At 44.7% G+C, this 142,382-nt stretch overlaps 2 protein-coding genes, 1 non-coding gene and 1 pseudogene across 6 annotated transcripts; all 4 read left to right on the top strand.

The window, feature by feature from the left end:
- LOC134480978 (large ribosomal subunit protein eL43-like) overlaps positions 1 to 2,714 on the top strand; it is an 8,019-nt pseudogene extending 5,305 nt beyond the window's left edge.
- Positions 2,715 to 31,852: 29,138 nt separating this feature from the next.
- Brwd1 (bromodomain and WD repeat domain containing 1) lies at positions 31,853 to 129,371 on the top strand. Of its 4 annotated transcripts, XM_006248186.5 has the most exons (42): positions 31,853 to 37,431; positions 37,505 to 37,563; positions 37,662 to 37,691; positions 37,790 to 37,849; positions 53,110 to 53,260; positions 55,117 to 55,215; positions 55,530 to 55,690; positions 56,875 to 57,096; positions 60,825 to 60,925; positions 61,882 to 61,952; positions 62,753 to 62,853; positions 66,460 to 66,500; positions 67,486 to 67,584; positions 70,040 to 70,190; positions 71,313 to 71,447; positions 76,271 to 76,399; positions 76,565 to 76,790; positions 78,196 to 78,384; positions 79,786 to 79,969; positions 82,128 to 82,221; positions 83,522 to 83,653; positions 87,231 to 87,325; positions 88,893 to 89,082; positions 91,424 to 91,549; positions 91,628 to 91,735; positions 93,773 to 93,897; positions 94,694 to 94,776; positions 97,338 to 97,449; positions 98,303 to 98,364; positions 102,829 to 102,984; positions 103,390 to 103,510; positions 105,073 to 105,198; positions 106,660 to 106,732; positions 106,962 to 107,003; positions 108,995 to 109,138; positions 110,002 to 110,154; positions 112,196 to 112,362; positions 113,816 to 114,042; positions 116,690 to 116,857; positions 117,116 to 117,961; positions 118,478 to 119,404; positions 127,357 to 129,371. In XM_006248186.5, the coding sequence occupies exons 1-42, from the start codon at positions 37,383 to 37,385 to the stop codon at positions 127,731 to 127,733; spliced, it is 6,912 nt and encodes a 2,303-aa protein (XP_006248248.1). In that variant the 5' UTR covers positions 31,853 to 37,382; the 3' UTR covers positions 127,734 to 129,371. The 4 variants fall into 4 exon arrangements, with proteins under 4 accessions (XP_006248248.1, XP_038944336.1, XP_038944337.1 ...); NM_001371922.2 differs by lacking the exon at positions 127,357 to 129,371 and having other exon boundaries at positions 37,289 to 37,431; positions 118,478 to 122,653; XM_039088408.2 differs by lacking the exons at positions 113,816 to 114,042; positions 117,116 to 117,961; positions 118,478 to 119,404; positions 127,357 to 129,371 and having other exon boundaries at positions 116,690 to 116,830.
- Mir6324 (microRNA 6324) lies at positions 84,113 to 84,233 on the top strand. The gene has a single exon (NR_106696.1). It is a non-coding gene; the product is annotated as a microRNA 6324 (primary transcript).
- Positions 129,372 to 130,504: 1,133 nt separating the features above from the next.
- Positions 130,505 to 139,964, top strand: Psmg1 (proteasome assembly chaperone 1). The gene is made up of 7 exons (NM_001399237.1): positions 130,505 to 130,667; positions 132,086 to 132,192; positions 133,521 to 133,672; positions 134,247 to 134,309; positions 135,757 to 135,955; positions 137,356 to 137,492; positions 139,779 to 139,964. Exons 1-7 carry the CDS (start codon positions 130,531 to 130,533, stop codon positions 139,851 to 139,853), a joined length of 870 nt encoding a protein of 289 aa, NP_001386166.1. The 5' UTR covers positions 130,505 to 130,530; the 3' UTR covers positions 139,854 to 139,964.
- The last annotated feature ends 2,418 nt before the right edge of the window (positions 139,965 to 142,382 follow it).

Raw genomic sequence — 142,382 nt, 5'->3', positions numbered from 1 at the left:
GGAACCAAAGGCTGGAGGGGATGTCTCAGGGTTTAAGAGCACTGGCTGTTATTCCAGAGGTCCTGAGTTCAATTCCCAGCACCCACATGGTGGTTCTCAACCATCTATAAAGGGATCTGATGCCCTCTTCTGGCGAGCAGGTGTATATGCAGCAGAACACTCATACATAAAATAAATAGAATAAACAACAAAACATGAACCAAAATGAACCACTGCCCTTCCTCTCGTAGGTGGCTTTTATCAGGCACTTTGTGACACCAACAAGCTAAGTAGCTAATACCAAGAATCGTACCAGAAGTAGGGCTGTCACTGTGATAAACCTGACTCGCGGTTCACAGACTTTTGGAACTGCGTCATGGAGAAGTTTGAAGCTGCAGGTAAGAGAAGCTTTGTGATGCTGTACCTCGGGCTTGACATTCTGAGAGGAATTCAGAAGCCCAGAGCGCTGAGAGAGATGTGGAGCTCCGGCTTCCCACAGTTCAGACAGGCTTGGAAATCCAACTGCAGCCACTCGTGTTACATTCTGGAAAAGGCTCTGCTGCCTTCTGCCGGTTTCCTGAGAGCTGGAGTGGGGATGGATTCTAAAGGGATAAACCAGCGTGGTCAATAGAGGGAGCGTCAGGACAGCGTGGCATTCAGGCTGTTCTCAGAAGAAAGACAAGAAACTTAGATTTGGTGAAGAAAGGGTTAGGAGCACATTTAAAGTTGCAGATGAGGTGGGTGCTGCACATGCAGTGCAGTTGTTAAAGTGATCACACACACACACACACACATACACGAGTTATCTTACAGTTCAGGAGGTCCAGTGTCCAAAATAGCTCCCTTACAATTCTGCATATTATAAACTATCATAAGCTTGCTAATTACTATTCTGTATATCATATGCTTATATATTCTGTGTATTATAAAATATCATATGCTTGCTGATTAAGCTTACTCAGACTCAGTTTTGTCTCAAAAGTGTCCTCTGTGGCCCATTGTCCAGGAGTGAGAGGGAAGTAGTTAAACAGCCCAAGGTATTTTAAAACACCATGTGCCCCTAAGAGCAGCCAAGAAGCCTTTCCAACAAAGGCTGTTGCTTTTTGTTTTTCTTTTTTTCTTTTTTTTTCTTTTTGGTTCTTTTCTTCTGAGCTGGGGACCGAACCCAGGGCCTTGCGCTTCCTAGGCAAGCGCTCTACCACTGAGCTAAATCCCCAACCCCTTGTTTTTCGTTTTTAAAAAGATTTCTTTATATATAAGTACACTGTCGCTGCTTTCAGACACACCAGAAGGGGGCATCAGCTCTCATTACAGATGATTGTGAGCCACCATGTGGTTGCTAGATTTGAACTCAGAACCTCTGGAAGAGCAGTCAGTGCTCTTAGCCACTGAGTCATCTCTCCAGTCCCAGGCTGTTACTGTTAACTGGTCAGTGAGAGAGAGAGAGCAGCTGGCACTCCACCCCAGGACCTACATGCTGTAAGCCCACACCTGATATTACCTTCTTGCTCTCAGTGGCTGCTGCAGCAGTCATGTGTGCCCGTGGGGATGCTGGGTGAAGTCTTGCTGCCAGTTTGTCGCTGTTTCTTCCTTATACTTGCTAATGGCTTACCAAATGAACCCTCAAACCCATAGACCTGGCCGGACGGTGGTAGCATCCACCTTTAATCCCAGCAGAGGATTAAAGAGAAGCAAAGACGGGGGTCTCTGAGTTTGAGACCAGCGTGGTCCACAGATTGAGCTCCAGGACAGCCATCATGAAGAAGTCCTGCTCTTCGGGCTTGGGCTTCAGTTCCGGTGACATGACTAAACGCACCAAGAAAGTCGGGATCGTCGGGAAATATGGAACCCACTATGGTGCCTCCCTCTGGAAAATGGTGACAAAAATTGAAATCAGCCAGCACGCCAAGAACACTTGCTCCTTCTGTGGCAAGACCAAGATGAGGAGACGTTGGCATCTGGCCCTGTGGTTCCTGCATGAAAACAGTGGCTGGCGGGACCTGGACCTACAATAACCACTTCCTCAGTCACAGTGAAGTCTGCCATCAGAACACTGAAGGAACTGAAAGACCTGTAGAAGCCCTACCGTCTGGGACTTGCCTGGCCTGAAATAAACGGGCTAATTTACAGAAGAAAAAAATAGAGACTCCCTGTCTCAAAGAACCAAAAAACAAAACAAAACAAAACAAAAAACAAAAAACCCAAAAACCCAGTCCACAGAGAACACTCACTCACTGAGTCACAGGGAAGAATCAGCAGATCAGCACTCCCGTGTGTTTATAGTTCTCTGGAGTCCCTTGCATTCCTTGGCTTGTAGACTCCTGCCAAGTCTTCCCTGCCCGGCCTGCCTCCCCTCCTTGTCTCACTTTAAAGACACAGGTCCATATAGACCATGCAAGAGCATCTCCCCATTCCAGAGTTTAATTATGTCTTCGATTTCTCCATGTTCTCCGGCTGAAGAGTCAGAAAACAGGGCACATCACCAGCAGGAGGTCACGGCAGAGCAGTTGAGGGGATGCTGCTGTGCTCACCTGCAGGGCCTTGTTCCCTTTCAGGACGAAGCTCCTCTCAGCTTCTTAGACACTTGCCTGCAGAGCAAGGTGGTGTGAGGGAGGTTTGTGGGAAGGTGCTCAGATCACAAACTCCAGTTCCGCCCGATTCAGCTCACAGCACAGCTCTGGGGAGAGCTGACCATAAATAAAATTTTAAAAGAAGAAAGGAGGAAGCTTTAACAGGGAGAGTGTTATGAGAACTGGCCCTTGTGGCACAACCTGCCACCCCAGGAACCTGGGAGGCTGATGCAGGCGGCTCACAAGCTCAATTCTGCCTGGGGCTACAGAGAGAGTTCAAGACCATCCTGAGCAATTTATCTGGAACTTGTCTCCAAATAAGGATCAAAATATGAGATGGCGCTGCACGGTGTTTGCCTAGCATGTGTGAGGCGCCACATTCAATCTTCATCGTTGAAGAATGGCTGCGCGTGCACACACACACACACACACACACGCACACGCACACGCACACGCACACGCACACGCACACTCACACTCGTGGTTGTAAAGCAGGAGCCCCCAAACAACAGCATTATATGTTGTCTCCTCCCTCTGACAGATGGCTCACTGAGTAAAGGTGCTTGGCCTGAGTTTGATCCCTGAGATCTATTTGGTTATCCTCTGGCATCCAGTTGAACACACACACACACACACACACACACACACACACACACACACACACCCCTCCCTAAGATTAATCAAACAGTAGCCAGGCTAGTGGCAACACACCTTTAATCCCAGCACTTGGGCGGCAGAGGCAGAGAGATCTCTGAATTCAAGACCATCCTGGTCTATGTAGTGACTTCCAGGACAGCCAGAGCTACATAGTAAGACCTTGTCTCTCTCATACAAACAAACAGGCACACAAAGATTGCTCAAACAGGCCTTAGAGTTTTACCACAGGTCTATGGTCTTGAGGGATTGATTGACAGTGTGTTAACATTAGAGACCTCTCTTCCCTCTGAGCCTGTATGCGGTATCCATTCCTACTTCTAGACCTTTCTGCTACCATGGATGCCTTGGGTTTGCTTAGTGCAAATTGTATTTTGCAATGGCTTTCTTGAAGCTTCCTGATATCCTCCAAGTCCACCCTGATGCCACTCCCTGAATTTCTCCCATGTGTAGTCAGTAACTAGTGTGTACATGTTCTCATTCAGCCAAGTTTATACATGTAATCCCGCCATTCAGGGGGTTCAGGCAGGAGGACTACCATGAGTGTGAGGCCAGCCTGGGCTATGGCAGTGCCCCTGTATATGATGCAGGGTGTGCTCCTTAATTTGCCTCTTGGGCAAGAAGAATACCATGCTCACATCCTACGTGAGACGTGGCTCCTGGAACAGATTAGTGAACAACTACAAAGCTCCATACCTAGAATGTGAACAGAGTTTAATCCGCCTACATTTTTTCTTTTATTGAGGTTTTTTAAATTTACATTTTAAATGTTATCCCCTTTCCCGATTTCCCTTCCAGAGACCCGTTATCCTATCCCCCCATTCCCCTGCTTCTATTGAAAAGCTCTCAGGGAGAACTTTCCCTCGGGATGGAGACCCTCCAACTTAAAAGACCAGACCGAGACACCACAGGATGCAATCAGCAAGAGGATTTGGTTTATTGTCGGGATACACAGGCACAGGCACCTGCGGGCGCTTTAGTCACTCGGGGGACTGGCGCGCCCCACGGAACCAAGGATGGGCTTTTATAGGATTTTGGGGAGCAGAAGCAAGCATACAGAAGCAGATGCATGGTTACAGGGATATAATTGGTGGATTCTAATATGGCAAGGGTTTAGCCCGGGGGCAAGTTTCCTAGCTACCTTCCTGAAACATAACGGCTGACTCGGCCCCCCAAGGGTTCAGCCCGGGGGCAAGTTTCTTAGCTACCTTCTTGAAACATAACGACTGACTCGGCCCCCCACCAGGGTGTGGGACCTCTCCTGGGGCTTTTTTTCATTGTCAGGTGCTCAACCGAAGTCGTCCTGTTGCCAGGCCTTCAACCAAACATATCTTGCTTGGCAGCCGCTGTGTACTCAGTGTTCTAACCTTTCCCTGAACCAGTCATCTTAAGTACAGCCTTGCAAAATGGCGTTACTGCTGTTAAGCTGGGGTCTTTCATTCCCCCATTTTTTTTTTTGCTAACTTTGAGTGAAATCTTTCACTCGACTTGGTCAAGAAATTTCTGTCTGGTGGGGGCTTATTCCCTCACTGACTCTAGGCCACAAAAGGGCTAGGAGGAGCCACGTAGGAGTTTTAACTTTAAGGGGTTTGGAGTGCGCTGAACTCTCCATGTCTGGGGTGTAGTGTTGTTATTAGTCAATTCCTCAGACCGGACTGCCTTGACGTGTGGTGTGTGGATCTAAGCCGAGACTCCGTCTACCTTTAGGGCGGTCGGGGTAGTCAGGAGGACGGTGTAGGGTCCTTTTCACCGTGGCTCGAGATTCTTGGTCTGGTGTCTGTGCACCCACACGGTGTCTCCAATCTGGAACGGGTGTGGCACCACCGGATGCTCAAGCTTGTCCTGGTAAGCAGTGGCCAAAGGTCTCCAGACGTCTCTCTGCACAATCTGTAGGGCCTGTAAATGGGCCCTCAGAGAAGGGCTGTCAGCAAAATCAGCAATGTTTGAATCAAAGAAATGGACAAATGGGGGTGGTGTTCCATATATTATTTCAAAAGGAGTTAGACCATGGGGGCCCGGGGTATTCCGGGCCCGATATAGAACTAGGGGAAGGAGGGCCACCCAATCCTTTGAGCCAGTTGCAAGCGTAAGTTTGGATAAAGTCTCCTTAATTGTTCTATTCATGCGTTCTACCTGACCTGAACTCTGGGGTCTATAGGCACAATGTAATTTCCAATCAATCCCCAGCAATTTGGCCACCAACTGACTTACTTGGGAGACGAAAGCGGGCCCGTTGTCCGACCCCAACGCTTGAGGCATGTCATACCTGGGAAAGATTTCCTCGAGGAGCTTCTTGGTGACCATTTTTGTAGTCTCGTGCTTTGTGGGGAAGGCTTCGACCCATCTTGAGAAGGTGTCTACAAACACTAGGAGATACTTGTATCCATATATACCTGGTTTAATTTCAGTAAAATCAATTTCCCAATGGATGTCGGGACGGTGTCCCCTAGGACGAACTCCTTGTCCAATCCTGGTCCTTCCCGGGTTAACCTGAGCGCACGCTTTGTAACTCTCAGTCACCTTTTGTATCGCTTTGTCCCAATTCAAAAAAAAACACAGATTTATCTCTTCTCGATCTAGTAAGGTTTTTATCTTCTTATGTAAAAAGGAGATCAATTCAAAAGTCCTTTGTAGACCCACTGTTTTAGTTGAGGGTGGTAGATGGCCCCCATTTTTTTCTAGGAGCTCTATGTCCTCATGGGCATAAACCCAACTAGTTTGTCCCACTGGTGGGGGCGTGGGTTGGTCTGGGCTATTTAAGGGCAAGATTTGTTTGTTCATGGCCGCTTCTCGCGCCGTGGCGTCGGCCAGCCGGTTTCCTCGTGCCTCTGGGTTGTGTCCTTTCTGGTGTCCTGGACAATGTATAATACTCAGTCTTTTGGGCAAGAATAGGGCTTCTAAGAGGGCCAGAATTTTAGCCATATCTTTACCCTCAGATGTGAGCAGCCCCAGCCTCCGGTAGATCTCCCCGTGGATGTGTGCCGTGGCAAAGGCATAACGGCTGTCTGTATATATATTTAGCCTCTTACCTTTTGCCATCTTGAGCGCCTGAGTCAAGGCGATGAGTTCAGCCCGTTGTGCGGAGGTACCAGCAGGCAGGGCTTTCGCCCAAATCACTTTGTCCTCCGTAGTGACCGCAGCTCCAGCCTTTCGCTCTCCCTCTGTCAAGAAGCTGTTGTCATCCGTGTACCATGTGTGGTCAGCATTCTGAAGAGGCTGGTCCGATAGGTCCGGCCTGGTTCCATGTACTTAGGCAGTCATGCTGTTCTGCCTCCTCAGGTAGAGGAAGCAAGGTGGCAGGATTGAGGGCGACTACGGGCCCAAACTGAACCCGTTCTGCATCCAGTAACAAGGCTTGGTGTGAGAATTAGAGAGCCAGCGGTCTGGGGGCTGCTTTACCAAGGCCTCCACTGCGTGGGGTGCTAGGATGGTGAGTGGCTGTCCCAAAGTCAATTTTCCAGCATCCTTGATCAGGACAGCAATAGCAGCCACCATCCTTAGGCACGGTGGCCAGCCGGAGGCCACAGGGTCCAATTTCTTAGACAGGTAGGCCACAGGGCGTTTTCAGGGTCCCAACCTTTGTGTTAGGACCCCTTTAGCATACCCCTGTTTCTCATCGATGAACAGTTACTGAGCAAATTGTAAGGGTTTGGAACAGTTGGATGAATATCTTCTATCCTCTTGTTGACCTTTCTCAAGTCTTGTACTGGCCTATAATCTCCAGTGCCGGGTTTCTTAACAGGCAGAAGAGGCGTATTCCAAGGCGACCGGCAGGGGATTAGGATGCCTTGATCTAGAAGCCTCGTAATGTGAGGCCTTATACCTTGATAAGCTTCATGTGACAGGGGGTATTGTTTTATGGAGACTGGAGTTGTAGTGGCCTTTAACTGTGTAATTAAGGGGGGCTGTTGGAGCGCCAACCCCATCCCACCAGTCTCTGCCCAAGCCAGTGGAAAATTCGTGACCCAAGTGTCTATTTCTAGGGATTGTGGCTTGTCCTGTCCCGGTTCATATAGTCTATATTCATAGAACTTGAAGGGGAGTTCCGTGGGGGCCAGTTATTCGGGCCCCTCCTTCCTCAAAATGAATTTGTGCTTTTAGTTTGGTGAGCAGGTCACGGCCCAGCAGAGGGTACGGGCAGTCCGGAACATGTAAGAAGGAATGGGTCACCTTACCAGTAGCCAGCTGAACCCGGCGGTCCGTAGTCCATCAGTATTGTTTCTCACCAGTAGCTCTTTGTACCCAGGCCGTCCGGTCGCTGAGTTGTCCTGAAGCTTGGGTGAGGACTGAATGTTGGGCTCCTGTGTCTACCAGGAAAGTAACCGGCTGCCCCCCAACTTTAAGCGTTACCCTGGGCTCAGGGGGGGCTCCTGGCCCTGACCTCCCTAATCTTCAAGAGGGAGGTTTGTGGTCGAGGCTTTCGGGGTCTGCCAGGCTTCTTGGGGCACTCTCTGGCCCAGTGCCCTTTCTCTTTGTAATAGGCACATTGATCTTTATCTAGCTTCAGCCCCTTTCGAGCTCCCCCTATCTCCCTTCCTTTTTTGGCCCTGAACTACGGCGGCCAAGATTCGACTCAATTCTCTCTCTTATTAAAAATCTTTTTAGCTTCTTTAAGTAAATCCTGTAATGTATAGCCCTGCAAATTTTCTAACCTCTGTAACTTAGTCCTGATATCTGGAGCAGCCTGCCAGATGAAGGACATAGAGACACTCGTTATTTGTCCTGGGTCATCTGGGTCATAGGGAGTGTACATACGGTAGGCCTCCTTAAGTCTCTCTAGAAAGGTGGAGGGAGTTTCCCCTGCTTCCTGTAATACCTGTTTTACCTGAGCCAAATTAGTAGGGCGTCGTATAGCCCCTCGGAGACCCGCTAGAAGCAACTGGTGATAAAGGCGTAGGTGTCCCTTACCTTCAGCTGTATTAAAATCCCAGTTTGGTCTTCAGGCAGCTGGGTGGGACGCCCATCATCTCCCAGAACATGCTTTCTGGCCTCTAGGAACACTCCTTGTTTTTTTTTTCTGAGGTTAAGAGGGCCTGTAAGAGCTGTTGGCAGTCATCCCAAGTAGGCTGGTGGGTAAGTAAAACAGATTCTATTAGGTCGGTGAGTGCCACCGGATCTTTGGAGAAAGAAGGGTTGTGTTGTTTCCAATTGTAAATGTCAGCTGCTGAAAACGGCCAGTATTGGGTCTGGCCACCGGTTCCCTGTCTAAGTGGGAAAGCCTGGGAGGTTGAATCTGGCATCACCTCGAGCTTATTGCGCAATCTCCCTGCGACAGGGGAGAAACCCTTATCAGACTGTGGCCCGGCAACTGATCTGGCCGGCGGCTCTGCCTCCTCCGTTTCAGCCGGGCCTGTCAGAGAGAAGATCTATGAGAGGGGAGTTTGGGTCTGCCGGGAGGACAGGTTTCTTAGAAGGCTCTGATTTCACAAAGGTAGAGAGAGGAAGACGTGGCCGGCGGACCGGGCGGGGCCGAGGGGACAGGCTGGGGGTTGAGGGGAGGCCAATTCGGGTCCACGAAGGGTTCTGCCCGGGGGGGGGGGGGTTAAGGCGAGACTCTCTCAAGTGATAATATAAGAAACCTGGTCAGGATGTCCGTGGACGACCCAATCTTTAACCTGTAAAATAATGATCTTATTAAATGTGTCATTCACTGGCCATCCCGCTCCGAAAGTGGGCCACTCGGATGTGCAGAGAGTCTGCCATTTTCCTTTTTTTTTTTTTTTTAACCTCGACGGACTGGTTGTGTGCCCGGTCGTGGACGTCTTTCTAATGATCAAGAGTGAGACTTAGGGGCGTTGTTAGGGACTGTCCCATGTTAGTTCTAAGGAAGATTAGAACACAGAGAAAACAAACAACACCAACAGTCAAACAAACAACAGACAGGCGTGCTGCACGGCTTTGGTACCAAACTGAAAGCAAAAAGTCAGATGGAGGTGGCAAAGGTCCAGGGCCCTCTGAAAGCCAAAAATACAGACAGAGTGCCGTTAGTCCGGATCTTTCTCCTCTCCCAGATTGGGCCCCGAAAAGTCGGGCCCCTAACACCCTTGGAACGTCTTCCAGGGCTGCGGGGCGAGAAGTCCGAGCTCGTCAGCTCCTTCTTCGTCCCGCCCAAATTCCAAACAACCTGGCTGAGCGCTCACAGAACAGACCTGGCTGAGCGCTCACAGAACAGACCTGGCTGAGCGCTCACAGAACCTGGCTGAGCGCTCACAGAACAGACCTGGCTGAGCGCTCACAGAACAGACAGAATAAGGCAGAACGAGACAAAATCAGACAGACAGACAGACGCCGGCCGGCTTACCTCCCAGTGGGTGGTCGGTGGTCCCTGGGTGGAGGATCTCCTTTCCCGGCCAATGCACCAAATGAAAAGCTCTCAGGGAGAACTTTCCCTCGGGATGGAGACCCTCCAACTTAAAAGACCAGACCGAGACACCACAGGATGCAATCAGCAAGAGGATTTGGTTTATTGTCGGGATACACAGGCACAGGCACCTGCGGGCGCTTTAGTCACTCGGGGGACTGGCGCGCCCCACGGAACCAAGGATGGGCTTTTATAGGATTTTGGGGAGCAGAAGCAAGCATACAGAAGCAGATGCATGGTTACAGGGATATAATTGGTGGATTCTAATATGGCAAGGGTTTAGCCCGGGGGCAAGTTTCCTAGCTACCTTCCTGAAACATAACGACTGACTCGGCCCCCCAAGGGTTCAGCCCGGGGGCAAGTTTCCTAGCTACCTTCTTGGAACATAACGACTGACTCAGCCCCCCACCAGGGTGTGGGACCTCTCCCGGGGCTTTTTTTTTCATTGTCAGGTGCTCAACCGAAGTCGTCCTGTTGCCAGGCCTTCAACCAAACACATCCTGCTTGGCAGCCGCTGTGTACTCAGTGTTCTAACCTTTCCCTGAACCAGTCATCTTAAGTACAGCCTTGCAAAATGGCGTTACTGCTGTTAAGCTGGGGTCTTTCACTATGAGGGTGCTCCCTCACCTACCCACCCACACCCTCCCCAATGTGTAGCCCAGGCTGGCCTCGAACTCGTGATCCTCCTGCCTCTGCCTCTGCCTCTGCCTCCTTCAGCAAATCCTACCGGTGGGGGGCCACCACAACCAGTTCTGCCTACGTTTTTAAGTTTCATTCTTCTCCTCGAAAGTGAAGAACAATTTTACTGGAGTTTAAAAGAAAAACCTCAGAGCAGGCAACTGTAAATTCTGGCAGCTGCCCTCAAGAGAAACAATACTGGGGTGGTGGGTGGTGGGCGGGCCTGCCGTGGAGGTCACATGGTGGGGGTAGAGCACGGGTGGGAGAACTTTTTAGAAACAGTAAAGCGAATCGCATTAGGGAAAGCATGTTAGAAGAAAAGTTCGCCTTTCTGAATAATTCAGAAAAAAGTCAGACCCACAAAGCGGCATGGCCTCTGTGGTGATTTGAATATGCTCAGCTCAGGGAGTGGCACTATTAGGAGGCGTGGTCCTGTTGGGGCAGGCCTGGCCTTGTTAGAGTAGGCGTGGCCTTGTTGGAGTAGGTGTGTTACTGTGGGTGTGGGCTTTAAGACCCTCATTCTAGCTGCCTGGAAGCCAGTATTCTGCCAGCAGCTTTCAGATGAAGATGTAGAACTCTCAGCTTCTCCTGCACCATGCCTGCCTGGATGCCATCATGTTCCTGCCTCAGTGATAATGGACTGAACCTCTGAACCTGCAGTAAACACCCATGAACCCACCAACGAGAGTCTACAATTATTGTTTTGAGACAGTGTCTCGTTATGTTGCTCTGGATGACCTAAAACTCAATATGCATACCAGGCTGGTCTTGAACTCACAGAGATCTGCCTGCTTGTCCCTCCAGTGTAGGACGATGCCATTATGCAGCAAGGCGGGTCCAGCCTATCATTGGATGAGAAGGAAGGGTAGGCGGGGAAAAGTCTAGGGAGGAGGAGGAGGAGGAGAAGGAGGAAGAGGAAGAGGAGGAGAAGGAGGGGGGAGGAGGGGGGGAGGAAGAGGGGGGAGGAGGAGGAGGAGGAGGAAGAGCGAGAGAAGATGGAGACCAGGGAGCAGGATGACCCAGATCCAGGTGGACTAGGTCAATTTTATCTTGTCTAGGTGGGCGGTTTAGATCTTTATCAATGGGCAGTGAATTTATTGTGGGTGTATTGTGGATTGAGTATTTAACATATAAATCTAATTGCTAAATTGCAAGTTTCTGGAACTTTGATTTTACCCGCCAAGGGAACAGTGTGTGAAAGCCGCTGGCAGAGAAACAACTGGAGCACGTGGCTTCTGCGGATCCGTGCAGTTCCGTGCGGAGTGACAACGCTCAGGAACCGGTTCGCCACCTTTCTAATTATTATCCCAACACTCCAGTTCCGGGATTAAAGATGGCCACCACAGCTGGCACTGCGATGTGTGCTTTCGACAGTTCTTGCTTGTCCTGCTGTTTTTACATCTCCTCTATCGCCAACCTTGCCCTGTTCTCTTGTTGGTTTTTTTTTTTTTTGTTGTTGTTTGTTTGTTTGTTTGTTTTCTTTTCTTTTTTTCGGAGCTGGGGATCGAACCTAGGGCCTTGCGCTTGCTAGGCAAGCACTCTACCACTGAGCTAAATCCTCAACCCCTGTTCTCTTGTTTCAAAGCCATCAGTACACTCACTTCCCCTACAACTTTGGCACACATATTATTAACTGAAGTTCAATATTTGTTTATGTTTTTTTCTTTTGGGAGGTAAAATTTGCATCTAGTGAAACATTCCAATGCTAGGCTTCCTGTTTGCCAATACACCTGTTCACTTGCCAACTCCCTTGGGTCACAACCCACACACCTTGCCCATCCCTCCTCTAGTGTTTTGTTTAGCCACCACAGATAGCTTATTATCGTTGCTGTTGTTGTTGTTATTATTGGTTTGTTTTTTTTTTTTTTTTTTTTTTTGAGGCAGGGTTTCTCTGTCCTGGAGCTTACTCTGTAGACCAGGCTGGCCTTGAAGTCACAGAGATCACCTACCTCTGCCTCCCATGATAAGCCAGGGACAGTACCATTGAATAATCCCCTAGCCCCAGTGATTGGTTTTGTCTTTTCTTTTTTTTTTTTTTTTCTTTTTTTTTTTCGGAGCTGGGGACCGAACCCAGGGCCTTGCGCTCGCTAGGCAAGCGCTCTATCGCTGAGCTAAATCCCCAATCCCTTGGTTTTGTCTTTTCATAACTCGAAGACTGTCTTAGTTAGGGTTTTACTGTTGTGAACAGACACCATGACCAAGGCAACTCTTTTTTTTTTTTTTTTTGGTTCTTTTTTTCAGAGCTGGGGACCGAACCCAGGGCCTTGCGCTTCCTAGGCAAGCGCTCTACCACTGAGCTAAATCCCCAACCCCGACCAAGGCAACTCTTATAAGGACAACATTTCATTGGGTTTAACTTACAGGTGCAGAGGTTCAGTCCATTATGACCAAAGCAGGAGCATGGCAGTGTCCAGACAGGCAGGGTTCAGGAGGTGGTGAGAGTTCTACATCTTTACCTGAAGGCTGCTATTGGAAGACTGACTTCCAGGTAGTTGTAGAAGGGTCTTAAAGCTCACACCCACAGCGACACACCTGCTCCAACAGGGCCACACATAATAGCACCCCTGCCTTGGCCAAGCATATACAAACGATCACACTAAGTAAGGGTCCTTTGTGAGCAGACAGACATGACGGTACCTAAAGAAAGAACAAATGTTCTAATCTGTTTTTAAAGATGAACTTACTTTTATGTGTATGGGTGTTTGCCTGCATGTATGTGTGTGCACCAGTGTGTACTCGGCTCCTGCAGCCAGGGGAGGGATAAGGGAGGAGAGAGAGTGAGTTCTGGATGTTGGGAGAACCTGGAGGCCAGGTCTGCTTTGATATGTCAAATAAGTACCCCAGTCCCTTGTTTGGAGTGGGGAGTCCCGAAACCAAACACTTGGCAGAGCTGGAAATACACAGGACCTGAGAGACGTCCACACTTAAGTTTCCCTTGGCATGAATTAAATTCATGTTTAATTGTTTTTGTTTGACTTTTTTACTCTTTATGTATTTATTTAGTGTGCATGTGTGTCGTGAAATGCCCTGGTGAGCATGTGGAAGTCAGACTACAACTTCCGGGAGTCAGTTCTGCTCCTTCCCTCATGGGGGCCCCAGGAATGGGCTCAGGTCATCAGGCTTGGTCGCAAGCACCTTTACTGAGCCATGTCACCATCCCTGGTCTTTCAGTGTTTTGAAACTGGGCTTCCCATAGCCCAGGTTAACCTCAAACTCCCTATGTAGCTGAGGCTATCCCTGAACTCCTGATCCTCCTGCCTCTGGTCTTGGCTGGTCTTGACTTTGGAGAGAGAAATGCACCAAGGAACCTCTCATGGTATTCCAGCTGATTCTAGCTGCTTCCACTGACTCGGGATGATTTGGCAGAAACTTGCTGTTTCTGCTGGGTCCTGCTGCTGCTATTGATTCCTGTTTGGTGTTTGCTGTTGAACTGGGCTGCTGGTATCCTGACAACAAAGAATAGAATCACCTTGAGGAACTTTTCTAAACATATCCACAACTCCCTTTTCCTACTAACCTTCTTTCTCCCCTACTTCTGGTTGGTGGGCTAGAGGAGAGGTTGAAGTGTTTAAGAACACTAAGTAAAGTAGGTTTTGGAGAAAAAAAAATCTAAGTTTAAAAGTTCAAAAAAATCAGTTTTTTGTTATTGTTTGTTTTTCTTTTCTTTTCAGAAAACAGGGTTCCCCTGTAGCTCAGAATGGCCTCGGATTCCCTATGTAGTCCATGCTGGCCTTGAGCTCTTGATCCTTCTGCCTCCAACTCCCAAGCCTGTATGCTACCATGCCCAGTCTGAGGTTCTGTTTAGTTATTTGAGACAGGGCACCCTGAAGTAGAAACTTAAGGGTTCTTTGGAAAGTTAGTTGTGTTGGATGGCGTTTTGTTGGGGCAAACACGTAAAGGGGTGTTTTCCTGAAGCAGACACAGGTGAAAGGATGCTATGCTAAAGCAAACATGTGAAATGACACGTGACATGTGTCTTCCCTAATGACATGCGTGTATTGATATGCCTTACATTGAGTAATTGAGCTCCATTTGTCTAGACTCCATAGAGAGAAATGCACTAGGAAACTTCTCGTGGTGTGCTGCAGTTTCTTGCCTCTTCCAAGGACTCGGGCTGGTTGGTAGAGAGAAGTCAGACTCACTTCCGGAGGCAAGACCTATGGAGGACACATGATGCTCGGAGGGATATAAACAGAATTCGACGGACAGTGGAAGAGGCTGACCTTGGCTTGCTTGCATAGCTAAAGGCTTATTGGTCTTGCATGCTCGAGATCTTCACTTTGCTGAGAGAGGCACAGCCTAGAACTTCTCCTGGAGTCCCTCCTGGTCCCTCTTACTGACTTGTGCCAAGGCTGAGGTCTGGCTGCCCGTATAGGTAGCGCCACTACTGCTGATTCGTGTTTGCTCTCCTGACTCTATTGAACTGGACTGCTGGTGTTTCAGTGAAGTGTTTGGGAGTGGGTGGAGCTGCTCCGCTGCTGACCCCTGTGAACTGAACTGTCCATTTCCAGACAACACAGGTGAGAGCTGCTCCAAAGAACCATTTCTAAACAGGCCCTCTTCCCTGTATTCTTTCTTTTCCACTACCTCTGGTGGGTGGTGGGCTAGAAGGGAGGTGAAAACAGTTAAGAACCATCATTAAAAGTAGGCTTTGAAAAAATTAAATTCACAGCACCCCCCATGTAACTCAACCTGGGTTCAAACTCAAGATCCTCTTTCCTCAGCCTCCTGAGTGCTGGAGTTGACAGGTGTGCCACTAGGCCTGGTTCTTACTCTTTTTTAAAAGTCTTATTATATAGTTCTGGCTAAGAAGCCCTGGCTACACCTGCCTCTGCCTCCCACCTGCTGGATAGGGCATGTGCCACCATGCTAGCCCGTACCTGGTGATGGTTTGGGATCATAAAGCCCCACCTGAAACTTTGCGACAGAGAACCCACCTGAGCCTGGAATAATGATCCACACATACAGAAGAACATGTGTATATCGCTTTGTTTATTTATTGTTTTGAACTCAGAGATCGCCTGCTTCTGCCTCCCAAGTTCTGGGATTAAAGACGTAGGCCACCATGGCCAGCTCATGTGAATTACTTTATATGACTACATTAGTTTAGTTATGCAGTCCTAAATTCCTAGCTGAATAATTATCCTTTTGTTCTGTGGCTCATATTTTCAACTGTAGCCTTTGCTTAATTGGAGAGTACAGGGATTTGGGGCCGGGTGGGGGGGGGGGGTGGGTTGAGCATCTCCACAGCACTCACGAAGCTCTGGGCTTGCTCCTCCAGCACAGGATGACACTGAGTGTGCATAGTGGCACAAGACTGTGATCCTAGCCCTGAGAAGCTGGGGCTGTCCAATCGGAGATGAACATGCCTATAACCCTAGCTACTTGGGAGGCTGAGGCAAGAGAACAGTTTCAGCCTCAGGGGTTTGCTGTCTGTGGCGGCAGCACAATGAAACTCCATTTCAAAATCAATTAACTAAAGAAAAAAAAAACAACAACAAAAGGGAAACACACCATATTAGATAAAAAACATAGGGCTGGGGAGATGATGATCCAAGTCAAACTCTGGGACCCATATATTGGAAGGAGAGAACCAACTTCCAAGAGTTATCCTTTGACCTCCGGATGTACACTGTGGCTGGCACACACACACACACACACACACACACACACACACACACACACACATGTAAAAAATTAAAACAGCTCTATTTCAAGTGATTCAATAAAATATTGAGGGTCTGGAGAGATGGCTCAGTGGTTAAGAGCACTGACTGCTCTTCCAGAGGTCCTGAGTTCAATTCCCAGCAACCACATGGTGGCTCACAGCCATCTGTAATGGGATCTGGTGCCCTCTTCTGGTGTGTCTGAAGATAGCAACAGTGTATTCACATGAAATAAATAAATCTTTAAAAAAATAAAATATTGATTTCATTATGCATACATGTGTGTGCGTGCAAATGTGTCTAAAAACTAACACCTGTTCTACAACATAAAGTATGTGAATTCCTTTGTGCCATCCTTCCAACTAATCTACCAGCTGGAAAATACTCAAAACCTGGGGTGGAAAAGGCAAAGCCCTGATGAAAATACAGCACACTTGGGTCACAGAGCGCTGCGGACACTTGACTTGTATCCGTTCAGAGTCCTGAAATGAATATTGTAAAGACATGTGGCTGCTTTGGCTGACGTGTTTAAATTTAGATGACAGTCTGACCATGGAGAAATGCTCGTCCCATGAATCAGATGTCCACAGAGCAAGGTTTCTTCTGGCAGGGTCTTCCTTACTTACTGGCCAGAAGAAAATGTTCCCCCCTCTGCTAATCATCCTGGAATCTTACAGAACAACTGTTCAGAAGATGGATTTGTCTTCACTTAGGAGGCAGGACAGAACTGTCACCCTTCTGGAATGAAGGATTGAGACGAAGCCAAGAACATGGGATGAAAACCTTTCTTCAACATGTGTTTGGATGAGGAGGAGTGATAGGTCCACTCAGGGCACTTGAATAAGGGCCTGAATAAGTGGCAGCTGCCACTTATTCCCAGTGCTGCAGCTGGGGAGGGAGGGGACTTTTAAAATAATAATAATAATTATTATTATTATTATTAGTTTTTGAAGACATGGTTTCTCTGTGTAGCCCTGGCTGTCCTGGAACTCACTTTGTAGACAAGACTGGCCTCAAAGTTGCGGAGATCTACCTGTCCTGAGTGCAGGGATTAAAGGCCTGCACCACCACCACCCACTTTTTTTATTTTTTGAGACAGGATCTCAACCTGAAATTTGCTGGGCTTGACCTTGAACTCAGAGATTCACCTGCCTCTGCAGCCAGAGTGCTGGAATGAAAGTCGTGAGGCACAACTCCTAGCTTAATTCTCATAATTTCACAGCTCTCTCTCTCTCTCTCTCTCTCTCTCTCTCTCTCTCTCTCTCTCTCTCTCTCTCTCGTGTGTGTCCCATGAGGGGTTGATTTCACGAACATAGGTAACTAACCAATGACCACATCACTTGAGAAAGGTTTCCTCTTCCTCAAGAGCTTTTAAAAACATAAAGTGTTTCACTAGAGGAAGACTTCTTTTTAAAAATATAAGTTGCTAGACATGGTGGCTCATAATTGTAACCTTGGAGTCCCTGAGGTGAGTTAGGAGGGCACAAAAGTTTGAGACTACAGTGAACCATCCAGTCTAAAAAAAGAAAGAAAAGAAGAGAAGAGAAAAGAAAATAAAAGAAATAATGAATCAATTAATCTATCAGAAGTTGAGGTTTGGGTAATTGTCCCTAGAAGCCACGTGTCAAGGATTGGTCACTAGTGTGCACTGTTTTGGGAAGAAGACTCTGGAAGGATGTCAGGTCATTGCTGAGAGTGTTTGTGGGCACAGTGGAACCCAAGCTCCTTCCTGTCTGTCTTTCCTCCTTGCTGCTTTAACAGGAACAGTTCCCTCTCAGGTCCTCTGGGACAGAGCTAATGACCCTGAGATGAACCAGTGAGCCCACGGAACCTTCTTCCTCAAGAGCTGACCGTCTCAAATACACCACCTGATGTTGGGGGCGTTTTTGTGCACTGTGTATCATATGCTGATTTCTGTACCCAAAGAGCTGGTTGCAGTCTTTTGTAAATCATTCTCCATCTCCTTCTGATTGGGTCAGTAAAGAGCTGAATAGCCTATAGCAGGGCAGAAGGGCCAAAGGTGGGACTTCCGTGCCTGGACAGAAATAAAGTGTCTCAGGTGGGCACTTGGGTGTTGCCAGCTGGGCATGGATGAAAAAGGAGGCCAGAGAGAGACCAAGATGGCCGGTAATGGCCACGTGGCTGGGAAGTAGGCCATGCCAGCACAGCCAGGTTAGAATAGCTTGTGCTGCCTGTGGGTCGCACACATGCACCCGCCCAGGAGCTATCTTTGGATCCTCAAATGAAAGATACACACACACACACACACACACACACACACACACACACACACACACACACTAGCTTTTTAGCTTTTTTTTTTTTTTTCTTTTTTTCGGAGCTGGGGACCGAACCCAGGGCCTTGCGTTTGCTAGGCAAGCGCTCTACCACTGAGCTAAATCCCCAATCCTCCCCCCCCCCTTTTTTTTTTTTTGAGCTGGGGACCCGAACCCAGGGCCTTGCGCCTACTAGGCAAGCGCTCTACCACTGAGCTAAATCCCCAATCCTCCCCCCCCCCTTTTTTTTTTTTTTTGAGCTGGGGACCCGAACCCAGGGCCTTGCGCCTACTAGGCAAGCGCTCTACCACTGAGCTAAATCCCCAACCACATTAGCTTATTTTTAAGATGCCTTAGCTACCTCAAAGGCTGGACACTCTTTTTTTTTTTTTTTTTTTTTTTTCTTTTTTTCGGAGCTGGGGACCGAACCCAGCTTACTAGGCAAGTGCTGAGCTAAATCCCCAGCCCCAAGGCTGGACACTCCTAAACCTTCCCTGGTACCCACGGCCCAATTGGGAAAGTGGTCAGTGGCCACCGACCTGGAAATCTCACGTGGTTGTTTGGCTTTATCTCCACTGCTCCTGCGCCACATCCTTCGTGGCGATTCTCTGTCTCCTCCCCGCTGCGTCCTAGCCCGAGAAACTCTTAAGGGTCCCACCCCGTATCGTATCCGTTTGCCCAGCCATTAGCTACTGGCATCTTTATTGATGATCAGAAATCAATTGGGGACAAGGACCTTTAGCATTTGGACACACAGATTCCCAACTGAATCAAAGTATTAGAACCAATCTCCAACACCTCACCTTTTCTGTCCAAATTTCAAAAACCCCTTCTTTCAAACACACATTGAGTACAAACCACAACAATTATGTAAATCATAGAGTATGATATACAATTAATATCCAGTCCATCTTATTTGTCAATTAGATAAAGCACTCATCATTCCTAACTTAAAGAGATTACGATTCTATACCTGAATTATGCTTTGATTTTAGCCTGTAACACTATCTGAAAATCATGTTTTAAACTCTCTATCATATCTTTTAATGTTAAACCACTTAAGTTTATGAGACTCCTAACTAGTCTTCAATGCTGTCAGAAATCCAAGAACGAACTAAACATTACCTGAGTGTATAGGAAACACTTCCCCGATTGGGCCTGGGATAGTAGGGAAGGTTTAGGAGTGCCCGCCCACTCTTTGAGATAGCCAAGGCATTAAAAAAAAATAAGCTAGGCATTAAAAAAAATGAATAAATCTTTGGAAAGAAAAAAAAGTGAGGGGATTTCTATGCTCTCTCTTGTTTCCCAATAACAACACAGAGACCTTCCTAATTATTTATTTTTTAAAGATTTGTTTATTATATATAAGTACACTGTAGTTGTCTTCAGACACATCAGAAGAGGGCATCAGATCCCATTACAAATGTGAGCCACCGTGTGGTTGCTGGGAATTGAACTCAGGACCTCTGGAAGAGCACTCTGTGCTTTTAACCTCTGAGCCATCTCTCCAGCCCGAAATCCCCTCACTTTTATACCTGAATCGATTCCAGTGTACATTGTCTACACAGGCTGCCACGCCATCTCCTGGCATTATTCATAACAACGGCAAGGAAACAATGCTTATTTCATTTTCTTCTTACAGTTAGTTCTGTGCGTGTTGTGGGGATGCGTGTGGCACAGCACACGTGTAGGTGAGAGGACAACTCTTGGAATTGATTGATTCCTCCCACCATGTGGGTCTTGTAGGCTTATATATTCTTTTTTTTTTAAAGATTTATTTATTTTGGTTACATGACCACACTGTAACTGTCTTCAGACACATCAGATCCCATTACAGATGGTTGTGAGTCACCATGTGGTTGCTGGGAATTGAACTCAGGACCTCTGGAAGAGCAGTCAGTGCTCTTAACCACTGAGCCATCTCTCCAGCCCTTATATATTCTTTTGAACCTACTTTAATAAGTGTGTTTAAATGCTCGACCCTCCCTTCTAGCCCACCCACCCACCAGAGGTAGTGGAAGGGGAAGGTTAATAGGGCAAAGGAGGATGTGGACCTGTTCAGAAATAGTGTTGTCAGGATATCAGCAGTTTAGTTAACAGGGATTAGCAGCGGTTGCTTGACCTATTTATTTACAGGAATTAGGGGTCGCTTGACCTATTTATTCACAGGAATTAGGGGTCGATTGACCTATTTGCAAACACCGTTTATGAATCAGCAGTAGCAGTTCGATCCAGAAGAATCCGAGAGTGTCTGCCAATCGACCAGAGTCAGCAGAAGCAGCAAGAAGCCTCAGGAGCACCACCAGAAGGTCTTTGGTGTGTTTCTTGCTATGAAGTCACTACAAGCAATGACCTGCAAAGAGTGGCAAGGCAAACCAATACCACGCAGCATTGCCAATGTCTGTTGGGTTATATTTATACCCTTTCCAAACACCATGTGTTCTCTCAAGCATTTCTCATGTGTCTATTTCCAGGCTTTTTCCAGAAAAACACCACGGGTCTGTTTTAGTAAAAACATCTTCTCACAAGGCAGTTCCTAGAAAAAAAAATCACATGACTGAGTATCCAAAGAAACCAGAAGTTTCCACTCAGGGTCTCAGGTTGTCAGGCGTAGTACTAAACACTTTTAACCACTGAGGCACCTCATTGACCCCTAGAACTACCAGAAGAGGGCATCAGATTCCATTATAGATGGTTGTGAACCACCATGTGGTTGCTGGGAATCGAACTTAGGACCTCTGGAAGAGAAATCAGTGTTCTTTTTTCTCCCAAGATATATTTATTTATTTACTATAAATGAGTACACTGTAGCTGTCTTCAAACACAGCAGAAGAATGCACCGGATCTCATATAGATGGTTATGAGCCACCATGTGGTTGTTGGGAATTGAACTCAGGACCTCTGGAAGAGCAGTCAGTGCTCTTAACCGCTGAGCCATCTCTCCAGCCCTTACCACTCATTTTAAATTTACATGTACAATGTTTTTTTGATAAAGGGGTCTTGACATTAGTCCAGGCTGGTGTTGAACCCCTCATCTTCCTGCCTCAACCTCGCAAATGCTAACATTGCCACAGACAGGTTCTACGGAGCCTGGCTTACATATAGTAGTTATCAACATTTCATAGAGATAATTTTTTATGAGTTTAAGCCAAAAAACTCACATTCTTAGAGCCTCTAATTTAGTTAGGAGATCAGCTAACTCAACAGGGCATGGTGGTACATGACGGTACAGCCAGCATTTGGTAAATCCTAGACTCAGTAGCCAGAACATAGTTCATGCAACTTCATGAATATTTATGAGGCTCTTGTGAATACTGAGGAGCAGCTATCATTTATATTTTCGAGGTGGAAAGAAGGGAGGAGCCATAGCGAGTCAGGACAGAGTGGGGCATCATTTCTGTAAGCTGGTGTGGCTTCCTAGAACTCTCTTGCATTTGTGGGTTAGATCCAGAGATGATTACTCATAACTCCTATCAGATGGGAAAGACGAAAACAGAGTGAGATTCTGACCCTTCACACTCCACAGCTCAGGGCAGAGCATCCAGGCGGTGGTGGTATACAAGTTCATGGCTGTTTGTCTCTGGGTCACTTCTGGATCAGGCCCCCAGCTGGCTGGAAACTGCTCTGAAACTGACGCCTTTCCCAAAGGCTTTCTCCTGAGGCTTTGGTAACTTCAGGTGGGTTAGACACTGACTTCCTCAAAGCCTGAGGTGGAAGACTGACTGTCTCTAGTACCTGAGGGTGTCTTTGGCCTCCAGGTGGTCCTCCCTCACTTCCTAACTAACTACCCGTCCTCGCATCAAAAGGAAGATAAATGACTAAAGACTTTAACCGGCCTGTGTAGTCTCATAAACTCAAGTCTGCTTCATACCTAGCAATCTACTAACTGTGGTTGAACTAATTATCAATATAAGCCACAACTTAAAAAAAAATAAATTAGGGGCCAGTGCGATGCCTCAGTGGGTGAAAGTGCCTGATGCCAAGTCTGATCCCGGAGACCAAAAAGAGGAAGGAGGTGAGAAGTGAGTTGCCCTCTGACCCCAACACAAACACAGCTGAAAACAACATAAACAAATTCAAACTGGAAGGATCTGCTTTATTTTAAGCCTGATATCTCTTGGATGAAATGTGAAAACTGCTGTAGTAAAGCCCCCATGTCATGCATGGGATGCCGTTGTTCATGACTGTCCTCCAAGACCAGCAACTGCCATCATGAGGCATTCAGCTGTGCCTGTTTGCAGATCTCGACAGCAAGGGTTGATAAGTGTTTATGTCCCTGATGGTGGGTGGGGAGGGTCACAAGTTTCCCACCTTAGTATCCAGGCACTTCCTACCACCTGATGTCTGCTACTCTGTCCTAGATGATGACCTGATGTCTGCTACTCTGTCCTAGATGATGACTAGAGTATACAGTCCTGGAAAGACTATGGGAGGGAGGCTTCATCTATTGGGCTCTGGGGAAGTCAGCATCCTCGTTGGGTAAAGTCTTTCTAGTGTGGTCTGCTTCCCCACATAGGTAACCCCTCACATGTATTCTAATGAACTCTAGGCTCCCCAGAGTTGACCTTGGTGCATTTAAGCTTTAGTTTGTCGCTGGGACCTTGGAAGGAAGGGTAGGTATTGTTTATGTCTCCTCAGGGGAAAGAATTTTGGCTTCAGACGTGTTGGGAAAGGCGGGATGTTTTGTACTGGGTTTAAATTCCGAGAAGGGTCACGTGATCTGGGGATCTGGAGAGGTTCAGACTCCCGGGACTGGGCAGACAGGTGGAGATGGAGAGAGAAAGAGAAAGAGTAGAGCGACTGAGGTGGAAAGGGAGATAGACACAGAGAGACACAGAGCGACAGAGGAAGGAGTGAAGGAGAAAACATGAGGAAATATGGAAAAGAAGGGCAAAGTCAGGCTGCTCCCTCTCCACTCTGGCCTCGTGGAGTGCTCGCTGCAGCTGCAGCTCGACCAAACTGAGAACAAGTGGGTGGGTTACTGAGTTTCCTGCCTTGGGTGATGTGTGTTTTTAGCAACTGAAAACATTTTATGGTCTCAGCCCAACACAGACCCCTCTCACTGAACAGTGGTTCAAGCCAGAATTCCTGAACAGCTCAATTTGGAATAGTGGCTTAGCGCCTATTTCTTGATTATATATATATACATATACATATATACATATGCTGAAGGAAGTTCTTAGTAATTCCAAAAAAGACTAAATAAAAAGTCTGAGCTAGGGGCTGGGGATTTAGCTCAGTGGTAGAGCGCTTACCTAGGAAGCGCAAGGCCCTGGGTTCGGTCCCCAGCTCCGAAAAAAAGAACCAAAAAAAAAAAAAAGTCTGAGCTATGGGCACCAAGATCTGGTTCAAAGTAATGCTGTATCTTTTCCGGGTTGGGAGAAGGCTCTCAGATTGTTAATTTATAGGAAAAAGTAAGATCCCACTTGAACCTGCTGTCTATAGGCTTCACATCTTGTGGAATGTGTAACCTTTATGAGGTGAGATTTCTGGCAAACTTTGAGATCTGTTGTATCAATTTTCTCTCTCTTTTTTAAAAAAAGATTTATTTATGTATTATATATAAGTACACTGTAGCTGTCTTCAGACACACCAGAAGAGGGCATCAGATCTCATTACAGATGGTTGTGAGCCACTATGTGGTTGCTAGGAAATGAACTCAGGATCTCTGAAAGAGCAGTCAGTGCAGTCTGAGTCATCTCTCCAGCCCATCAATTTTTTATCTGTTTAGAAAATTAATTCCCGGGTTGGAGAGATGGCTCAGTGGTTAAGAGCACTGACTGCTGCTGTAGCTGTCTTCAGACACACCAGAAGAGGGCATCAGATCCCATTACAGATGGTTGTGAGCCACCACGTGGTTGCTGGGAATTGAACTCAGGACCTCTGGAAGAGCAGTCAGTGCTCTTAACCTCTGAGTCATCTCTCCAACCCTTTTTAATCTTATTTTGTGGCTGTCGAGGTGGCTCAGTAGGTGAAGACCTGAGTTTGAGTCCTCACAGCCACATAGTAGAGAACTAGCTCCTGCAAGCTGTTCCCTGACCTCCACATGTGCTGTGGCACACCCTTCTCCAGTAAATAAATAGTAAACAAAAATTGCATGCTGTACGTGTGCATGTGAACGTTCCACAAATGCGTGTGGAAGTCAGGGGACAACCTTGTGAAGCTGCTTCTCTCTTTCCGTCCTGAGTCCTAGATACTGAACTCAGGCCCCTAGGTTTCTACAGCAAGCACTTTCTCACGTAGTACCATGTTGCTGGCCTGGGACAAAGTCTCTCGTGACAATTAACTGTGACATCATGAAACTTATTCTGGTATTGCCTGTGTATAGCATGACTACACTGGCTTATCAACGAGCTGGTCTCTGATCTCTTAAATGTCTGTGAGAAATCCACACGTTCTGTCCCAGTCTGTGCAGCATCAGTCTCGCCAACCCCTTATGTGTGTGCGCATCTGCTGTCCAGGTGTAAGCCTCCGGCCCAGCTTTGCCATTCATTCCTGGGTTGCCCTGCAACTTTGATCACGGGGAAACAGGTTTAGGGTTGATCAAGTGCATCCTGCACTCACGTCTCCCAGGCTTGTTCCTTTCACAGGAGACCTTTGGGAAGGCAATAGCTGATGAAAACAAGACCAGACAGAATCCTTGCGTGCGCAAGTGTGCGCATGTGCGTACTTGGAGGCAAAAGGTCAACTTCCGGTGTCAATTCTTCTCAGGCAATGGTTACTTTTCTTTTACTTTCCCTGCTTTGACTGGCCTGTAGCAAGTGGCTAGGCTGGCCAGCAAGCCCAGGGTTCTTCCCCAGCACTGGGTTTCCCCACCACACCCTGTTTGTTTTCCCCCTGGCCTCTGGTGATCAAATTCAAGGTCAAAGTCCGGCATGGCCAGGACTTTGCTGACTAAACTATCTCCACAGCCCAAGATTCTGAATTCTTTTTTGATTCTGTATTTTTTTAAGATTTATTTATTATATATGAGTACACTGTAGCTGTCTTCAGAAGAAGACGTCAGATCTCATTACAGATGGTTGTCAGCCACCATGTGGTTGCTGGGATTTGAACTCAGGACCTCTGGAAGAGCAGTCAGTGCTCTTAACCACTGGGCCATCTCTCCAGCCCGATTCTGTATTCTTGATTAAAAAGAAAATAACTTCATATCATTATCAATCCTTTTTTTTTTTTTTTTGAGACAAATCTATGTAGCCCTGGAACTCTCCATGTTGACCAGGCTGGCCTTGAACTAGCCTCTGTCTCTGATTGCTGGGATTAAAGGCGTTTGTCACCACCATGCTTCAGGTATCCACATTGCAAACCCTCCGTGGAGCTGATATTACAGCAGCTTTGTGCTTGGACGCTGCCAGAACTGTGCCAGAAGAAGGGGCAGAAAGCTTTCTGCTGGTTACAGTGTGTGTGTGTGTGTGTGTGTGTGTGTGTGTGTGTGTGTGTGTGTGTTCCCATAGCAATCAAAGGCCCTGAAGAATTAAGTCACTCTCACCAGATGTGACCAAGTCCTGCCTTGGGGCATGCCCCTTGAGGCAACCATTGCAGAAACCCATCCTCACACAGGGAGCCCGCTGGGGAAACTCCCATCCTCTCCCCCTTAAGCATCTTCCTTCTTCCTTTTGTTCTTTCTTTTAGAGTTGGCAAGATGTTCCCTGGGTGAAGGTGCTTGCTGCCAAGTGTGATGTTCTGAGTTAGTTTCAGAGTTCGCGTAGTGGAAGGACAATGAGGTTTGCCCTCTGGATTTCATGCCTGTGAACCCAAACAACTAGAATCATACAAAACAAAAAGCTTTGGTTCTGCTGGGATGCCTGAGGCTGAAGCTCCCTGGTGACCAGCTTGGGTGAGGGTAGGTCTGCTTTTAGGCAACATAAAACTAGACAGCGCTGTGCCTCTTTGGGTGCAGAGGCTGAAGGGAGGCCAGCAGTGTGCACTCTCTTCTGTGGGGGCTCAGGAGGGTGGAAGCCTGACAATGAAGCTGCTGGCCAGCTCTTGGGGACACAGGTTCCCGACAGCTCTGACATCTTATTCCTCTGGGGTTTCCACTGCTGCTTCTAAGGCTTTCCAGATAGCAGCTGTGACTCCCTGCAGGACAGGGTCAGTTTCATGACCCTGCCAAGGGAAGGGTCACAGGTATATTATTGGCCAACAAGTTCTCACTGGATCTAGCTACTAACTTGGCCTGAAGACTTGAATGAAGGTTGAGACGGTGACTCAGACGTTCACTATCTGGCACTTACTTCATCAGGCCAGAGGAAACTCCGAAAGGCTGTCCAAATATCCAGAAACGAGCTCCGTCTGGAGTACAGGAGGATTTCTGGAAGCTACATAAAAGCCAGAATTCCTCAGGAACTTGAGAGCCTGTTCCCCTTGAAAAGCTCTCATGGAGAACTTTCCCTCGGGATGGAGACCCTCCAACTCAATGACCAGACCGAGTCCACAGGATGCAATTAGCAAGAGGATTTGGTTTATTGTCGGGATACACAGGCACAGGCACCTGCGGGCGCTTCAGTCACTCGGGGGACTGGCGCGCCCCACAGAACCAAGGATGGGCTTTTTATAGGATTTTGGGGAGCAGAAGCAAGCATACAGAAGCAGATGCATGGTTACAGGGATATAATTGGTGGATTCTAATATGGCAAGGGTTTAGCCCGGGGGCAAGTTTCCTAGCTACCTTCCTGAAACATAACGACTGACTCGGCCCCCCAAGGGTTCAGCCCGGGGGCAAGTTTCCTAGCTACCTTCTTGGAACATAACGACTGACTCAGCCCCCCACCAGGGTGTGGGACCTCTCCCGGGGCTTTTTTTTTCATTGTCAGGTGCTCAACCGAAGTCGTCCTGTTGCCAGGCCTTCAACCAAACACATCCTGCTTGGCAGCCGCTGTGTACTCAGTGTTCTAACCTTTCCCTGAACCAGTCATCTTAAGTACAGCCATGCAAAATGGCGTTACTGCTGCTAAGCTGGGGTCTTTCACCCTCTGCTAAAAGGAGACATTTCCCTTACCTCTGGTAGAAAGGGCATTTGGCACTCCAGGTGACATACACTTATAGTGTCTATCAGCATATCAAGGTCCGTGCTAACCTCTAGGTAAGGAATCCCTACTCACAGGCAAGGAATTTCAAAGACCCCATACCCCAGTCATCCAGCCCTTCCCTTCCCCTAGCAGTTCACCTTTGAGTCTGGCTTCTCTCTCTCCTCAGCCCCTGCTCCTCACCTCAGCACCTCTCCCATCCATTCTCTAGCCCCTGCTAGTCTCAAAGGTAGCCTGGCTCCTCTCTTATCTATAATAAAACCTCCCTGCTGGATGCTGGTGGCACACGTCCTGTACTTAGGGGGCATCAACAGGCAGATCTCTGTGAGTTCAAGGCCGGCAGGTCTACAGAACAGGACAGCCAAGGTACATGGTCTGGAAACCCTGTCTGGAAAAACTAAACCAACTGATCAACCAGAATAAAAACAATCAAAACACCAAAAACAAAACAAAACTCCTTCCCATACCACAGATCAGTTTACGCACATTTACTGTGTACCTACTGTGTGTCTGGCTCCGGGATAGCCCGAGAGTGGTCCTGGTGAACAACAAGAACACTTCGGGCAATGTATGTGTGCCTTCAGAGAATGGAAAGAGAGGGACTGTTGGTTAGAGAAAAGTGCAAGAGAAGAGAGCGGTGAGGACACAAGAGCTGTAGAAGAATGGACAAGCATGTAGGATCTGGACATGACTGGTACAGATAGGTAAGCTCAGCAATTGGTTCCCTCCCCCCAAAAACCCCAAGCCTCCACAAAATAACAAAAAAAGAAAGCAGATAAGAAGAAAATGAAGAGGGAGAGGAAGAAGAGGAAGGAGGAGAAGAGGAGGAAGAAAAAACAAAGTAAAAAAAAAAAAAAAAGGAGGGCTGGAGAGATGGCTCAGTGGTTAAGAGCACTGACTGCTCTTCCAGAGGTCCTGAGTTCAATTCCCAGCAACCACATGGTGGCTCACAACCATCTGTAACGGGATCCGATGCCCTCTTCTGGTGTGTCTGAAGACAGCTGCAGTGTACTTATACAGAATAACTAAACCTTAAAAAAAAAAAATAAAAAATAAAAAAGGAAACAGGGTGTAGGGTGAGGTTGAGCCCCCATCTGAAGGTGTTAGGGAGGATATTGCCATAAATAATGACATTTTACAAATGGCTTTTCTGGAGAAAAGAGTAGCCAAGTACAAGGGCCTAAAGGCAGCCGTGTGCCTCTGCTGCTACCAAAGCAGAGGGTGAGAAGGGCAGAAACAGGGAGGGGGCAGAGAAGCATGAGAGGCCAGGCTGAGGAGCCTTGTGGACTGGGCCTCCGCTCTGGGTCAAATTGTGGCCGATGAAGGATTCTGAGAGGGGTGCAGCGAGCTTAGGTCTCACCAGGTGTAGGAAGCTGTTGGAGGTAGGAGCAGGATTGCACATAGAGAATACTCATCCTGGTGTGAAGGGCTTATGGTCCAGGAATCCTCTGGCAGGAAGCTTTGACTGGTTTTAGAATGACCTGCATATGTGATGTTTGATGGGTGTGTGTGTGAGAGGGAGAGAGCTTAGGGTTTTAGAACTTAACTGGGGGGTGGGGTGGCTCAGATGACTCAGGGAAGGCTTTATGGAGGGAGTTTGGGGTCTGGGTGGCTCCTTTGAAACTGGGGATTTGTGGAACATGCATCTCTGGTGGCTGCAGTGGATGGTTGCAGGCATCACTGACAGAGACCTACTGAATGAGTAACAGTCCCAAAGGAGCATGAAGGCCTAACTGAGCATAACTGGAGAGCTGTTGAAGGCTACTGACAAGGGTGTGGGCAACCTTCCCTCAGCAATGGCTATCGGGCTGTACGAAGGTTCCCTCAAAGCCTGCTAGCTGACCCAGGTGAAGAGGCCAAAGTCCCTAAGGGCCAGAGGGAGGCTGCCACTTATACCATGTGGAGTCTGGGAAAGGAGCAGTGACCTGCTACAGCTATGTAGGTGCAGGAAACCTTGGCTCTGCCCCCAATCCGCCTTCCCATCTCCAGATGAGGTCTCTATACGTAGCATTAGTTTCCTGGGTTCTTGATTTCACTTCCAAGGGTTGATTAGGCTCTGGGTGAAGGGCGTTCATCCCAGGATCACCGGGGATGAAACCAGAGGGCAAGAGAGTCTAAGCCATTCCATAGTGCCGCTTTCCAAAGTGTATCATCGCATGCGAGAGCCGACAGAGCTTAAGATAAAGCCAGTGAATTTGGTTTTTGAAGTTGAGGGAAATGAGAAGGGCCTGCACAGACAGGAAACATGTCCAGCTATTCTTCAGGAGATGCACAGTGGCCAGATGGGGTTCAGAGTCGGGGAGGCTCTGAGGACTGAGGGACTAAAGTGAAGGGGAATGGGGAGAATGGGTTTGGGTCCCCCCCCCCACTCTATATTCTTAGGACAGGGTTTCATGAAGTCCAGGCTGGCCTCTAACTCCTGTGTAGTTGAAGATGATTCCGAACTTCTAATTCTCTTGCCTAACTTCTGGGATTCCATTTTCTACTATGCCTAACTTCCTGGGGTGCTCGAGAGGGACCCAGGACCTGTGCGTGCTATACAAGCACTCTAGCAACTGTGCTAAATCCTGAGGTGCTGAGAATTATTTAGATCTATGAGTATTGTGCCGTAAGTAGGTTGTTACATTTTCTTGAAAACATTTTGTGTGTGTGTGTTTGCCGTGGTGTGTGTAGGTCACAGAACAATTTTTTTTTTTTTTTTGAGCTGGGGACCGAACCCAGGGCCTTGCGGTTCCTAGGCAAGTGCTCTACCACTGAGCTAAATCCCCAACCCCACAGAACAATGTTTTACTGCTCATTCTTCTCTTCACCCTGCTTGCTTGTTTGCTTTGAGGCAAGGTCTTGCTCTATAGCTTCAAGCTCTCTATCCTGCTTTGGCCTCCTGAATGAGCTGGGCGTTGCATAATGTCCGTATAGGCATTCTCTCTGTATGCACAGCCTAGCTAGCCATGCCATGAGCACTAAATTATACCTGTGTATGGATGGCTTGGCAGTGCCCAGAATATAAAAATCATTAAATCATTTTCTAGTTGCTACCCTCGTTTGAAGATCACTAGATGGAAATGGTGAGATTGCTCAACTGGTCGAGACATTCTCTGCCAAGCCTAATGACTTGAGTTTGATCCCTGAGACCCTCGTGTTGGAAGGGGAAAGAGACTGAAAATCATATGCAAGGGTTCCATAAATGAATGTAAGCAACACTGAACAACTCGTCAGAAGCAGCTCCTCCATGGATGAGATGACAGGTTGCTGGACGGGAGAGTGGGTTTGATCTCCAGCACCACCGAAAAGCAGCCAAGCCCATAGAGAAGTTATTCTGCTCTGACATCCAAACACAGACCAGCTCCTCCATTCCAAGGTCTTGTCCCACCACACTGGGTTCTGATGCTGGGAAGAGTATCCCAAAGGCTCAGGGATGAACGTGGGCCAACGCCTACAAGTGGGAACAAACGGGGACAGAAGCCAGTGACTGGGGAGAGGCAGGAGTCAGAGAGGGAGATTAAATGTGGAAACAATTTGCTGAGGGAGGCAGGGACAAATAGCCTGAAGGGACAGCTGGCTGGGTTGGCCTTGAAGGGAAAGATGATACCACCACTGGTGGGTGGGTGAGGGGCCTCTGGGGTGGCTGCAAGGCCTGTGAGGGCAGCTGAGGGCCCAATAGGATCAGGAAGGTTGTGTGTGGTGTGCATTCCTTTGCTCTAAGAAGACAGAGCTTCGTGAGTTTAAGGTCCGCCTGAGCTTCACTGAGAGATCCAGGACTGTATAAGTGAGATACTATCATCTCAAGATACTACCATTGTTTCAGAGTCTTCTGTGTATCTGTTAAGACATTACCTCCCATTTCTAGGGGAATTAATTTATACAATAGACAAATCTGGAACCTGCATTGACCACAGAGTGCCGGCTTTGGATGAGGCAGTGGTTGTAGAATGAATAATGATCCAGGGTTTTTGGTATTTGATTTCTCCTCCGGGGGCTGATTAGGTTCTGGATAAAGACCTTCCCACTTTGTGGCCCTCCCAACTACACTGACCTGGGCTCATCACCAGTACCTGCCACATAAATCTAAATTCAGTTAATAAAGCTAGTCATGGGGGTGAATGCCTTTAATCTCAGCACTCCTAAAGGAAGAGGTGGGATTTTTGTGAGTTTAAGGCCAAGTGTGGTCTACGGAGAGCTTAGGCTAGCTAAAGAGTGACACCCTGTATCAAAAATCAAAAAATGAATTCAGTTAACATCCATTTCTGGTTGGCATTTAATTCCTGCATGCAGGAGGCAGAGGCAGGATCTCTGTGAGTTTGAGTACAACCTGGTCTATACAACAAGTTCTAGGACAGCAAGGGCTACATAAGGAGACCCTGAGACAAAGCAAACCAAACCAATTGTTTTTTCATTAACCTATTATTAGACATTGAATTTCTACAGACTTCCCTATCTTGTTTTTTGGAATCTCAAAAATTGACTTCTCCTTTCTGGTTTGAGACAGTCCTGTGAGGGAGTCCAGGCTAGCCTGAAACTCTTTCTTAAAAATTAAATTACCTGGGCTGGAGAGATGACTCAGTGGGTAAGAGCACTGACTGCTCTTCCAGAGGTCCTGAGTTCAAATCCCAGCAACCACATGGTGGCTCACACCCATCTGTAATGGGATCTGATGCCCTCTTCTGGTCTGTCCAAAGACAGTGACAGAGTACTCATATACATGGAATAAATAAATAAAAAAATTAAATTACCGGGGCTGGGGAGATGGCTCAGTGGTTGAGAGCACTGGATGCTCTTCCAGAGGTCCTGAGTTCAATTCCCAGCAACCACATAGTGGCTCACAACAACCATCTGTTGTGGGATCTGATGCCCTCTTCTAGTGTGCCCTCATACATAAGAATGTAAAAAGGAAATTTGCCACTGTGTGTGCACATATCTGGGTGTGCTTATGCCATTGTGAATATACAGATGTTAGAGGGCAACTTTTAGGAGTTGATTCCCTTCTACTGGGGATTCCGGATCCTGGGCTTGAACTCAGGTTGTGGGGCTTGCATGCTAAACGCTTTTACCTGCTGAGAATTACTTTGAACTTCTGATCCTCCTTCCTCTGGGTGTGTGTGACCATATCTGGTTTATGCCAGTCCTGGGAACTGAATTCCAGACTTTGTGTATGCATTTGGGCATGTATCAATTGAACCAAGTTCCCTGGATTGGAACTTTTGACTACGACGTGTAGCAGGATATCCAGCCCCCAACCTACTGTGTGTCTCTGGGGGTGGAATTTAAAGACTTCACACGTGCTGGGCAAGTGCTCTGCCATTGAACCTTCATTTCCTGAACACTCTCTCTTGTGTGGTCTCTGTGGTCAGACTGATTTGACTACATTGAGGTGGCTTCTTGGTTTTGTTTTTTAAATTGAGATGAGGCCTTACTTATCCCACACTGTGTAGCAAAGCATGACCTTGAATTTCTCATCTTCTATATCCACCTCATGGGTGCTGGGGTTATAGGCATGCACTACCATACCTGGTTTTGTGAGATGCAAGTGATCCAACCCAGGGGCTCTGCATGCTAGGCACTCCAACTGAGTGATGGAGCTCCCAGCTTCCCACTGATTTTTTGAGATTATATGGTTACATTGTTCTCTAACCCCCCCCCCCATATACCCCTCCTTGTTCTTTTTCAAATTCATGGCTTTTTCATTGTTGTGACATGCATGTACATATGTGTTTGTAAATATAATCTACTCACTCTGTGTCCTGTTATTTGAGTGCATACGTTATGGCTGAGCATTTGGTATTGGACACCTGCCTCGTGTGCTCTTCCCACTCTCTGTAATCCTGAGTTGCCTGTAGTTGTGTAGAGCTGAGGTCTTGTGGGCTTTCCCAGTCCACTTTGGCATGTCTAGGGAAATTGTGTACGTGGTTCCATGCATGCACGTGAAAGGCAGAGAAGTGTCTGTCATCTCCCTGACTGCTCCTTTAAGGTGGAGTCTCTACCTGGGGCACTTTTTTTTTCCTGGCTAGGTTAGGTAGCTTGTTACCTGATGGATCTTTTGGAGTTATGATGCTTAGCTTGCCCTGTGGGTCCTGGGATCCAGAGGGGCCTCATGATTGCACAGCACGATTAACTACTGATCTCTTGTTCTAGGGAAATTAAAACAAAGAAAAAACTGTGTGTGTGTGTGTGTGTGTGTGTGTGTGTATAGAGTGTGGGTCAGAGGACAACTTCCAGGAGCTGGTTTTCTCTTCCACCTTCTACCTGTGGGTCCTGAGAATTGAACTTGGGTTGTCAGGCTTGGTAGCAGTCATGTTACCCACTTAGCTGTCTTACTGACCCTTTAGGGGAATTCTTAAACTCCCAAACTCCTTAGGCCTCAACCTCCTCATTCTTAAAAATATGGGATAACTGTTTGCAGTTGTCCCTTGGCCTTTCCAATTTTTTGGTCTCCTGCCTGGCTGAGCAATCATTTGTAACCTATTCTTCAGACCCGTTTCCCTGTGTGGTAGAGGGAAGGGCCTGACTCAAGGGTAGTGCTGGCTCATCTGTGCCTGCTTCCTGCTTGCCATTGACTGGGCTGACTGCCCTGGCTGGGGTGGTTCTCCAGGTCTCTGGCTTCTTTGTGCGCTCCCTCTGAGAGTTTGGGGCATGACTCCATGTGATGCAGCTGTTGGGCTCTGAGCGTTCAACTAGCGAAGGAACAGGCTCCAAGACGTATCACAGGCTGGAGATGGTGACAGTAGTCTCTTCAGGTCACCTGCTGTTGAGACTTTTCTACACTCACTAAGCTTTTCTTAAATTTAATTTTATTTTTTGATAAATCAGTTGTCTAATCTCTTTGGTGCAGTTCCAGCATGGCTTGTGTTCACTTGTGTTAGGAACACACACAGTTCTGGTCTTGTTTGGAGAGTTCTGTCGGGCAAGCAGCTACTACTACATTACTGGATGGTAGTGCACTCCTTTTTCTTCTTTCTGGCAGGTATGATTCGTCAGGGTCTCTGGGCTGAGTCGAATGGAGATCATAGTCCACCTTGTCACCCACCTTGTGTGTGTGTTGTGTGTCTGTGTGAGGAGAGGAGCTCAGAAGATGAAGTTGTTGCCGCCACTTAGCCTGATGGTCTGAGTTCAGTTTCTAGGACCAGGAGTAAGGGGAGAACCGACTCCTGAAAGCTATCTTATGCTGCTGTTTAAGTTGTACTCCTGCCTGGGCTGTTTTATCCATCCATCCATCTACCCTCCCTCCCTCCCTCCCTTCGCTCCTTCCTCAGCCGGGGCTGGCACCAGAGTCACACGTCTCATGTCCCCATCTCTGATCTCATGTAAGGGTTACCATACATACTACCTACCCAGGATTAGAACTTTAATTGCAGACAATGACCAGCATTTGGGATAAAGATTCTTTTTTTTTTTTTCTTTTTTCTTTTTTTCGGAGCTGGGGACCAAACCCAGGGCCTTGCGCTTGCTAGGCAAGTGCTCTACCGCTGAGCTAAATCCCCAACCCCTGGGATAAAGATTCTTACATCTGTTTGGGAACTACATTTTACTTTATGATAGTGTGAGGAAAAGGAATACAAAACTCCTTGGTCTATCTAAACATTTAAAGGAACTAGAGGGATGGCTTAGTGGTCAATCTTCCAGAGGACCCAATAAGTCTGTCCTAAGAATGCCAAGTAAGGTGTTCCGGTTATACATCTTTAACAATTTAATTTTTTGATTTATGTGAATGTCTGTTTTGCCAGCTTGTGTATGTGCATCACCTGGAAAGGTCAGAAGAGGGTATCGGGTCTATAGATGGCTGTGAGCCACCATGTGATTGCTGGGAATTGAACTCAGGACCTCTGGAAGAGCAGCCAGTGCTCTTAACCGCCGAGCCATCTCTCCAGTCCCTATCTTTAGGGCTTTAACTATGGCTTGTATGCAGTAGTATTCCTTGGTGCTGCACCAAGCCCATCTCTCTCTCTCTCTCTCTCTCTCTCTCTCTCTCTCTCTCTCTCTCTCTCTCTCTCTCTTTTTGGTTCATTTTTTCGGAGCTGGGGACCGAACCCAGGGCCTTGCGCTTCCTAGGTAAGCGCTCTACCACTGAGCTAAATCCCCAGCCCCAAGCCCATCTTTATCCTTACAGCTACAGGTCTAGTGGGTCCTCTTTCATTTACTCTCTCAGTTGACTAATTTTTTTTCCTGCATCTTGGTCTCCACTTGCAACGTCTCGACTGGAACTTTCCAGTTTTCCCAATTTTAGTTGGTGACTTTCTGGCTCTGTCCACCAGTCACCCCAATACTTGGACTAAACCTGTTTTAAAGGATCTCATGTATCCTGGGGCTCTCTTCAAATCTGCACTGCAGAGAAGTATGTCCTTGAACTTATGAACCGCCCGCCTCTGCTGGGATCAGTTGGTGCTGTTTCTGTGCTGCCCCAGATCAAACTCAGGCAAGCCACCTCCTCAGCCGGAAGCTAGAGTTCTTTGGCTTTCTCCTTCAGATGCACGAAGTCCCCAGAGGAGTGACAGTTCCGTACCTTTCCCTCAGGCAAGTTAGTTTTTACACCAGTGCCCTAAATCTTATCATTACAGTTCACATTTCCCCTAAAGGGCACCAAACTGGTTTTTTTTTTTTTTTTTTTTTTTGGTTCTTTTTTTTTCGGAGCTGGGGACCGAACCCAGGGCCTTGCGCTTCCTAGGCAAGCGCTCTACCACTGAGCTAAATCCCCAACCCCCACCAAACTGTTTTGATGGGAACGGTGTTTACTGCTGTTTTATCTTACCACTTGGTGTTTGCTGAGTTTGCATTACTCTGAACAGGTGTAGGCCACCTACCTATTCACATGAACTTTCTCCACGTAATTAATGAAAAAGTCAACTTAGATGCTGGAAATGCCTTTTAGCTCATAAATCCTTTCGCTATGGAAGCAGCAGCACTGTTGGCTACAGTTTACAGATAAGGCCAATTAAGACACAGAGGTTAAATGATTTGCCTAACATCATACACCTGTTAGTTGGAGTCAGTCTAAGGTCCACTGCCCAGGCGTGACTGGGACACCTCGTTCCGCCTCCACACGCTGCTGAGGTTATGCTCACACACAGGCATAAGGGTTGGCTGATAGGAAGACTTGGTCACAAGACAGGACTCTTACAAATGACCTTTCTCGGTCAACCCATCGCAGGGAGGAAGGAAAGAATGCGGAGCCACCCAAGTACTGCGTCCTAAGCCTGAGGAACCACCCCAGACTCTTTACAGATACAAACAACACTCTGGTCACTCCCTAGCCCCACGACAGGCGCTCGCCTTCCCGTTGGTAGACTGACTGTCCTTTGGTGTTTTGGAATAAACAGTCGGTCGTTTGCGGTCAGGCCTCTTTCTGCCTCTATGCTGCCTAATCTAACAATGGCCATGTTTAGTTCTGTTCAGCTCTCTACGTCAGAGCTTGTCAGTGCACGGTGGACGTGGTGAAACAGATCCGGTTGGGTCGGGAGCCTAGCGCGGTAATGAGGGGGATTTTTCTGGAACTCTTCCACCACCTCTCCAACACAACCACTGACACTTGTGGCCGCAGCCCGCTTCCCACGGCCCCTCCGATTCCATCACCCGCACGGGACGCCTTTAACCCTCCGCGGGGCGCGGGGCAGGTGGTGACGTAGCCTCTGCTGCTCCACTCTAGGCGCCGCCATCCGAACTCCTCCCCAGCCCCGGGGTCTTCAGGGCGAGCCCAGGTGACCGTCCCCTTAGGCTCCGCCCCGTCCCGCCCCCTGCGCCTTCGGAACTGGCTCGCCCGGGCGCCGCCGCCGCCGCCGCCGCACAAAGGCCGGCGGCCGCCTCACCGCGCGCAGGAATCCAGCCACGCGCGTCCCAGACCCCCGCCCCGCTCCGCGGACGCAGCAGCCCCGACTAGCTCGCCACCCCTTGCGCTTCACGTCCCCGACGCGCAGGACGCCGAGGCGAGGCCCGCCTCCCCGCAAGGGCGCCAGCCACATCCGCGTCGTGCCACGCCGCCGGCTCCCCGCGGGGGGACTACTTCGCTCCCCGCCCCTCCGTCCCGCGCTACTTCCTGCCGCGGACGCGTCGGTGCGCGGCGCGCACGGCATGGCGGCGGCGGCGCGCGCCTGAGAGCTGGGGGTACGCCGGCCCGGTCAGGCCTCGGCGCGGCCTACACGCTCCGCTCCCTCGGTCGCTCGCTCGCTCCCGCCCGGCGCCCCGCCATGGCGGAGCCTTCGCCAGCCCGACGTCCGGTGCCTCTCATCGAGTCGGGTAAGACGCGGCCGCGCGTCCCCTGCCCGGTGTCGCGCGGCCGCCGCTGACCGTCCCTGTCTTCTCCCCGCAGAGCTGTACTTCCTCATCGCCCGCTACCTCTCAGCTGGCCCGTGTCGCCGAGCGGCGCAGGTGAGTGCGGGCCAGCTGGGTGGCGGGCGAGCGGGCGAGTGAACTGGGGTTGAGCGGGGCAGCGGACGGGGTCTGACCGCGCGTCTTCTCTGCCGCAGGTGCTGGTGCAGGAGCTGGAGCAGTACCAGGTCGGTCCGCCGCCCCCGCGTCCCCGTCCCCGCGTCCCGGTCCCGCCCGGCCTCCCGGCCGCGGTGGTCACCCGGACGCCTTTCATGTCTCTTTCCAGCTGTTGCCGAAGAGGTTGGACTGGGAGGGCAACGAGCACAACAGGAGCTACGAGGAATTGGTGAGCAGCTCCCGCGTCCTCCGCGCGCCCGCGCCCCCAGCTGGGTATCTCTGCTCCCGTGCGGGCGCCACGGGGCCGCGCCCGGGGGGGTCCACGGTGGCCGGGCGGCCCGGGGCGACGGGCCCGACCCCCGAGGGCTCGCGGTGGCGGGGCGGGGGCGGATTTGGCTGAAAACGGTCCTGGGGGCGGCGCCGGGCGCAGGCGGGGGCGCCCCTGGCTCGCGGCCGGGCTAGGGCTCCAGGTACGGCCGCCAGCCACTCAGAGGGGCGCTCTCATCGCTCTCCGTTCCGACTTGTAACTCGAGCTCTCATTGGTCTCTCTTCTGCCCCGCCCAGACCTTCAGACCACTTGTTTCCTAGGAATAGAGGAGTCCTTAGTCTTCTAAGGTGGAGAAATGGCTCCTCACTGTGGGCCCCCTCCCCCACTGTAGGATCGCACAAAGTTCTGCTTGATGAATATGGCAGTGCCGCACCTCTGCTTCCCCAGCCTGTATGTTTCTAAAAAGTTGGCTCACACTTGATCTTGCTGTATGCAGGTAGCGGTTCAGGCTTTAGGTTGACGTCCATCAGTCAGTCCATGTACTTATTTTTTGAGACAGGGTGTCATTACGTATCTCTGGCTTGCCTTGAGCTTAGAACAGGCTGGCCTTGAACTCAAGATCCTGCTTCTGAGAGCTTGGGCTAAAGGTGTGTGCTTACCTTTCTTTTCTTGAAGAGTGGTTAACATGTGGGTTACGTTTGTTTCCCTTTGCTGCCTTCTCCCTATGCTTGCTTAGAGGTTCTTGTGTATAATTCAGTTTTATCCAGTGAACAGACTTTGGGGCTTTGGGGACTTGTTTCTTGTTAATGGGGCACAAATGTTCTAGGAACACACAGTTGACGACTTTAAGATGAAACAGAAGACGTGCTAACCCACACTGAGCATGCTCACTGCAGAGGTTGAGGACGGTGTGCTTTTGGTTTCTGATTACAGAGACCCGTTTGGCTTTGACTTGCAGTCCTGCTTCATTCAACACTGATGCTGGGCTGGGATTACAGGAGAGCTCCATCTCATTGGCCTCACCGTGTGTCTAAGACCTGCTGTGAACAAAACGTTAGCCAGGGGGGTCTGTCATGTATGGGAGTAGTTAAGTCTAGTCACCTTGTTGTTTCAGGACTAACGATTTAACTAGAGTGCTCAATAGTGCAGGCCAAGAGCCCCACAGCAGTGGTTGCCACCCCTTTTGGGGGTTGCATATCAGATGTTTACATTGCAGTTCATAACAGTAGTAAAACTACAGTGAAGTAGCAATGAAAATAATTTTGTGGTTTAGGGTCACCACAACATGAACTGTATAAAGGGCCTCAGGGTCGCAGCCCCACAGCCCTGCAGCCCTGCAGCCCCAGGGAGGCTGAGGATGACTGTTCTTTCCTCAGCCAGGTGCTGGCTATGACAGGTCCAGCTGCTGAGTAGAGCAGGGTTGCTGGTTTTTTGTCTTTTGAGTTATTTTTAAGGAGCAAATGCTCAGGCTGGTAAGATGACTTACCATCTATGAAACTATTTCCTGTTACCCCTAACATGTGCGCTTACTCCTGGGGACTCTGAGTGGAGGAGGGAGAGAACTTCCACAGGGGAGCCTCTGCCACCCACCCTCAGGCCATGGCACATATGTCCAGGCATGCAGTGCCTTTGTTTGGTTTTTTGAGACAGGGTTTCCTTTGTGTAGTTTTTCTTTTCCCTCTCTCTGACCCCCCCCCCCCCACCTGATTTTTTTTTTTCCCAGTGTTTCTCTTTGTAGCCCTGACTGTTCTGGAACTTGTTTTGTAGACCAGGCTGACCTCAAATTCACAGAGATCCACCTGCCTCTGCTTCCCAAGTGCTGAGATTAAATGTGTGGCACCATGCCCAGCCAAATTTGTTTTCTTAGGTTTGAACTTTTTTTCTTTTTTCTTTTTTTTTTTTTTTTGGAGCTGGGGACCGAACCCAGGGCCTTGCGCTTCCTAGGCAAGCGCTCTACTGCTGAGCTAAATCCCCAACAGGTTTGAACTTTTAAAAGGCTTGTAGGATGGGGGCATGCTGGAGTGTGAGTCCAAGATGTCTCCTAGTGCTGTACCCACAGTAAGGTTTAACCACACACCTTTTCTACTGGACAGAGACTCTGATTTACAGAGGAAAAGCTCCAGGAAAGCTCAGCTACTGAGTTGGAGCCTGATGAGGCAGAGATAAACTTTGTAGCCACACCTCCTTCCAGTCTACCTCCTGGTGCTCCTTTTGAAAACCTAGGGAACCTGTAAGTAGTTTGTCTCAGTTTTACTTCTGTTGATATAAAAACAGCCTTTGAGGGATGAATGCCGAAGCTGTTGAGGACATGGCTGTCCTACTGGGGAGAAGTTAAGACACACATAGATAGGATTCTGTTCCTGAGGATGGCCAGCCACATAGGTCTGAAGAACTGTCTTCTGTCATGACTGAACAGCTCACACTGCTTGTCACCTGGCTGGTCACTGCTAGGGTATCATTTCCTCACCCCCTTCCTTTCCCCTGATGGTTGAGGATAAGGTGCACTTATGGGGGTTGGCCCAGGTGGGTCTCCGGCAAGTGCCTTTACTCACTGAGCCATCTCACTGGCCCTGGAGTATTACTGGTTTCTTTCGAGAATGTATGTGTAGCTTCTAGGCTTCAAATATTAGTTTTCTTTAGTATTTAGATGTGTTATTTGAAGCATACACAAAATGGGAGTTGCCCCTACAGTCATAGATTGCAGTTTACCATTTGCTGTGTTTACGTTTCCATTTGAGGCATTCTAATTCCCATCAGAAAAATTTTCCCACAGGTGAGTGGAACGCTGACCCACGAACCAGCTACCGTTACCCAGTGATTAATCAAGAGCTTTGTTGGTTCTCATCCATTGAGGCTCCTGTTGGCCAGTGTTCTCTGACCCTATTGAGTTCCCTTTTAAGCATGGTCCATAAAGTATTTCTTGTAACTGCTGGAGTTGTGTGTGTGGTAGTCACTAGAGCGAATGCCCTGGCAGTTAATGTGGTCAGAGGGCAGTTCAGAACCTGTGGTTCTTCCAGGGTGGGTCCTGGTGCTTTTACTTCGAGTCATCTCTACCCCTCCTGTTATTTATATTGTGTAAATTACATTCATTTGGTGTGTGGTGGGAAGGTGTTTGAGTGGGTAAGGGCAACTTGGGGTGTCTTGTTCCACCATTGGGTCTCAGGGATTGAACTTGGGGCATTATAGGCTTCATAGTAGTCATCTTTACTCCCTGAGCCCTCTTTGTTAGCCCCACCTGGAATATTTGAAGCAAACTCTACACATTTATGTGTATCCTAAGTTCTTACTGTTCTTTGTGTTGAGATGTTTCCACGAAGCTCAGGCTAGCCTTGAGCTCCTACTTCTGCCCTAATGTGCTGGGGTTAACGGGTATGCCCCCATGCCTCGATAAAAGGACCATTTCTTTTTTAAGGGGTACAGTGCAGGTTCAGCTTAGTACAGCCAAAGTGGAACTTCCTGAGTGCCTGTATCACAGATTCTGTGTGGATGTTTTCTTCTGGTTCTCCAAATGCCTTCATAACATTTTTGCAGGCTTAAGGCAGGATCTCATGTAGCCCAGGCTACCTGACCTTGAAATATATAGCTGAGGATGACCTCTGTCAAGCTCTTGATCTTCTTGCCCCCAGTTCAAAAACTGTTGGGCTTACACAATACTTGGTTTGAGTATAATCTTAAAATTCTTTTTAAAATATTCATTACCCAACTGCAGGTCCCCCAGTGTAAAAACCTTTAATAGTTTTTTTTTTTTTTCTGTACTGTCTAATTGTTTGCTCATACATAGATTTCTCGTGTTCCTTTTCCTTGGTGGTTCTAATCCTTTGATAAGAATCGTTTGGTGGGACTTAAACATTCTGGATGTTCACAGTGGTCACCAAGTCCACCAAGTTACAGTCTGTTACAGTGTGTGTGGGCACTAGAAATTAAAAGGCTTTCCAGTTGGTTCTAGCCTAGCGTTATGATACTGCCCTGCAGTTGACATTTGTGCCTGTGCTGTTTGTCTGACTTGTACTTAGGAGCAAGAGTACTCTTTCCTCTCAGGAACTGAGACTAGATTTCTGTCAGTGTAAAGCTCTTTGTTAACAGGCCTGGGAATTCGTAGAATTTAATTGACTCTTCATGATCTATAGATAGTAAGGGAGAGGGAATAGAACTCTAGAGCTGAACATGAGACTTGAGAATGGCTAGGTGTGTAAAGGCGAGGGCTTCACTGAGGAAAGGAACAGAGTTCGTCTTGTCTGTAGGCAGAGGTGATTGGTTGGCCAATATGAGCTAGAGTCTGTTTTGGAACCAATCAACATGGAGAGGGGAGAGGGGAGAGGGTTAGGAGATCTGTCTGTCTGTCTCTCCCTGTGCTGCAGATCAGGTTGAATGTTGACACACCTCTTTTGTGTATGCGAATGGGTGTGCATGCCACAGTGCAAACACAGATCAGAGGACAACTTGTTAAGAGTCTGTCTTCTTCCATGTGTGTTTCTAGCTCCTTCCTTGTTGACCCATCTCATGGCCTCAAACAGCATTTTTATATAAGGTGGCATCTTCCTTAACCAGTAAGAGGAAGCAGTTGATCCTTACAGTGTAACTGCAGTGTAACACGCCTGAGCCCAGGCAGCTCTGGCTCGCTTGCCAGTACTTAGATTAGAAGAGTGTATTATCATGATAGGCTCATTGCAGTTTTTCTTAGACCTTAAATTAGAAATCTTTTTTTTTTTTTTTTTTTCTTTTTTTCGGAGCTGAGGACCGAACCCAGGGCCTTGCGCTTTCTAGGCAAGCGCTCTACCACTGAGCTAAATCCCCAACCCCAAATTAGAAATCTTTTATCTGTCTAGTAATTCTTTTTAAGAAAAAAAGCCTATCTTTGGGTGATGATTCAGTGGTTAAGAGAATTGGCTGCTTTTTCAGTAAGACATGGGTTCCATTCCCAGGACCCACCTAGCAGTTCATAACTGTCTTTTTTTTTTTTTTTTTTTTTTATTAAAGATTTATTTCATGTATGTGAATACACTGTCGCTGTCTTCAGACACACCAGAAGAGGGCGTCAGATCCCATTATATATGGTTGTAAGCCACCATGTGGTTGCTGAGAATTGAACCCTGGACCTTTGGAAGAGCAGTCAGTGCTGTTAACCGCTGAGCCATCTATCTCTACAGCCTCCTTGTAACTGTCTTTATCTCCAGTCTTAGGATCCCATGCTGTCTTCTGTCTTTCAAGGGCACCTGACACATGTGCATAGAGTGTATGCAGATAGAACACCTATATATAGAAACAAAAGTTTTAAATAGTATGTATACGTCTGTATATGCCCACAAGTTCAGGTCCCTCTGAGGCCAGAGATACTGGATCTCCTGGAGCTGGAGTTATTGGCAGGTATGATCTTGTCCAGTGTAGGTGCTGGGTATTGAACTTTGGTCTTTTGCAAGAGTATCATATGCTCTTAACTAGTGAGCCATCTTTCCAGTCCTCTTTTACTCTTTGGCACATTAGTTCAACGGTGTCCCGTTCTGACTTGCTTTTCTTTTCCTTTATTCATCATCCTTTCTTTGTGTTTTCCTGTCTCACCTCTTCCTGTCCCTCAGTAGTCCTGGCTCATTTGGAGCTCTAGATGTAGACCAGGCTAGCCTTGAAACTTTGATTTGTCCTTGCATGTTGGCATTTTAGGTGTGTGCCACTTTGCCAGGCCCCTACCAGGTTTGTTCTGTGTAACAGGTCTTGTAATAACTTACGCCAAAGAAGCGGCTTTAAGATGTGCATGTGGGGCCTGGGGAGAGGCTCAGCATATGGGAGTACTAGCTGCTCTTTCCAAAGGGTCTGGGTTAAATTCTCAACACCCATGTGGCAGCTCACAACTGTCTAATTTCAGTTACAGGGGATCTGATATCTTCACACAGACATACCTGCATGCAAAACACCAATGCCCATAAAGTATGAGTAAATCTTTTTTAAAAAGATGTGCATGTGTAGTCAATACAGCTTACTTTGTAGCTCTGGCTGGCCTGGAACTCCGGGATCTGTCTGCTTTTGACTCCTGAATGTTGATTAAAGTCATCAGTATTTGTAGTTGCAGCTAGACATGGTATCATTTTAGTTTACATTCGTAGGGTCTTAAGATATCTTAAGATAACAAATGTTTATGAATGTATTATCTGAATCAAGGAAGGGTACCTGATTGGATCACTAAAACATGGATAAGAACCGAGCTGCATTTGTGCCTGGTGCTGAGAAAGGCATGACAGTTCTGAGTCACTTGGCCTTGGCTGGGCTGCTTCGTTTGCACAGGCTCACCGGTCATTGAGGTCTGTGACTTCAGGATAAAGGTCCTTTTGTTTCTTTGCATATGATTTTTTTTTGTTCTGTTGCTTTCTATAAAGTAGGGTTGTGAATTTGTGTTTTCCTTCTAATTTCTTTAGTTTTTAAGTAAAAGATATGTTAAAGTCTTATTGTTGAATAGACCTAATATTTTAAAATTAGAAAATGATCCTCATTTAGATGACACTTATAAAAAAAAAAGTCATTAAAAAGATCTATTTTCATGTGTATGAGTGCTTTGCCTGCATAGGGGTGTGTGTGTGTGTTTGTTTGTGTAACATATGTTCCTGTTAACCCATGGATGTCAGAAAAGGACATGAAATTCTTTGGATCTGGAGTAGCAGATGGTTGTGAGCCACCATGTGGTTTCCACGAACTGAACTCAAGTCTGTGAGAGCAGCGAGAAGTGCCCTTAACATTTTGAGTTATGTCTTCAGCCCCAAAGGATGATGCTTTGTCTCTTGAGTTTGTTTCTTTTGACCTCCTGGGTCTTGTGCATTCTACACAAGTGCTCTCCCACTGAGCTACAGCCCTAATTCACAGTTCTGCATCTTTACCATGGGCCATATGAATAGGATTGTTTCACCAGTTCTTGATGGCAGAAAGAAACAGCTCAGAGGCACCCCCCCCCCCCATTTTGCAGCCTGGGAGCTCAGACTTAGGTTATCCTAAGTACCATGTTTCCAGATTTGTTGACAGTTGCAGGAAATTTTTATAGCAATAGAGTAAAGGCATAAAGGCAATTCTCTAGTACATGGGTGGAAACGTAGGTGGTTACAGCAAAATGGAGAGTCTTTGCCATACCTCCTGGTGTTAGCCTTCAGAATGGTGGAGTCTGGCTGGAAGTAGTATATACTTGTAATCCCAGCTCTTGGGAAACAGGCAGGCAAATCTCTTGAGTTGGAGACCAGTCTGGTCCAGGACAGCCTGGGTTACACAGAAACCATGTCTTGAAAAAACCAGACCAAACAAAAAAACCAAACCAAAATCCCAAAAGCAAAAAGAAACAGAAAGGTGGAGTCTGCTTGAGCATTCCAGAAAGGATTTTACCTAACACCATGAAGAAGACAGGTGAAATACCGGTGGGTCTAGTTAGGGGCCCAGAGACAGCCCAAGATGGTTTGGTTCTGGACTTGTACCACTCCAGCTCTGGAAACAGGTTCTAAGGGTCCGTTGGCCTTGTACTGTGTTGAATATAGTGTGGCTATGTTTGGGTACTTCAGTTTGCACTGAGCTTTGTTGTATAAAAGGGGACAGACATGGTCCGATGATCGGTTCACCCCAGAAAGAATATACGGTTTCCTCACTGGCTGTAAGTGGTGGCTGGACCTTTGTATTTGTAGTTGACGGTCCCTGGGTACTGTTTTGTTCACTGCTGACTTTGCATGCTTTGAGGGCAAGAGCAAGACTTCCTTTTAAAGACTTTAGGATTTCGGCCCTTGTGACCTTTCTAATGTAGTTACTTCTACTAAAAGGTTCTACATACATGCGTGTATGTATGCATATATTTATTTGAAGGCAGGTCTTACCATGAGGTTTTACCTGTCCTGGAACTCATTATGTAGACCTGGCTGGCCTTGAACTCTAGAGATCTGTCCTCTGCCTCCCAAGTGCTAGGATTAAAAGCACGTGTTCCCACATCTGGTCTGCATGTCTGTAAATACTATTTTATTTATTTTCACTGGGTAGTCCTGGAACTTGCTCTGTAGACCAGGCTGGCCTTTGCTTCCTGAGTGCTGGAATTAAAGGTGTGCCACTATTTACCAGCAAACACTTTTATTTTATGTGTGTATACACTTTTATTGGTATGTGTACATGTACTCAGTGTCAGTGTGCACATACTAGTTAGTGTTAGTATTCTCCTCTGACCATGTGGGATCCAGGGATGGAACTTGGGGTGTGAGGGTTGGTGGTGAGTACTCTAAACTGGCTGAGACATTTTGGCTGGCCCAGTTTATATTCTTTTTTTTTTTTTTTTTTTTTTTTTTTTGGTTCTTTTTTTCGGAGCTGGGGACCGAACCCAGGGCCTTGCGCTTCCTAGGCAATCGCTCTACCACTGAGCTAAATCCCCAGCCCCCCAGTTTATATTCTTAAAAAAACGATAAAGACATTTAGATTTATGTATATGTATGTGCTAACAACTATGCAGCACATGTCACGGAGGGCATTAGGGCATTGGAGTCACGGGTGATTGTGAGCTACTATGTGGGTGCTGGGAACCAAACCTGGGTCCTCTGCGAGACTCCCAAATGATGTTGTTGGTGAGCAGCCTCTCTTGCCTTTTTAATACTTAACTTTATCCATTTACTGCCTGTATCTACACTCACGTGTGTGTGCATTTCATGGCACATATCCCTTTGTGTGCGACAAGGGGATTGACCCCTTTATCAGGCAGGACAACAGCGTCTCACTGGTCTCACTGTAGCTCTGACTGGCTGCCCTTGAACTCAACAGATATTTATTTTTGCCTCCTGAGCGCCTGCATTACCACACCCTGCACAGTTTTTCTTCATTACAATAAATTGCAATGCATTTATTTATTTGTTTATTTATTTATTTATTTAAAAATGAAGTTTGTCTTTTTCAATCTCAGTTAATGCTTTATTTTTATCTTCATTTTCACTTTTGAGACATGGTCTCAAGTAAACCAAGCTGACCTCAAGCTGGTTGTGCAGCTGAAGAAGAGCTCCCACTTTTGATGCTATCTGCTGTGCCTTTCAATTGTTGATGTGTTGCGGTAAAAATTTTAAGAAGGAACATTTTTCTATCAGTTCCTGCAAGCTGGATCCGCTTGCTCTGGCTGCTACTCTGAGTGGTCCTCTAGGTGGTAGTTAGCATGCCTGGTGAGTGCACACACACACACAAACACACACACACACACACACACACACACACAACCTCATTCAGTGGGCCCTTGTGTGTTCTCACTCTGTATAGGCAACAAAACCGGATTCCCATGCTCCAACTGCCTTTCAGCCATTTCTTTCACACGCTGTCCTCTTTAGTCCAGTAGAATCAAAGTTCCAGAAACTTGTAATTTAGCAATTAGATTTATATGTTAAATACTCATCCACAATACATCCACACAATAAATTCACTGCCAATTAATAAAGATGTAGACCACCCGGATCGGAATCATCTTCCTCTGCTGCGTTGGCTCCATCTTGATTCCTCTCCTCCCTCCTCCTCCCACCTTAAACAAAAGCTTTGTCCCTGCCCCACTCTGCTGTCTAATCATGTATCACCTTGACATCAACCTACACTGATGCCAGGTGTATTCTGTGTGATGTCGAGGTCAAACCCAGGGCCTCCTGATGATATAATGGGTGAGATATTTATTTATTTTTATTGTCAAGTACTGTGGAAAAACAAAACCAAAAGCTGTAACCTATAGAGCCTTTGAATTATCAGGTTGGTGCAAAAAGAACTAAGAATGGATTGACCACGAATTGTAGATCATAGATAGATTCTAGCAGACATACCTATATTAGTCAAAGCAGGAACAGTCATGCTCAAAGCATTAAAAACTTAATTTTATATTTATATTTATTTTGAGATAAGGTTCTGCTATGTAGACTAGACTGGAACTCTCAGATCTTCTGCCTCAGCCTCTGAGCACTGGGGTTAAAAGGTGTGTGCCACCAAACCCAGCTAGATTGACCATTGTGTTTTATGTGTTGGGGTGTTTTTCTCCATGTATGTCTGCACTACATGTATACCTGGTGCCCACAGAGTTGAGAAGAAGGTGTGAGATGCCCTGGGACTGTAGTCACAGATGGTTGGGTGCGTCTGTGGACGCTATGTCTTGAACCTGGGAGAGCATCGATGCTCTTACTGCCGAGTTAAGATGCTTGGCAAGTGGTGGTTGGTTGGCAGGAAGTTGGGTGATTGTGGTTGACAAGGCCACATTCATAGCTTAGTGTAACATAACTTGCAAGTGCTGCTGTAGGTGTGGGGTTTATTAGCGTGGAGAATTTTTGTTGCATCTCATGTATTTTCTGGGCTTCTCAGATGTGAGTTTCACTGTTGAGAAGGTGGTTGTGGATCAGACAGACTAGTGCAGGCTTGGTTTGAAGTTCTTGCTGCCAGTCCACTTTTTATCACAAGTCATTGAGAAATGGTTCATTTGTCCTCAGGGTGGCAGTGGCCCAAAGGTTTCTGCTTTGTTTGTTTTTTGGAACATTTTCCCTTTTTCAACTCGTTTCAAATGTTCGGTGGCCTTTGAAGGTTCCTAAAGAGTTCTGCCAACTGCTGTGGTAGTTTGGACGTCATAGCTGTCCAGCGTTCTCAGTTGGTTATTGTCCACTTAATGGCCAAACTCTGCTTCTCGTCTTCAGGGGTCAAGGTTCTTGCTCCCTTTGCAAAACAAAACGTCTTTTTGAAATTAACTTTTATTTTGTATGTATGATTGGTTTGCCTGAATGTATGTGCATGAACAAACCTGGTGTCTTTAGAGGTCAGAAGAGTCAGGTCCCTTGGAACTGGAGTAGACAGTTGAGTGCATCATGAGTACTGGGAACTGAATGCCAGTCCTCAGCAAGAGCTGACCCATCTCTCTAGCTGACCCATATCTCTAGCCCTGCAAAGTCTGTTAGCTCTGCTACCCACTGCACCTGCACTCTTAGCATTTCTGGTCCAGGTGTAAGGTGGATGCTATGGGTGGTCTTCTCCGCTTTATGGCCCATTCTGAACTGTGTGTGTGACCGGGGCTTTTATCTAATCCCTGGTCCATATTATAGAGCAAATATAGAATAGCATGCAATAAACCACTAGCAAAGAAGATAACAACTACTCACTGACGCCCTATATAACATAACACATTTATCTTTTAAAGGTTTATTTATTTATTATAAAGAAATACACTGTAGCTGTCTTCAGACACACCAGAAGAGGGCATTAGATCTCCATTACATATGGTTGTGAACCACTATGTGTTTTCTGGGAATTGAACTCAGGATTTCTGAAAGAGCAGCAGTCAGTGTGCTTAACCACTCAGCCATCTCTTATAACCCATATATATGGCCCAATATAACACATTTATTAAAAATGTATTCCAGTACAACATATTTCCACATTGAAAAGCCATCATTACTGTTGAACAACCTAGCATGAAAAACTAGTGTATGTTTTTGGCTTTTAGAGTTTGGTGTCTTTTGGCATTGATTCCTGTGAGAAGTAGTTCTGTTTTCATTTCTTGAGCTTCATCTAGCCAGCTTCTTAGGGAGGTGTCAGATTAGGTGCCTGTGCATAGATTGTAGGTGCTGCAATCCCATTTAGACAGCTGAGGAGGAGGGTCACATATGGAGGAGGCCAGCCTGGCCTGCCATACATAGCATAACCCCGTGTCAAAAACAGAAACAAAACTTGTGTCATTGCGTAGCCATGGTGCTAAAGATGGAGCTTGGCTGTAGATTGCTTCCCTTTGCGTCTGAAGCTCTGGGTTAAATCCTCAGAGTTGTAAACAATACCTACCCAAACAGCAAACCAGTCTGCAGCCTCAGACACAGCCACACCCACAATCCCTGCGTCCTGAAGGCTGAGGTTTAGGAAAGCTTACAAATTCAGGGCCAGCCTGAGATATGCCTAACAGGTTTCAGGCCAGTCAGGGCCCAAAGTGAAATCATCTTTTTTTTTTTTTAAAGGAGCTGGGTGTGGTGGCACATGCCTTTAATCCCTGAGGCAGTTGGTGGCCTGTTATATGGGGGGTGTGTGTGTGTGTGTGTGTGTGTGTGTGTGTGTGTGTGTGTGTGTGTGTGTATGTACATGCACACATATCCTTCAGTTTTATTTGAGATGCATTCATGTCTTTAATGGTGGGTGTCTCCCTAAGTTAAAGTTACAGTTCTTTCCGTGGTTTGTTCCTGTGGCTTCTCTTTATTGAAGTACAGTTAACATTCTGCCTCATGATTCTATTTAAGTGTTGACTTTGATAAAAGCAGAGTGTTGTTAGCACAGTGAAAACAGTTAAGAGTTCCCTGGTACCTTCATGCATTCTCTGATACTCTTTCTCTGACTGCACTAGGTGGTCTCTGTTGTATCTTATCAGTATAAGAGTTTGTCCTTTGGTATGTTAATGAATGTATGTATGTCTCAGCTTCCCTAGATCCTTCTTCCACGTCTTCATGACCACCTTGATCACCTCTTTCCTTCTTAGTGATCTACTGAGTCTTAATTCATGGGTTTTTCTTTTTTTTTTTTTTTTTTTTTTCTTTTTTTTCCGGAGCTGGGGACCGAACCCAGGGCCTTGCTAGGGCCTTGCTCCTGCTAGGCAAGCGCTCTACCGCTGAGCTAAATCCCCAACCCCAATTCATGGGTTTTTAACCTGTGGGTCTTGACCCCTTTTGGGGGTCACATATCGGGTATTTACAGTATGATTCATAACAGGAGCAAAATTATAGTTATAAAGTAGCAACAGAAATAGCTTTATGGTTGGAGCTGTGGCATTAGGAATGTCTGTTTACTTAGTGCTGCTCACATGTGCAGTGTGAAATCATCTTTTCTGGTCTTTTTTTTTTTTTTTCTTTCATTTTTTTTTTTTTTTTTCGGAGCTGGGGACCGAACCCAGGGCCTTGCGCTTTCTAGGCAAGCGCTCTACCACTGAGCTAAATCCCCAACCCCTTTTCTGGTCTTTTAAAAAGTCTATTGTAACCCTGGCTGTCCTGGAACTAGGTATGTAGACTGAGCTGATCATGAGCTCTGCCTTCCCAGTGTGATAGGTGTAAGGCTCTGTGCTTGGCTTAAGAATTTGTTTTTAGGGCTGAAGAGATGGCTCAGCTGTTAAAGGCTAGGCTCACAACCAAAAATATAAGAATTTGTTTTTGGGGCTGGGGATTTAGCTCAGTGGTAGAGCGCTTACCTAGGAAGCGCAAGGCCCTGGGTTCGGTCCCCAGCTCCGAAAAAAAGAACCAAAAACAAAAAAAAAAGAATTTGTTTTTATTGCTAAATATTATATTGGTGCTGTGTGTTTACTTATTCATTTGTTACTAGAAGTTAGTTTTTACCTTAATTGAAAAGAGGTTTTTTTATTCATGTACGGCCTGCAGAGGGTGACTCAGTGATTAACAGCACTTGATGCTTTTGTGAAGGTCTTGGGGTTTGGTTCCTAGCACCCATTTGGTAAGTCACAGTCATCCTTAACTCCAGTTCTAGGGAAATCTCTCTCTTGGTCTGAAGGTATGCACATACTGCACAGGTGCAGGCAAAACTGTTATACACAGATATCTTAAAACATTAGTGGGCCTACTTCCATGAGTGTGTTTTATATACTATCAGATACCTAGGAGGGGTGGCTGTACGGTTTTCAAAAGCTCTGGTTTCTTTTTTTTTTTTTTTTCCTTTTCTTTTTTTCAGAGCTGGGGACCAAACCTAGGGCCTTGCGCTTTCTAGGCAAGCGCTCTACCACTGAGCTAAATCCCCAACCCCAAGCTCTGGTTTCTTAAGTGCCCATCTGAAGCTTCTCCATGTGCTCTTTCTCAGTTTTGTTTTGCCTCTGCTCTTTGAGCTGGAGTCTGACAGCAGTGCAAGGTGGTTTTGGATTGACTTTGTGCCTGAGTATGGGATTGAATTTCTGCCTCTTCCTCCAAGTGCTAGGATTACAATGTTTGACCAGCTTTTGCTTCTGGCCAGTTTTTAATGCTAACCAGGCCAGCCTGCTTGATAATAGCAGTGGTTCCTAGTGGCTTGTGCTTGGCTCAGTGCTCTGCTCTTCCGGTGTCTTCACACCCATTTGCCCCTGGACCACCTTCTTTGGTGATGTCTGCACAATTGGGCTCTTACAGATGAGTATTCGGATGCTGTGTTGCTTGAATTCGGCTGCAAACTCTGGCCTGAGCCCTTTTCATTTGCCCTAGATACAAGTTCTTAATCTGATGTGTGGGGCTGGAGAGAGCACCTGACTGCTCTTCCAGAGGTCCTGAGTTCAATTCCCAGCAACCACATGGTGGCTCACAACCATCTGTAAAGAGATCCCATTCCCTCTTCCGGTGTATCTGAAGACAGCTACAGTGTACTTATATATAATAAATGAATAAATAAATCTTTAAAAAAAAATCTGATGTGTACTTTGCAGTGTTTCTCTTGTCTGTTATGTTTCAATTCTCTTACCAGTATGAAAGTTGTCCGTAATTTACTCAGTGATTGAGTTCAGATGATATACGGTGGTTATATCTCCATGTACATTTTGTTAGGATAGGTCTAAAGTTTTCATTTGTAGTAGTCAGTGTTGCTGCTCAGCTGGCCCTTGTACCTTCCCACACATGCAACCACAGCAGAGTATGTTAACCAGCTTTTGTTCTAGTGCATTTATTAGGAGACATATTTCTGCACTGTTTGTAGTTTACACCTTTGTCAGAGATGAGTACCTTAGAAACACGTCAGTCTCTTTTCTGTTGCATGTACAGCTCCTTCCATGGATTTGTCTGTCTTCTAACACTGGTTATGGTACTGCACCTGTACAGCAAGTCTTGACGTGGAATATTGTTTGCCCCTTTTCAAAGTTGGTGTGACTTTTCTATGTCATTTGCATTTAAGTTTAAGAATAAAATAATGCCCTAGGCACACATATTTAATCTCAGCACTTGGGAGGCAGAGGCTGGAAGATCTTTTGAGTTTGAAGCCAGGTCGATATGCAGAGTGAATACAGAGAAACCTCAAAAAAACAAAAGAACAGAGGGAGAGACAGACAGACAGACAGGACAGAGACACGCACACCAAAAATTGTCGATTTCTGTAAAGAAAAATTATGAAAGTTTGGTTAGTCATTAAACAGTTTACTGTTTTTTTTTTAATTTTTTAAATTTTTCTTACTAAGTTTTATAGTTTTCAGTGTGATTTTCTCATTTTAACTGGCTATCATAAATTAAATAAAATGTTTGAGTACTGTTGTATGCAGTGTTATTAAAACTTCGCTCTCCACCCAGGTGTTGTCCAATAAGCATGTGGCCCCTGACCACCTGCTGCAGATCTGCCAGCGCATCGGCCCAATGCTGGACAAAGAGGCCCCGCCCAGTATCTCAAGAGTCACGTCTTTGCTGGGTGCAGGAAGGCAGTCTCTGCTACGAACAGCAAAAGGTACCTTAATTTGAAGCCGTTCTGCTTTGTGTTGGTAGCTTACGTTATGGTTGTGAAGCTGTGGAAGGTAATGTAATACCGTGGACTATACATTCTGACATCAGTTAGAGCTTTGAATTCATCATGTGTTTACTGGGTCCTTCTCCATTTCAAAAACTTACAAAGATGCAGATGTTAAGGTCAAAAGCTTGAATTTAAGATGTGCTTGAGCTTTTATCAATGTGAGTCCTTAGGTTTTCCATTTTTGTAGCTCACTCATAACTTCAATGGATGTAATTGTATATGTCTAATAAACTCTTTAAATACTAGATTATTTCTTTTGATATTTAGATTCTGAAAGTCTTTTGTCATAATAAGGAGAAATGATTTTTTTTTATAAATACAGTAGCAGCTTGAAAAACATGCACCAAAAATGTAAACTTGCATGATTTCTTTCATTTTTTTACTAACTTTTTTTTTTTTTTGCTAAGTTATGTGCTAGCAAAATGTTTGGAACTGCTCTACTTTTTCTGTTAGCTTCATATACCTGACGTAGACTAAGCACCTATGTGTGATATGCTGTATGTATACATGTGGATAAATGCTAATGGGCACGTGTGTTGGTTCTGATGTTAGCATACTTCAATTTCACCATGACTATTTTGTTATGAGCTGTTGCTGACGTGATGCTACCTCTTAGATGCTCCAGTAGTACAAAGCCTGACTGAGAAAGAGCACCCTGCTTGGTTTCCTGCCAGACCAGCCTACCAGCCTTAGTTGTTTCTTAGTGCCTGACAGGTAGCCTTGCCACCCTGGCTCTCATCAGGAGATTACCCTGCCCTGTTCACTTTGTAATCCTCCATAGTTAGTTGTCTTACCGCGGTTGCTCCGGTAGTGCATTTCCTTTCTCCCGTGTCAAGCTAAAGCTCAGTTGTTCTGTGATGAGGCCTGCCTGTGTGAGAACTGTCAGAAGAGACCTCAGCGAGGCTCTGTTTCTGCTCGTGTTTTGTGCTAGTGCCAGAGAACGCTTTCTGTTCGTGTGAAACACAGCATGCCTACCTGTCAGTTAGGGGCACCTGAGCTCCGCTCAGTGGAGGTGTAGCGTGATGCCTCTCCCTTGTTCCAGAGTTGTGAAGCAGGATGGAGCACAAGGTCTGTGTGTTGGCCTCTGTTCTTCTGTGACCTCAAGTGGGGCAGGTACCCTTAGTGTGGTTCCTTTACATCCAGTGGGATTGCAGCTTTAGAAGGCTCACACAAACCTGGGTAAGAGCTGCCTTCACCCTAAAGTAGGAAGCTATTTAACTTGAACTGGTCAATTCTTCCTAATGAGCTCAAGGCAAGCCAACAGATTTCAAAACGAATGAGTCAAGTCAAAGATTTTTAGATACATCAAAATATCTTCTAAAAATTCTTCACTTTTGAACACTGGGGTCAGTTGTGATAAGACTGCTCATTTTTAATGTTGTATGGTATTTTGCATTGAAAAATAAAGTTGACTCAGTATTACAGTCCCTACAAGTAATGATTTACATGGATCTCTTTAAAGGTCCTGGAACCTGTGAGCCTCCTTTACCTCATTTGTGATTAGCAGAAACACCTACCTCACAGGGTTGTTGTGAGGATTCCATGAGCTGATGTATGTGGAAAGCACTTGGTGGATTGTAAAGTGCTGTGCTGTGTTACTGCTGTATCTGAGATGTTTCAAGTTTCCCCTCAGAAATAGTATAATAAACCTCCCAGGCTTTTCTGTTGTATATTAGTATATTAGTTGGTAAAACTTGAATAAAGAGTTTATTAAATATACGTAAGTATTGTATAAAATCTTTCTTTGGGTTTAACTTTCAAGATTTTATGTGTATCTAAAATTCATTTTAAAGACTGCAGGCACACAGTGTGGAAGGGCTCTGCCTTTGCTGCTCTTCACAGAGGAAGACCTCCTGAAATGCCCGTGAATTATGGCCCCCCACCGAGTCTGGGTGAGTGAGGTTGGCCTATGCGGTACCCAAAACTGTTTGTTGAGTTATCCTGCAGACTTTATACATGCTGTGGAAATGCTGGTAGAATTCTGTTAGTAAAGTAGTAATACATACCAAATGTCCATTCCTTGACGTAAGATAATTAAAAGTAACTGAGAAAGACCATAGTGGCTCTGTCACTACAGTAGAATTAGGACTGAGAGTCCTTTGGGCTTCTCAAGTAGATGTGCTTTCCTTACCCTCCAGGGTCTGTTTAGGGATCTTTTTAGTTTTTACCTATGGCCCCTTAACCATTCTGTTGTTTTTATTTCTAGTGGACATACATCGAGGAAAGCAGCTCACAGGGTGTTCCACTTTTAGCACAGCATTCCCAGGAACTATGTACCAGCATATAAAGATGCACAGGAGGATTCTCGGACATCTGTCTGCTGTGTACTGTGTAGCATTTGATAGGACAGGACATAGAATCTTTACAGTGAGTTAACTTCTTAACTTCAATTTGGTTCCACCTGGAGTGCTGTGGCCTCCTTCCTTAGGACTCTTTGGTGCATCAGAAAGAACATGGGAGGTCTGCTAGATCTGCTGCAGGGCCTGACATTTTGTAGTTTCAGTATGTATTTCAGGTGACCAAGGAGCATTGTCAGGTCTGGGCTGTTTTGAGAATGGTGGTTCTAAATGTTGAAGACTCTTCTATAGCTGATGGGGAGGTGACAGTGCGTTTGAGGGCTGTTGGGTCTACTCAGCTTCAGAATAACTGTGGAGCTGTCTCTCCAGCTCTGTTGGATATATACTCTGTTTCCAAATAATAGAAATTACATAACTAAATAAAAATTTGTTTTCTAGCCTGTTTGAGATTTAAGGAGTTAAGTTATATCAAAATTAATCTTTTTTTTTTTTTAATCTTTTTTCTTTTTTTTTCCCGGAGCTGAGGACCAAACCCAGGTCCTTGTGCTTGCTAGGCAAGTGCTCTACCACTGAACTAAATCCCCAACCCCAAAATTAACCTTAAATATAAAAAAATTCCTCCTCACCCCCCAACAGAATTCTTAACTTGTTAGTGATGACTTAGGGTTACATAGATTAATCCCTGATTTAGGAAAACAGATTCATTATAAAACAACCTTTCTGTGTTCAAGTGCATATTTGAAAACTATATAGTGATATTTCCAGTGTTTTTAGGAGAAAAATAAGTTTTTTAAAAGTGGACAGAAAACATACTCGGCTGTGTTAAATGATGAGTACTATCTGGTTTGGGGACTGCGAGTTTGAGACTTGTGTTTGCTTATCTGAAAGGAGGGTACTTTCCCCACTACTGTGTGTAGTCTGGTCCCGGGAATCTGGATGTGTCAAGCTTGATTTTGTAGCTTGGTGATCTAACTTATTCCTTCAGCTGGTATTGGGAACAGGTATTAGGTATTAGGGTGGTACCCACTGCATTCTTGGAAAAAGACTTTGTGAAAATAAAATATGGAGAATCTGATCCACAGACACTGTTTTATGTAGAACCTTTGTTTGGGAAATACTATCTATCTCAGATGTGTTCTGGTGATTGTACTATTTCAGTGTTTGTCTGGAAGGGGCTGGGTTAATAGTGGGCTCTCTCTTTGTGTTTAATGGATGCTGTGTTAACATGTGTATTGGGGTATTGCTTTTTCTTAGGGTTCAGATGATTGTTTGGTAAAGATTTGGTCAACACACAATGGCCGCTTGTTGTCTACGTTAAGAGGCCATTCTGCAGAGATTTCAGACATGGCAGTGAACTACGAGAACACACTGATTGCCGCAGGAAGCTGTGATAAGATCATTAGGGTGTGGTGCTTGAGGACGTGCGCCCCGGTTGCTGTGCTGCAAGGACACACGGGGTCAATTACATCTTTGCAGGTAACTTGTAGCCTAGTGGCAACAAAACTTGACGTTTCAATTGAAAAATGGCGAGATAATGTGATTATATGGTGTTTTAAAAACTTGGATATATATTTTTTAAATTTATTTTTATTTTATGGGTGTTTTGCTTATATCTATGTTTGTATACCATTGTGTATGCATTGCCCATGGAGGCTAGAAAGCCCTATTCGTGCTGAGAATTGAACCCACATCTTCTGTAAGAGTAGTGTGAGTCAATGAGTGCTCTTGACCCCTGAGGCATCTCTAAGTCTGGTGATTTCCCTACAAATTAGGGAAAAAGAACACATAAGAAGGAGGGGGGACTTGCCCTCTGAGGGACTGACTGCTCAGTGGGTGAATTGGCTGAGAGCCTGTTATAAACTGGCAATGTTATGTTTCTGTTTAAAACTTGTGAAATTGAGTAGATTAAATTTATTTTTTAAAGTGGAAAGTAGTTTTCAACACGGAAGTGTGGAAAAGCGTAGTGGGTCCCTGTGGCCTGTCAGCTGGCCAGCCTTCCTGACCATTTCAGGTTGTGTCTACAGCAAACTCTGCCAGTGTCAGGTTCTTTTGTAACTGTTTCAGCTCATAATTCTAAAGCATAATTCTTTTAAAAACAACCTACTTGGTAATGTTAAAATTGGCAGTTGTCATGCAAATAGAGTAAATTTATTTGAATAGTTCGAATTGGAAATAAAACAGCTTGCAAATTTTATGGTTGGTTGGTGTAGAGCTGAAAGACACTCCAGTCCCTGTTTTCCTCTGTCAGTTCTCCATGGTGGAGGGACCTGGGCATCTCAGCTGCGGTCTAGGGAATAGCGGGTGGGATCTTGGGTGGCTTCCCACTTTGCTTTGTGTTTCCCCTAAATCAGTGTGCTCTGTCAGAGCAGTGTACTCTGATATTCATGAAGGGACCTTCAGGACCTGTGGGTTCTGAACTCTGCCTCTGCCTGAGTGCTGGGATTTAAGGGGTGCACCAGCACGCCCACCCAGCCTTTGATTGATATGTTTCTAATCACATTTCTTGGGTTGATTTCCATCGTTAGCTGATTTGTGAAGCTTTTGTTGACATGTTGCATTTGCTGTGAAGTACAGAGTTGGCTCCATTTTCGTGTGTAGCTTTGGGGCAGTGAGAATTGTGTTTGATATCTGTGGCAGGCCTTGGGAATTCTTGTTACAGCTCTGCTGTTGCATGGAGAGTATCAGGTTGAGATGCCAGCTCTCCTGTCAGAAGGCACGGCATATCTGACATTCTATGTTAGAATCCAATGATTACCACCTTACAACCATTGATTGGCTCAGTAGGTCTTACCGTAAAATTGCTAGGAACACTGCACAGACATTAAAGAGCTGATGTTTTGTAATGGGATACTAGTTGGCTAAGATGTAGTAAAAAGCTCTAGTATAGACGAGACTCGTATTTAGGGGTTGGGATGTTTAGTTGAATGTCTGATGTGGATTCATGGGTTAAGGGCAGATAAGGATAGAAAGTATGACTTGTGGTGCAGGGCTTTGGTAAAAAATAAGGACAACCCTGTCACAATCAGAAGAGTTTCATCCTAGAAGTGAGGATGGTCTAGAAATATATCGATACCTTTACAGAAACCAGAGCCCGGCTTCAAAGAATCGCAGTTTTCCCTGATCAGTAATCACCAATCTGCCGCAGGCTAAAAACATAAGTTGCTTCATTTAGAGACAAGCACACATAAGGGATAAAAGAAGGAATATTAGAGGAAAATGCAAATAAATACTAATAATAAGATCCAAGCTTCACTGGACAGGAACTATGCAATGGTGAGTAGTATAACAGAACCGAGAACAAGAAATACATGTTCTAGGTCTGCATTGGCTTGGCTTGTGCTTACACAGAAGCAATTCCACCATTGAACCAGAAGCAGAGGCAAACTCTGCAGTTGAATCTATAGCTAATTTAAAAGCTCAAGTGGCTGAAGCTTTGTGTAGTAGCTAGGCCTTTAATGCCAATAGGAGAGTCATGAGTTCAAAGCCAGTTCTGGCCTATATAGCAAGATCCTGCTTCCTAAAAAACAGGGCCTCAACCCTCAAAACAAATTCAGTAGATTCAGAAATTCAGTAGTTTAACATAATATGGATACAACAAGGAATTGGAGAAAGAACTAGTGAGTTGGAAGGTCAGAAGACAGAAGAGGCAGTATAAGAGGTAGGTTTTGCTCAGGTAGCCACTCTGTAATTGAAATTACTTCAGTGATGCATAGAATGAAGCAAACATGTTAGAACACACACACACACACACACACACACACACACACACACACACACACAGAGTTAACACATTTGAAGGTGCAGATTGGGTATGGACTCCCTTCCCTCAGCCCCCCACAGTTCACACATAGTTAACACATTAGAGAGCGCAGATTGGGTGTGGACTGCCCACACAGTTATTAACACATTTGAAAGTGCAGATTGGGTGGGTGTGGTGGGCAATGCTTGCTAATAAGCCCAGTGTTCAGGAAGCTGAGGCAGGAGGATCACTGTGTTGGTTGTAGCTGTAGCACTGCTGTAGAGCTTTTAGAAACCAGTGTATCAGTCCAGGCTGGATTAGCAAAGCTGTAGTGGAGGGGAATGGGGCAGCAGACTGTATATCTGGAGGTTTGGTGCAGAACCCCTGTGACATAAGAGCATTTTTGTAGACACCACAGTGTCAGTATTCTTGATTTTATTGGGCTCAGGGCCTAGGAAGCCTTCTGTCTTTGTGTTCTCTCTCCTTAGCCCAGTTTCAGGTTTTCTTTCTTGGTTTGTTTTTGAGATGGGAATTTCTCTATGTAACTCTAGAACTCCTACACCAGGCTGGTCTTGAACTCACAGAGATCACCTGCTTCTGCAGTGCTGGGGATTAAAGGTGTGTGCCACCACTGCCCCTAGCCAGCTAGTTGGTTAGCACACTGTACTTGCCAAATACAAATGACTTTCTTATTCTGCCATTTCAGTAGAGCTTGGTGTTTTCTTTAGCTCCGTTTATTCTGTAAGATCTGACAGTCAGTGGTGTTATTTGGAGTGTGTTCTTGTGTTGCAGCCTCAAGCATATGCCACCTTCCATAGCACCCATGGCTTCCTCCCAGATCAATGGGAGTCCCTTTGTCTTGTACTTGGGTTTAGTTTATGTTTTTCCGCTTGTCATTATGCATGTCATTATGTCATGTACTTTTCATGGGCTAGGGCCTGGTTTTCCCACTGACTAGTATGGGATGTTGAAGTTCAGATCTGGTATGCTTCTAGGATCCTAAAACTGGATCTTCACCGTGTCATATAAAGACACAGTTTCTGGTTTCTGGTTCTTGTTTACTTAATATTGAAAATTCATCAGAACCACATGTGAGTAAACGTGTACTCTTAAGAGTTCTCACTGGGGAAAGGGAATAACACTTGAAATGTATATAAGAAATACTCAAGTTAATAAAAAAAAAAGAAAAAAAAAGAGTTCTCACTGATGTCACTACAGCTTGAATTTGTACTTTCTTTTCTTTTCTTTTCTTTTCTTTTTTTTTTTTCTTTTTTCTTTTTTTCGGAGCTGGGGACCGAACCCAGGGCTTTGTGCTCGCTAGGCAAGCGCTCTATCGCTGAGCTAAATCCCCAACCCCTGTACTTTATTTTCTTAGCATGTTGGTTGACATGAGCTTGAGGCAACTGCTAAGTTAGAAACCAAGGAGAAACTCTGGAAGATGATTCATATTTTTTTTGACTTTCAGTTTAGCCCAATGGCCAAAGGACCTCAGCGGTACATGGTTTCTACTGGTGCTGATGGCACTGTTTGCTTTTGGCAGTGGGATTTAGAGTCCTTGAAATTCAGGTGAGTGATCTACATGGGGCAGTTTCTTCCTGAACTTGTTACTGCATGTGCTTTATGGGACAGAAGTTAAAGGACTTTATCTTTCTCTCTGTAAGCAGATTCAAGTAGTGGATGTGGATTTAGAATAGAGAGAAATGGAGAGTTATGTGTGGAATCAGAAATTGAGACAGAGGCATGGCCTTCAAGAGCCTTTACTGCTGGAGAGGAGCGGCTCCAAGCTGCTTGTGAATGCTCAGTACCTAGTCTAGTGATGGGCTTGAGGGATGGATTAAAGTGCTTGTTTATGTTTAAAGGCTGATACTGTAGAACCTGTAACATAATTCAGAACCTAAAACTTTACTGTGCAGATCAGGCTGGCCTCTAGTTCACAGATGCACTTTCCCCTCTGGGATTAAAAGTTTGTGACATTGGAGCAGAAATTTATGAGTATATCTTGAACTCAATTGGGAGATTTTATGTATTTTCATTTTTGTTACCATGTTGATGAACAACTTTTGAGATTATAGGCATGTAGCAAATGTTTTTATCTGAATTTGTAATGTACCCCAGCCTCTGACTTCAGTATTTTTTGACGAAAGTTAAAGATTGATACTGAGATGTATTTTGTCACAGGTGAGGAGGAGCTAGACTAAAATCCTTCACTGACAAGGCACTCTCACAGAAGCATGTTGACATGGCCCACTGGGTCTGTTAAATTTATGTGGTGTTCGTGACTGAACTCAGGTTTGTCTAAGGCAAGCAAGCAGTCAGCACACTAGTTGAGTTAGATCTCTAGCACAAAGAGCTGTTAATAATGTTACTGTGCTGGGCCTGAAGCAATGGTGTAGGGCCAGTGAAACGGCTCTTGGTAAAAGCTCCTTAGAAACCCAGTGACTGAGTCCGTAATCCTAGACAAACCTCCAGTGCTCTAATGTGTGTCATCATGTATTCTAAAGGCATATCATCTTCTTTTAAAGTCCACGCCCCCTGAAGTTCACGGAAAAGCCAAGGCCTGGTGTTCAGATGCTGTGTTCTTCATTTAGTGTTGGTAAGATCAGACTTGATGCTTGCTTTTCCTTAGTTTAATTTAACATTTACTCAATCAGAAAGGTAGTTGATGACTTCTGTTCTTTATATTATTAGCTGTAACCTACAATTACCATTTTATTTTTTTCTGTACTTAATGTAGATTTTCATTAGATTTTTAAGTACTGGGTTTAAAGGAACAAAGACAAACTTGACCATAGAGGCAGGCTTGACAAGGAGTTGATGTGGGGTCTTCCCACTCACTTTCTTCCCCTTTCCTATCTTAACAGTGTTCGGGGTCATTAGTCTTACAAGAGATAATTCCCAGCAAGGAGGCTCATGGTATAAGATAAACTGTTCTAATGTCATGTATAGGACATTGTTTTTTATATTCTGTCTGACTTTAAATTTATTTATATTTAACACAGAATCTTGGAAAATTATAACCCTTATTTTCTTGTCCAGTGGACTTGATTGGCAAATTTTATAGACTAGGCCTGATGCATTTTCCTCAGGAAGTGACACTGTCACAGGTGAGCTCTACACTGAAGCATCTGCTTTGTCCCTGGTCTTTAGGGCACCGATGCTCAGTGTGGTGCTGCCTGTCTTGCTCAGTAAGGCTGAGCTGAGAGAGATAGGGGTGTCCAGGTGGAACAGAACAGAGCGCAACTTTATGAACTTACCTGGGGCACTGAGGATGGATTCGTAGAGACAGCTCTGATTTCCAGGAAGAGGACTTTCTGCTCCATGTATAGAGGAAGTGTGTTTTGTTGGTATATTTGTTGCAAGCTGCATATTTAAACTTGGACATCTTTATTTCAGGCGGTATGTTTTTAGCCACAGGGAGTACTGACCATGTAATCAGGATGTACTTTCTGGGATTCGAAGCTCCTGAAAAAATCGCCGAACTTGAAAGCCACACTGTAAGCATTCATTCTTAAAATTCTGTAATTGATTGATAATTCTTTTACTTCTAAGCCCAATTTTACTAATCTAACTGGGTGGTTGTTGCTGAACAGATTATTTTATTTTAAGTAATGTTTTTCCCTTGGGTTTTCTGAGACAGGATCTAGTCTCCCTTTGTTGTACTTCATGGAGCTGTCAAACTCCTGCCTCAGCCTGTTGAGTGCTAGGATCGTAGCTGTATGCCTGCCACTCTTAGGATCTCTGCCTCTCTGCCCTGCTTGTTTTCCTTCTCTTTAAAAATGGTGTGTGTAGGTGTTGGGTGGGTGGTGGGTGGTGTGTGTGTGTAGGTGGGGAAGAATCTGTGGGGTGTGGGTGTGGGTGGGTCTGTGGGGTGTGTGGTGCACCTGTATGGGTGTGTGTGTGAGTGTGTGTGTGTGTGTGTGTGTGTGTGTGAGTGTGTGTGTGTGTGTGTGTGTGTGTGTGTGTGTGTGTGTGTGTGTGTGTGTGTAGGGGTCTGTGGGTCTGTAGGGTGGGTGGAGTGCAGTCCATTTGAGTGCAGGTGTCAGAGAAGGCCAGAGGGAGGGAGGGTATTATTAGATCCTCTGGAGCTGGAGTTGCAGGCAGCTGTGAACATGCTCCACGTGGGTGGGCTCTCTCAAAGAACAGTGTGTGCTGTTAACTGAGGGGCTGTTCTTAGCCCTACTCTCTCTACTCACCCAGCCTTTTGGCATCTTCTACCCCCCAGTCAAGGCCAGTTTATGCTGCTCAAATATTCTTAGATGTATGGCCTTCCACTGGAGCATGGCCAACCTACCAGGGTGTGCCTCGTGGAGAAAACTGACCTTCTTCCTGTCTGCTAACAGTTGCTGTCTGCTCCTCTGCTAGGGGTGGGGCTTTGTGGGGGACTCCTCTCTGTGATGGAGTTTGGTCTGACTGGACTAGACAGGTCTTGTGCATACTGTTATCTGCTGTATGCTCACGTGTGCAGTCATCTACAGAGTAGTTACATGCTGAAGTATGAAGTCATTGCATTTTTTTCTGCACAGTGCTGGGGATTGAACCCAGGGTGACACACATGCTGACTAATGCTTCACTACTCCCCTTCACCCCCAGTGATAGTCTGATCAGCTTTTACTGAATCACACTGCACAGCTAAAACACTAAAATGTAGAGAATTTGCATGTTTATAAATGCAAAGCTGGATAAATATATGGTGGTTTGTACCTGTAGTCCTGGCTCTTGGCGGGGTAGAGGCAATAGGATAAGGACTGCAGGGTCATGCTTAACTGCAAAGGGAGCAGCTGGAGGCTACCCTGTGCTATATGCATCTCAGCCTCAGAACAAGTAAGAATGACAGTGTTCAGGTACAAGATTTTTATTTATAGTGTACTCAGATTATATATAAAGTGACATTTTAATGGAGGGAGATGATTGACAGCTCAGATGGACATTGTAAATGTACGTTCCTTTAGCTTTAGTCTCCGGTCCCCAGACTTGTCTGTGACCCTGCCTGTCCTCACTTTGTAAAACAGCCTGGCCTGGAAACACTGCTCTTGCTTTAGCCCCATTCTTGGATATGACAATTGCAATGATTTATATTAAAGCAAATCTCTTATTCTAACCAAGTTCTTGTAGTCAGAATGCTGTTTTGTGAATGTCTAGTAAGCTGTCAGTATTTTAGAATATTTATCAAGGACTAGATTATCTTTAATGGGCAGTTTTCCTAGGGTGTATGGGTAAAGTGCTTATTGTCTGAGCATGGTGACCTGAGTTTGGATCCCGTACATCCCTGCTGGAGGATGAAGAGACACAGGCCATTCTTGGGGCAGGAGGGGGCTCCCTTGTGTAGTCAGATTTAATATGCTTAGAAAAACTTGACTCAAAAATTTAAGGTAGAGACGGGTAGGGAAGGCACCCAGTATTGCACAGGAATGGCTATGTATATACACATTCACACATGCTACACACACAGTAAGAAACATTTTTACCTTAAATTTTGACCTCTAAGTATGAGTTTTTATGAGTTACTTGTGTGGGTAGTGCTCTTTGAGGACTGAAGTCCCTGGAACTGGAGTTACCCACGTCGTTGTGAGACACCATGAGTGCTTTGGGAATCAGATACCAGTCCTAAGGTTTTATGGAAGACAGTTTGTATTAGGGAGTTTATTTAATAAATAATAATAGTAATAATAATAATATATATAAAATAAATATAAATATAAAATAAATATAAATAATAAAAATAATTGTTCAGGTCATGCTGAAGGAGAGCATGTTTTGTACATAAGATGCTGTATTCTTTCCATCTGTTTTGATCGGTCTGCGTGCGTTATCTTTGCTTGCCATCTTGTCATGGTGTAGTTTTAAACATGGCTATGGTTTTGTACATCTTTTTCTATAAGTGTGGTTCTCTTGAAAGGTACTCTTAGTAAAGATTTTCCATAGATGTGATTCACATAGATAGAATGATCAGCCAAGTCAATTTCTTGCTGTTAAACCAATGCATTTATTATTTTGGAGACAAGAGACTTGCCAAGGACCAACCTTGGCTTGGAGAGGGTTCTGGATGGCGAGAGTCCAAGCTGGTGGCCTGTGCTCTGCTGCTTTACAGACTGCCCTTTCTCTGCTCTGCTTTTTCTCTGATCTGCTTTCTCTGGAGATCTCTTAAGACAGCACTCTTTTTATTCTGCTCCAGACAGCTCTCCAAGCAGTTTTCTCTTGCTAGTCAAAAAAATTCTCTGGACAGCCCCTCTCCTGCAGATCATAGCCCAGTCTTTTCTTTAGGTTTTCTTTTGATTATCCTAAGAATCTGCATCCTGTGATCCCAGCCCCTTGATTCTTAGAAAGCAGCAAGCACATTTTCTTTCAACATCACAAAAGGATTCAGAGATCTGCCTGCCTCTCTCAAGCACAGAAGCTTAGGTAGCTGGTAGCTGGGTGGGGCCCTGTCCTATTCTACCACACCTGGACCTAGCCTTGCTGTGTCCCAGGCTGACCTTGAATTTAGTAATCTGCCTGCCTTCGTATCTTTCTGACAAGCTAAGCCTCTCAATTCATATTGCATCCCCATATTTTGCATAGTTGAGAAATTATATGTTTTTGAACTTGTGTTTTTAGAGTTCTTTCCATAGCCTTAAGGACTGTCCCAGTGTTTACCATTTTGCTAAGATACTAGCCACACATTCTCCTCCTGGACTCATGCTGTCTCCGAATATTTTGTCATGGAGTCATTAACGTTAACAGGGAGGGCGGTCCTTGGAGGAACATGAAAATTCGTATATTATTACACAGACAAGCTTTGTGCTTATGTCAGCCATCGATATTCACGGAGGCCCACGTCTGCTGGCCCTGTCCCCAGGGAAGAAACCATGTCATTTTGTTCCCCCCCAAGGCCATACAGGACTCAGCAGAGACTATAGCCTTGGCTGTCCTGGAACTCACTCTGAGTCCTGGCTTTGAACTCAAAGAGATCCACTTGTCTCTGTTTCCCAAGTGCTGGGATTAAAGGCATGTGCTACCTTACTGGCCTCCAAATGTACTTCTTTGAACACAAACTTGTTCAGTGAATTAATACATATATAATAACAGAGATGATAGTATTCATATTTGCTTTTTCCCTTTAGGATAAAGTTGATAGTATCCAGTTTTGTAACAATGGTGACCGGTAAGTGTTCACTTCATTTATGTATGTTTTTAGGCAAACAAAACACTACTTACGGCTACTATTAAATAGTTTTCTATTTTCATGTTGTTCTCTACAGTTGAATTTTTATTTGTGTATAATTACATGTCTTGGCACTTGAATGGACTGGACACCTTTCAGGCTTGTGCTGCTTGGTCCTGGGGCTTGGACCTCTCTTGTGCATGGTAGGCAGGTGTTCTGCCATTGAGCACTAAAGCCTCCGTGCGTTTCTGACGTTGAATCTCAGTAATTTTGAAACCATCATGCCTTACTGTGAATTACATTGCTTTGACCTTGGGCATTGCAGTGCTCATCAGCAGACAGTAATTGATGACACATGCTGTGTGAGATCTTAGAGCTGTGTACCTGCTGCTTCTGTAATCAGGAGTACCTCCTAACCAGAGGCTGATTTCCTGAAAAAAGGAAGTCAAGAAAGACATTTTTCTGCTGAGTATGTTAAGGAAAATCTTAAAGCATTTTGGAGCAAGCATTTGGTAATCTATATTACAGCTACCTTTTGGCCTGTAGGATATGGCTGTTTTTTTTTTTTTTTTTTTCTCATAGTGCAGTTTTAAACCTTGATTTTCATAATTTATATTTCAGTATCTTTTGAGCTAGAATTTAAAATGGACACGCTTAAGATGGAGTTTGTGCTACTGCTAATCTTCTTACATCTTTTAAGTCCCCATCCGCCCCTTAGGGACATTTTCTCCTCTTGTATTACATTGTTTTCCTAAAGTTCATTGTGATTGTGAAACAACTGAGTTTGTAGTGTTGTTTTGTAGGGCCAGGCAAACAGTAGTAAGTCAGGGTTTCCTCCCATGTAGCCTTGTTCTGAATAACCTGACCTTTGAGTAACAACTGTAGATGTCCATCAGGATAGGTTCTTTAAAGTTTGTATTTCACCTGATGTTAGCTGTAGCACTTGGTAGCTAGCATGTGAGTAGACTTTTCTGAACATTTCCAGGTTCCTCAGTGGTAGCCGAGATGGAACAGCACGGATCTGGAGGTTCGAGCAGTTGGAATGGAAAAGCATTTTACTGGACATGGCTGCCAGGATCTCAGGGTAAGTCATTGAACTGTTTCTTATACATAGGTGAGTCTTTGGTGTGTTACTCAAACATACATTGTTAATTTTGATGGCAGAGTTTAATATGCCTCCTATATATGATGAATAACTATTATCTAAGTGTATTAACTTGTGTGTTTAAATACTTCAGTCTTATAACTGAATTGATGAAGGAAAGTGCACCTGTATATTTATTTCTTTGACCAAATTTACCAGAAAATAGAGTAAGGTAGAAAGGACTTAAATTGGCTCACAGTTTGAGGGGCTCAGTCCATTATGGAAGGAGGATGTGGCAGAGCAGAGCAAGCAGAAAACAGAGGACAAGGGACCAGCCTAGGATAGGATGTAGGCCCTGTGACCTGCACCCTGTGACCGGCTGCTTCCTGCTAGGCCTGCCTGCCACCCTTCCATGAACCCATCTGTTCTGCAATTAACCTATTGTGATTAGGCGGGAGTCCTCATGGTCTCCTTGTCTATAAGTCACAGGCACATCAGAATTAGCCCTCACTTTGTAGTTTTACTCTTACATTGTTGTCAGGATTTGCATCTAAAATCTCCAGTGTAGAGGGGGTAAAACCCCAACCAAATTAAGTATTTCCAGTGCTTCAAGTTTACATTTCTAAGGACAGGATTTTAAAAAGAATTTATGGGGCTGGGGATTTAGCTCAGTGGTAGAGCTAGCGAGCGCAAGGCCCTGGGTTCGGTCCTCAGCTCCCCCCCCCCCCCCAAAAAAAAAGTATTTTTGTGTGTGGGGTTGGAGGGGTAGAGGGGTGTGCTTCTGCATATGCATTTCTGGGAGACCATTGAACTCCTGGACCTGGAGTGGAGTGAATGGCCCACTGTGAGTGCTTGAAACAGACCTCAGGTGACCCCCTCCTCTGTAAGAGAAGTCTGCATGTACTCTGTTGAGCTGTCTCTTCAGCCACACCCTTCCTCTTTTTTTCCTTTGTTTTTTGAGGTGTCTGGCTAAGGCTGGCGCTGAACTGCTCATCCTCTTATCTCTACTTCCTGGGCACTGGGATTACAGGACCATTATGTTTACCTCGGGTGCTGGGTAGAGTGTATATTTCTGGGTAGCTTTCTTTCTATTGCTGGATAAAATACCTGTATAACTAATTCCATTGTGGGGAAAATGTGGCAGGAACTCTACCCAGCTATCCACATCCATTGTCAAGAGCAGGGAAGATGAAGGAATGCATGGCTGCATGTAGCTCAACCTCAGAATCTTCTCTGAGCTAACGTCTTGCCTAGGGAATGGTGCTATCCACGGTGGGCAGATGATCCTGCCTTAAGATAGTACAGACAATCCTTACTGCTCTCATGTTCGCCTGATCCAAACAGTCCCTCAGTGAGACTCTTGCAAGTGATTGTAGATTTTGTCAAGGAGACAGATCTGCTGCTACTGCTGCCTGCCTGTATAGCCCTCTGGATATACAAAAGTATATCCAGACAAGAGTAGATGCTTTCTTGGAGATTGGATAGCATAATATGCAAATATAGTTTTATTTATAAACTAATAATAACTAAATATATATAAACTATATTTAAAAACTAAATTTTTAAGAAATTTGGACTTGGAAACTACGTGGTAAAATTGTGGCTTAGGAAGTGGCTTTGATGCTGGATGTGTTAGCACACACCTTTAATCCTAGCACCAAGGAAGTGGGTGGAACTTCGTTAAGTTTGTGGCCAGTCTGGTCTACATAGCGTGTTCCAGAGCATCCAAATAAATAGAGAAGACCCTGCCGCGCCCCAACCCCCAAACCAAACCAAACCAAACCAAACCAAAGAACCAGATCACTTTGAAAGGCCTCTGTTATTTGTTCCTCTGTCTGCGTAATTTTGTTGATGTTGTTCTCATGTAGGTACCTGTTGTAAAGCACTTATCATTAGTCTCCTTGTGCCACTGTGATAAAATACCCAACAGAACCAACCAAAGTGAGCGAGGCTTTATTTGGTTCACAGGTTAGATTATAGTCTGAGATGGCAAAGTCTTGAAGGAGGAAGTCCATTACTCATTGTGAGACCAGAGAGTGATGGCTCAACTCACCTTTTACATGGTTACCAGTTTAAGATTCTTTGCCCTGTTGTCTCTGGAGAAGCAGGTTCCATAACCTGTTTCAAAGAAATTTGTTACAGGATGATAAACAGACAGATGAATTCATCCCTGCTCTGTTTCCCCTTTCTTTCTGGTCTCATGTAGGACAGACTGACCTTTGAGCTCATGTAGTTGAGGATGACCTAGAAGAGTCTCCTTTCTACACATCTACCTGCTGGAATTAGAGGCTTTTCACCACTGTGATCAAACCCAGTCCTTGAGTGTGAGAAGCACTTGGTCAGCTGAGCTTCGTCTGGTCTTAGCTTCTCTTTGTATTGATGTATTATATTGATGAGGAACTATGTACTGTGTATCCGTTTGCTCAGCGAGTTTACAGTGTCTTTGCTTTGTTAGAGACACATCAGCGGAAGAAGAGAGGTTTATGAAACCCAAAGTTACAATGATAGCTTGGAATCAGGACGACAGCACCGTGGTCACAGCTGTGAACGATCATGTCCTCAAGGTGTGGAGTTCTTACACTGGGCAGCTGCTTCATAACTTACTGGTGGGTACTTTAACATGATAATTCAGACATTTAGACGTTGGTGTTCTGTCTGCATGTATGTTTGCGTACTATGTATGTGTGCCTTGTATGTGCCTCATGCTCACAAAGGTCAGAAGAGGGCACCAGATCACTCTGGAACTAGAGTTAGACAGTTGTGAGCTGCTGTGTGGGTTCTGGGGATCAAATCTGGATTGAGAACAAGTGCTCTCAACCACGGAGTCATCTCTTCTTTAGCCTCAGAATTTCTTTTTCTAAGGATTTATTTATTTAATGCATGTGAATACACTGTCGCTGTCTTCAGACACACCAGAAGAGGGCATCAGATCCCATTACAGATGGTTGTGAGCCACCACGTGGGTGCTGGGATTTGAACTCAGGACCTCTGGAGGAGCAGGCAGTGTTGAGCCATCTTTCTAGCCCTTAGTCCCAGAAAATTTAATTTATTTAAGTTAATTAAATATTTTTTTTTGGAGGGGATGTGGGGGTCTGTGTAGCACTAGCTGTCTTGGAACTTGTAGACCAGACTGGCTGTGAACTCAGAAGATCGACCTGTCTCTGCCTGCTGTGTGCATGTGGTACCATTTCTGGCTTAGAAGTTTAAAGCATTTTTGAAACAGTAAGTCCTGGCTTGGCTTTAACTTGGTGTGCATCTCAGGAGGACCTTAAACTTATATTTTGGTTTTTGAGACAGGATCTCTCTCTATACCTTGGTTGTCTTGGTGCTCAAATTCAACAGGGTTGGTTGGTGGTCCTGAACCTTTTTTAAAAAATATGTATTGCTTTATTATTATTTTCAGTTGTGTGTAGCTGTGCAGAGGTTCTGCCTGGTGCTAGAGTTAGGGAGCGGACAGTGGTCCTGGGACTTGAACTCTGGGGGAGCAGCTCACGCGCTGAGCCATTGCCCTAGCACCAGAGTTCTTACTCTTTTCTTTCAAACTGTAACAGATGTTAGGAATATAATGAATAAACTGTTTTATTTGAGTGAGTCAGATGATTGGGAAATTTTATATACATGTGTAAATCACTGTTGTGCTGTTAAACCCTTATGTACAATGACTTTAAAAAAATTTCCGACATATAACTTGCAGACTGTCCTTAATATTATGACTTTGTTGAATAAAGGGACATGCTGATGAAGTGTTTGTTTTGGAGACACATCCCTTTGATTCCAGAATTATGTTATCTGCAGGACACGATGGCAGCATATTTATATGGGATATTACAAAAGGCATCAAGATGAAGCATTACTTTAACATGGTAAGTGAGTGAGCTTTCACTCGTGCTTTTGTGCATGATGAGAGTGACCAGAAGTTAGCTGACATGGCGACCGTTGTACAGGGAGGGTGATTGAAGCTCAGTGAGTGACTGCAAGCACATGCACATGGCAGTCTTTATGTGCGGTAGATGCGCAGAAGTTACCTAGAGAGCTCTTTGTTTCTGTATTTCAGTGTGTTAGTTTTTTATTTTTTAAAGTTTATGTTGTGTGTAGATGATTTGCTTGTGTAGGGTGCGTCTGTAGTGCCCACAGAGTCTAGAAAACAGCAGGAACAGATTTTTGGAACTGGGATTTAGATGGTTGTCCACTGGGATTGGAGTTTCAGATGGTTGTGTGCCACCCTGTGGGTGCTGCTGGGAATTGAACAGTGGGCACCTAGAAGAGGAGCCTGGGCTCTTAACCTCTCTGCCATCTCCAGCCCTGTCAGTCTAGAACCCTGTGTAAAATGAGTCCGTTATTAGATACCAGGACCAATGAGGATCCTACTGTAGGATTTATGACACATCCATGGTAGGAGCGAAAGAAGGGGCGCAATCCAGGTCACTTAGATGAGTTGTTCCAATACCTTTCAGAGCCATAACTATGACCACACGTCATTCCCTGACTAGCATGTCACCTACTTAACGCATTCAAAGTTCATACTCCAAGTTGGGAACAAAGCTCTTTATTCTGTTGTGAGTTTAGCTACCTGTTCGTTTATGCCTCTCTCCTTCTCACTCCTGAGCGAATCTCCCATGCCTTTCAGTGTTTGCCAGAATCCTCTTTCTTCTGCCAACCAGTGTCCCGCCTCCTATTTTTCTGCCTCAGCTCGTTGGCCACTAACTTTTTTATTGACAAGTGGTGCTTAGAATCTCTCTACATGGATTTATTTTATTTTATTTTACTGTTTGCAAAAAAGCAAGTGACAGTTTTCTCATACATTGTCTTAGGCACCTGATACATACTAGTGTCACTTGGTGTACATAAAATAATTTGAAATATTTGGTTAAAATGGAACTTACCAGGTTTATCCAATATAAAATATTTTTCGTTCTTGAGTTATTACACTAGTGTGTTTATTTTGTTCCCACAGATGCCCCTTCCTCATCTCCCTGCCTCTCCCTGTATTACATAGGGTCACGCGTGTGTCATGGCTGGCTCCTCCTTCATTTGTTGTCCATGTCTGTAGAGTCTGGTGGTTTTTATTTTTCATTCTCTTGATACCTTCCCATAGTTACTTGTAAATGTGAATTCAGATTATCAGGGATGAAAATAACTTACTTAATTTTCTCTTCTTGGAGCCTTAGGCTTTTAAACTGTGTTCCATCATATTGCTTTGAATCTTTGTATATTATTGATAGTGAAGTCAAGAGATTCTGTGTGTGTGCACATTTGAATGCATGTATAGACTAGAAGACAATCTCAGGAGTGTTCCTCAGAGCACTGGCCATCTTCTCTCTATGAGACCAGGTGTTTTGCTGGTCTAGAGCTCACAAAGTAGGCTAGTCTGTCCTGTTGTATGTGTTGGATATGTTGGTTGTTTTTGGAGACAGGGTCTCCCTATGTAGTCTTGCCTGTCCTGTAACACTATAGGTCAGGAAGGCCTTCAACTCACAGAGACTCACCTGCCTCTGCCTCTTCAGTGCTGGGATTATAACCCTCCACCATCATTCCTGGCCCTCTGAATAGTTGAATATATTTTTTTTTATAGTTCAATACCTTAATTTGGAATAATTTATTCATTAGCATTAAATGCAGCTAAAAATTTCAGATAGCTCAGTTAAACCACAGTGTTTAGGCATCTCTGGAAACTGTATTCTAGTTATTAGGAAAAACACCTAAACCGTGGACAATTTCTGTGTGGTCTTAAGTCACAGGGATACCCATCTCTTCAGTAATGTACGAAACAGGCCAGGCGCACCCCTTTTAATGCTGGCACTTAGGAGGGAGAGTCAGGCAGATCTGGGTTGAGTTCCTGGCCAGCTCGATCACACCATAAGTTCCAGGACGCCTAGACCTACACAGTAAGGGTGGGTGGAGCTGGAGAGGTGGCTCAGTTCATACTCTTCTTGACGTAAACCTAGGTTGACTGCCCTCTACCTGGCCGCCTCTGGGGTGCTGTACTCATGTGTACAGCCACCTCCTCTCATACACATAAAATTGCAAACACTAAAAAATAAATCTTTAAAACTCAGTAAGGACTTTTAACATGTGAGCCAGGCATAGTAGCTTACACCTGTAATAAGATTTACAATGCAAAAACATTTGGGGGAGCTGAGACAGGACTGTGAGGTCAGCCTGACTTTAATAGTGCACTTCATCTAAGCCTGGACTGGGCTATGAGACCCTGTCTCAGAACAAACAAGGCTTATATTTGAAGTTACCATACAAGAAAACCACAGCAATGCAATGTTTAGGTAGACTATAGTGACTTAGTAAGAATAAGAACATTGCTGTTGGAAACAGGGTCTCCTGTAGCCTTGGCTGATATGGAACTAGCTATGTGGGCCTGGTTGGCCTGAAATCCATGAGATCCTCTGCATAATTGACTATGCCTGACAAGGCCTCTCGGCCTCTCGCATTGCCCACCTGAGGGGCTGCAGATGTCTTTGGTTTTATATGCCTTCATGTTGGTCATGGGGGTTTGGATACCCATGGATAGGTCAGAGACACTGTCAGTTTGCCTGGAGCTGGAGTTAATAGGCAGTTGTGAGTAGCTGGATGTAGGGGTTGGTGCCTGAACTTGACTTCTCTGAAGAGCGGGGCTCTGAGAAACTGACTTAGTGCTGTGGAAGAGCAGCATATGCTCTTAAACAGTGCTCCATTTCCCCAGGCAGCCTCAAGGCCTTTGGGTTTTGATTTTCTACTACTGAACACTATGAGCTGTTCCTTAGTGACAGAACAGATTTCCTAAATACATAATATACCTGAGGCTTGGGGAGGACACCAAATTACCAAGTTCTGTAGAGGAACTGCAGCTTGTATCTCACCAGGATTCAGTATAGGATAGGATATATGCAACTCAGGAGAACTCAGGTTTGCTTTGCTTTGATTAGGCTGGTTTTCTCATTTCGGAAAACCTCTTGCCTGGGAATACTTACGGTGTAGTGTGGCCAGTGTGTGTGATAGGACCCTGCCATTCTGAGACACTCTGCCCTCATCCACGTCCCTCTCTTGATCGATGATCAGAGTTCTCAGCCAGGGATAGACACAAGAGGCAGATTGTGCCAGGTGGTTACTAGAAGGAAAGCTTATGGGGCTGTATTGCATTCCCATGTTTTAACAGTGGGTGTTGGAAGGTTGTCAGGCCATAAACATATGTTTATGTTTTGTGTATGTACATGAGCATGCTTTTGACTGTGTCCACATGGAGGTCAGAGAACATGGAGGTCAGGGCTTCTCTTCTACTGTGTGGTTCCAGGCATAAAACTCAGGTTGTCAGCTTTGGTAAATGGTGTCTTTACCGGCTGAGTGGTCTTACCATCCCTTTAATGATCTTATTTCGTGTCTGCTAGCCTGTACTAATTAACATGCAGCATAGCAGAAGGAATGTCACCTTTTCTGCTCACCTGGTCATGGATATACAGTTGTGCCGATAATTGGGGGGGCCACACTACCCTCCCCTACCTCCATTCCCCCCAGGGTTTTCTCTGTTTAACCCTTGCTGTCCTGAAAGTCACTTTGTAGACCAGGTTGCTCTCAACTCAGATCTGCCTGCCTCTTTGTCCCAGAGTGCTGGGATTAAAGGCGTGTGCCACCATATCTGACTGCCTCCTCCCTCTTTCTGTTTTTAAACCCTCAACACTGAGCATACATACTTGTCTTAAAGTTTTGTTACTGGAGAACTAGATCTAGAAAGCTACTGCATTGTGCTATGCTGGTCCATTCCCCAATTAAGTGTAACTTGGAGATGCTAAATTTATGTATTTCACGGGTGAAATAGGAGAGAGTTTGAAAGAATTCTCATTCTTGACACACATAGAGCTATTAGTGTCAGTCTTGTTCATTAGAACTTGGTTTAATTTCCATTTTCAGATACTAAATTTTGCTTCTCTAATTATTTACCAATATATAAGAGGCTATTGGCCTCTTACCTATTAAGACAATTTAAAAAAAGTAAATACCATTCACCCGTGAAATGAAGGACACCTTTATTTTTGTGTTTTGTGTGTTCATTTGATCATTTTGAGAGTGAATGATTAGATCTTTGAGGATTCTCCTACTTTAATTGGTCTAATTTTTTATTTAGAGGCCTGTGCTCAATTTGACAGAGTGCTTTCCTGGCATGTGCAGAGCCCTGGATGCAAACCTTAACTCTTCGTAAATAAAAAGTTCAAAAAGAATAAAACATGGACATCTCCTAGACAGTTACTTTGTCCATTTTAAAGATATCTCTATAGCACCGTTTTCTTGCTCAATAAGTAATGGCTCAGGGTTAAGAACTTGATGCTCTAGCCTTAGGTGTGGGTCCCAGCTCACAGCATCAGTTAATTCTTAGAGATTTGGTGTCTTCTAACCTCTGACAAGTCAGGCATTAACACGGAGCACTTACTCACATGTAAGTAAGTGATCTAGACTAGTTTATAGTGTTTGCATAGTGGCTGAACAGCTAGAGAGACCTGCACAGGAACTGAGTTTGCTGTTTACCAGTATGGAGGCTGTGCTGACAGCTGCCTGCACCTCTAGCTCTAGGTGGTCTCGTGTCCTTTTAGCTTATGGGCTCCTGTGAACAAGTGGCATTCACTTAAGCTGGCAGTCATACACATGGAGCTAACACAAGCTACTTATTAATGCGCCTAATGTTCTTTCCCCCTGGCTTCCCTAGATCGAAGGACAAGGACACGGAGCTGTGTTTGACTGTAAGTTTTCACAGGACGGACAGCATTTTGCCTGTACAGATTCTCATGGGCATCTTCTGATATTTGGTTTTGGATGCAGCAAGCCATATGAAAAGGTCATTTTAATACTTTCTTGTAGTGTATAAAATGAATAGTTGGGAGAGGAAGTTTGGAAATAGTTATTTAATTTCCTGGCATTTCTAATTTTTAAGTACCTTTAATATTGTTGTCTTTAACAACTACAGATCTCAAACTGTCATTTTTGATCTGTACTTTTACAGATTCCTGATCAGATGTTTTTCCATACTGACTATCGACCACTGATAAGAGATTCCAATAACTATGTCCTAGATGAGCAGACACAACAGGCACCTCATCTTATGCCTCCACCATTCTTGGTAGATGTGGATGGAAACCCTCATCCAACCAAGTTCCAGAGATTAGTACCAGGTCGAGAAAACTCAGCGGATGAACATTTGGTTCCACAGCTAGGCTATGTGGCCACAAGTAAGTGCAAATTCCCTTTTTTCTGCGTGCGTCTGTGTGTCTGTCTGTCTTTTGGATTCTGCCATGTATTTCTGGTTTTTCTGTAATTCCCTGTGCAGAGTAGGCTGGCCTTGAAATTGGAGCTCTGTAGCAGAAGTGAGGTCATGGGTGTGTATTCACTCTACCTAGTGATTAGTGAGGGCTGGAGCCGTGATTTGGTGTGGTTCAGTGGTTAAAGGTACTCACTGGCTATGAAGCCTGATAAAGCTGGATGGGAAGAGAACCAGCAGTTATCCTTATTTCTGTGTGTACTCTGTGGTGTATGTGCTGTGCTCCAGAGAGCTGATACCTCTGGCCTCTGTAGGCATCTGCTTGCTAGTGTGCATAAATAAATGTAAAGAGTAACACAAGCCGTTCTGATGCTTTTAGGTCACCAAACATTAGTATTTTGCAGGATATCTTTTAAAGATGTATTTATGTATTTGTATTAATGTGTGACCATTACATTTCAGCATCATTATTATTAGTTTTCAGGATTTATCTATTTATGTGTATGTTATATGACTTAGTTTGGGATTGTCCTATTCCTCAAATTATTAGTCTTTTCTGTTCTTTGTGACTTCTGTCTTTTGTTGTTTGTGGGATGTTTTTGTTTGTTTTTTGTTGTTGTTTTTGTTTTTTGTCTCAGATGCACCTGCCTCTGCCTCCCGAGTGCTGGGATTAAAGGTGTGAGCTGCTAATCCCTGTATAAAGTATAGTGACTTCAAGAGTCCAGTGATTGTGTGCTTGATGTAAGCCTAGTACTGCTTATGCTGTAATACCCAAAGCTCTGCATGCCATAGCGATTCGAGCATTTGTTTGGCCTTCAGAAGACCCTAGGTTTGATACTAGCACTCAAAAGAGACACCCAGGTTTCCACTGCCTAAGGCATCTACCTCTCAGGACCTCTGGGCAAGTGGAGACTGGTTGGTTGTCTTTTGCTGGACAACAAAAGCCATATTCTTTTTCCTTGAGCTGGAAGAAAGGTCCCTGCTTCTATTCCGTGGGCCACCCAGATGGTAGGCTGTTCCCAGACACAAGGTCTGGATAGCAGCTTTCAGTGTAGCACCAATGCACAAATGAAGGGCCACAGTGTGTAGCAGAGTTAGAGGACTCCACAGGTAGCTTAAGGGTTTTTTGTGACTTAGTACTGCAGTCTCTTTGCGGATCAGTCAGTCCCCTGTTTGTGCCGTATCTTCCTAGTAGGGTAGTTTTTGAAAACTACTTGGAATAGTGCTTTGTTTGTGTTTCCCTTTGCTCGGGGTGCCTGAGCCTTGTCCATGCTGGGCAGGGATTCCACCACTGAGCTTCAGGCCCACCTGTTGGTGTGTCTAGTGTCTGCTGCTCTCTGGGTATCATGATGACAGATGAGTGTGTGGCTTTGTAGGTGATGGAGAGGTGATTGAACAGGTCATAAGCCTGCACACAAATGACAGTGGAGATGCAAGCCCAGAGTCCAGCGTCCTTGATGGCATGATTCGGCAGCTGCAGCAGCAGCAAGACCTGAGACTGGGAGTGGACCAGGATGTGACTGCAAATGGACTTCCCAATGAGGAAGGAACACCCCGAAGAGGGAGTGAGTACAAGTAAAGTCCTGTATTTCACATGAGAGTAATAAAATAGAGGTGTGGCTTCATTGCCAGGCACATGCACCTCACAACCCAAGCACAGCTGTGCAGTGTTCTGAAAATTGCTTTGTTACTCAAAAAACGGACTGATAAATGCATGGAAGGTTTTGAAGCACTCTGAAAGGCTGTCAGCTGTCTTAGCTGTAGGTTTTCAGAGTATATTAAAAAGAGTAGACAGCATTATTTTTAAAGGAAAATTACTTTTAGCTTTCTCTTGCTTTGACATTCATATCCTCTGTGCAGTGTAGTTGAGTAGGAGACTTTTCTTACTAAGTCAGCGTTTGAGGGTGAGCTAGGCCATACTCCTTTATCTTGTGTGCTTAGAGACTCCAGAGCACTCAGTTACTGCTGCACAATGGTACCGTGATGGAGTGTCTGAGGGTTTCATTTCTGGGAAGAGATACCACGATCACCACGACTTTATAAAGAAAAGCATTTAATGGAGTCTAACATTCAGTTTCAGAGGTCTAGTCCATTATCGACATGGCAGGAAACAACGGCCTATGTGCACATGTGTGTGACTACCCATTTAGGTCAAAAGAGGGCTATAGTCACGGTAGTTGTGAGCTGGGATCTGATCTGGGTCATTTACAAGAGCAGCAAGTGCTTTTAATGGCTGAGCCATCTCTCCAGCCCATATAATTTCTATTTGTGTGTGCGTGCGTGTGTTCGCCCGCCCGCCTGTCTGTTTTGAGTGTCTGCCATTTGTGTCCAAGTACTTGAGGGGCCCGAAGAGGGTGCTGAGAGTTCGGTAGCCTTAATGGAGTTTGTTCCACTTGATGGAGGTACTGGGAACTGAACTCAGGTCCTTTGTACCAACAGGAAATGCTCTTTAACTTCTGAGCCATCTCCAGCCCTTTGTGGTAATTAAAATTTTTTTATTGTCTGTGTGAGAGTGTGTACGTGTTTGTGTTGTATAGCGTATGTGTGTGCACAGAAACTAGGATCCCATGAAACCAGAGTTCAGGTGGTTTGCTAGTTGCCTGTTTGGTAGCCTAGACCATAACATTGATCTTGTTATATAGCTGTTCCAATTTAGGTGGGCTTCTGTCCTTAACAAAGGTTTTCCCAAATGGCAACTGTTTTGAAATAAAGATGCGATGGGATACATTTGTTTATTTTATAATTTCAGAATGTGTAGAAAAAGTTCAAGTGGAAGTTTATCAATTATTGATAAGAGTCCTACATTGTGGCTTTAGTTGTGTTAAAATTTCCTTCTTACAAGCTATTTTTAGTATGACCCCTTTCTGGTTTGGAGTGTGTCCTAGTAGGAATGCGCTGTTGCTGTATGTTAAATGAACGTAATAATTTGAAATGTTATTAAACTAGTAACTGATAATTTTCCCTAGGTTTTAGAAGACTGAGTTTAGACATTCAGTCTCCTCCAAACATCGGTCTTCGTCGGAGCGGGCAGGTTGAGGGTGTTCGTCAGATGCATCAGAATGCTCCCCGGAGTCAGATCGCTACAGAGCGTGACCTCCAGGCCTGGAAGCGGAGAGTAGTGGTTCCAGAGGCACCACCAGGCGTTTTCAGGTCTGTGAAGGATCCATTGTGAACTGTTAGGAGGATGCTTTAACGGGGTGTCTACAAACATGGTTGGTCTCATTTGTTGTAGGAATAAACTGTAGGTATATTTCAGGAGTGGACGAATGTTTTAACTGGGGAGAGGTTTCAGACTCAATCGCTAGCATTGGTACCTGCAGTGAACTTTGTCAGTCATTGCCTGCTCTGTCTCATATGTGAAGACTCCTTCCTTCAGGGTCATTTGGAAATTCCCAGACGATGATGCCTTATTTAAGTAATTTAGCATGTGTTCCCTACACTTCTCTTCTTTTTTTAAAGGAAATTATTTGTTTTATGTATATGAGTACACTGTAGCTGTCTTTTCAGACACACCAGAAGAGGGCACCAGATCCCATTACAGATGGTTGTGAGCCACCATGTGATTGCTGGGATTTGAACTCAGGACTTCTGGAAGAGCAGTCAATGCTCTTAACCACTGAGCCATCTCTCCAGCCCAAGAATTATTTTCTTTATCACATCTTTTAAAATAAAAAATTCTTGGGACTGGGTAGGTGGGTGGGGAGCACTCTCATAGAAGCAGGGAAGGGGCGAGGGATGGGATAAGGGGTTTCTGGAGGAGAAACTAGGAAAGGAGATAACATTTGAAATCTAAATAAATAAAATAGCCAATAAAAATATTATTTGCTAAATAAACAAACCGTTGTTCCATGTAACCAAAGATGTAGTCAGTGCTGAAATTGGCAGATAGCTCAGATGCACCGTTTTGATGTTTTGCAAGGCTGCTGTAAATTGTCATAGGGAGCATACAGCATCTAGTGTGGTTTGTTACTACGATGTTTGTGGCTAGTTATGGCTACATGGCAATGCGGGGTGCTCTTTACTCTTTATGGGTAGGTCTGAAAGAGAGGTTTACCCTTAATATTCTTGATCATTTAGGGACCTAGATTTGTAAAAAACTGGACAAATCTCAATTTTTTTTCTTTAGCTTTAAAATAATTTATTCTCTTTCTTACATCAGCTTTGTTTTGAGATTTTTTAAAAAAATAATACAAAACTTGGGATGGTGAGATTGCTCATTGATTAAGAATACTGGCTGCTCTTCCAAAGGACTTGTGTTAGATTCTCAACACCCCCATGGTGGCCCACACCCACCTGTAACTCTAGTTCTCAGGCATTAGATGTGCTGTTCATGCATAAGCATAGGCAAACACTCCTATCAATAGAAAGAAGAAAGCGCCCCCAGCAAAAACTGTAGGCTTTCCCCGAGATAGGTAAACCAGGCAGGCCTCAAACAACCTGCCACTGCCTCCCAAATGCTGCAGTTAAAAGGCATGTGTCGCCATTACCCAGTCTGTCTGTTTATTTATTTTTTTTAATGTTGCTTAGTTTTTGTTCTTTGAACAGTCTTACATATCATGGCTAAGATACCAGCCTTTTCTACATCGAGATTTTATGTCAAGTCAGGTGTTTCTAGGAGTCTTTTCCACAATGAATACAAAGGCTGTTCTTATGGTGACATGGTCCTAAGTTTGAAATTCACCCTATTCTAATCATTCCTGGACAGTGTTAATGACTGATGTAGAGACAGAAATGAATAGCACTGCTATTTTTGTTGAAATGAGAGGTCTAAAACATGGAGTTGAATTCTTTGCATAAGGAAAATGCTGCTTTTAATTTTATTTGCAGAAAGGAAATATAAACTTGGAAAATCATGGGAGACACTTGGGAGCAATGAAATGGGCTATCAGGTGTTGGTTCTAATAGGACTATACTTAATGCAGATTAATGAATATTTTGTATTTAATATGAATAGGTCTTCACATAAATTGATGTTTTGTTTTTAATAAATAAAAACATAGACGATAAATATTTAAAATCTAAACTTGTAGGCACTGATTCTGGGGGATGGGTTCCTTGTGTGTCTTCAGCAGTGGCTGGGGTGAGCCTGACCATGGCGAGGTGCCGCTCTGGCTTCAGCCTCCTGAGACGGAGCTGGCACAGCTGGAGCTGGGGCAGCTGGAGCTGGGGCAGCTGGAGCTGGGGCAGCTGGAGCTCGTTCTCCTTTTAATGACTGAGATCCTTTAACGTGCTGTGAACAGAATGGCCTTGAAGCTGCAGTGATTTACTATGTCCAAGAGCCTCTGTCACACAATACTTCATTTTGTAGGAGGTTGGAAGACATTCGCATAGAGAGAGGCGAGGAGGAGCGAAATCTGTATGTTATAGGGAGGAAAAAGAAGACTTTCCAGCTCCCACAAAAGGTAACTCGAGTCTCCTTTCTTGGGAATGAGGAAATTATACAATCAAAATTTAGTGGTTTTTGTGATTTATAAAAATACCAGTTGGTTTCTAAAGTGTAGTATTTATTGCTTAAAGTCTTTTGGGCATTTAAAGCCAACATAGAACTGTTCTTTTTTTTTTTTTTTTTTTTAATAGTTTCTTTGTGAGATTGCCTTGTGCCTCCTGAGAGCACCTCTGTCACCACCGCCTTGCTGAACTGTTGAGTTCTTAGTATAAGTTCTTGTGGCATTAAAGGATCCTTGTCAATTAAGGTTTAATGACAGGTGCTGACTGACTTCATGAGGTAGCCATTGTCAGAGCTGCTGTGGAGGTTCTTTCACACTTTAAGTTCCCACAGTGTTAGTCCTGCCTTGCCCTGCCCTCGGGTTAGGGTGGTTTGTGCCCTCTAAGGCTCAGGTGTTGGAGATTTACTCTTTGGTGAGCATAGTAGAGGCCATAGCATCCCAGGTAGCTGAGCTCTGGATGCTGGCATTGAAGTCATGTGCCAATACTGCCTGGAAAACTTTTTTCTTTCAAGTTTTACTGTGTGTGTGTGTGTGTGTGTGTTTGCCTCTGAAGGCTAGAAGGCGTTGGATTACTTAGGCATGTGTGCTGGGAAGAGCTGTACATGTTCACCTAGCCGTATTTTAAGCTTCTGAGTTTTATCTTTTTTTTTTTTTTAAATAATGGCCGCATAGCCAATGATACAGTAAGCTTCTCTCTTTAGAGTGGTGGGATTGCACAGCATGTGCCAGCATGCAGGTCTGTGGCATTCTGAGAATCCAGCCTTACTCTAAGGGTTGTACTTGGTTTTGGGCATTTACCAGCTGAGTACACTCCAGCCCTTGACACCCTGTTCATTGTAGCTTTATGCCATTCACGCTAACATTAGCGTATCAGACAGTGTGGTGAACGTGAGCTGCTGGAGCCTTTTCAAGCTTTCCAAGGAACCAAAAGTAAAAAATCCCAACTGGAGTTAACAGTATGTGCCAAAGTTAATTATTTATTTATTATGTATACATCATACAGCTTTCTGCCTGCATGTATGCAACTACAGGCCAGAAGAGGGCACCAGACCTGATTATAGGTGGTTGTGAGCCACCATGTGGTTGCTGGGAATTGAACTCAGGACCTCTGGAAGAGCAGTCAGTGCTCTTAATCTTTGAGCCATCTCTCCAGCCCCAGCCAAAGTTATTTTTAATCTGTGTCTCCTTTAAAGTCTTTTATAGTTCACCCCATACAATGTCTACTTAATGATGCTTATGTTTCTTTATGTTTTAGTCAAATTCGATGGTTTTGGTGTCCCAGTCTAGACAACGGACATGTAGGCGTAAATATGCAAATTATAGTAGAAGAAATGCTGGCCAGTGTGAATTATCTTCTGGAAATGAATCTTCCGGCTCTGTTCGACATGTGAGTAGCCAGACACTGGGGTTACCTGATATGGATTTGCCTGACTTTTTGCACACACACACACACACACACACACACACACACACACACACTCTCACACTCACTCTCTCTCTCTCTCTCTCTCTCTCTCTCTCTCTCTCTCTGTGTGTGTGTGTGTGTGTGTGTGTGTGTGTGTGTGTGTGTGTGTGTGTGATGTTAGGGATTAAAGAGGCTAGGCATGGAAGGCAGATTGTGGGAGATTACTCCTCAGCCCTTTTGACCTCTTGTCCTTAAGGAAGAGAGTTCCTATATCCTAAAGTAGGGGAGAACTTTGAGGGACTTTCCTGTCTCCCACATGCTTGCAGCCTGTGCTGACAAGTTCTGTTGAGTTTGTCTTAATTCATTAATGTAATATTTTTATATATATATAAAAACTTACATTTACTTATTTTGAGGTCTAGGCATGCCATGGTATGTTGGTGGAATCACCAGATAGCTGGGGTCAAGGTGCTCTGCTGACTGCCTATGGGCTGTGGGATCCAACTGAGTCAGTAGGCCAGACAGCAAGCACCTTTATCCCTTGAGCAATTTCACTGACCCTGAATTAACTCTTTACTTTGAAATGAAAATGACGTGGTACCAGTTTGGTTTTGACCCTGGGTCAGCTGTTGGAGAAAGAAACGGTTTTGTTGTGCCTGCAAGGCTTCCTGGTGTCCTGAGGTGGTGATCATATAATTTTCTACAGACAGTCATTGAGTGGAAATGTATTTAGAATTTGTGGCATATATATGTGTTATATATGCTGTTATGTTCCAATAATTAGGCCGAGTGTGATCACTCTTGCCTTTAATGTCAGCAATAGCAAGGAGAGAATAGCAAGGGGAGTTTTGTAAGTCCCAAGCCAGACTGTTCTACGTAGTGAGTTCAAGACTTAATTCTTTTTTTTTTTTTTAATAAAGATTATTTATTTTATGGCTGTGGGTGGTTTACCTGCAAGTATGTGTGTACATCATGGTGTGCTTTTAAAAAGTGCTTCTGGAGGCCTGGAGAGGGTTTTGGGATTGCTTGGAACAGTAGTTTATAGAAGGTTGTGAGTTGCTGTGTGTCAGGTTCCAGTGAACCTCACTTTGCCTCATCTTTTGTTTTTGATTTTTGAGATAGTTTCTTTGTGTGGCCCTGGCTGTCCCCCTGGAGCTCATTTCTGTGGTCCAGACTGGCCTTAACTTGCATCTGCTTGTCTGCCTCTGCAGTGCTGGGATCAAAGGTGTGCACCACCATCACTGGGCACTTGCCCCCCCCTTTTTTTAAAGCATTACATTTATGTATTTATTTTCATATGTGTCTGTATATGAATTAATGTGTGCCACAGCTTGGGCACAGAGACCAGAGTTAGGTTGTCAGCTGTGTTGGTGAGTTCTTTTACCTATTGAGCTGTTTGCCAGCCCTGTTCAATTTTACTTTTATTTATTTTTAGATTAAAGACAACATCTCTTGAACTCCAGGCTTGCCCCATGCTCACTGTGTAGCTTAGATGACATTTCCTGGTCTCTCTGCTGCTGGGTTCTCTCTTGGCTTATGTGGTGCTGAGGATGGTACCCAGGCGGACCCGTTGCTAGGCTAGGCAAGTCCTCTTCCAGCACTTTAATTAAAACAGCAGCAGCAAAACCAGAACTGCCCAGGCTGGTTCAACCATGTATTTCTCTCTGCCTCAGCTTTTGAGCACCTGGGACTCTGGAGCATGTACCCCACGTATGGTTACCACAGCACTTTTGTTTCTCCTTAACTTGCCTTTCTAGGAAATCATTTAAAAGAATCCTAGATTGTATTGTGTTTCAGGTTGGCCCCTTGCCTTTGTACCACACACTGACATATTCTCTATGACTTCTCTGGCTTGATAGCTCATTTACTTTTACCATATTCCATTCAGTGTACCCTCAGTAGTCACTGTTTGAGTATAATAGATACTTCAGTGTTTGAGTTTTGACAAGTATACATGGAGATGAGAAGCACTGGTGTGCACATTGTTGTGAACATAAACTGTTACCTCAGGAGCTTTCTGAAAACCAAGGATTGGGTGAGGGGCTTGTTTGGCACTGAGACAGTCTTTCAGTGCGCCTACAACATCAGCAACAAAGGAGCACTGTTGGCTCACATCCTTTTCAAGATGTTTGTGTCCTCCATCATCTGTGTGTTCAGTGTGATGCCAGCTAAAATCCACTACAGTTGCTTTTGAAGATGTTGGCAAACTTATAAAATAAGTTACACGGGGGCTGGAGAGATGGCTCAGTGGTTAAGAACACTGACTGCTCTTCCAGAGGTCCTGAGTTCAAATCCCAGCAACTACATGGTGGCTCACAACCATCTGTAATGAGATCAGATGCCCTCTTCTGGTATCTGAAGACAGCTACAGTGTACTCATATAAATAAATTAAAAAAAAAAAAAAGTTACATGGAGAGAAGAAAAGTCCAGGACAGCTAAGCTAGGATTGCAGAATGTACTAAGGACAGACAGTGGCTGTCATTGTGGCTTGTTAATTGGCTGTCATTGTGGCTTGTTAAAGTGTGGTTTTCAAGAAAGTGGTGTTGGTGGAAGAATAGACAGAAAGGTCATGGCAATGACATAGTTGGTCCCAAACAGACCAGTGGACAGCTGACCACAGGACAACTCAGTGCTTGCTGGGCACACACTGCACAAACATCTGTAGCCACCTTTGACATGAGTTTGCTCAGTCTAGCTCTGGTGGTCCATGCCTGGATCACTGAGGCCAAGGCCCTGTCTGTGAAGAAAGAGGAAATAACAGCTCAGAGTGAGTCACAAACTGAATGTAAATCTAAGAGTTTAACATTTGTAGAGCCTGAAGATAGAATACATAGGCATCCTCATATAGCAATGTTATCTCATGTGCAGGTGTCAAGTTGGAAATTGACAAAATTGACAGTTCAAAATTGCACCAGAAAAGATAACTATTAGTTATTAGATAAATAGAAAAAAACAACAAAGTGAAAAAAATACTTGAAAAGCTTGCAGTCGCTGTATATAAAGAGCTATTGAAATGGAGTAATAGAAAAATAATCCTTTTTTCAATGGGAAAGCATCTGCCAGTCGCATGATTAGTAAAGACATAGTAGGAAATCACACTTTTGAAAGGTACCGGCCGTCTCATCTCTGTGGTCCAAAGCAAAACAGCAGTCCAATGCAGATGCTCCTGTGTACCTCAGTACTAACATCCAAAGCCAGAGTCTGTCCTGAGCATGGTGGCTGTCAGCCTCACAAGTCCTCTTTGAAAATACCTTGACAAATAGAAGGATTTAGGAGCTGGGCTTGGTGTTGATATCTGTGATCCGAGGAAGATCAGGAGTTCAAAGCCTTTCTTCAGTACAGAGTTAGGTGGAGGCTAGCCTGATGAATGTTACTTTCTCTCAAAAGCCCTTTATGGGTTTGTTTATTAACAGTGCCTTGCTTTGTAGGGCTTGTTTAATTGCATTTCTACTAATATCTTGTGTTCCTTAAGCCTGCTAGTCTTGTTGGCATGATGTAGCAGTCTTGTGTGTTATGCAACCTGTAAGGTCACGATTTTTTTTTCCTTTGACCATCTAGGAAACATCTTGTGATCAGAGTGAAGGTTCTTGTTCTTCAGAGGATGATGAATGGAGAAGTGACAGAAGAAGTGGGAGTGACAGCGACAGCCCGAGGTACCGTGAGTGTCTGTCCCTGCCTCTGACAAAGACAAGTGCTTGACTAGCTCTGGACTGGATAGGACACCACACCCTACAATGCTTTACTAATTCTTAGTAAAGCATGCTGATACTAAGTATTCTTAGGCCATTTAAATGTGTGGGCAGCCTTCCATGTATTTATTATTAACTGTTCTAAATGTCTTTAGGATCCAGGTTTCAGTGTGATGAGAATGAAAACTTGCATCTTTTTCATACTGCTTCCCTCCACGACCATCCCTGAAGCTTCTTTATTCCCGTAGTACACAGGCCATCTAGTCTTTTTTTTTTTTTTTTTTTTTTAAGATTTATTATATATAATTACACTGTAGCTGTCTACAGGCACACCAGAAGAGGGCATCAGCTCTCATTACAGATGGTTGTAAGCCACCATGTGGTTGCTGGGATTCTGGAAGAGCAGTCAGTGCTCTTAACCACTGAGCCATCTCTCCAGCCCAGGCCATCTAGTCTTTGCCGTCTCTCTCTGTGGTGCTCTCTGCCTCAGCTTTTCTCCTTTGCTCTGTTGTAACTGGTACCTGACTGTTGGCACCTGATCCCTTGCTGTATGGTGAAGCTTGGTTGTAGGCGAGAATTTCCTGCACAGCCGTCCTTACCGTGACTTGTGTCTGGTGCTCCTTTCCTGCACTCACTTTAAGCTCTGTTTGGGGTGAGTTGCTTCCCTTGGGCTGGCTCACCTGGTGTTTGCATTGGTGTTCTGTGATGCAGGTGGATTAATGAATCTGTATCTGCCAGTGTCATGGAGGTGATGAGGCTCTTCTTAGGTAGGGTTCTCTTTGGTACTTTTTAGTAACTGTGTGTGCTTTCTTTTTCTTTTTTTTTTTTTTTTTTCTTTTTCGGAGCTGGGGACTGAACCCAGGGCCTTGCGCTTTCTAGGCAAGCGCTCTACCACTGAGCTAAATCCCCAACCCCTTGTGTGTGCTTTCTGAGAGGGAAGTTACTGCTTGGCTACAGGCCTACCTTTGATCAGCTGTCATTTAGAGGGTACTTGACAGAAGAAGGTGCTGGACATGTGGCTGATAGTAGAACACTTGCCTAGTGCACACAGGGCTGTGGCTTAGACCTCCAGTGCCACAGAACGTAAGAAGCTCCTTACTTTATCTTGGGTTAAACAAAAATATTCCACATTATCTTCTTTCCAGTGTTGGTGAAGAGCTCTTTGTTTCTTTGTTCGTGTTATGTGTATGAGTGTTTTGCCTGAATGTAGTCTGTACCCAGAGCCAGAAGACAGCAGATGCCTTGGGCCCACCAAGAAGGTTCTGGGAATTAAACCCAGGCCTGGAGGAGCAGCTGGTGCTCTCACTTGAGCCACCTGTTCAGCCCTGTTGAAATTTCTTTCTCTATCTTTGTCATAGCTGTAGTCTGTGGTTCTTAGCTGGTAGTGTTAAGCAGGATGTTCAAGTTAAACCTAGGCTCTCATCTCCCTCTCTCCATGTTCATCTCCTTATTCCTTAGGGGTTCTGTTATGAACTTGCTGTTAGTGCTTAAATCCTGGTCCCATGAAATTTAAAGCATTCTCCTCTTGCAGCGAATCTTCATCTCAGTACTCTGATTGGACAGCCGACACGGGGGTCCACTTGGAGCCTCCTTTAAGAACATCATGCCGACGTCGAGTAACTCGATTCTGCAGTACTTCAGAGGACGAAATGTCCACGGAGAACATATCTCCTCCTAAACGAAGGCGGAAAAGAAGGAAAGAAAGCAAGCCTAAAAGGGAGGTAAGAAAAACAAACAGAAAAAAGAATGTGAACCTCTACTTCTATACAGTGTTCTTTTCTACATCTAGGGGGTTTTTTTTGTTTGTTTGTTTGTTTGTTTTTCTGATTCATCCATTCATTCATGGGCATATATATGTACATATATATGTATGTATGTGTGCATGCATTTCTTGCCTTTTTTCTAGTTTTCTCTTGTTTCTTCTCTTAGTTTTTTTTTTTTTTTAAGATTTATTTATTTATTTTATGTACAGCATTCTGCCTGCATATGTGACTGCAGGCCAGAAGAGGGCGTCAGATCTCGTTACAGATGGTTGTGAGCCACCATGTGGTTGCTGGGATTTGAACTCAGGACCTTGAGAAGAGCCATCAGTGCTCTTAACCACTGAGCCATCTCTCCAGCCCTCTTCTCTTAGTTTTAAGATTGAATTCGGGGCCTCAAACCTCACACTGTGCACACAGGTCTTCAGTAAAGTGTGTGATGGTGCATAAGCCCCATGGCTTTGTGGATTGTTCTCTTCAGAGCCCCTTACTGTGTCCATGAAGCTATGCCCTCCACTGCTGCACTGCTCCAGCCTGGCTCACTGTCTTCCAGTTCAACTTTCCTTGAGTTTTATTTATGTAAACAGATGTTCCTAAGGTTTTCCTTTTCATAATTGTCGGTCTCTCTCAGAAGGGGGGTTTTAGGGGTTTGTTGCAAAGGAGTTAGAGGAAGGAAGTTCCTATTGTTCTGAGTAGTGTTGATGTAGATTTAGATCTGAACTGAGTTTGCTGCCAAGAGCAGACTTGAGGGGTTTTGGGATAGCAATCAAACCAACATCAGCAGCAACAACATGGTTCTTCGTCTCTGTGTAGCTTTGGCCATCTTGGCACTTGGCTGGCCTCTTGAGTGGCACTCAGCTGGCCTCTAACTCAGAGTGCTGGGTTAAAGCTGTGCCCCACTCCCGCTTGCCTCTCATTGCCATATTTGTTTCTATTTTTATCTTAAATGTTTTCCTGTGAGTGCAGCCCTGCTTTCTTTCTTATGTGTCAGTAGGTACTGTTTCCTTCTTGTGTTTCTGGGTAACAGGTTCCCTGACAACTTAGGTGTAAGAAGAAGCATTTCTCATTTCTTGCTTGGGTGGGTCAGAAATGTAGGTGCTCTGGTTCCTGAGTCACAGGTCTGATGGTGGGAATATTCAGGGGACCCCCCCCCCCCCCCAAGCCTAGTCCTGTGGCTGTGGCCATGGCTCTACTTATTTCATGTGCCTTTCCCTGCAGTTAGCTCCTTCACTTTTTTTTTTTTTTAAGATTTATTTTATTTATTCCATGTATATAAGTACACTGTTGCTGTCTTCAGATATACCTGAAGGGGACATCGGATCCCATTATGGATGGTTGTGAGCCACCATGTGGTTGCTGGGAATTGAACTCAGGACCTCTGGAAGAGCAGTCGGTGCTCTTAACCGCTGAGCCATCTCTCCAGCTCTCCTTCACTGTTCTTATATCATGTGTAGAGCTGTGGGTCCAACAGTAAAGCGAGGGGTCCACCCTAGTGCTTCCTGTACGGCTCAAGCCGCGTACTGTTGACTCTGTTTCATCTTACTTGCAGTGATCCGAAGAGGAGTAAGGAACAAGTATGGAGAACATGTGTTGAAAGTGAACCATCTCGAAAACCTTAACTCAAGAGATGACCTATCCGTAGGGCTGGGGATGTTGTTCAGTTGGTTTCTGGCCTACCTAGCATTCGGGAAGTTCAGGTTCCACCTCTGACACCACGTAGGGCAGGCATGCTTTTCCTTATTTGTAATCTCCGCAGCCAGGGGTGAAGGCAGGCAAACAGCACTTGTCATGCTTGGGCACATGCTGAGCTGGAGGCCATTTTGGGATAAACAAACCTGTTTCAGAATACTAAAATAAACAGATAAGAGTGCTAGCCACAAAGTACATAGTCTGACAGCTTGAGTTTGATCCTTGGAACTTGGAGGTGTGTGCATGCACACATGCAGTACACAAATTAAAATAAAAAACAGTCACAAAAGGAGTTTTCCTAATTATTACTAGGCTGTGTTCAAACTCAGTGCAGTCTTGGCAGAGTGGCTTATGCCTAGAAGACACGTACAAGGAAGCTCCTCTAGTGGGACAGGGCACCGGGGTGAGGGAGTGCTGGACTGGGTCTAGATAGCTCCACAGTGATTGTAGAAGCTGCAGGTAACAGGAGGGTGGGATCCAGACATCATTTTTTAAAAAAAGCAATAAATTCTCTGTGTATTGATCCAAAAAAACTACTGTGAATGGTGAAGTTTTTAATTAAATGGTTAAATGTCCTCTTTTCTACCAAGCTTTACTGTTTTCCTCTTGGCAGAGTCTGCGGAGGACGACGCCAGCAGAACTTGCAAATATGGAACCCTTGTATGAGTTTCACCCTCCTGTGTGGATAACTGACACTACACTTCGCAAGTCCCCTTTTGTTCCTCAGATGGGTGATGAGGTGAGACAGAAACCTTTGTGGGGGGGAGGTGCTCGTGAAAGTTCTGTGGTTGCCGTAAACATACACTTCCCTTTGCAGGTGATGTACTTTCGTCAGGGTCATGAAGCTTACATTGAAGCTGTCAGAAGAAATAACATTTATGAACTGAACCCTAATAAGGAGCCGTGGAGAAAAATGGATCTTCGGGTAGGTCACTGTTAACGTCCAGAGCACGTGCAGTAGAATATGAATGTGGGGACAGATGATAGCAAGAGCTGAAAAGGAGAGAATTCCCTGGGAATGCTGCTTTTCCAATCTGTTCATAATATCTTCTTGTTGAAAATGTCCATTTTAGCAAATGGCAAAGATTTTAATCAGTCATTCAAACACTTGATAAGGTGGTCGTGTGGCCCCTGCCTGCTTCCTGGGGGAGTAATTGGCATCAGAGTTGAAGGTAAATGGCTTTCAGGCCTTTATAGCCAGTCTTATTCCTGGTATCCTAGACAAGAAGTAGAAAGCTCATAAATGCATGAAGAAGGCAGTTCCTGTGGCCATGCACACACAGTGGCATGGGAGCCATGTGCTCATCATCGTGGCCACGTTGAGCTGCGCTGTGTTCTTGCACTGCCTGTTGCTGAAGCGTAGAACTCTGAGTGGTGGGAGGAGATGCATTCTGCAGTCTGTTTTGTTGCTTAGGACAGAGTAGCACTAGAATGTCAGCAGTGTTTACTGATGACTTCATATATAGTGAGGTAGAAAATGAAAGAAAATTAAGTTTATTTTTATTTTATATACATTGATGTTTTGCCTGCATGTATGTCTGTGTGAGGGTGTTATTAGATCTTGGAGTTATGGATAGTTGTGAGCTACCATGTAGTTGCTGGGAATTGAACCTGGATCCTGTGGAAGAGAAGTCAGTGCTCTTAACCACTGAGCCAATTTCCAGTCCTGAAAACATACTTTAAGTATTGAATTTTGTGGCCTGGTTTCTGTGATTTTTTTGGCTTTATGTCTACTTTACTATGCAATACAAATACATTCTCATACATGGGTTTAGTATTTGCATATTCATGATTATGTCATTTTAAAGCATGAAGTTCACACTGGGACGGTTGCAGGACTGTCAGTGGTGTTTGCGTTACCTGCGAGTGTGTTGCTGAAGGGGAAGAGTCCCCGAGTGTCACTCGTGCCTTTTGAGTGTGTTTCTCATGCGTGTGGTTTTTGAGGCAGCTGCTTTTGATAACAGCCTCTTAAGTACAGATTTTTTTAATTGGTGACTTCATGTTCCTTAGTATAAGAATCCTGTGATGTGCATGTTTTAGGGGGAAAGAGGGGGTTTAGAGAAGCTTCACTTAGATAATGCCTAAGTTAGCTGCGAGATCTGTTTATATATTTTCCAACTGTGCTTTCTTTCTCTCTGTCCTTTTCTGTGTCTACCATTCTTGTAGCTCAGGCTGGCCTTGAACTTCCCCTTCCTGCACCCTCTAAATTGCTTGGATGGCAAGTATGCTCAAGCAATTCTGGAGGTAGGCTGTTGTGAAATCTGATGCCCTTCTGTCCTGCTGTCACCAGGCATACATGTGACACACAGATACATGCAGGCAAAACACATAAGCTAAAAATTGAAAAAAACAACTTATAAGCAAAATCCTATTGTGTAACACAAAATTACATAAAGATGTTTATTCTAAGGAGGAATTAAAATCTAAGGAAGTGGGGTTGGGGATTTAGCTCAGTGGTAGAGCGCTTGCCTAGCAAGTGCAAAGCCCTGGGTTCGGTCCCCAGCTCCGAAAAAAAGAAAAGAAAAAAAAAAAAATCTAAGGAAGGGCAGGTAAGAGAGGTTGCGGATATGAGTTCAGTTCCCACTTCTCATGTGGTTGCATGATGGAGCCCACTCCTACATGCACTGCTTTGGCCTTTACATGGATGCTTTGGTACATGCAGACACACACATAAATAAGTGGAAAAACAGACAATAAAATGGTAACTGCTTATTGTACTGATTCTGCACCTCTTTGAAATTCCTCTCCTCACACCTGTGACATTTTCGAGTGAGCACAGTGACTGCTTAGTGAGCATGTTTCTGTGTAAGATACTGCCCTGCAGATTAGCAGCCAGTGGCAGATTACATGTAGCGTTTGGAAGCAAAGGTAAGAATTGGCTTAGTTTAGTAGTAGTACATAGAGAATTACAGTATTGACAAACTGCCTTTGAGAGCCATTTCTAAGTACACGTCTATTACAGGATCAAGAATTGGTCAAAATAGTTGGACTAAGGTATGAGGTTGGACCACCTACGCTCTGTTGCCTCAAACTAGCATTTATAGATCCAGCAACTGGCAGACTGACGGATAAATCTTTCTCTATTAGGTATGTATTTCTACATATAGGTGGGTATAATTTCCACTGAATTAGTTAGATGTAGAGTTTTACGTCCATAGGCTTTTCCCTTTTAGCTGCCTTAGGCATGTGGATCACTGTGCAAAGGCCGTCCAGGCAGCAGTTAGGCAGGGAGTCTGCTGCTTGGGTGGTTTTTCACAGTGCTCACACAGGTAGAAGATGAGAGCCTCTGCAGGAAATTTGTCACATGGTGGTTCCTAGTCACACATGATTGAGGATTGGATGTGCTGATCCCAGTTGAGCACACATTGCACGTTGCTGTTCTGGAGACTGAAAATGAAGACAGGGTCCCTCACTAAACCTGGAGCTCACTGTTTGGTTAGGCTAGCCGGCTAGGGATCTACCTTTCTGGCTTTCTCTGCCTTCTTAGCATTTACCTCTGACTTCCGTGTGGACCTTGGCAATCTGAACTTAGTCCTTATATTGCCCTAAAAGCACTTATTAAAGGAGTCATGTCTAGTACCCTTTATCAGCTATGGTTAGATATGCCTGGGAAGATGGCTCAGCCGAGAAAAGCCCAAGTTCCACCAAGCTGGGCAGGAAGAGATAGGCGGATACCTGGTACTCACTGGCTTGCCAGGCAAGCTCCAGACTAGTCTTAAAGAACGAGGTGGGTGGCATTTAGGGAATGATACCCAAGATGGTCCCCTGAAATCTACCCTTTCTGTGCACATGTACCCAGAAGTTTGAGATGACAGATAAGATAGTACCTGAGTCTTTTGAATATTGCTGCTTTCCACTGTGGTAATTTTTAATTTTCTTTTAGATATCATGATATGCCAGATGTTATTGATTTTCTTGTGTTGCGCCAATTTTATGATGAAGCAAGACAGAGAAACTGGCAGCCTAGTAAGTCTGTCTGTCCTTACTGAGTTACAAAGTCTTCACTGCACAGAGTACTTTGATTTATGGTTTATATAAACAATTTCTAGAAGCATAAGTGACCTTGAAATGCGTCTGCTTAGTGCTTGTGCTAACTGGTACCTATTCCTTATAGACTTCTTAGCTAATGACATTGCTTCTGCTTATTTTGTGCATGATTGGAAAAGACTGTCTTGTTCTCATTTTAGAGGCAGGGTAGCTTTGGCTCACCTGGAACTCCCAGAACCACCCACCTTTGCTTCTATCTCCCGAGTACTGTGGTAAAGGCATGTGCCTCACATTTAGCTATATGCAGTTATCTTTAATGTAGTACTTGTTTATTTTGTACTTCAGTAGGGTTTAAAACTGCTTCTCAACCTGTGGTTGAGACCCTGGGGATGAATGGTCTTTTCATCGGGGTTGCATATTTACAATTTTTAACAGTAGCAAAAAATTATGAAGTAGTAATAGAAATAACCTTATGGCTGGGATCTCCACAACTTGAAGAACTGTATTAAAGGATGCAGCATTTGGAAGGTTTAGAACTACCTTAAATTTAAAATATTTATAAACCATTTAATTTGATGGTTAAAAAAATAATTCCTAATTTAACACAAAATATATTGTGGTGCAAGCTGAGTGGTGGTGGAGCACAACCTTAATCTCAGCACTCAGGAGGCAGAGACAGGTGGGTCTGAGTCTGAGGTCAGCTTGGTCTACAGAGCAAGTTCCTGAACAGTCAAGGCTATACAGAGAGACCTTGTCTTGAAAACATGTTGTGGGGGGTTGGGGATTTAGCTCAGTGGTAGAGCACTTGCCTAGCAAGCACAAGGCCCTGGGTTCGGTCCCCAGCTCCAAAAAAAGAAAAAGAAAGAAAAAGAAAACATGTTGTGGAGTACCCACAGTATTTTACTTTTGATAAGACAAACAATGTGAGTTAAGTGATAGGACTTGAGGAACTGGTCCTTTAGTAAGTAGACAAGCCAGAAAGACGACTCAACTGTTAACGGACACTTGCTCCTCTTCCATAGGAACGGAGTTGAATTCCAAACGCCCATGCCAGGCAGCTCATAACTGTCTGTAACTTCATCTCCAGGGGATTTGACACCCACACTCTCCTTTCTACATGCATGCATGTTCTTTGTTTATGGATTTACCCTACTTGCCACCTCTACCCTGTTTTTTAAAAAAAAAAAAATCTTAGAAACAAAAAGAAATGCAGACATTTGGATCAGTAGGATGGCTTAGATGGTCCCCCTGTATCCCAGCCTGATAGCTGGAGTCTGGTCTCTAGAATCCACATGGTATGTAGAACCAGTGACACCTGGAAGTTGTCCTGACCCCCACATCACACCTCCCCCTAAGCCCCCCATAGTCCTTGTGTTTAGAGGAAGTTGCTTGCTCTGCTGTCAGCTTTACAGTTCACGATTATCTTGTAGCTCTCTTCAGACACCAGCAGAGGGCATCAGATCCCATTACAGATGGTTATGAGCCACCATGTGGGTGCTGGGAATTGAACTCTGGACCTCTGGAAAAGCACTCAGTGCTCTTAACCACTGAGCCATCTATCTCTTCAAAGTTGTCCTTTGAGACAGGGTCTCACTGTGGCTATAGCTGGCCTGGAACTCACAAGAGTGGTCAGAGAGCTGGATGTGGGTGACTTAATTTGCTGTTTATAAAACACTCTGCTAGCTTATGTGTACAAGGCATAGATGAAATGGGTGGAATTTTAATTGACTGAATGAAGTCCAATCAGGATTCACTGTAGTTGTAGGATACATTTAAATCCTTATAGTCTTGAGCCACTCCTGCAGGATAATAACTACATTGTGTGTGGGGGTGTGGGGGGGTAGGGGATAGGGATAATAGGGATAGGACACAGCTCTACCCCAGACCCATTCTACCCTTTGTTTGATTTGTAGAGGATCCTCTGCAAAAGCCTGTTAGAAGGATTGGCTTTCTTACTGTTGAATTACTATAAAATGGTAGGATTGATTAATGGCTATGTAGTTCTTTTAAATAATAATCATAATGCATTTTTAATGGTTCAGAGTACTTTCAGACTTGATTTTTAACTTTTTATTTTAAAATTTACTTATTTTATGCTTGTAAGTAGGCTCCAGTGAGGTCAGGATTTTCGGAAGGTCATTCCCGAGTCCCTGGAGATTGAGCTCAGGGTTTCAGGATGGAGCCAGGTGCTTCCTTCATCCATTAACCTGTCTCACTGCTCCCAAACTCCAGTTGCTCCTGGGTTTTTGATAGGTTTTAGAGCACATTTTATGCTGTGTTTGTAGCGACAAGTAAGCATAAGGGGGCCGTAATCCTCCGCACACAGTAGTGAGGTGACATTAGTCTTGTCCCTCTCCTCGTGTGCTGGTGGAATACAGAGCTTCAGCACCCTCCGTGATGTGCCCTTAACCCTGAGGATTTTGAATTTTCTTAAACTTTATGCTTGATCTCTGTTCTTTGTGTATTGCGGTATTTCATAGGTAAAAGGCGTACATAGTGTTTGCAAATGCATGCCTCAGACTTGATCATTTCTTTTACAGGCGACAGATTTCGATCTATAATTGATGATGCTTGGTGGTTTGGAACTGTGTTGAGTCAAGAGCCATATCAACCACAGTATCCTGACAGTCATTTCCAGTGTTACAGTGTTAGGTTGGTATACAGAATCCTGACAGTCATTTCCAGTGTTACGGTGTTAGGTTTGTTTACAGAAAACATCTCAGATCACAGGTAACTAGCATGCTTTAGGCCAGTGTCATTTTAAGCCATTGATTCAGTCTGAGCTCCAGAGTGTCTAGTATTTCTGAGTCAGTCACAGTTCAGCATTGATACTGTATCATTAGTAAAATACAGAAGGCCTTCACCGTTCTGCTGACTGTATAGATCAAAACCTGACATTCATGCTTCCACAGTGTCTTGTGTATTTTTACCTCACTGAGAAAGGTCTCATAGAGGTTCTGATGTTTTTGTAAACCTTACAAAAATTGTCATAATTTATTTTTATGTGGGTGGATATTTTGCCTGTGTGCACCATATGTACACACCATTTTGCTTGGTTCCCTTGGAGGCCACTTGGAGTTACATTACAGAGAGTTGTGAGCTGCCATGTGGGGGCTGGGAATTAAGTCTTTGTCCTCTGGAAGAGCAGCCAGTGCCCCTAACTGTTGGCTCATCTTTTTAGCCCTTGCATCAGGCTTTGCACTTTGTGGGTTTGGGTTTGGGTTTGGATCTTGGCCTTTGTGTTTTGGAGATAGGGTTTTACTTATGTCGACCTGGCTGTTCTGGCACTCTCCCCCTGTGCTGCCGCTCACGCTGTGAACCACCACAGTGGCAGTACTTTGCTTTTGTTGTATCTTTCTCAACTCTTTTGACATCGATGTTAGAGATGTACTTACTGCAGTGAGACCGCTGACTTCCATATTTCCTCTGTATCTGGTGCCTTGCTAGTCTTGTAGTTGTTTTGGGGAAAGGCTAACCGGTGCTTCATTTGTTCTTTGTTAAACAGGTGGGACAACACCGAGATTGAAAAGCTTAGCCCATGGGACATGGAACCGATTCCTGACAATGGTATGTAATTGTCATAACTGTGTACATAGTAGGACATGTTTGTGACTGTCTATAAATTTCCTGAAGCTGTCAGTTACAGTCTTAGAACTTGGCTAGAAGAAAACAGTTTGCCTATTTTCTTGTTCCTTTTGGTCTTGACATCTGTGTTATGGGTGTTTTAGCATCGATTGTCACATGACCATTTTGCCTGGAGCACATGTGTCCCTTCTTTACTCACTCATCCTGTCTTGTCCTGTTTTCCTTAAGAGGAGCAGATCTAACTCACTCTCTGCCTGCCCATCTGTGCTCTTGAACTGTATCTTGAAGTGCAGTCCCTTCTCCAGCACTGACTATTTTGCCCCTACTCTGCAAGGACCTGGTAGTAGCTGGAGTTCATTTTCTTTGGGGTGGTCAGGTTTGCTGATGTCTGTTGCCCCTTGTGAAGGCTGTATTGAGTTGTTCCTGCTCTGCCTTTCAGAATAGCAACTGTTAACATTTTTTCATTACTTTAATTATCATTTATACTTACATAATTTAACAAGGATACCTGTTATTCCAAAACCTCGCTATTTTTTTAATAACGTGAAATCACCAGTGATGATCCTTGTGATATACCCTTTTTGTTTTGTTTTTCAAGGCAGGATTTGTCACTGTAACAGAGCCCTGGCTATCCTGGACTTGGCTTTGTAGACCAGGCTGGCCTCGACCTCACAGAGTCTGTCTGCCTCTGTCTTCTGAGTGCCGGGATTAAAGGCATGCACCACCACACCTGGTTTGTGATATGATATTCTTTTGAGTTTATAACTTAGGCTAGTATGTACTGGTCTGAAAAAACATTTTACTGTATGTAAAGACAGCAAGATCAGTAAACCATGTCCCTTCCAGCACTTAGTGTCCCATGTCAGCTGTGTTCCTCTTTCCCTGATGGCAATGGCTTTAGTGACACTTCTGCAAAGGAGATGTTTAATGCTGAAGATTTTATATAACCTGTCTAAAGTGATTAGGTTCTCAGTCTGTGGCCAGTCTCCTTAAGTACTGTTTGTGCCTGCTTTTAGTAAGGTATGTATATTCAGAGCCAGTGACCATGCTGTGTAGATTAGTCTAGCTAACTTTGATGCTTGTTAGTGTACATATATTAATAGTTATAGGCGTGTAGCTTGTAGTACCTGGTGACCATCTTCTAGTCACAGACATGTTTTCCTCCATTGTCATGTTCAAGAGTGTCTCCCCATGTCCACAATGTGTCAGAGTTTTCTCAATATATACTTTTGTTATCACTGTCTTAATGTACTTATAAAACCTTTGTTTTTAAATAATTTCAGACGCACAAGTATTAGGAAGAACTGTTCAGCCATTTTATCTGCTTGGTCAGGTCTGTTGTTAGTCAGACAGTCATCACTGGCACAGCACTAATGTAGGGCCTGCTTCCATTTGTCCTGTCTTACTGTTGTTCCTGGACGGTGCTGGCTGCAATTGTTCAAGCCATAGCCTTTAGTCTTTGCTCTCCTAGTCTTCTCGCTACAGGGCAGTTATCAGGTATTTCCTGGCATGTCCCTCAGTTTTCCTTTGAGCTTTTCTTATAATTACACACACACACACACACACACACACACACACACACACACACACACACACACACTCTCTCTCTCTCTCTCTCTCTCTCTCTCACACCCTCCCTCCCTCCCTCCCGCCATCCCTCCCTTCCTCCTCCCCCCTCCCTCCTGTGTGTGTGAGGGTGGTATTTTAATATTTATTGTGTGGTTGCATGATGTGAATTTGCCATCCTAGTGCTGGCATCGTCAAGCCACAAGAGGGCGTCAGATTTTCGGTACCTAGACATAAAGGCATTTACAAGCCACTGAGGTAGGTCCTAGGAGTTAAACTGGGGCTGTTGGGAAGATCAGGAAGTGACAGTGACGCTGGAGTGCCACCCATGGCTTCTAAATGAGTGTTACCGAAGTCCTCTCTGTCGGTGCCTCTCCTAGATCCTCTGCTTTTCTTACTGAACATAACTGTGAAGTAGATTACAGAAGTGCTAAATCTTGCTGTTGTATTTTTGGGGGGGAGGGGAAAGATAATTTTGTAATTATATTTATGTACAGAAAACTTAGTGTCCATTTAACCCAGTTCACTGGTGAGTTCTTTAGCCTTTGCCCTTTCCAGCTTGGCAATGTGAGCCACAGGCTTAGGACCCAATGGCAGCGGATCTCGTCACATCTGTCATTATAATTGGTTCTAATAGCTCCCACCAGCTTAGCCAGAGCTCCCTTGTCTTCCGAGTTAACCTGTGTGAAGGCAACAGTGGTGCACGTCTTCCTGTGGACCAGGCGCCCCAGCCTGGCCTTTCCCTTGATGATGATGCAGTAGGGCACCCCCATCTTTCGACAAAGGGCAGGCAGGGAAACCACCAGCTCAATGGGGTCTACATCGTGGGCAATAACTACCAGCTGAGCCTTCTTGTTCTCCTCCAAGGTGGTGACTGTATTGACCCCTGCTCGGAGGACAGGTGGTCTCTTAGTTGGGACGTCCCCTTTGCCAGCAGCTTTCTTCTCAGCGCGGGCCATCTTCTCAGCACGGGCCAGTAGCCTTTGCTTCTTCTCCTACCTTGTCTCTGGCTTGTACTTGTGGGCAAGCTTAAGCAGCTGAGTCGCTGTTTGCCCGTCCAGGGCCTGGGGGAACTGGTTAATGGCAGGAGGTACTGTGAACCATTTATAGAGGATGGCTCTTTGCTTGATGTAGTGGGGCCATTTGACAAAGCGTGTGAGATCTCTTTTGGACTGGATGTCCTGCCTTTTCTTGGACCTTTTCTCAAAGGATTGACCACCTTTTTGGCCTCCTATTTCTTGATGACGACGGTGGGGGCTGGGGCCACCTCTTCCCCTTGGCCTTCTTTTCTTTGGGCATCTTGCTCGGCTGGAGGAGAGAGCTGGATCTTCTCATCTTTTTCTGTTGCTCGAAGATGGCAGCATGGAAATCAGAAATCGTATAGGTTCGTTTACCGTTTATACCTTAAGGCTTTTCCTTCCAGAATTGGAACAAGAGTGAGATTTCACTCTTCCTGATCACAACTTCAAAGATCACACAAAGAAATCAGCAGCCGATGTTCTATAAAGCATATTCCTGGAATTTTAAATATTTTGAGAGTTGCCATGAGCACTGTTGCATTCAGCCTTTAGATTAGAATCTGTTGGAATGTTTTTCATAAGACCATGATCCACTCCTGTCAATTAGTATTCCAAAACCATCATTACCTATACAGAGGGTAGCCCTGGCTGTCCTGGGGTTGAAGGTATGCCTACCACATCTGGCTAGATGCCACTACTTGTCTGTGTTTTAGAACTTGCATTTAATGAAAATAAATATTTTGAATTATGTTTGAATTTCTCCCTAAGAGGTCTTATCTCCACCCCTACTATTTCAGTCTCTATTTATGTGCTTCCTTCAGTTAAAGGAATTAGCCCTTTATGTTGGTGGAATTATTTTATCCATTTTGTCATGAGAGAGAGAGTGTGTATATTTTAGCCATTTATGTATTGAGGTCGGCATGCGTGCGTGCGTGCGTGCGTGCATGGTTGTGGGCGGCCTTTGGCTTCTGAAACCCCCCCCACACACACACACACACACACTAGCATTGTAGGTATGCACCATCACACCTGGTATTATGAAGGTTAGGGGTGAAACCCACAAAGAGCTAGGCAGGCTCTGTATCCGTTGAGCTGCATCTCTAGACCATGTCTTGAGCTTTTAGGAATTACTCTTTGAACTTTTTTTTTTTTTTTCCGGAGCTGGGGACCGAACCCAGGGCCTTGTGCTTCGTAGGCAAGCGCTCTGCCACTGAGCTAAATCCCCAACCCCTACCTACTCTTTGACCTTTAAGTTGTCTGCAGAGATTTGCTTTCTGAACTCTCTGGGCTAAGGTTGCCTTGGTGGTGGTGGTTCTTTTCAGATTTCACTGGGCAATAATTTGTGCTTACTTCAAGTAAAGTTTGCAACATCAGTGAAGAAATTAGAAAGTTGAAGATCTGCCTTTTCTTTTCTCCAGTGTTTTGAGACTTACTCTGTGTAGACTAGGCTGTTGTGGGACTCACAGAGGATCCACCTGCCTCTGCCCTCCCAGGTGCTGGAGTTAAAGGTGTGATCCGTTACCACCCAGCTTGAGTCTGCTTTCAGCAGTAGAGGCAGCCAAGTTTGAGAGCTTTTCCGATGGACTGAGTGTAGTATTCATTGAATTTAGAAGTTGACTCAGGCTGGAGAGGCTCAGCGGTTAAGAGCATGGACTGCTCTTCCAGAGGTCCTGAGTTCAATTCCCAGCAACCACATGGTGGCTCACAACCATCTGTAATGGGATCTGGTGCCCTCTTCTGTGTCTGAAGACAGCTGCAGTGTACTCATGCATGTAAAATGAATAAATAATTCTTTAAAAAAAAGTTGACTCTACCTGCTCATCTGTTTCTTCTTTCATTGTCTTTAAAATGGAATTCATAGTCGATCCTCCAGAAGAATTGGGAGCAAGCATCTCTGTCACTTCAGATGAACTAGAGAAATTGCTCTACAAACCACAAGATGGTGAATGGGGCCAGAGGTCAAGAGATGAGGAGTGTGAGCGGATCATCAGTGGCATAGACCAGCTCTTAAACCTTGGTGAGTTTCCTCAGGCTGAAAGCCCAAGTTTTAAGTTTTCCATAAAAGAATTAATTGAGGTTCCGTCCTTTATTTGATTCTTCTTGGTTCAGGGGCTACATTAAGTGGAACTCTCTCTCTCTGAAATAGTTTGTACCTAGATATCACCTATAGGTGAGGAATTCATTGTTAAGAATCTTGGACTGGGGCTGGAGAGATGGCTCAGTGGTTAAGAGCACCGACTGCTCTTCCTGAGATCCTGAGTTCAAATCCCAGCAACCACATGGTGGCTCACAACCATCTGTAAAGAGATCCAATGCCCTCTTCTGGTGTGTCTGAAGACAGCTACAGTGTACTCATATATAATAAATGAATAAATCTTTAAAAAAAAAAAAAAGAATCTTGGACTGTTCCTTTCTCTTCCAGATATAGCAGCAGCTTTTGCAGGCCCGGTGGACCTGTGTACATATCCAAAATACTGCACAGTGGTGGCCTATCCTACTGATCTCTACACAATCCGAATGAGGCTTGTTCATCGATTTTACAGGTTTGTAGTGAATCATTGCAAAAGTGCCACAGAGAGCTGTGAGGCCACAGTCACTAATGCAGCAGATGTGCAGGTTGCTGGTAATTAGCGTGTAGGCTTTGGGTGCTGGCGGATATACTTTTCTGTTGGGGGTGCTTGTTCCATGTGTTTGAGTAGGTGTGGGTAGTCAGACATAAGGTGACACACCAAACTTTGTTCCTCAGTTGTTTGGGTGTGTGTGTAGAACTTCACTTCTTAGGATTTTTATTTATTTGTCTGTGTGTATGCAGGTTCCAAGAGGGAGTTGCACTTCCTGGAAGGTACTTAGGGATGGTGTGATTATCCCCCATGTGGGTTCTGCAAATGAACTCCTGCAAGAGCAACAAGTGTTCTTATCCATTGAACTTTCTAGTTTAATTACAACTTTTATATTATTACTCAGGAAAAATGGAAAAAAACTTAGGAAACAATATAATTCATTTTTTTGATACTGCATGTAGAGATCTAGGTATATACTACTTTGTGATGTAAATGCCTTTTTTTGAAGTAGAAGAAATGTGATCCAAATCTTTAATGCTTATCTTGAGTTGTAGCCAAGATTGGGATGGTTAGAATCTTGCCGTCTTTCTCTGATTTAAAATCTTAGCTGCTACATTTAAAAGATTTCCTGAGTTAATAATTGTACCTGCCCGTTCTGAGTCAGGATTATTTCCCAGATGGATCGGCTTTGTTATTGGCTTCTGCATCATCAGTCATTTTAAAAGTCACTTATTTGTAATGGTTTTTATAGTAATTGATGGTATTTTAGTTTTTATACTTCTGTTACTTGATGAAATTATTGTAGTATATAAATACTAATCCACAATTATAGCATGTATATCTATATCTATATATATAGTCATATGTCTGTTTGAATTAGAAACCTATTTGTAATAAAACTGACTCAAAAGTTAACAGTGCACACTTGTTCTGTAGTGAGGAATGGGTGAGCACAGGGAGACTGCTCTGCGGATTTCTCTGGTGCACTCTCCCTACTCCCTTGATACTGGGTCTCTTCCATAAGACACTGGGGCCACCTGACTGCGTAGTGGGCTCTTGGGATCTGCCTGTCTCTTATCTCCAGTGCTGGAGTTAGAGACAGTCGCAGCCGTGCTTACCTCAGTTTTACATGGGTGTTGTAGGATCCAATCAGGACTTCATGGTTGTACAGCAAGAAGCAATTGTATGTACTGAGTAATTTCCCCGGCCCCATTTGTTAAAGTTTTAACAGCTTCAAAAGGTGCTGATAGGCATGGTAGAAAAATAGAAAGGCTGTTTTGTTGAGAGACAGACAGACAGACAGGCGCGCGCACACGCGTGTACACACACACACAGACAGACAGACTGCACACACATGTATGATTTAAGTAGTTAATTAGTTTCTGTAATTCACTGTCTAATGTAATGCTCTGATTATAACATTAAGTTATTTATTACCCATGCACTAATGATTTCTTGAAGGTGTGCTGTCACTCACTGAATAGGCTCACATTGCTAGATGTTGGTTATTTTTATTTTTAAAATAAGTTACTTTTCTGTTTAAGGCGGTTATCTGCATTAATTTGGGAAGTCCGATATATAGAGCATAATGCAAGAACATTTAATGAACCTGAAAGTGTAATTGCAAGATCAGCTAAAAAAATAACCGACCAGCTTCTGAAGTTTATCAAGTAAGTGACCTCATGCACGGCACAAATGTGACTGACATTGTGCGTTAATAGCCATCCAGCTTCCCATTTTTACTGCCTGAATTCTTCGCATGTTATACTTGAAGCAGCATTTCTTTGCATACTTGTGATTATAATTTCATTAAAGGAGTGTGACCAATTCAGTTGCGTTTTTTAATTCTTTATTACATATATGGGTATTTTGCCTGCTTGTGTGTTTGTGTACTTACTTGCCAACTCTCTATGGAGACTAAAAGAGAGCGTTGGATTTCTGAGACGAGAGTTACAGATAATTGTTACCCACCATGTGGTTCCTGGGACTCAAACCCAGATTCTCAGGAAGAACAGCCAGTGCTCTTAACCATTGAGCCATTTCTCTCTTTTCCCCTCTAACTTTTAATTGAGTCATGCACTCCAGTCCACTTCTCCTTTGTCCCCTTGTCATCCTTGGCCCTCGCAACCTCTGACCGAAAAGAACATAAAAAGCAAACAAAAAGCATAGAGAACATCTTGCTGTGGGAGCTGTAGTGTGTACACGGTGTGTCCCACAGTACGTCCGTCCGTCTTCCCACATATCTTGTCCTGCAGTGAGCCACACCATCAGTATGGCTCTTCACCGGCCCTCCTCAGTTCTCCTATGGTGCCGTGTGTCCTAGAGATCTACAGCTGTGGATCAGCAGGACCATCCTTTCGTGTGCCCTAGCAGTCCACAGATGATGTACAGTGTGGGGTGGGCCAGCTCCACACCCTGGATCATAGCCTGGGTGGGCTGAGCTGGTCAGCTGATCCATCTCTTTATCCCTAACTTTTATATTTTAAAAAATTTAAAGCAAAGCATTTAAATTAATCTGATGTATATAGTGTTTTATTTGCATGTATTTTATGCATCGTGTATACTTGGTGCTTAATGAGGCCAGCAGAGGGAGGTTATTGGATCCCTTAGATTGGGAGTTAGAAATGGTTGTGAGCCCACTGTATGGGTGCTGGACCCAGTTCCTCTATAAGTGCGTGCTCTTAACCTAGGAGCCACCTCTCCAGCAAGCCTGATTAACGTATACCACTCTTGCCTATTCTGTCATTTCTGTGTGGGCATCCTTAGCACCTCCCCTTTGCCCACTTGCTGACATGTGAGGGTTTGCTTTGTCTCTTTGCCTCTATCTGAAATCTCCTCCTCTTCTGGTATTTGCTGTATCAGCATTACTGTGTGGTAATGCCTAGGAAAAGCTGTGTGTGCTCAACCTAGACAGGCTGCTTGGAGTGTCATTGTTTCTGTACTATCAACTTGACTTTGTTATTATTCTAAACTAGGGTACTAATGTAGTATTTTCACAGAGGTCTGGTTAAAATCGTCCTTTTTTTTGTGAAGTTCGGTGTTCATAGGCAGGAACTATTTGTATTTTCATGTGAGGTGGTGCTTGACAGGAGTAACTGCTTCAAATGATTAACTGGAAATTTCACTTGTAGGAATCAAGATTGTACAAACATACTGGAACTCTGTAACACATCTGACAGTGATGGCGACAGTGCTGATGACTTGGTATGTATGGAATTAACTTTATAGTGGCATGTTGATCAAACACTGACTTAAAAATGAGAATAGAGAAATGTAGGGCATCCAATCTCAGATTTTGTGATATATTGCAGTTTGCTATGAAGGTAGGAATTGATTAAAAATTCTCATGGTTAAGCAATGTCTCTGACACACATTTGCTCTGATGATGATCTCTGGTGAGACTTCCATAGTAAGGTTCTCTGATTTATCCTAGGACGATAGTGATCTTCCTAAAACGTCTTCTGGAAGGAGGAGGGTAAGTTGCTGTGCATGGCTAACTTTGGATTCTGTGTTCTCTGTTCAAAACCAAATATTTATCCGGATTACAGTTTCTGGTCTTGAAAAACTATGTGATGATTCTGGGTATTTTAGTTTGGTTTATAAGAGAAATAGAAATCACTAAGTTCTGGTTACTTGAAAAATGTTGAGTTGATAGTTGCTGTTGGAATGGAGCTCTCACAGATGAAGTAAAATAATGGACCCTCCAACCCCCACTCCAGCCGCAAAAAAAACAAACAAACAAACAAACAAACAAACAAAAAAACCCAGTAAAGGCAAGTAGGGCCGGGCATTGACCTGACCTGTGCAGCAGAGCACAGAATCCAAGCAGTGTATACAATTGTCAGGTAGAGCAGCAGCTGTCCCCACAGTGGGTGATTACGGCTTTCAGGACAAGGTGGCCCCTCATGGCTGCATGTTAGTGAAGGGAGTGCTGGCGAGAGCATGAGAGCATTCTTCAGTGGCATTCCGTCCAGGCTCAGAGACGGTTCTCTTGGAACAGTGAAGGAAAATGGTGAGATCTTTTCAGGAGGATGTTGAGTAGGATTTGATAACTGAATTATTTATTTAAAATAGAGATTTGTTGAAAAGATGAGGCTCTGTGGGAGAAGGGACAGAGCATGGAACTACACTTAGGAAACCGAGAACTCTAATGTGGCTTGTCACCAGAAGCTTTAGCACTAATGCAATAAAACAATGGGTAGACTATTCATACCAGAATGGGTAAAATATATTAACACATCACTCAGAAGTTCACCTAGATTCTCCTTCAATTTAGAGTTAAGTAAATATATATTTAACTCTACATTTATATTCTAGGGCACATACTTTTTTTTTTTTTTTTTTTTTTTGGGTTCTTTGAGCTGGGGACCGAACCCAGGGCCTTGTGCTTCCTAGGTAAGCGCTCTACCACTGAGCTAAATCCCCAGCCGGGCACATACCTTTTAATCTCAGAACTCAGGAGAGGCAGGCAGGTCTTTTTGAGGCCAACCTGATTTGCATACCTAGTTCCAGGCCAGCCAGGACTGTGTAGTAAGAATCTCAAAAAGCAAGTCAAGCAGCCAAACATGCAATCTCTTATACAGTGATTGTCTTAATTAACATCGAAGAGTTAGACATGCATTTGTGTTGTCTGATTTCCATTTCCGTGTTGCTTCATTTCCAACAGAACTGGCACGCTTTCCTTTGTGTTCCTTTGGCAGTGTCCGCTGTTGCCAGTGACACAGTTGACTCCACTAGTCGGAGGTGCATGTGCTTCCAGTAGAAGTGTGATATGACTCTCCCTAAAGTTATGCTGATTCCATGATAGGAATTCTAAGGGGGGGTGGGGGAGAGCGCGCACGAGAGAGCGCACTCGTGAGCGCAGGCTCTTGCCTTGTCCACATTGTAAAGCCCTCTCCCAACGCATACTTTCTGTTTACTTTGATTCAAACAAGATCGTAGCTTTTGCCGTCTCTGACACACACACTCTTCTGTCTTCTTTGTGGTTACATTGGTCCATATAGCTAATCCTAGTATCTGAGGCACTGTATCAGGGCCACTATCTTTAATTGCTGTCTACAGTGGACCTTTTCCATGTGAAGAAGCTGTAGTCCTAGGCAGTTTTCTGCCCCATTTTCAATTTTGTGAACAAGATGTACAGGCGTGAGCCTTGGCAGAACTTCTTGTTAGATGTCTAGCACCTGCTGCTGCTGTGGCATCTTGTTCTAGTAACTGATCTCGGTGTAATTTCCATTTTACGGAAGTGTGTGGAGCACATCATAAGACAGGCCTGGATTTTATAGAAATCTTTTTCTTCCCAGCTAGATAACAAGGTGAAAACTGCTGCAACTTAATCGGAAAACAAAAAGGCCCGATTCTTTTTTTTCTTTTCTTTTTTTTTAAAGCCAACATCAAACACCATAAAGTGTATGTTCTCTCCCCATTGCCTACCTAGGCTGAAATAACTACAAATAAATATGTTTTCAGGTCCACAACTGGAAAAGGAGGAGTAGAGGCAGCAGCTGTATAGAGAGCGACTGGAGGAGGCAGTGCAAGGCCTTGCTTATTCTGATCTTCCAGTGTGAGGACTCGGAGCCCTTCAGACAGCCCGTGGACTTGGTTGAGTACCCAGTAAGCAACCTTGCACCGAATTTTGGTGATTTTTATGTGGGTAAAACAGTGGGATTGCAGAGTTAGGTTAAACTTTAACTAACTGAGTAAGAGGACTAGCTTTTACTTAGGTTAAACCTTAACTAACTGAGTAAGAGGACTAGCCTTTACTTAGGCTAATGTCTGTCCCTTACCCCACTAGGCTAGTTGTAGTGTAGACATAGTAACTCACTTAAGAATTCAGACATAGTTGCACAGTGTAGTGGGAAATGGGAGATATATACACAAGCATTGCTGTAGGCACAGGTGTTAATACAACTAATTTACCATGGCTGCAGAGATGGCTCAACAGTTAGGAGTGCTTGCACAGGGCTGGAGTCTGGTTCCCTGTATCATGTCAGGCAGGTCATGAGTAACCTGTCTCTCCAAAATGGTCTTAAAACCTTCTTTGGGCATTGTACACATATCCTAACATATAAATTAAGATAAAATAAAATCTTAATATTTGATACTTCCTATCCTACTATTCTTTGCTGCATTTATAGATCTTTTAAACATCAATCCTTAAGTCTTTCAATTCTTTCCCTCTTCTGTTGTTTTGACTGTCTTAGAGCTCTAACATAACATAGTTTACTTTAAAAACATTTGTGTGTATGGGTATTTTATGTGTGTTTTATTTGCTCGTGTATCTGTGTACCATGTTTGTACTGCCCATGGAAGCCAGAGGAGTTGTTGAGTCCCTGTGATTGGAGGTTACAGATACTTGTGTGTCACTGTATGGGTTCTGGAACTTACACTTAATGGCTGAGCCATCTTTCTAGCCCTTTATGTGTTTACTTTTGGAGAACGTGAAGTTCATATGTGAACCATCATTTTAAAAACAGGATTACCGAGATATTATAGACACTCCGATGGATTTTGGAACAGTAAGGGAAACTCTAGAGGCCGGGAATTACGATAGCCCTGTGGAGTTTTGCAAAGACATTCGGTTGATATTTAGCAATGCAAAGGCATATACACCCAACAAAAGATCAAAGGTAGGTAGCCTTTTCTGTGCCTCATTTTAACAAAGTATGCATGACCTGTGTATTTTTCTAGTTGCAAGTAGCTGACAGAACATGAACGATAACTGAGTAAACTGGGTAAACACAAGACGTCTGGGATGAACAGAGCTGCCGCCAGTGCACATAAGTAGTATTTTTTCTTAAATGCACTTGTGTGTACACGATGTTAAGTGTGACCAGAAGTAGCTGGTGAAGTTAGTGAACTTAAATATATAGGTTAGACATGGTAGGAGGTTGCTTACATATGTACCAGTAAGTAAACAATTAGAGTGAGGTTGTATGAGTACAGTCTTTATCGCTGTGAGCTGAGTGATGTCCATATGGATGCTGTGGACATAAGCTGATGCATGAACTGGAGAGATGGCTCAGTGGTTAAGAGCACAGGCTGCTGCTCTTCCAGAGGTTCTGAGTTCAATTCCCAGCAACCACATGGTGGTTCACAGCCATCTGTAATGGGATCTGATTTGCCCTCTTCTGGTGTCTGAAGATATTGACAGTGTATATGTAACATAAATAAATAAATCTTTAAAAAAAAAAAAAAGATGATTCATGTCCCAAATGAATTGTGGGACGATAGCATGAGATTAGATAATGCTATTCAGACTTTTAAGTGTAGCCTGTTTCTGAAAGTGACCACAAATATTACTGGACCATGGATAAGTGAGACCCAGGATGGTGCTTTATAATGTTGAACAGTAATACTGAAAGCATCCATCTCATTTTGAATTTCAAGAGAATTTTTTTAGTGTTCACTATGTATTGTGTGCTCACACTTTCCTTTCTTGTCACTTTTAGTTCCAATAGGTTACTAAATTTCCAGTGACAGCTAGTGAGGAGACAGAAAGTGAGGATGCTCAAGACCATCATATTTCAGACATACAGTGGCTCACATGACCCTGTTAACTTGATGAGTGACAAGTTTATGAAGTACTAGAGATGGCTGTTGTATTTTTCCAGGACAGAACGAGGAAGCGAGCACTCATGAGTCGCAGGGCAGACATGTAGGAGTCTACTAGAGCGCAGTCCTTTATGTTGACAAGTCTCTGGGACAGCAGGTCCTCCTAATAACCACATATGCCCAGTCCTCTGCTGTTGCGTTCTTGTGCTGGTTAGCTGTCAAGTCTGAGTTTGATTCCCAGAAGCCACAGAGTGGGAGGAGAGAAACCAGTTACTACAGGTTGTCCAGGCTTTTTAGCCAGCTGGCCTCAGGGACTTGTGCCTGTCTCCCTGTTATTATAAGCTTGACCACCAAGCTTGTCTCTGCTATGTCCTCCTCCCCAGCTTCTAAATGTGGATTGTGGGCTTTGAACTTGAGGTCCTCATGCTTTCAAAGGATTGCCTGGGAGATTGCTCTGCCTGACACTGAACTTTTGAGTATTAAACCTGTGCACTTATTTCTGGATTTAATGTGGATCCTTCTGTAAATCATATAGCTTGGTGTTATTTTAATGATCTGATAATTATTGAATTGTTGAGCTGGGGATATAACTCAGTTGGTAGCTTGCTGGCCTGGCATACATGCCAGCATGGGTTAATTCCCCATATTGTATGTGATGAACTGCACGGGGGCACAGGCTTACAGGCCCAGTACTTAAAAAGTAATGGCGGGAAGATGGGGGATTGAGTTGAAGGTCGTCTCTGCCTTCTTAGTGACTGGGCTGCATGAGGTACGTGAAGTCGAGGGCATGTTTTCTTGTGTATGGTGGAAGCCTGTGTTATTTTGGATTGAGGTGTGGTATACCAGATTGTAAGCAGATTAATGTAAAAATACTTTGTTCCCCTGATCCAGGCACGCACTGCTGTTTTGCTTCCTAAATAGCAGTGTTAGAGCTAACTTCCAGGTCAGCTTGAGGGGAGGTGTGTACTGTGGAGCTGGTCGGGACCGTGTTACAGTGGAGGGAACCCCTGGACTCCTGAGTGGTGCAGAGTGTAGAGTAGCATTGTTGACCACTGTTTCTGAAAACCTGCAACAGACTGAGTTTGTAATTCTGGTTTTCTTTTTGTATCCTTGTAGATTTATAGTATGACCTTGAGATTGTCTGCTTTGTTTGAAGAAAAAATGAAGAAAATCTCCTTTGATTTTAAAATTGGTCAAAAATTCAAGGAGAAACTTCGTCGAAGCCAAAGATTCAAGCAACGACAAAAGTGTAATGGTGCTGTTCCAGTTGACAGGAGCATGCGGTGAGCGTCATGGGAGCGAACAGAACTGGCTTTTAATTTAAGGTGTTTTTATAAAACTCATAGTTTTGGAGTGCTGCTCTATCTATACTCGGAACTTTTATATACATATCTTTAATTTCATATTCTTTAACCTGTAACTTTGTTGTTGTTGTTGTTGTTTTTAATAGAAACCCTGTAATGATATGTTTTATGTGTCCTCTCTATATTTCAATGTCCACTTATACACTTGTCTGCATGTTCCGTCATGGGTGTTACGGGTTTGTTCTTGGTCCAGTCTGAAGAATCCCTTTAGACCAGGCAGATGCACCAACAGTGGACTTCTCTGTCTTATGTCCTCGGTAGTGCTGTAACTCTACTTTCATTATTGAAGGATCTTTTTGTTTTTCTGTTGTTTTGTTGTTTTGTTTTTCAAGACAGTTTCTCTGTGTAACCCCGGTTATCCTGGAACTCACTCTGTACACCAGGCTGACCTTGAACTCACAGATCCCCCTGCCCCTGCCCCTGCCCCTGCCCCTGCCCCTGCCCCTGCCCCTGCCCCTGCCCCTGCCCCTGCCCCTGCCCCTGCCCCTGCCCCTGCCCCTGCCCCTGCCCCTGCCCCTGCCCCTGCCCCTGCCCCTGCCCCACTCCATCTGGCTGAAGGTAATTTTTAAAATGTTCTCGGTAATTTTTAAAATGTTTTAAAATTTTACTTTTTACTTTATGCATTTGGTGACTTTGCCTGCATGTAAATATGAGTATCAGATGTATATGTGTATGTGTGTCTGGTGCCCTTGGAAACTAGGATGGCGTCAGATTCCCTGGGAGGCCTTGGGTTACAGAGAGTTGTGACCTGCCATGTGGGTGCTGTGAGTTGAACCTGGGTCCTCTGGGAGAGCAGGCCATACTCTTAACCATTGTGTCCTCTCTGCAGCCCTGAAAAATAATGTTGATGCATAGTGAACTCTTGTACCTATTATGCTACCTCCTGACTTTGCTGAACTGCTCTTCTTATGTGTATGTTGTTTTCCTCCAAGAGCACTCCTTCCTTCCCTTCTCCCCCAAATCCATCCCTCCCTCCCACCAGAGGAGCAGGTTAGGAGTTACTGAGTTTATATTGCTTGGGAGTTTATCCATTTCTGTGGGTATTAAGTGTAATTTGTCAATTTTGGAAAGGTTTTAATGTCTTGTTTCTTGAAACATTTTTTCCTGTCTTTTTCTTGGGACCAGATTCTCTGTTTAGTTGGCTCATTTGTTCATTTCTTCAAAATTGACTGTAACTGTCAAGTGTAGAATAAGGAAATGCTTGCAGTAACAACCCACGGCAGAATGGTAGTGCATAGTTTAATACTTGGTTCATGTGGTGGTGTCTTCTCTCATTAAGAAACAATGTAGCATTCTTTTGTCCTGGTATTCTCTAGCTATTTACTTTTCTGTCTTATTAATCATTGTTTCTCTTGTTTACATCTTTCTCCAGAAGTGTCAAACAGAAGCAGTTCAGATCTCAGACAAAAGTAATTCCACAGTTGATGTGTTCTCCTTCTCAGTCTACCTCAAGTAAGGTACCTTTGTCTGCAACCCGCAAGACAAGTGCTGGTGTCTCTTCGGGCTGTACTTCTGGGGACTCTTCAGATTCTGCAGGATCTTTAGAAAGAGTGAGAAGACACAGAGCTGAAACATTGAGGAGTGGCTCTGTGCTGTTTGGTGAGGAATTGAATGCACTCATCTTTAAGCATCCTTGTTTGTAGGCTGCTAAATGCTGTTGGGTTAGAAGCAGCCTTGGCACTGAGGTCTAGACAGAGTTAACATAGTTGGAAGATTTACATGTTTTTGCTAAGGTTTGTATTTCACAAAGTATATTTTCTTTCTTCTCTCTCTCTCTCTCTCTCTCTCTCTCTCTCTCTCTCTCTGTGTGTGTCTCTGTCTCTCTCTCTCTGTGTCTCTGTCTCTCTCTGTCTCTCTCTCTCTCTGTGTTTGTCTGTCTCTGTCTCTCTCGTTTGTTTTTTAGCAGGGTTTCTGTCTTTGGCTGTCCTAAAATATGCTCTGTAGATGAGGCTAGCCTTGAACTTACCTGCATCCCAAGTGCTGGGTTTAAAGGCATGTGCACTGCTGCCCAGCTACAAAGTATATTTTAAATGACAAAAAAAGTCACAATACAGATAGTCATTTGAGAGGTGATACCCAGTAGTACATTGTCACCTCTTTGGCTGTTACTGTCTTGACCAGTGAACAGATGTAACCCTGCATAGCTTTGTGCAGTGAGGGTGTGACTCCCATGATGTCCTAGTTTATGGCTTTTCAGGTATGGAGTACACATACTACATTTAGTGCTGTGTGCTGTTGAGAGACAGATGCACAGGTTGGGACTAACGTGGCCTGAGGAAAGGTCATGCTGATGCACTTTACATTACAGGATGCTGTGGATGCAGTTGTAGGACAGAGTCCCCAAGTATGCAGTAATAGGGGCTGGGAGGCCTTCTGTCTGTTTGAGGATTTATTTTGCTGTGCTATACAGACAAGTCTGGTTGGGGCATGTTCTCAGTTCAGGCTCTCTGCTTTGGTAACTCTAGCTTATGTCTAGCTAGCGCTCTTCATTCCTTGTTTGCTTGTTACACAGATATATCAGTGTTCAAGTAAAACTTTTTTGTTTTTTCTCATTTGTGCCTGAGATGGCATATGAATATTAATTTCATGGTGTAAAACAACCCAACTTGTAAAAATTCTCAATGTTTAAGCATTCAAATACTTTGAATGTTAAGTTTCTTAAAACATCCAAAGTCTCTTTCAAAGTTCAGAGTCTAAAATATGTAAAGTCGCTGAACTGTGGGTTCCTGTAAAGTCAAAAGTCAGTTACATGCCTTCACGCTCAGGCCAAAGCAGAACTAAAACTCCCAGTGTAAACGGTTTAGTGCTTTATGTCTGGGACCCCAGAGAACACCAAAGACGCCTCTGCAGTACAGAGCCTGTCTTCCTAGGCTCTGACTAGGTCCCCACTGCACAGCCACTGCTGCTTTTGGTGGTTTTCCATACATGGCACTGTCGCTTAAACTATAGTTGGGCTACACTTTCACCAGTGGCCTCTCTTGAGCTCCCTCGTCCTCCTGCCTCTGCCTCTGCCAGGAAGAAAAGGTGTTTGGTGTGGAGTACTCAGGTCATCCTCCATCACTGATGGGGCTAGTTTAGGAGCCGATGGAGGAGCCCTGCTTACTGGCTGGCCCTTCCTGACAATGCCAGCCTGCTTTCTCAAGACCTTCCCCCCACTCCCCATCAGTCATCAATTAAGAAAATTCCCCAGTCTTGTCCACGGGGCAGTTTGGTGGGAGGGAGAATTTTCTCAATTGAGAAATTTCCCAAATGTGTATCAAGTTGATAGAAAACCAGTCTGATGCTCATTACACCCAGTATGGCAATGAAAACAGTTACTCCTTGTTTAAAGTGTTCCATTCTCTCACTGTTTGCCACCCCTTCTTCCCCCAATGCCATTTATGTGCCACAGCTATATTGTCAGGAAATTGCTGTAGATCTGAAACTGCCTCCTGAGACAAGGGCCCTGATTGTACCTTCCAGCATGGAACCCTCTCTTGATGTTGCAGAAAGTAAAATAATTAGTGGGGCTAATTAGGTTTGAAATGGAGGTTTACTCATGAATGAGTGTTTTCTGAATCTAGCTCAGAATGTGGTCATTTTTTAAATACACAAGCATGACTTAATTTGGAATACTGATTGTGTACTTTTTTGTTTTTGTTTTTTTTTTTGTTTTTGTTTTTGTTTTCTCGGAGCTGGGGACCGAACCCAGGGCCTTGTGCTTGCTAAATCCCCAACCCCTGATTGTGTACTTTTTAATCCAAAGGTTTTTGTTTGTTTGTTTGCTTTTTTTTTTTTTTTTTTTTTTTTTTTGGTTAAAGTCAGCTTTTCTTCATAGCATTATGGGCCTGGAGAGATGACTCCGAGGTTAAGAGCACTGACTGTTCTTCCAGGGGTCCTGAGTTCAAATCCCCATCTATAATGAAGTCTGGTGCTCTCTTCTGGCCTGCAGGCATACATGTAGACAGAACATTGTGTACATAGTAAATAAATAAATCTGATGCCTGGTGCCCACAGAGACCAGAAAAGGTCATTTTATCCCCTGGAACTGGAGTTACAGGCAGTTATGGGCAGCTGCCATGAGGGTAGTGGGTACTGAACCTGGGTCTTTCTTCTGTAAGAATAGCAAGTGCTCTCTTACTGAGCCATCTCTTGAACACCAAGTATATAAATTAAATTATCAAATATTTGGGTTATAAGACAATGTTTACTTATGTGGGTACAGACAGGAGTCCACATATCTCTTTCTTTTTATTTTTTTTTTTAGGAAGTGAAATGGAAGATTTCTTAGCTACCTCTTCATCTTCTTCATCTTCAAATAGTTCAGATGAAAGCAAAGAGAGCTCTGGAGCTCAAGAGTGCTCCTTGCGCAGTGGCGTGTTGAGAAGCAGCAATCTCAGGGTGACCAGAACAAGAGCTGCTCGGAGAAAAGCTGGTCAGTGAGAGCGAGTGGTCTGGGTTTCACTCGGCATTGTTGATTGGCATAATTGAATTCATCTAGATAGGGTAGTGTCTCTTAAGCTCAACAAGTGGTGATCCCTACAGAAGCATTTGAAGACTTTGTAGGCCTGGTGTCACTTTAGGAAGTTGAGGCAGGACAGATAGTAGGAAAGAGGCCAGCGTGACCTGTATGTGTAGCATAGCATGACTGCAGTAAGAAAAACTTCTTTAATCATATTACTTTTATTTCCAGGTTCTGTTTCTTTAGAAAATGGATGTGGCAGGAAAGCCACTCGGAAGAGAGTCTATTTAAGTGATTCTGATAACCATTCAGTGGAAACAGATGAAAATCTGAAAAGTAAGGCTGGAAGCAGCCGGAAGGTTCTGCGGAAATGTGCTGCTGTTGCCGCCAGCAAGATAAAGCTGATGAGTGACGCAGAAGACTCGAGCTCGGAGAGCCCCTGCTCCGGACGGAAGCTGCCTCATCGAAACGCATCAGCAGTGGCCAGGAAAAAGTTGCTACACAACTCCGATGATCAGAGTCTTAAGTCAGAGACTGAAGAAGTGAGAGACCGGAACCAAGCACTGTTGATGTCCAGTCCCCATGCTGTCCAGAACTGCATCAGTGACTCTGAGTCAGACAGTGACTTGCAAGCAGCCCGGAAGACCTGGCATGCTAATGGCTGCACATCCCACCCTGCAGCAGCATGCAAAGCCAAATCTCGTCCAATAGAGTCTTCTGAGGAGGACTCCAGATGTCATGAATCGGATCATGGACCCAGCAGCACTGTTGACCCTTTAACATCCGGGCAGAAACTTGGGGCAGATAGCATCTCTGAGGAAGCCGACTCTGAACCAGGAAGCAGTGCGTTAGGCAAGAATACACATTTGTCTAAGAAAGCCAAGATCTTGAGTGATTCAGAAGATTGTGAAGAAAAGTATGGAGAGAGGAGAGGTCCCGAAGTGGAAGGAAGCCCAGTTTCTGAAGCCTTGAGGGAAGCCGTTATTGTCCCCCAGTGTCTCTCACATCATGGACCTGAGACTGATGTAGATTCCGATGGCAGTGCAGTGAGAGAGAAATCACACAGCAATGTGAATGGTAATTTCAGACCCTTCCCTGGTCACTAATTTACCTCTTTCTCCTCTTCCCCCGGATAAAACCGTAGACTTCCCTCCTGTAGACTTCATTTGACCAACTGTTCTTTCTTGTTGAACATTATCCTTGTTTGCCTTTTCTGTTCTCACGCTTAGTGCCTAATCACTGTCAGTCATTGAATAGTCAGTCTTAACCTTAACTGTTCCATTAAAGATTCTACTTTGAATATTGGTAATGGACATTGTATAGCAATGAACACTTAGGCGCACCATGGTAGTGGTGGAACAATTTTCTTGAGCCTACCTGTTCACATTGTCTTTGGCGAGGATTGTGAGAGTCATTAGTGGGGGAATCACTACTAAGGAACAGCTTATTTCTTGCCAGCTAATAATATAACCTCACTGTGTTGGTAAGAAATCTGCATTCAAAGTGTCTTAAATGTTAAACATTTAATTATTACTTCAGAAATTCTTATGAAATTCTTATATCAAATATTAAAAGAATACTCTTAATTTTTAGATTCTGTATCACGAGAGAATGGACAAAGAAAGAAAGTTTCCCGAAAAAGGTTCTGTTCCAGTGACTCAGAAAGTAATCTACAGGTAATCCAGAAGTCACCCATAGACCAAACCAGTCCCTCCAGGATTACTCGAAGTGCTGGTATGGTTACTGATAAAACGAAGCTCACAAGTGATGCAGAAGATGTCAGCTTAGAAAGTGTGTGCACTCGAAGCAAAAGGAGAAGGAAAAAGCCTGTTCGATTTGCTTGTACCACAGCAAAGTCTATCCCGAGCAGTGAGGGGAAACACGCACGTTGTGAAGTGCCAGAAGAACAGTCTGCCTGCAGGAGCTCGCTGGCTGAGCCTGAACAGCAGGGGAGTGCAGAGAATGCCAGTCAGGCTGCAAATGCAGACTTGGATTTTGAAGGGAGTTCCAGTTTTGAACAAACAAAAAGCATTCAGAAGAGGCAAATGGACAGTGTCTGCATAAGGGCACCTTCTAAAACCCAAAACTCCTCTGCTGGGCCTTCTCAGGAAGATCCCAAAAGCCACACCCAGGATAGTGATATTAGCTTGTCTTCTGAGTCAGTTTTGGCCCAGAAAGCTATTGGAGAGAATAACTTTGAAGAAGAACTGAACTATGGGTTAAGAAGGTGGAATGGCAGAAGGCTCAGGACATATGGGAAAGCCCCACTCAGTAGGACAGCACCAGTTACTCCCAGTCTACAGGCCGCAGCAGAGGTCAGGGTGAAGAGGAGGAGAGTGCATCCTGAGGTAGATGGTGAGGACATACCTGGACAAATGGGGAGTTCAGGATGTGGACCTGACACCAGTCCCAAGTCATCAGACTTGGGATCAGTAACTGAATCTGATGTTGACTGTACTGATAACACAAAAGCCCAAAGGAGGAAGAAAAGGAAAGGGAAAACAAGAGTGCTTAGCCAAGGTAAACCACCCTCCACATCTAACCCACCCAAACCTGCAAGACATCAAAGACAGAGTAAATGTCCTAGGTTAAATGTGGATGACAATGACTGGGAGGATTTGGACTATGCAAAAGCTAAAAGAGTTGTTCGGCGCTCAAAAATAAAAACGAGAAATCAGGGTAGGAGAACGGTGAGATACCATGATGGGGAAGACGATAGAAGCATAGAGAGCGCATTAGAGCTCACTGACCGCACCTTACGACCTTGAGAGCCAGTGTGCTCAGTAGACTGACTGGAATGTACTGTGAAAGCTGGCTTACAATTCAGGGAATATATTTATATTTTTCTATGAAAAGTTGTGAATGTGACTAAATCATGACTGTTACTTTTATTTGCACTTGCTGGTTTTTGAAGCAGCATTCAGCACAGGTGCCAAAATATGCTTCATTCTGGGGGCAGATCTACTTTGACAGTATTGACTACACACAGCAAGAGTTGGGAGACACGTTAAACACTAGACAGCTGGGTTATCCAAACCAGTGAACATTACTTTTGTGGTAGCAGTGTCACACAGTTATTTCTGAATTTATCCCGAGGTGGTAGTTTCTAAACCCCTGCCATGTAGTAGGAGAAAAATCCACATGACCTATGTTTACAGAATCTTGATGAATATTATGTGCATACTGACGTTATAATCATGGCAAGTGTGACCATGATTAAGTAGGCAAGGCACCTACCACTTTTTTTTTTTTCTTTTTTTTTTTTTTTTAAAGCGAATCCTTTCCCTGGAGACTTGAGTAGATAAAGTATACATTATACATTATATCTGGTCATTTTTATTGACATGGCTTCTACTCCCCCTCTCCCCCCAAGTTCTTGTCTTTTTTTCTTTTAAGGCAAACCTGATGACTTTCATGTTTATAAACTTGAATTTATAAAGTGCTTATAAATTATTTTACACGTTTGGAGTGCATATTTTAAAGGTCTAAGGTGAGAACATAGTTATAATATTTTCTTTTAGATTATTTACTAACAAATTGTTGGTTTTTGTCCAAGATCTACTTTTCATTAGGATTCACCAAATTCTTGCTCTTCCATAATCTTACTCTGAAGTAGAGAAGTCTGTGTGCCTTAGATTTAGGGGAAGTGTTCTTTAATAAGAGTGCGTAGGGCTAACGATACTTCAGTTCTATGTAGATTTCCCTTTGTCAAAACTATAGAGTTGAGAGTGCAATTGCAAATCCTATCTGTAGGGAAACAGCTTGAGTGTCCTCTCCATCCCTGAGCCTTGCTGCCCACTGCACCCTGAGCATCCTGAGCTTGGGACACTCGGTGAATCTTAGTTTAGTGACCTCTAATGGAAGAAACAAAGCGAGTCTGAAGTCCTTTGGAAGTGAAGTGTCTCCTCCTCCCCGATACCACAGAACACTTACTTTTTAGCCCTGGTCTTGTCTTTAATGGACTGATTATCTTTGGTCTACTGGTGTGTTGTTCTTCCCGGTGGGCTTCTCCTTGCAAAGCTTCCCATGAGTGAAAGGGATGCTGCAGTATGCACATTTTGAAGTGCTCTCTGACTTAGTTGTGTTTGGTTCATATACAAGCCACTCTTTTCTCCTGTTTCTTGAGGTGACAGATAGGAAAGCATGTGCTGCTCTCTAGTGTCCTCTTTGTTGTCATGTCTCATGGATTTCATTGGGTATGGTAGGCAGTATTCTTTATTCTCATGCAAGAGGTAAGATGGTTTTGGGCATTCCCAGCTGTGGCTGGTAGGTGCCTCTCTCTCATACAGAGACGAAGCTGCTTTCCATGGAGCTCTCACTAGACAGATGTAAGGGACAGACAGGGTCAGCTATCTGACTGTTGATGGAATGCATTTGATTTCCCTATGGCCCTCAGGATTTACCTCCATGGTTATCATTATCTGCAAAAAGGCACCCAGAGTCCACAGGTGTAGATGATGTGCACTCTTTCACCAAGCTTGGGTTTTATTCACAGAGATGTTCTCATTTGGGGACTAAGTGTTAACTGGTTATTGATTGTCTATTCAAACACTCCTTTCTGAACCTTTGGTCCAGTTGTGTAGAAGCATGTTTGATTTCGTCAGATTAGAGTCTGTCAGAGAGCACAAGTGGACCTGGTGACCTTGAGAGTGTTGACAGCGGCTTTCAGCTTGTGAAGTCAAGATGTGGGCCTGTGAGGAAGTTATGTGTGGGGTTTTGCTCCCCCCCTTTTTTTTTCTTTTTGGTTATGGTGCTATTTCTAACATTAACTTTGAATATGTGACACACTCCTGTACCATTAAGGATGATTAACAATAGTTATAATGTTTACATTGAGCACTAGGTGTTTGAAATGCGCAGGGATTTAATGCACAGATGTACTTTAATGTTAGGATCAGTCTTTTTGAGAAAGCTGTAAGGTGAATATGAACTGGTCCAGAAATAAGTGCTCTAGCTTCTGTTGCACTTGAAGTAGTTAGTGGTGTGTATGTAAAAGGAGCCTTTTCCTACTCTAGTTTTGTATGTCCAAAGTCCTGTGATTTTATTCATTCATAACTTTTAAAAGAAGTTTGAAGTATTCAGGTTTGTTTTTTTTTTTACTTCCGTTGAAAGATTACTATTACCAAGCATATTAAGAAAAAAAGATTTAAAAGGATTTCCCCCCTATATCTTATTTTAAAAGGTGTACTCACAATGTGTAGTAATTTATGAATAAAAAGAAAATGTATCTCGTTTCCAGGTAATTCCTAGGGTGGTCATTGTTGTTATTTTTAAAGTGGAAAACCTCTGATCAAATAATGTCTGAAGTTAGTGTGATCTTGGAAATTGTGACACAGGTCTCTTCTGTAATGGAGTTTGCACCTAGAGAAGTTGGTTTTGAATAAGACATGTTTTTAAAAAGCACTTCAAGACCTAGAACAACAATGTATCAGGTTTATAAATAGATCCATTCATCACTACCAGAGGGTTACATTGCAGAGAGGTCCATATGGTAGATACCGCCAGCTACACTGTCCACAGTCTGATGTCACTAAGCCTTTGTCCTCTTATATGGCTTTTAGGGGAAGGATGGGCTCACACCACAGTCCCAGTTTCTGTGGTGGTCTTTTTCTTAAGTCACTGTACTGTATGATACGAAAATTGACCTGGATTTTACTTTCGCGCCACTGCAATTTCAATGTGATTGTGTCACCTGGAAAAAGACATCTGAGGTTTGTAATGGAGTAGAATGCAGAACATTAAAGATGCACGAGGTGCTGTTTTCCTCTCCCTTCAGTGTCCTGATTCTGCCAGGAACAACCCACAGGCTCGAGGAGGGCTTGGCCTTGTCCTCCTTCAGTGATTGAAGTGACCAGCTCCATTCTTTGATCATTAAACCAGCATATTGCAGAGATCTGCTGAGGTTTATTTAGACCTTCAGCTTTGGCTGTGGAGAGCCGGGAGTAATAAAGCAGAAACTAGTCAGCACCATAGTCCACCCAGTGTTCCAGAATACACGGACCAAACCAAGTCCTCCAAAGCAGAGGGAAAACGAGGCAGTGTGGACTCTTAACTAGGCTAGTTGTGAGTCCCAAGTGCAGCTCATAATTGTCACTAAGAGGACTGAGTATAATGCTGGTTAATTTAACTTGGTTAGTTGTGGGTCCACATGCAGTCATTGTCACTAAGGGAGGACTGAAAGGGTCTAATGCTGGTTAACTAAACTAGGTTAGTTGTAAGTCCGCATGTAGTCATTGTCACTAAGGGAGGACTGAAAGGGTCTAATGCTGGTTAACTAAACTAGGTTAGTTGTGAGTCCACATGCAGTCATTGTCACTAAGGAGGACTGAAGAGTCTAATGCTGGGGCTGTGTTGTTCTTACATCTTAACATTTTTAAATTCTTACAAGTATTCTAAGGACACCTGGGAATTCTCAACATTAAAGGGATTTTAAAAAACACAACAGTCGGGGTTGGGGATTTAACTCAGCAGTAGAGTGCTTGCTTAGCAAGCACAAGGCCCTGGGTTCGGTCCCCAGCTCCGAAAAAAAAAAAAAAACACAAAACACAACAGTCTCTTGTATAATCTGCAAAGCCTGTATCTAATACCACATTGATTAGAAAATTACCTCCTTACTTGGAGTCTTCTTGATCAAGGCTTCATTCATGACATTGTTGGTTGAGCCTCAGAGTCTGGCTGCTACAGACTCCCTGCCTCTCGTTGACTTGAGAGTGAGTGTGACAAGACTCTCTAGGCTCCACTGAAGCTTTTTATAGCTGGGCTTGCTGTGCTTCCTGAATGCATGCTAAAGACTAGGGGGTGTTTTGGTTTTTGTTTTTTTTTGTTTTTTGTTTTTTTTTTTTTGTTTTTTCTTACTTGATTGGCTGGTTTTTTTTTTAATTAAGGCTTTTGACCTGTATTAGTATTTTAAATTTTCATTTTATGTGTTTCCCTGCATACATGTCTGTGCCATGTGTGTGCACTGCCCACAGAGGCCAGCAGAGTGGTAGGTATCAGATCCTCTGGGAGTGGGGTTATTACAGATGGTTGGGTGGGTGCTGGGAACCGAATCTAGGTTCTCTAGAAGAGCAACCAGTGCTCTTAACTGCTGAGCCATTTTTGAGACACAGTTGTCTTCAAGAGAGTATGTAGCCTTGGCTGGCTTGGAACTCAAAGAAATCCACTTGCCTTTGCCCCCTCACTTCCGGATTAAAGGCAGAGCTACCACAAGCAGTTTATTAAAGCCTTTGAATTCGCCCACTTTAACTTCCTAATTTTAACAGGGTCTGTTACAGACTGCATGGACTATGGCGGCTCACCTCCTTCCTTCAGTCTCACAGGGAGTTTAGACATTTGTCCATTTTCATCAGTGTTTTAAAGTTGAAAGGACCTTTACTTTATATATGTATTTTTAAATATTTACGTATAGAGTACACTCACTCTTTCTGTCTTCACACATACCAGAAGAAGGCATCAGATCTCTTTACAGATGGTTGTGAGACAGCACATGGTTGCTGGGAATTGAACTCATGACCTCTCTGGAAGAGCACCCAGTGGTCTTAACCACTAAGCCATCTCTTTAGTTTCTAGACATTTACAACTGTAGGGCACCCACTTGATTTACTGTCCACCAGCCACAGCCACCAGTAATAACAGTAACATGTACACAGGAATAGGAAAACTCCCATTTTGGGTTGCACATCTTTTGTCAGGTTTGATCTAAATACTTACGAGATGCCGACCCGTTTAACATTATCAAATGCTTCCACACTATTGACTTCTACTTTACACTTGGGGAGATGTCGGAGTACATTTGGAACATGAATAGTCCTTCGAAAGTGGGGAGTAACATTTTAAGCAAAACAGTCCTGCCCATATCAGTGTTTGTCCTTACCACAGTCTGTTCTAGAACACTGATCTTTGATTAACTGTTTTAAATGCAAACTTGAAACTGCTGAGGGAAACTGTTCAGGAGACAGCAATGTCTCAAGGTCTTCTGAGCTGGCCATGAATGTGACTAACCTTACATTAATCTGTTGTTGTAACGCACTGATGGACTGGCAGCTTAACAAGTTTTTGTTGTTCTTGTGTGTCTACGATGTGTGTGTGCTTGCTCATGCATGCCATGATGTGGAGGCCAGAGGATGGCTTGTGAGCGGGTTCACTATTCCACCTTTGCACGGCTTGCCCGGGTTGCTCCAGGCCTCTGCAGCAAGCCTTTACCCCTGAAGCCAGCCATCTTGCCAGCCCTGTCTGTTTCTCTCAGGACTACCCAGCAGTGCTCTCAGCAGCTTGGCTAGTGCTGAGTCCCCATGCAGCCTCCAGCCTCCCTCATGTTTTCTGTGGAATTCCCATTTGTTAACCTTTGAACTTGAGATTTTATCACCTGGAGTTCCTGTAGATGGAATCCTAGACTTTTCCTACTTAGGACAGAAGTTAATTGAAGTTCTTTTCCAGGGTACTTTAAATTTTTTCTTTTCTGCAGATTGTTAGCTTTTCCCCTTTGTCAATTGGAAACAGCATTAAAATGTCTCTTAAGTGTTTGTCTTTACCGGGTTGGTAAGCGGCCAGCACAGGTTCTTCCATCACATCTGAAATAACTACAGCAAACACATCATTTCTTGGGAAAGATTTTTAATTGTGATGGGGTTTTATCTACTACACATTACTTGGAGTGAACCAACTGTCTTAGTTTTCTTCATATGCAGTGTATGGGTGTTATTTGACTAATATTAGTAGAATTCCTTAAGAGAGGGTACATGCTTCCCTTAATTTTGCTATATTTTAAAAATGCACTTCTATAGCATACTTACTTATATCCTAGCATTTGCCCAAAATGGGTTTACTGTTCATTTTGCATTTGGTATTAATGGAGACACCAGTGTATAATTTTTCAACTTTTAAGAAAGTCCTCTGAAGGTAAAACCAGGAAGGCACTTTGTTCCTACAGAGCCCAGTGAAAGAGCATGCTTCTGGAGTCACGTCACACCAGCCTAGCAAAAACAATGGAAGTTACATAACCTTGACCTTTCGAGGGAATAGTCTCCTGTTTGGAAGAGGTTGTAGACGTCAGGTTGAGCTTTCAGGTAGCTGGGAACAGGCTGGGGCTCTGGGAGAGCAGCCATTGCTACCTTTTGCTTTCTGTTTCTCTGTAGCTCTGATTGTCCTAGAACTGACTATAGACCAGGTTGGCCTTAGAACTAAGAGATCTGCCTGCCTCCTTGCATGTGGGAGTGCTGGGATTAAAGGTGGTGTGCCACCACACCTGGTGCAAAAATATATTTATAGTCAGGTGATGCGGGCAAGCAGCCAGGCCAAGCTTGCTTAATAGCTCACCAAAAGGCTGCCTTTTCCTGGGACTCTGGTATACCAAAGACAGACATTGCCAAGTCCTCCACATGCCTAAGTGACATTTTAGTGTTCTACAGTCTGTACTGATGCAGCCGTCACATTCACGTCTGACTTTCTAGGACTGTAAGACTAGTTTTAAGAAGTCCCCAGAGTTCAGCTGGTAGCAGACACATGAAGTGTTGCAGCATTTGAAATTTGAGACTTCTGCAGAAATACAAGATTTGAGCTCCCATGTCTGGCAGACAACTCTGACTTCCAACCATCCTTGAACACCGCCACGATCTATGAAAGGGGTCGATCTGCCTCTTCAGTGATATTTTGATAACCCCTTCAGCATATGTAGCTCATCAAAGGACTTACTTCCTTAAAGGACCCTTCCTTGAGCCTATAGTGCTTGTAGATTGCTAAGACAACCATTCCCACGTGGGCAGAAGGATTCTGCCACAAGTTTGAAGTTCAGGCTTCCCAGTTGTGTAGTGTTTTAAATATTGGAGAGAAGTTAAGATTAAGGCCTTACTAAACTTGGTCGAGTCAGTAGTTTTGTACCAACTCGGTAATTTAAGTACTTGAATAAAGGAAATGCCAGTCTTGGAGTCCATTGTCAGAAGTGTTCCTTTCCTAAGTTACTTCAGAGTGCTACGTAACATTTCAAAATAGGATTAGAAATGAAGCTCAGAAATAGGAACACAGGATTCTCTTCTCTCCTTTTCTCTCTTGGATTTTCTAGACAGGGTTTCTCTGTATAGCCCTGGCTGTCCTGAAACTCACTCTATAGAGCAGGTTGGCCTCAAACTCGGATCCGCCTTCCTCTGCCTCTCCAGTGCTGAGACTAAAAGGCATGCACCGCCGACGACACCACCATCACCAGGCTGTCACTCTCATTTAAATCTAAACATTTAGAAGTACTTGTAGGTGAGTAGCTTTATGAGGCTGAAGGTTTTCACCTCATTCTTGCTGGCCATTACCAGAAATGGCAATGGTTGGTCCACAGAGGGAAGCAAATGGAAGTTGTATGCCTGTCAAATCAGCTTTTAAGTCGTTCACATAATTAAGACTGGCTCAGGGCTGTTGTTGAGGAATGTATACAGTACAGTCTTGTGACAAGATTTCTGTATTTACTTGAATTTTCACTCATTTTTCAGAATCTGTTCGTAAAGACAGAGAACCCCATACAAAAACGAGGCCATGTATGTTTAATGAGAAGGAAGCAGTACAGATGCATAGTGACACCCTGAAACCAAAAACGGTGCCCGAGAAAATCCCCCGCAGATGTGCTGCCATTGCTGCAAATAAAATAAAGACGATGTGTAATCTAAAGGAAGTGGTCTCAGGACCAGAGAATGTCGGCATTAGGACGAACAGCAGAAAACTGCCCTATCGACAAGCCTCTGCTGCGGCTAAGAAAAAGTTACTGAGTGTTTATAAAGAGGATGATGCACTCATACATTCAGAGAATGAAGAGGAGGTATATCTTAGGCGGTTCAGATCCCAGAAAGAAAAAGCCCAGCAATCACCCTGAGGTAGAGAGGGTACCAGAAGTGTCAGAGCCTCCGATACCTGCAGCTGCAGTCCATTCCCAACCCTAAACCATCCCAGGACCTTCTGAACAATTTTGTGAAAGCCATTTCTCTGGGTCAAAGTGGGATGGACGATGGTTTCCAGTCAGCCCTACACAGTACAGCACAGGGTGTTGCAAGGAGGTAGGAGGCAAGGACTGTGTAGTCAGGTGAGAGGCCTAAGAACCCACTTAATGTAAAGCAAAGGCTTGAAGCAGCTTGGTCCTCTAGGAGATATAGAAGCGTACGGGATATATGGGGAAACGATGCTAATTTCAATGGTCTACCCTCACGGTCTGAAAACTAGGCCATTTCCAAAGGAGGGAGGCAGGGAGCCTATGACTGCTGAATTTTAACTGGATCCAATTCATGTAGTGCACATCCTTGGGGACTAAACACAGAAAGAACTGGGGAAGTCAATGCTGGGGTGTTACTGACTTCTGAAGAGGAGTGTGAGAAAGACTGTCATTAATGTCTTATTTATAGCATTGAATTCATACTGAATGATAGCCACCTGGTAATGAGTAATTCAGGGAATGTATCTTTCTAAGAAAGCTCTCAATGTGACTATTATTATGACACTTTTTATTTCTTCTTCTATGTAGCAGCAAAGATGTAGAGGCCAGACTTATAGTCAGAAAATAGAACAAGATACACTCATCTCTTTAGCAGTTAAATCCTGTTTCTCACCTTTTCTCTACTGCTCCTTAAAAGTCAGAAGTGTGAACACTGCAGGTTCATTCCAATCTCACCAACAAGCCAAGTGTCAGGAATCTGGCCTCCAGTGTGGCCTTTGCCACTGTCACAGAATCTGGTCACTGTGCTACAAATGTTCAGCCTACTGAGGGTGTGTGAACTTTAGTCTGTTGTTCATAGCTATTGGTTGACATTAAGGTCACCAGACGTGACCTGTGAATGTACTGTCAAGTCTTTTAATGTTGCTGGAGAAACTTATCTTTCCTCAACAGTTTGTCTTTCCCATTAAACATAGCTGTGACTTTAGGGGTAATCTGCATGTGTAAAATCAAAAAAACAAAAACCAAAACAAACAAACAAAAAAAAACCAAATGGAACCTTAGGGGTGTGTCTTTCTTCATTAACAGTAATGCATATTTCCCAGTGACATGTGTGGCCGAAGGGTCCAGATTACTTGAGAAACTTGTTTGTGTTTGGTTGCCTGCCTGCTTGAAACAAACAAGAACACAAGTCAGAATATTCCAACACAGTGTGTGTCTTTTTGTCACTCACTCTTCAGCATCTTGTTACAAGCACAGGAAGAACTGCTGCTCTCTTTTTTGGTGCATGGTTTGATTTTTTTTTATTATTATTTTTTTCTGTTGAGCGTTGATGAAAAATTTGATCCCAAATGTCATAGAATTACTTTTTGGGCAATTATATCCTCAAGAAATGCCATGAGATGAAAATATGTCAGTCTTATGAAGACATGTGAATTTTGGCAGTGTGAACTGAAGGTTTGAATTTACGGTTTGCCGCGGTAGGGCTACTTTCTGTCACCATCTGATCCTGTCCAGCCTTTTCTAATGGAATCCCTTTCTGGTTCAGCCTTTAACTGGAACATAATTTTTTTCTTACCCTCTAAAGTGTTTGGTCTCTTTATTGTAAAACCTCTCCTGGAAATGTGTACAGAATTTAAAGCTTGGCCAATGGACCACCACTTCCATATGGTTTAGAATCATGTTTCAGATTTCTGTTAATGCTCTTTTCATGTGTGACTGAGATCAATCAAGTATCTTTATCAGCAAAATATCAGCTTAGCCACACAAAGAGAAAGCCAGGTACATTTGTCCCTCAGCTCACGTATGTCCACTAACCCTGGAGTCTGAGTCTTAAGACACCATAGTTATAATCTTATGTGTGCTATAGCTACATGTAAAATGTCCTATTTGGTATTAATCTGCTTTTTATTAGTGTTTGAGGTTTATTTTTAAAAAGTATTTATGTTAAAATTGATATGCTCCCCCCAATAGACTTTATCGTTTTTCTACATCGTGAGAGATTTTAAACAACTTCCCAAGAGTTTTGATTTTAAAACGTCCCCGATCCCGAAATATTTACTTACTTTAGTTATATTTTACTAAACAGACCCTATTTAGGCAAGGCAGACCCTATTTCCTCGCAAGTAAATCTAGAATGTGTTTTTATTTCCCACTGAGGTCCCAGTTTCCTTTTTCCTCGTAGTCGTTTGCTCTTGTGAGAGCAGTATTCGGTAGAGTTTTTTTGTCTTCCAGCACACAAGCCAGAAAAACACATTCTTTCTGTCATTAAAATAGAAAACTGGGTTGGGGATTTAGCTCAGTGGTAGAGCGCTTGCCTAGGAAGCGCAAGGGCCCTGGGTTCGGTCCCCAGCTCCGAAAAAAAGAACCAAAAAAGAAAACAGTGTATATGAGTTACACATGGCCAGGTTTTTAAAAAGCCTAGCCTTGCAGCTTCACTCATGTCCTCTGGATCCGCTTGCAGTCATCACCCCTGGAGCTGTCTGTGCTTCACTCGCAGCTCTGGGTTTCCTCCACGGGTGGGTCCTTGCAGGCGGGCGGCGGGATGTGGAGCGGGCCCTGCGTGCCCGGGTCAGCAGGGTGACGGAAGCGCGCCGCGGAACAGATCCCGCGGCGGACCGGAAGTTCTGAGACCTTCACCCAGGCTGAGGGCGTGGCCTGGCTCAGGCGGGTCGGGGGCGTGGTCTGAAGGGCGTGGCTGGGGCCGGCGCGCAGGCGCCGTCTGGCCGCGCGGGGCTGAGGTGCCATGGCTGCTACGTTCTTTGGTGAGGTGGTGAAGGGGCCATGCCGAGCTGGGACTGAGGAGGAGGAAGAGGAGGAGGAGCAGAGCAGGCGGGACACGCCGGAGGACCGGGAGGTCCGGCGGAAGCTTGCGCGGAAGAGGTCAGGCTCCGGGAAGGCCTCCCCACCGGCGGGGCGAGCATCAGGCGGTGTTGGCCTGCCGAGTGCCCTGCGTTCACGCTGGGACGCTGACAACCCAGCAATGCTTGCCCTCCCTCCACCCTACGCTTTAGGTTACGCCGCGTGTCCGCCGTATTTCTTGCAAAACTACTGTTAAATACACAGAAATGAGGTTATGCCGGCCCCTTGGCCAAGGTTTTACCACATCCATTTTTTCTCACACCACCCCTACTAGTTTCCAGTTAGGAAACTCTTCCTAAGCATGCTGTCTTTATGCGTATTCATTTATTTTGTTTGTTTGTTGCTGGACCAGAGGTTGGAGTTGGGTGCCCGGTGGCGTTTACCACCTTTTTGAGAAATCTTAAATTGAACCCAGACCTCACTGTTTCTGCTTCACTGGCTGACCTCCAGACCATAAGAGATTATCCTGTTTTCCCAGAACCTTCACTCTCGACATTTAGGTGGGTTCTGGGATCAGAACTTGGGTCGTCATGGTTGTGGTGGCAACTTAGCACCTTCCCTGCCCCAGATATGCTAATAAGTTTTCAGTGTCATACCAGTTCACAATCAAATTCACCTAGATTTTTAAAATATACTTTCTGGTGATTTCTGTCAACTACAGACACTTTTGGCACTCTGTTTCATTTACAACAACCCCCTCACCACCTACCCACCCCCCCTCATTTTTGGTTCTTGCACTTGCCTCTCACCTGGTTTTCTCTGGTGTTAGCTGGTGTTGCTATCTCTGACTGTGGCATGATCCTCCTATAAGCCTCTGTGTCAACACCCCTGGGTGACCAGCTCTCTCCTGTCAGGATTTGGGTACTGAAAGCTGTGCTACAGGGTTAGCTCTGGGTCCCCTCTCCCTTTTCAAACTCTTCCCGAGAGCCTCGACTTGTCCGATGGTCAGGCTTCACTTGCTTTTGTCACAACTAAATGCTTCAACGTTTGTTTGGACACTTGGCCACGTTAAGCATTTTGCTGGCAGGAGTGTTTGAGATGCTTGTATGAAGTTTGTTAGTAGTTTTACTCATTGAGTCTGTGAGTAGTCATTGCCTGAGCCTACAGTATTTCCATTCGCCAGGCCACCCAGGACACCGTTTCTTTTATCTAATACCATCTATCAATCCAGCTATCCACTCATCTCTCTTCTGTCACCTACCTATTTACCCATCTGTGTATATACGTTGTGTATATTGCACCTGCCTACCATATCTATATAAGTCGCATGTCTGTCCACCATCGATCTCATCTGTCTTCCATCTATGTGTGCATCCAGTTCTATATAGCATCTGTCACTTTTCTCTTAATCTGTCTGTCTGTCATTCTATTACCATCTCTTCCAGTGTGACGGTCGTTACAGTGAGTGACATTTGTTTACTTTTGTCTCTTGCTGTCAGGGAGGTGAAGCTTCTCCGAAGACAGACAGAAACATGTCTGGAGGCTGTGCTCCTAGAGAAGCACCCTTGCTCCAAGTTCATCCTTGCAGTAGGAAGTAACGCCACGGGTAAGCGCCAGTGTCAGGGGTAGACGTCCTGTTGGAAGAATGTTTCTTCCTACATCTCGTATGTATTTTAAAAGGATCCCAGCAGGCCCTGGGCGTGTGGCTCAGGTGGCACAGTGCTTGCCTATGAAGCACAGGACCTTGGGTTCGAATCCCAATACTGTATGAACTGGGCGCTGTGCAACCCTAGCCCTCAGCAGGCGGGAGATGGCAGATGGGAGCACGGAGAAGTTCCAAGACCGAGCCGGGCTCCACAAGGCCCTGTCTTAAACAGCCACAGTCATTTCAAGTAAGGTAGATTGCCTGTTTTTCCATCTTTGTAATGAGATTTAAAGGAAATACGCTTAGCTTCAGAATTACAGTTCTAGGCCCCGTTTTCCAGCCTGCTGTGTCCACACGTCTAGCAGTAATCGTAAGCATCTGGAACACTTCAGTTCTAAGGTCTTTGAATGCATTTATTGACCTGGTAGGTTGAAAGTGGAATAATGTGAGTTTGCTTGGAACAGTGTTGTATGTCAGTACACGTGGAGACCTTTGTAACTTCAGTGGGTTAACAGGCTCTGAGGAAATCATTTGGGAACTCTAGTTAAGAGCTCTTGCTCTGTAAGTGAGCCCTAGGACTTTAGAGATTGTGTAAGTAACAGTAGGCTCACCCGTTATATAAAGGTCTGCTTGCCTAATTGTTTTAGAGGAGTGTTCCATTGTGAGACTAGTACAAACTCTGCAGACATTGTCGCCTGCCTTTCCAGTCCCTGTTTGTAGTTTTGTGTGGAGAGTGTAGACTTTCACTCCTCAGCCTCAAATTTTGTTTGCTCCAAAGTGGTCCAGTTGGATGGTCTATAATATTTTAAAAAGAAATTTATGGCAGGTATGGTGGTGTACTCCTTTAATCCATACTGTACTTAGGAGGCAGGATGGGTGGACTTCATGAGTTCAAGGCTAGCCTGGTCTACAGATGGAGTTCTAGGACAGCCAAGCCTACATAGAGAAACCTTGTTTTGAAAAACAAAACACCCAACAACAAAATTTAATTATGAGCATATTTTTGTGTGTGGGCTTACTCAAGAGCATAAGCCAGAGGAGGGCACCAGATCCCCAGAGTTAGAATTACAGACGGTTGTGAGTCACCAGGGCTGGATGCTGGGAACCAAACTGAGGCACAGCAAGAGAAGTTGTCAGAGTGAACTCTGAACGGTCTCTCCAGCCCCCAGGCAGACGGGCGATCTCATGATTGCTTCAGTGGTGAGCTCTGGGGTGGCTGAGCTTCAGTCTGAGTAGGAAGTATAGCTCACGCAGCAGACGCCAGTTCACGTGAACATTTCTCTCCACAGCGTTCCTTTCATCGTTTGTTATGAACTCAGGAGTCTGGGAAGAAGTCGGTTGTGCTAAGCTCTGGAATGAATGGTGCAGAACTACAGACACTGTCCACCTGTCCCCTACAGATGTTTTCTGTGTGTTTTATCAACTGAAATCAGATCCCTCGGTATGTGAGACTTGACTTAAAATTCTTAAAACACAGTCATGTAGGCACGCCCTCAACAGCAAAGCAGGTTCTCGTGCCAGGCCTCTCCCCTGCCACTCAGGGTATTCTCTATCCTGATAATTCGTTTCTAATGTCTCAGGGGGATTCAGGCCTCATTTTTCAATGTTAGGCTCAGCAGACGAGCAACCTGCTGTGCTACCTCCTATTGCTGTAACAGATGCCTTAATGACAGTCAGCTTACAGAGAGAAAAGGCTGCTTTGGCCTGCAGGTTCCAGTGCTTGACTGGGGCCGACCCTTTGCTCGAAGGCCTGCCGAGGTGGGGAGAGCTGGGGCTCCATGGCAGGTCTGCAGGGGCCGACAGCCGAAGCCAGGGCCAGGAGCAAAGGAGCTAGATGCCACACCCTCTCACCGACACAGCTAGTGACCTCAAGGCTGTTGGCCCTCTGAGTGAACACATGGGGCTCTGGGGGCTTTCTGCTCCATAGGTGATGACGTCGTTACTGGTGTTTAGGAGGTGCTCATATAATGGCAGGACCAGGGGTGTGTGCACTGAACTCTGGAAATTCCTTTCAGGTTCTTCTCTGCCAGTGTAGCTGCTACATTGCTGAGGATCAGCAGTTCCAGTGGTTGGAGAAGGTAAGAGGGAGAGGACCTGAGGGAGAGGACCTGACTCGCTAGTCCTGTGTACCAGCCGTTCTTGCGGGCGGGGGGTCTTGTCACTTAGATCTTTGCAGTCAAATATTAGATAAGAACTTTGTTTCTTTAAGAAAATATTGTAGGAGTTTTGTTATGTTTTTTTAAATATTTATTTATTATAGATGAGGACACTATAGCTGTCTTCAGACACACCAGCAGAGGGCATCGGATCTCATTACAGATGGTTGTGAGCCACCATGTGGTTGCCGGGAATTGAACTCAGGACCTCTGGGAGAGCAGTTAGTGCTCTTAACCACTGAGCCATCTCTCCAGCCCCCCACCCCCTTTTTTTTAAAGGAAAGTTTGTAGCCAAGTGATGGTGGTGCACACCTTTAATCCCAGCACTCAGAGTCAGAGGCAGGTGGATCTCTGGGAATTCAAGGCCAGCCTGGTCTACAGAACAAGTTCCAGGATAGCCAGAGCTACATAGAGAAATCATTTCAGAAAAGCAAAAAAATAAAAGAACATGTTTAAAACGAGCAGCACAGCAAGGTACCTGTCATCATGTCAGACTCTGCTGTCGCCTAGCACAGAGGAGAGGAAAGCATCAGGGGCCTTGAGAGGGTAGCCACCATTCACTACCACACACCCAAGTGCACACCACACCTGTGTTTCTTAGCATTAGGTATGGTTACAAGCTCTCATTTTGGAAAATTGAATTCAGGGACTTAGGAGAAAAACTATAATTTGGGCAGTTATCTATTATATATTGAACATGCCTTCTCCTGAATGTTTTATATTTCATATATAAATGTTTTATATTTCATATTTTTTAAAGTTTTGGAATATTTGTATATTTGGAATGACATGTCTCAGGGATAAGTTGACTCAAGTTTAAACAAAAGTTCATGTTTCATATATAGCTTAAACAGAGTCTATAACATTTTAAAGCTGTGAAGTTTCATGGTACGAAGCTTCCCATGGGGCCTTGTCCCTAGGCAGGCAAAGGTTTTGGCGTTTGACTGAGGAATACTTACTGCATCCATACTTTGCTGCATACATTCCTCATGGCTGGCACAGACTTGTTTTCGGTAGAAGCACAAGTGTATATTTGTGTGGGGACAGGGTGCGTGCAGCAGTCAGATGGTGAGTGCGTGCCCAGAGCTTCACCATTTACCTCTTATCCCACCTGTCAGTAAGGAGGATGTGTCCAACACCACCTCTGTCCATTTGAACGTGGATACCAAAATGAAGCTCATCGTTGCTCGGGGTGGCAGTCACAACTCAGGTCAGAGATAAGAAAATGAAATGAAGATTGCTTAGCTGCACTTCAGAGCGTGGTCACAGGCAGTCTGCTGCACGCCTGCAACATGAAGTGTTGCTGTCTGCTGCAATGTTTATATTGTGAGAAAAAATTCAATTTAACATAAAATTCATGTTCTCTTAGGTTTTCGGCTTCCGACCCAGAAAGAACATGCAGGTAACAGTTCTCACGTGTCGACACATCACAGAGTATAAGACCTGCGAGTCTACCTACAACCTTTCTTCTCCTTTCCTGAGAGCCCTAAAAACTCAGAAATTCAAAGATACCGTCTACTGCCCACTGCTGGAACAGCCGAACATTGTGCACGGCCTGTCTGCAGCAGGTGGGACTGAAGGTCACAGCCTTCACACTGTGTCACGGGCTTTATTGATGGCTGTTGCTTTATAAGTAAATACTTTATGAAGTACTTTGTCTGGTCTCGGCTGGCGGCTCGTTGCTGTTGACTCTTTGGGTCTGTGCTGGCATGGACGTGAGAGTCGGCTTCTCAGGATGCCCTGGCTTACAGTCTGACAGCAGCTTGCGCTCTCTGCTGCTGTGCCTCTTTCCAGTTTCAGATCCTTCAGTCTCAGCGTGGGACCCAGTGTTAGACGTAGGTTATTGGTATGTGAGAGTTAGCAATTTAAATTGTCAAAGTAGAAAGTTTTGGATGTTGACGCTTGATTGTTAATCTTTTTTTTGAAGATTTATTTATTTTATATATGCAAATTGTTGCTGTCTTTAAACGTGATTGTTAGCCACCATGAGGTTGCTGGGAATTGAACTCATGACCTCTGGAAGAGCAGTTCTTAACTGTGGAGCCATCCCTCCAGCCCCTTGGTTGTTCTTCTTAACATTTTCATCATGCTTCTTATTTATGAGTTGCTTCTCTAGTGACAAAATATCCACTTTATGGGAGAAAGGGTTATTCTGGCTTACAGCTGAAGGGGACACGTTCCCTCATGGCAGTAAGCGCTGAGGCCATTGGGCACATTGCATCTGCATCAGGAAGTAGAGTAAGGTGAAGCTTACTCAGCTCCTTCTCTTTTATCCCTCAGCCTTTGGCACTGTGGCACCCACAGTTAGAGGGTCTGCCTGGGTGACCCGGCAGGCATGTCCAGAGCCTTGTCTCCCAGGTCGTTGTAGACCCTGTCATGCTGACACTACTGACGTCACAGCACTGCTCACACATTATGTCAGAACAGGGTGCCATTGCTCTCAGCGCTGTGTTTCTGCTAAATGCACTTTCAAGCGTTACTAGTAAGAGAAAACTAGTTCACATATGCCTTATATATTACTCTCCGTGTCCCCTTACAGAGAGCATGAAGTCTATTCTAATACTTCAGCTCTTACAATTATGATGGATATTCAGAAAATGAAAAATAAAGATAATATTTACAAAACATATTACTAGGGAGGGAGTTGGTTTTGAGTTGGTTAATTGGGTCAACGTGATAGTAGGTACCTTGACTGAAAGAGGCAAAAATAGACTTTCTCAGAACAGTTTTTATTATTTAAAACATTTAACTTAGGAATCTTGTCATAGAGCTGGGCAGTACCTGCACACACCTTTAATCCCAGCACGTGGGAAGCAGAAGCAGGCAGATCTTGGTGAGTTCAGGGCCGGCCTGGTCTACAGAGTGAGTTCCAGGACAGCCAGGGCTACAGAGAGAAACCCTGCTTAAAAAGCAAAACCAACCAACCAACCAAACAGAATGAGCAGTTTTTTCCCTTGTGTGTTTGTAGTTCTGAGCTACTGTCAAGTGTGGAAAGTCCCTGCGGTTCTGTATGTGTGCTACACGGATGTGATGAAGTTGGACCTTGTCACAGTCGAAGCTTTTAAGCCCATCTTTTCGTCCAGGAGCTTGAAATGCTTGGTGAAGGTAAGGTTGCTGCTCTCCCCATTAATAGCTGAGCTATCACAGTGAACTGCATGATGGGAAATGCCTGAGCAGCACGCATGGCTGGAGCTTCGCAGTGAGCCACTTAGAACGTGTTGTTTCCTCGCCGTGCTCCAGCTGGTCCTCACAATGAGGTGGAGGCTTCGGTTCTGTGTGCGCATTAGAGTACACAGTGACATCCCATGTGCCCTAGTTTTATTTATGCATGTGGGTTAGGCATGCACGTGCCTGTTGGGAGTGGAAGTTACAGGCGTTATTAGCCACTGACATGGTGATGGGAGAGGAACCCAGGTCCTCTGCCAGAGCCCGAAGTGCTGTTACCTGTGGGCCATCTCTTCATCCCCGAGTTACTTCAGATTTAGCTCCTTTTCCAGTGGGCTTGTGTGGCTAGCTAAATTGCATTCTCCCATTTAGCTGAGGCTGTGTCCCTCAGGGCTGGCAAGGGTTGTCTGTTTCAGCTGTGGATGGTGTTCTCAGTAAGTGTCAGGACTTGCTCTGAGATTAAAAATCAAGTGTCATATCAACTTGAGAATGATTTCCTGCTTTTGCCCTAACATGACACCTGTGGCAGGTGGGATGACAACCCTGGAAGCCTTGTCTCTTGTTGGAGTTAGCAGTCCACCATGCTGCCCACACTGGCCTCTCCCAGTGCTGGGATTGGAGGTGTGTGCCCCTGTGCCTTGTTGGTTCTGTTCTCTTTTTTAACAAATGATTAGTGAGTATGTGTGGGTGTGAGGTGGAATTCAGTGCTGTGTATGTGTTTATGGTAGGTCATCGGTGTGTGTGGGAGGGGGTTGGTATGGTTTAGGTCATCGGTGTGTGTGTGTGTGTGTGTGTGTGTGTGTGTGTGTGTCTGTATATGTGAGTGTGGGTGTGTCTGTGTGTGTGTGTGTGAGTGAATTGTATGTGTGTATGTGTGTGTGTCTTTGTGTATGTGTGTGTGAGTGTGGGTGGATGTGTGAGTGAGTGTGTGTGATTGTGGGTGAGTGTGTGTGTGTATATATGTGTGTGTCTATATTTGTGTGTGAGTGTGGGTGAATGTGTGAGTGAGTGAGTGTATGGGTGTGAGTGTGTGTGAGTGTGTGTGTGTGTGTGTGGGTGTGTATGTGTGTGTGTGAGTGTGGGTAAATGTGTGAGTGAGTGAGTATATGGGTGTGAGTGTGTGTGTGTGTGTGTGTGTTTGTGGTAGGTCATTGGGTGAGTGTGTGTGTGTCAGGTCTGGTCATTGCTGGGTGTCCTCCTCTATCGCTCTTCACCTTGTTCTCTAAAACCAGGAGCTTGTGGCTCTGGCCAGGCTGATAGGCCTGTCTGTCCCAGGAGTCCTGCTGCCTCTCTTTCTCAGCACTGGGGATGGAGGTACTTGTCAGTCAGTATGCACGGCATTCACACAGGCTCAGGGGATCTCAACTCAGGCCCTCATGTTCTTGGGACACTTTAGCTGAGCCATCTCCCTGGCCTCAGTGCCATCGCCTTATGGACTAAATACAGTAGGCCTGAGTTAGTGCATGGTTTATGGTTGGGAATAGGAGTTATCTTGGACCCTACTATGTGAGCCTCACCTCGGAAGCTCCATAGACAGGAGGAGGTGCTGGCTCGTGATGGCAGGCACATGCTGGGAAGCATGTAGAGTGGCTTGCTTGGAAGGAACAAGAAGTCACCCCTAGAAAAGGCACCTGAGAGAGGTTCAGTGGAGCTGACATCAGATGTTAATGGGGAGAAGTGAGCGGAGAAGCAGAATACAGAATGTGAGGAGGACATGAGCCACCGTGTGAGGGTTGGTTGGGAGGGTCTGTGTGAGAGATGAGGTGTTGAGGGACTGCAGCTGTGGAGCAGTCGACAGTCTTTGGAGGGTTTGGGCAGGGGAATGTGTTGAATGTGTTCTAGTTCAATTTCTGTTGTTGTGATAAAATATTCTAACCAAGAGCATCTTTGGGAAGAAAGGATTTACTTGGCTCACACTTTGGGCCACTGTCCATCACTGAGGGAAAGGAGGTCAGGTCAGGAATGGAAGCAGAAACCATGGAGCTATGCTGCTGGTTGCTCACTAGCAGGCTTGTGCTCGGCTGTCTTCCTTATGAGCCCAGGGAGTGGTGCTACCCGCAGTGGGCTGCCTCCTACATCGATGATCGATCAGGACAGCCCCTCAGACATGCCCTCAGCTTGAACTACTTCACTGTGCCCTTTCCATTGAAGAAGGCAAAAGGCAGCTCACACGGGTGTATGTGACGTGGGGCCTGGTATTCGGTGACAGCTGTTTTCTCTTTCCAGAACATCCCTGAAAGCACAGAAATACTGAAGAAGCTGATGACTACAAATGAGATTCAGAGCAACATTTACACATGACCCCACAGATGTAGCCATGACCTGCCTGTCCAGGGGCAGCCACTGCTGTTTTGTACTTTATTCTGGCCTGGGATGTTTTGAGGGTAATAAAAAATTTAAAATTAACTGTAACTATTTTCTTAGTGATGACATGTCTATAACTGAAATATTACCAAGTCAGTCATTTTCATTATTTCATTCATTTCACTAGTGTTTGGTCATTTTCTTTTTAAAAAAGTATTATTCTTATTTTATGTGTATGTGTGTGTGCAGTGTCTGGGACTGGACTTACTGATGGTTGTGAGCCAATATGTGGGTCCCAGGACTGAACCCTGGCCTTCTGCAAGAACAACCAGAGCTTTAGCTGCTGAGTCTTTCTCCAGCTCCTTCCTCCCTCCCTCCCTCCCTCCCTCCCTCCCTCCCTTCCTTCCTTTCTTCCAAAGGTGATACAAATTTTTGAAAAGCTCTAGACATCAACAGGTTGTAGCAACACTGGAAAGTATAGTTAGGTCAAAAAATTCAGCATATGTGAAAGTTAGTTCCTGGATAGGAGAGGTTCTGGACATCTGTGAGATTATATAGATTTCGGTTATTCTGTGCACAAAACAATTGGTGCTGACTTAACAAGGTCTTATTTGCTCAAAGTAAAACCCAGAGAAAAAAGTGTCCTCTCTTTAGGCAGTGCAGCTGACAGATGTGTCTCTTCTTCAGTGAGTGCTGCTGACAGGTTGCTCCTCAGGCTGACTTTGCCAGGTGTTGGTTTGTATATGCTCCGCCCAGGGAGTGGCACTATTAGAAGGTGTGGCCTTGTTGGAGTGGGTGTGGCCTTGTTGGAGTGGGTGTGGCCTTGTTGGAGTGGCTGTGGCCTTGTTGGGGTGGCTGTGGCCTTGTTGGGGTGGCTGTGGCCTTGTTGGAGTGGCTGTGGCCTTGTTGGGGTATGTGGCCTTGTTGGGGTAGGTGTGTCACTGTGGGCATTGGCTTTAAGACCTTCAGCCTTGCTGCCTGGAAGCCAGTATTCTGCTAGCTGCCTTCAGATGAAGATGTAGAACTCTCAGCTCCTCCTGCACCATGCCTGCCTGGATGCTGCCATGTTCCCGCCTTGATGATAATGGACTGAACCTCTGAACCTGTAAACCAGCCCCAGTTAAATGTTCTTATAAAAGATGCCTCGGTCATGGTGCCTTTTCAGAACAGTAGAACCCTAACTTAGGGTTGATCACATTGTCCCCAGAAATCCTCAACCCTTGAACGTTCATTGTTTCCTTCCCCACTCATCTGGCCAATAGGATTTGCCAGTCTTTGGAATGCAGAAATTAAGGAACCGAGTCGCAGGTGATGAGCGGCTGAAGGGGAGTTGCATCAGCTGAAGTAGAGCTTGCTGCAGGGCTTGTCAAGCTGGAGATGTCAGCTCTTGGCAGGTGAGCACAGAGCTCAGGGCAGTGGGAGGCCTCGGCCGGAGGTTAATGACACAGGACATCTGCAGATAGACTGCTCTGTCCAGTGGGCCTCGCCTTGGTAATGCCCCAGGCAATGAGTGAGATGGCCTAGGGAATGAGCTCACAGAGCAAGAGGGGTATGTCTGGGCTCAGTGGGGCCGAAGAACCAAGAATGGTGAGGACTGACTCACTCTGCATGGAGCACACTATAGGATTTGACCTACTTCTGCCAGTAAGTTGCTGATTTGTTGGTCTCCCCTGCCCCTGAGATAGATAGGGTAGCATGTAGCATTGGTTGTCCTAGAACTCACTATGTGGACTAGACTGACCTCAAACTCCCAGAGATCCACCTACCTCTGCTTCCCAAGTGCTGGGATTAAAGGCGTGTGCTGCTGCACTTTGCTGTAGGTTTCTAATTTGAATGCAGGTTATCTAAGAAGAGAAAGAAGCAGGATAAACTCAAATACAGGTCTAGGTTTTGTCCCCTGCTGTGGAAATTTAGTCACTGTTGTAACTATGGTGAGGTGAGTCCTTTTCAAAGCTCTTTGCCCCTGAGGGCTCCGTCCCTGATTGGGCTTGGTGAGCTTGTCCCCTCTTGTTCTCCTTCTGTTCTCTGCTGTGTGAGGGGTGGTGTCCCTCCAATCCGAACAACACAGTATTCGGGGTCCATCCTGGAAGTGGAGTCTGGGCCCTTACCAAATGCTAAATCTGCTAGCGCCTCCAGAATCACAACCAGGTAAACCTCTGTTTGCTATAAATTTCCTAGTTTCAGGTATTCTGTTCCAGCAAGGTAAACAGCAAGAGAGGACATTCAAATTTAGATTTTAATCTTTTATGCCAGTGGACAGTCGTTTCTAAATCACATTCAAGTCTGACAGCTTCGATCTGGCAGGTATGGAAGGAGGAAGTGAGAGACCATGGAGGATCCCTGGCGCTCCTGCTTCATGGAGAACAGGTGGCAGATTTTCAGTTTGGACTCACCTGATGAACGAGGCTTTGAGAATCGATCAGATGAGCTGAGTGAAGAGCCTCCTAGAAAAGAAGGGACTCATGTCCTGTGGGGAAACTCTGCTAGTTAAGGTTTCAGTCTACCACGTCTAGATAATGCCTCTGA

Source organism: Rattus norvegicus, chromosome 11 (assembly GCF_036323735.1).
Source record: "Rattus norvegicus strain BN/NHsdMcwi chromosome 11, GRCr8, whole genome shotgun sequence".
Taxonomy (NCBI): Eukaryota; Metazoa; Chordata; class Mammalia; order Rodentia; family Muridae; genus Rattus; species Rattus norvegicus.
This window is presented reverse-complemented; position numbering and strand designations above follow the sequence as displayed.

What these genes read in the sequence shown, in the direction of transcription:
- Brwd1 (XM_006248186.5), top strand. Translation starts at nt 37,383, where the DNA reads ATGGCGGAGCCTTCGCCAGCCCGACGTCCGGTGCCTCTCATCGAGTCG. An exon ending in TTCCTCAGATGGGTGATGAG is followed by an intron (nt 91,550 to 91,627) that starts GTGAGACAGAAA and finishes TTCCCTTTGCAG; the next exon opens with GTGATGTACTTTCGTCAGGG. An exon ending in AACAAGAGTGCTTAGCCAAG is followed by an intron (nt 119,405 to 127,356) that starts GTAAACCACCCT and finishes CTCATTTTTCAG; the next exon opens with AATCTGTTCGTAAAGACAGA.
- Psmg1 (NM_001399237.1), top strand. Translation starts at nt 130,531, where the DNA reads ATGGCTGCTACGTTCTTTGGTGAGGTGGTGAAGGGGCCATGCCGAGCT. An exon ending in CGGAAGCTTGCGCGGAAGAG is followed by an intron (nt 130,668 to 132,085) that starts GTCAGGCTCCGG and finishes TCTTGCTGTCAG; the next exon opens with GGAGGTGAAGCTTCTCCGAA. An exon ending in AGTAGGAAGTAACGCCACGG is followed by an intron (nt 132,193 to 133,520) that starts GTAAGCGCCAGT and finishes TTCTCTCCACAG; the next exon opens with CGTTCCTTTCATCGTTTGTT.